Source organism: Balaenoptera acutorostrata, chromosome X (genome assembly GCF_949987535.1).
Source record: "Balaenoptera acutorostrata chromosome X, mBalAcu1.1, whole genome shotgun sequence".
NCBI classification, from domain to species: Eukaryota; Metazoa; Chordata; class Mammalia; order Artiodactyla; family Balaenopteridae; genus Balaenoptera; species Balaenoptera acutorostrata.
The window spans coordinates 32,705,264-32,841,116 of NC_080085.1; the positions used below are offsets into that span (position 1 = coordinate 32,705,264).

At 39.3% G+C, this 135,853-nt stretch overlaps 1 protein-coding gene and 1 pseudogene across 1 annotated transcript; one reads left to right on the forward strand and one right to left on the reverse strand.

Annotated features, from left to right (window-relative positions):
- Positions 1-76,570: 76,570 nt before the first annotated feature.
- LOC103008937 (ferritin heavy chain-like) lies at positions 76,571-77,344 on the reverse strand. Its single transcript, XM_057538457.1, has one exon. The coding sequence runs from the start codon at positions 77,342-77,344 to the stop codon at positions 76,793-76,795; it is 552 nt and encodes a 183-aa protein (XP_057394440.1). The 3' UTR covers positions 76,571-76,792.
- Positions 77,343-113,875, forward strand: LOC130706243 (MOB kinase activator 1A-like; annotated as a pseudogene).
- Positions 113,876-135,853: the final 21,978 nt, after the last annotated feature.

The following is a 135,853-nucleotide window of genomic DNA, read 5'->3' on the forward strand; positions in this document are numbered from 1 at the left end:
AGCATAAACCCAAATCCTAGAATAATCAATCCCCCAGCTCCTTATTGGAGTGTCCCACTGTTCCCGTGATTCAGTCGCCCTTGTTGCAACAATAAACAACTTTGTTGACTATACGTGTCCCTGGTGGTCTCTCTCTGGAGGGCATCAACTTAGGGCATAAAATTTGGGCTTTCATCTTTAACACAGCTACTCATGGGGTCCAAGCTAGGAAGGCACACTGAGACTAGAAAGGAGCTGATGGACCGGTAAACGTGTCGGCCAGAGAGGAAGCACTCACAGCAGTGGGGGAGAACTGGTTTAGTGTGTGAGAGACTGGACAGGGAACAAAAGGACGGGACAGACTTCCCCCTGAGGATGACAACCTGTACTGAACACTTCCATTTACAGCCCCAAGCACAGCTTCTCACGCTCAGTAGACTGTACTCTGATTAAAAGCTAATTTTTATTTTAAAGGTGGAGCTTAGAGCCTCTTATCTTTTCCTGTATCTCAAGATGAGTAGACATTTGCACATCAACTCAGACTCACAAAGTATGTCAGAAGCACAGGGATCCTATAATGTTCTCTCTCTTTCTCACTGACTTGATAGGGAAGAAAGTAGGAGGAACCCTTTCTATAGAGGGCAGCTTAGGGGAACACTTGCTCTACTCTTCTGGCAGAATAAAGTAGCTCAGAATAAAGCGTAATTTATTTTATCATTCAAAGAGCCCCCTTCCCCACCAGCTTGTCAGTGGAGAAAAAATATCGCTGTGTATTCAATCTGGTATAAAATTAGTGTGATCCAAAAATATTGAGGAGCATCATTCAGAAGTGTAGATTATCAGACTTTGAATGAAATATTTCATATTTCAGAGAGCCTTCCCTTCCCCTTGCTTCCCTCTCTCAGGTGGTGCCAGGATAGATGGACAGAAGGGTTTTAAGGATCTCCCTGACATGAGAAAGAGCCAAAGGCCTCAGATATGATGCCCTCTGTTTCTCCGGTCTCTGGGACAAGGTTCCTTGTAGACGTGAGTGTGGTTAACCTTGCTAACAGTGTGGGAGAAATTTCTTATTGGTTCAATTAATGATCTGGTCTCTTTTAACTTGGTCAGAATAATCGAACCTCAGCTTGGTCTCCATCAGTGGCAGGTTACTGATTGCAACTGATGCCCCTTCACACCTGCTGGCTTGACAGCTACAGTGACCCCCTGCCCTTATCAAGCCAGTCAGATTTCAGTCCGTGCCATATGGGAATTGGGGTTGGCTCATTAAAAGCAAACTTCAGGGCTTCCCTCTGTCAGATCTCATTATCAGGCCAAATTCTTAGAGTCTTGTTCAAGGTTGTTGGGAGAGGGACAGCCCAACAACTGACTTTTCCTAGATCCCTCAATGGAGAATAAAGGCAACATCCTCCTTCTCAGTCATCCTTATTTATCAAAAGTACCGCCTTCCTGGAAAGGGAGCCCTCCTACACTGTTAGTGGGAATATAAATGGGTGCAGCCACTATGGAAAACAGTATACAAGTTCCTTAAAAAGCTAAAAATAGAGCTACCATATGATCCAGCAGTCCCACTCCTGGGCATATATCTGGAAAAGACGAAAACTCTAATTCAAAAAAATACATGCACCTCAATGTTCATAGCAGTACTATTCACAATAGCTAAGATATAGAAGCAACCTAAGTGTCCATCAACAGATGAGTGGATAAAGAAGACGTGGTATATATACACAATGGACTACCACGCAGCCATAAAAAAAGAATGAAATATTGCCATTTGCAGCAACATGGATGGACCTAGAGAGTATCATACTAAGTGAAGTAAGTCAGAAAGAGAAAGACAAATACCATATGATATCACTTATATGTGGAATCTTAAAAAATAATACAGATCAACTTATTTACAAAACGGGAACAGACTTGCAGGCAGAAAACAAACTTAGGGTTAACAAAGGGAAAAGGGGAGGGGGAGGGATAAATTAGGAGAAAGGACTTAACAGATACATGCTACTATATTTAGAATAAACAACAAGGACCTACTGTATAACACAGAGAACTATATTCAGTATCTTGTAATAACCTATAATGGAAAAGAATCTGAAGCTATACACCTGAAACTAACACAATATTGTAAATCAACTATAGTTAAATTTTTTGAAAAAGTACCTCCTTCCTGTAATCTGCAGCTATAAACTGGGTAATTGGTGACTGCTTCCTTCTTTTCCTCTCTCCTTTCTTTTCTTCCTCTTTACATCATTTCTTATCCAGAAAAGGGCAGTATTTCTCTAAACTCCCGCTATGCTCTATTTTCCTTGTACCATTGAGAAGTCAACTTACGAGCCTAAAGTCATTCATGAGTGGGATAAGGAATAACTATAAATTGGCTTTGTTTGGCTGATGCTTCATAGCGTAAGATTTGGAAAATAGTCTCTAAAGATAATACGAGTCTTGCAAGGCTGCCACCTAGTGTCATAATCCAATTTAGAAAATGAATAAATATTACCTAGGTCTTGTGTAACCAGTTAACACTCACCCCTCAGACAGATGGATGCCTAGGAAAAATTAAGTTAATCATAGTTTACAAAGGAAGCCATAAAGAGACTAATTTGTTAGTTGAGGGAGAAGTGATTTATAAAGAAATTGTGATAATGGTGTCAATTTGTGATAGCAAAACGCAACCAGGAAGAGCACTAGGGTTTCTGACATTGTGTATGTTAACATGTTCTATTGGAACTGAGTATTTGGGGTGGAGGTGGCGGTCCTCTGATTTTTTTTTTCATTGCTAGAAGAACATTTGACTGCTAACTCTGAGAGAGACAGCATTGTACAAAGGCTTTCCATTCCTGGAGACTTGATTTATCTTTTAGGGTCAAAGAACAAAACAGATGGTGATAATGTATGTTTCATATGTATATTTTTGGATTTATTCAAAATTCCTCGCCTATGGTCATCCTAATGAATAATTCTGTTTTCACAATCAGCGGTCTGATTCACTTGCTCTATAATTCTCTGTGTAACTGTTCTAGAACTATGAGGGAAATACCAGGTATAAGATGTGAGCATTTCCCTAATCAGAGCAGAGAACTGGAAATTGTAATAAGCCTATTTAAAATGCTCTAGGGTCTTTAATAAAAATGCTAACATAACACAAAAGTATACTATTAAACATATTTACACACTAAATATCCCTTAATGTGGTACAAATGTTACCAGAAACTGGTTTATATTCCATATTATTAAAATCTCATTTTTCCCACTTCATAAATTATTTCAAAGGCAATTTTCACCTGCAAATGACTATGAAGTACTAGTATTTTTTTAATCCTCTTTAACTGTATTTCAAAGTTTAACACAGTGGGAGATTCCGCCTCTGTTAGAAATTACATATAGCTGTGCTAGGCAAATGAATTTGAGTTGTGCTTCAAATTGAACATGTTAATTTTTCAAGTTTTATTGAGATATAATTGACAAAAGTGTATACATTTAAGGTACACAACTTGATGATTTGATGTACGTATATAGTGAAATAACTACCACAATCAAGCGAATTAGCATATCTGTTATCTCACATAGTTACTGTTTTCTTGTGTTGTGTTTTGTGATAAGAACATTTAGACAATTTCAAGTAGACAATACTATATTGTTAACTTTAGTCACATTGCTGTAAATTAGATCTTCATAAGTTGGTCATCTTGCATAACTGAAAATTTGTACCCTTTGACCATCACCTCTCCATTTCTCCCTCCAGCCCCTGGCAACCACCATTTTATTCTGTTTCTATGAGTTTGACTATTTATATTTTACGTACAAATGAGATCATGCAGTATTTGTCTTTCTGTGTCTGGTTTATTAAACTTAGCATAATGTCCTCTAGATTCACCCCTTTTCATTTAGGTTTCTTCTATATCTTGGTTTTGTGAATAATGCTGAAATGAAAATTGGAGTGCAGATATCTCTTTGAGATACTGATTTCATTTCCTTTAAATATATACCCAGAAGTGGGATTGCTGGTTGAGAAGGCGGTTTTATCTTTAATTTTTTGAGGAACCTCCGTACTGTATTCTGTAGTGGTTGTACCAATTTACATTACCACCAACTGTGTAAAAGGGTTCCCTTTTCTCCACATCCTGGCCAACATTTGTTGTCTTTTGCCTTTTTGATAATAGTCATTCTACCAGGTGTTAGGTGATATCTCATTGTGGTTTTGATTTGCCTTTCCCTGATGATTAGTAAAATTGAGCACCTTTTCATATACCTGTTGGTCATTTGCATGTCTTCTTTTGAGAAATATCTATTCAGGTCCTTTACCCATTTTTTAATAGGGTTATTATTTATTTATTGTTATTGAGTTGTTTGAGTTACTTTTATATTTTGGTTCTTAACCCCTTATCCGATATATGACCTGCTAATATTTTCTCCCATTCTGGAGGTTACGTTTTTACTCGATTGTTTCCTTGGCTGTGCAGAAGCTTTTTAGTTTGATGCAATTTGACTTGTCTATTTTTTGTGTGTATTGCCTGTGCTTTTGGTGTCTTATCCAAAAAATCACTGCCCAGGCCATCAATGTCAAGAAGTTTTCCCCTATGTTTTCTTCTAGTAGTATTACGGTTTCACGTATCATGTTTAACTCTTTAATCCATTTTAAATTGATTTTTGTATATGGTGTGAATTAAGGGTCTACTTTCATTCTTCTGCATGTGAATATCTTGTTTTCTCAACACAATTTATTGAAGACACTATCTTTTCCCCATTTTGTGTTCATGGCACCCTTGTTGAAGATCAGTTGACCATAGATGCATGGATTTATTTCTGGACTCTTTATTGTCTATTAGTCTGTGTATCTGTCTTTATGCCAGTACCATATAGCTTTGTAAACTATTTTGAAATCAGGGAGTGCGATGTCTCCAGCTTTGTTCTTCTTGCTCAAGACTGTCTCGGCTCTTTGTGATCTTTGGTGATTCAATATGAATTTTAGGATTGTCTTTTCTATTTCTGTTAAGAATGCCATTGGGATTTTGATAGAGATTGTGTTGAATCTTAGATCACTTTGGGTAGTATGGACATTTAAACATTATTAATTCTTCAGTCTTTGAACATGAGATGTCTTTCCACTTATTTGTGTTTTTAATTTTCTTTATTAATGTTGATTAAAGCAAATTAAATCCCATAAAGAAATTTAATCAGGTAGGATGTCAACCTGATTTAAAACTTGTAGTTTACTGGTTAAAAAATAACCAGTAAACTGGTTGCAAATAAGGTTAACAAATAGGAGGATAATCACCTTTTATTGTATTTCTCATTACTTTTCTAACTGTAGAAATATTTACGGTCTTGCATTTAGTAATGACAAATTTGTATTGTTGAAAGTTTTCAAGGTTTCAAATTTCAAAGAGCAGAGAGTACTATCCCAAACAGTAATTTCTTGGATGCCTGGTCATAAAGGGACAGTAGTTAGAAAGGTCAATCTGTTGACTCTCCAGTGATCTCACATGACTACAGTGACACTCAAACCTTTTGATCCTTGGAACCATACTATGAATAAATTGATCTTTGATCAGAACCTCTTCAACCAGACAGATTGACAATTAAATCAAATTTGAAATCAACTTAGTTCACTTAGCATAACTGTACATGGTCTTCAGTGAGTCTTCTTGCCTTTGTGCATCATTCAAGAATAGCACTTCACGGACTAAAAGCCATAGAATAATGATAAACTTCCAGAAATCTGAATTGATTCCAGAAACTAATGTATCCAGAGAGTCTTTTAGCCCTACCAAAGCCCCACCATCAGCAACACAGAGTGATAGCTCCTATTAATCTGGGCACAGCCCGTTATCCCCTGAAGCTCAAGAAAGTTAAGACAGAATGCAGCAATGTTGTCTTAGGACAAAGCACAATGACAACAGATAGGGAGTTGTAGGCAATTATGCTGTATGCTGTGTAGTGATGAAGTTATGAAGGACATAAACTTTGAAGAAGCCTAGTAAGGAATGGAGGAACCCTTAGAAAGAGAAAGGTAGTCATCCCAAATTGATACTAGTAAGTGTCAATATCACAGAGGCAAGATGAGTGTCTGGTTTTAAAGCATACCTGAAAATTATTTGACACTCTTCCCACCAAGAGGTGAAGTCTAATTTCCCACCTCACCTCCTTTTAAATATGGACTGGCCTTAGTTAACAGTGGCTACTAAAGAGAATACAGCTAGAGTGATGGTGTATAACTTCTGAGGCTAGCTTAGAAAAGGCAGCACGGCTTCTGACCGGCTCTGTTAGGACAGTTGCCTTTGGAACAAAGCTGATACGGTGCACGGAAGCCCAGTCTACATAGAGAGGCCATGTGTAGGTGTTTCTGTTGTTAGCCCCTGCCGAGGTCCCAACCAACAGCCAACATCAACCACTAGACATGCGAGTAAGGAAGGCTCAGAGGTGGTTCCAGCTCTAGGCGTTGTTCGAGTGCAACATAATGAGAGACTCCAAGTGAAATCCACCAAGCTGAGCTTAGTCAACCCCTAGTACTGTAAAGAAATAAGAATTAGAAATTGTTCTTGTTTTACACTACTTAATATGGATCAGATTGTTAATCAGGAAGAGATAGTTGAAGCATTGGGACATGTATAGGGGTAGTAGCCCTTAGAGATGATTTGTGAAAATATTCCTGCTGAAGTTAGCATGTTTCCCTATCATCATGTATGGATTAGGACAAATCTCAAGTCTCTAACAGAGACACTGAAATGTAATTCATGTAAAAGAATGTGAAATTGACAGTAATGCCCACCTGCTTGGTGTATTGTTTCGGTAATATGAAGGGAAGTGATTTGCTGAAATTTAAGAAATTAGTTAAAGAGTAAGGATTGTTCTATTTTGCAAGTGTAACTTGACCATTTGCCATGAATATTCTAGGCCCTTTGACAGGTATAGATAGGGTGTATCCATGTATAATACTATTTAACAGAACTAACCACTTAATCACATTTTATTTTTGAACTTGTATATTTATACAACATGTTGTTCCAAAAAGAATTTGAGGAAGCTTAAAAAGAATATCTAAGATTGGAAAGTGTATGATAAATTTTTTAAAGTTGTGCCATGAGAAAACAGAAAATGCAGAGTGAGGACAAAGCACACTGACAAATTAGGCTAAAATGCATTCAGTTATGACTTACATTTTGTGGGCCACAAGTTTCCAACATTCAATACACTAGTAAATTTAGACAATTGCATAATTCAAAATACTTACCAGATTAAACAGAATAGTTATCCAAGAGCACTTACTCCTTGAACTACAAAAATATGACTTTTTTTTCTTGAGGAGAGTATCAAAAAATGAGACATTACACACTATAATGAACATCTTTTCACTTAGAGGCATACGTCGTTTTATTGCACTTTATTGTGCTTTCAGATACTATGTTTTTTACAAGTTGAAAATTTGTGGCAGCCCTGTGTTATCAGATGATGGTTCCATTTTTTAGCAATAAAGTATTTTTTAATTAAGGTATGTATTTTTAGATGTAATGCTATTGCAAACTTAATAGAGTACTGTATAATGTAAACATAACTTATATGCACTGGGAAACCAACAAATTCTGTGACTAGCTTTATTGCTATTTTAGCTTTATTGCAGTGGTTTGGAAATGAACCCACAGTGTCTCCAAGGTGTTGCCTGTATTATGTTGACAAATTCCAGAGTATTTGTTTTCTGTCTTTTTTTGTTGTTTTTCTTTCTTATCATTTAAATTACATAAGTGATACCATTTTATTGAAGAAAAGGGGAACTCATATAAGTTAAAAGGTAAAAAAATACCTCTTTCTGTTGCCACCAGCTTCACCACTTGATTTGAAATATCCCTTTTATCAAACAAGAAATTCTGCATAAGCTACTTACTTTTGTTGAAATGACCAAAAATTTTCCAAATTTGGTGAAAACGATAAACTCATAGATCCAAGAAACTCAACAAAATTGAAGCAAAAGAAACAAAGTACAGGCGTACCTCATGTTATTGCACTTCGTAGATATTGTGGTTTTTACAAATTGAAGGTTTGTGGTAACGCTGTGTCAAGCAAGTCTGTTGGCAACATTTTTCCGACAGCATTTGCCCACTTCGTGTCTCTGCGCCACATTTTGGTAATTCTTGCAATATTTTTTTTCCCCCCATCATCAGTATTTATTGAGTATTTACAGTGTATTAGGCACAGTAGAACATACAGAAGACATTGTCGCTGCTCTCGAGGAGCTTACATTCTAAAAGAAAAAAAAATACACCTCTTTTAAAATGGTATTTTTGTTTGGTGTTTTCTGCAAGGTACTGAGGAAATAGCTTGTAGGGTGAGTTTTGGGTATAACTTAGCCCCATCATTATTCAAAGAGAGGAAGAGGAAGGATTTTAAAGGCAAAGACAATGACAGACCATTCAGGATAGGTAGGGTTTACAGGGAGATAAACACAATCTCATCAACTAGGGAGAGATTTGCTGCAGTGTATAGGATGAGGGAAGTAGTTTGTGGGATGCAAGCAAAGGAAGCAGGGTATCCTTAGTCATTGAGTGGAGCCAGAAAGATCATGTGGCCTTTTCCCCAAGTACGTGGCCACCAAGTAGGAACAGTTGGTGACAAGACACAAGGCTTGAAAAAGGTAATCCTGTGCACCTGATAAATAGAAAGAATAAAGGATAAAAACTGAAGGCAGGCTATAAGAGTATCAAGAAATTCTTAAAAACAAAAGTGATTTGGAAGCACGAAACTTACAGATAATGCTACCCAATGTCATGATGGGCCAAGAACATTGCGGCTTCCTGAGTTAGAAAATGCCATATACCAAAATTTTAAATGGAACACATTACTGTTTTTTTCATTCAATCCCCCTGTCTCTGAAAAAAAAGAAATTTTTTTTCAGGGGGATGGGGGAGTATGGGACATGGTTGGGAACAGTAGTAGTTATCTTAGTAGTATCTTGTTGTTATGATAAACTTTGTATTCAAACTTAGTAAAAGCCATTAGCTTCTTGGAATATTTTAGACTTTTTCATTATTATTATATTTGTCATGGTGGTCTGTGATCATTGACCTTTGATGTTACTGTTGTAAAAAGATTATGACTTGCTCAAGGCTCAGTTGATGGTTAGCATTTCTTAGCAATAAAGTATCTTTAAATTAAGGTATGTACATTTTAATACACATAATACTATTTCATACTTAATACACTGCAGTATAATATAAATGTAACTTTTATATGCCCTGGGAAACCAAAAAATTTGTGTGACTCGCTTTATTGCTATAGTCGCTTTATTGCAGTGGTCTGAAACCAAACCCACAATATCTTCAGGGTATCCTTATGTTACACCAATACATTATAATCAAATTGCTCAATACCAGTGATAAAGAGAAAGACTTATAAGCAGCCACGGAAAAAAGACATGTTACGTAAAGTAATAAATTTAGGGATGACAACACCTATCATGTTGGAAACCATAAAAGTGAGAAGAAAGCACTGAAGAAGAAAGACTGTAAACCTAAAATTCTGTTGCCAGCAAAAACATCTTTCAAAAACAAAGACAAAATACTTTTTCAGATATACAAAAGCTGAAATAATTGGTCACTAACAAACCTGTACTTTTCGAAATACATGTATAATATGGTACCTTTATCTGGTTATGTCTGTCAGACTTTTGGGATGTTGGTTGAATTAGAAATGAACTTGAGGATGTTGATTTAAGATTCATCAACATAGAGATGACTGATATCCTAGTTGGCAAGGAGACTGTGTAAAATAAGAAACGAGGCACAGAGCCAGAAGCATGGAAAGCAAAGATGAAAGGTGGGCGTTAATTTTGATGAGTGCCTAACGTACCAAACACCATGCGAGTTGTTTATCATATCATATCTCATTTTTCCCTTACATTAGGCCTATAAGGTAGATATAATTACCCCTGTTTTATTGATGAGAAAAGTGAAAACTCTGAAAGCTTATAAGTAAATTTCCTAAGAACATGCTGCTTAAAAATAGCAGGAACAGGGCTGGAATCCAAGATACACATCTCTAACATTAACTACCACATACACACATATAACACACTACACCATGCTGCTTAAATACCACGTTACCTGGAAAATTATACTTGGCCCTTTTATCCAGTCACCCCTCTACCCCTAAATGCAATAATCCTGTGCATTTCCTTTGTAGCTCTTGTCACAACTGTAATTGAATAATTATTGCTGCAATTATTTACCACCTCTGCTAGATTTTAACTTCCATGAGCATCTGGGCCATGAAATAACAGTGTCTTTTCACAGTACCTGATGCAGCACTTTGCAAATAGCAGGTGCTCCACACATTATTTTTGAATAAATTCTTCATCTCTACTGTTGCAAACAGGCTGAAAAGGAACTAATACCAGGGCTGACAAAAGGCTTTGAATTTACCCACTAGTAACTCCTAAAAATCACATGATCTCACATGAACTGGCTTTCTCATTGCAAAGCAGTTACCTAGAAGAACAACTGTAGTTAATAGTCTGTACTAGCACTGTCCAATAGAAATATAATATTAACGTCATATGTAATTTAAAATTTTCTGGTACTTCGTTTAAAAAAGGCAGGAAATAATGAAATAATGCCTTTTGCAACAACATGGATGGACCTAGAGATTATCATACTAAGTGAAGTAAGTCAGACAAAGACGAATATCACATGACATTGATATGACAATTTTATTTTTTCTTTTCCATTTTTTCCCTGTAGGAAAAATCAGGGAAGAAGGCTTTCCATGGTGGAAAGCATGACATTGTTGACATATGTTGAACAATTAGAAGTTATGTTGAATCTAGGAAAATACGTTTGAAACATGAATAATGGTGGGGATGGAGTCGGAGAGGTTCATGCAAAAAAAAAAAAAAAGAAATGATGAAAGGGTGTCCTAAGCTAAGGCTCCTCTACCATTTTGCTCATATTAGAGACAAAATGTAAGTAGCCAGGTTTTTGTGTAGAAATCCTCTACATTATTGCTATTGGATATGCTTTAGAAGTAGATGAAATTCATGAGGTGAATTATCATTGCAAATCCTGAATTTTTCATCCCTGTCTCTGCCTCAATTCTGCACAGAATCCAGTCTACTAAAATCTTTGGTTGCCAGACATGAAATATTAAAAAGGTAGAAAACTCTGTTGCTGAAATCAACTGTGTAATAATCACGGTTTTATCAGAAATATAACAATAAGAGCACCCTGCATTTTGAGTAATCACATCCATATTAAGAGGAAAAATGAGCAAGGCTCTGCATTTATGAGCCAAACCCATTTCCTGAGGGGCATATATATTGACTAATATTAGGATTTAAAAATGAAACCAATTTGGCATCTTTTTATTTTGTGCAAGTGGCAAATGAACAGAGGAGGGAAATAGGAATAAATGGAAGTTACCGAAAGATCGGTGGCTTCAGTGGGGACCGTGTTGTGCTTGACATTTGATATTTCCAAGAAATCCATAATATTGCGGTGAAAGTCTCATGCCCCCCCCCCCTCCTCTCAGTTCTGTGTGTTTGTGTGAGATGATGCCACAGTCTGGCAAGACCACATCTCTCCTCGACTTCCTGCTGTTTTATTCTGGCTCTTTGGAAATACGTTCCTGTTGCTGCCGTGATCTCAAGATGAGTCGGGGATGTTGATTTTTCAGTGTGTGTTCTTCCATACTGGCCGTTTCTTTGGCAGTCTATCTCAGTGAAGGCAGTAAGAACGAGTCGTGTTATCCAGAGAGAAATAAAAATCACAGCTGGGCGTTATCTCGGCAGCAGGCGTCTCGTCGCGAGCATTCCCATATCGTCTGGCTGACTGGTCCCTCAACTGCCTGAATGCGAGAAACTTCTGTCACCAGATATCACTGCGAATTGGAATGAGGGGGCTTCCCGATCTCAGAGATCCTTAGAGATGAGTCTCCGCGCGGCCCTAGAAGGCTCCTTTCCTGGACTTAACCTCACTCACAGCTGGACTGGTGACACGTCTGCCTTTATTCTCTTCCCCTAGGAAATAGTGTCGTTCTCCTGCCTCACGACTGTGGAAACACAGGTGCGTGGGGTGTTTATTGGCTCCCATCAGCCAGACACACAGGCAGCATTGTAGCACGCAGGTGGTTATGCTGTTGTTCGGAAAACAGTTTAGTAATAGAACATCTTGGGCCTGACTTAGGCGTTGAGCTTGGCGAGGGCAGTGGAAACTGTGTGAAAATCTGGGAGTAGGCAGGACAGAAAGAAGGGCAATCACATCTTGCTAGGGTGGCAAGCCCACGCAGATAACTGCTACTTTCTATTTCCATAATGTCACCCACCCTCACTGTGGCATATCTTGCTCTACAACTTGTGCTCCTATTCAAAATGTGTGAGGCTCTTGGTCCTCTCAAGCAAGAGAACGTGTTTGCCATTTAGTCAGGCTCACATTACTCATAAGATGGGGTTGATGGAGGGAAAAAAAATCATGATTTTAACACTGCTACTTCCCTCTGTGCAACTATCTCACCACATTTCGTGCATTTGATTAAAATGAAATAGAGATATGTATTTGGGCAAAAGAGAATCTCCCTGTGCCTCTCTCAAAATAATAAAGGGTTTTCTCTTTTTATCAACTGTAACTGGTATTTATTTATTTATTTATTTTGCCTGCACTGGGTTTTAGTTGCGGCATGTGGGATCCTTAGTTGCGGCATACGGGATCCTTAGTTGCAGCATGCAGACTTAGTTGCGGCGTGCATGTGGGATCTAGTTCCTTGACTAGGGATTGAACCCAGGCCCCCTGCATTGGGAGCACAGAGTCCTACCCACTGGACCACCAGGGAAGTCCCCGAACGGTTTTCTTTTGTTAAAAAATCAGTCTCTGTAGAAGTCTCTGTCCACAGAGAGTTGTGGATTGTGGGGATTTAGAAGAAGACAGGGGTTTCCAAAGTAGTAGAGACTAAAGGCTAGTTCGAACTGTCTCCACTTCCCCACAGAGTTTCTAGACTCCAAACCTGGTCCACAGCCTGGTTTATGCCCCAGGGCCCATAATGAGAAGGCAGACGTGAAGAACTTCTTTCTGATTCATTTGGACTCGATGGAAAAAGAGACCGTGCAGCCTGTATTATCTTAAATTTATTATGTCCTCTCCGGCCTCCTCTCTGGCCTCCCAGCCCTACAGCCCTCCCATCAAGGGGCAAGACAGCTACACCCCAGCCATCCTGTCCCCCACACTTACAGTGGTTGCCAGTCACTTAGGGGACCAAGCCCAGACTCCCCAGGCTCTTTGAACTCTCCAAACCCTAACAACCTTCACTTACCCGACTCTCTCTCTCTCCTCTTCAGTCCCACATCTTTTATTCATTGCTATTTTTAAAAATATTTATTTAGGCTGCGCCAGGTCTTAGTTGCGGCATGCGGGATCTTCGTTGAGGCACGTGGGCTTCTAGTTGCGGCATGCATGCGGGATCTAGTTCCCTGACCAGGGATCAGACCTGGCCCCCTGCACTGGGAGCATGGAGTCTTACCCACTGGACCACCAGGGAAGTCCCTATTCATTGCTACTTGTCTCCACACTTTTTTCATTACGTATGACTCACCTGGAACCACCATTTTCAGGCAATTGTATGTCAGTCCCTGCCTCTTCTCTTAGCCAGATTTCCTACAAACTTCAAGGTGCAGCTCAAGTTTAAGCTTTTATTTCCTTGGATGGTTTAATGACTCTTTGGCTATTCTAATTCCCATGAAGCATTCTCTCAGTGAACTCTGTACCACACTGTGTAGTACTTTATTATTGAATCACCTAATCTTTTATTATCACCTGAACATTTCGTAGACGCACCTACACATACACAGTCTTATCCCATAAACGTGATATTCTACACTTAATTATTATTTCAATAAATATCAATTACTCTCCTGCCATGGGTCAAATACTGCACTAAGAACTGTGGATGAAATAAAATGTAAAATTTATGATCCCTGCTTTCAAAGAGATCAGAAACTTATCAGTAAATATTAGGCACATGGAAAATAACTAACAAGAGGAAGAGGGTGCTGTGTCGTGATAACTACAAGGAGAAGCATATAGACATAGGTCTTAGAAACTCAAAGCCAAATAACAGTAAATATGTCCCTAAAACTAATAAAATGAAAATGCAGAGAATTCCAGACTTCAGCCAACTAGACAAATATTCTCAGCAAAAATAGTTTTGACAAATTCTTATAAAATGAAAAAAACATTGACACTTAGAGTTCGTATGGATGAGATTTTTAAACTGTTTTACAGTTCCAAGCTTTGAACTTTTGGAAATACATCCATATGTGTTGGCCCCTCTAATCATCACATTGTACTCCTTAAGCTGAAGTTTTATAAAGACTGGCAGTGACTAGAAATTCTCCAGTGCTGGAAATACCCTGAGATGAAAAAAGCCCTGGCTTGAAATTGGACAAAATCGAATTTAGATGTATTAACCACATTGTCCATATAAAAACAATAACAGCAAGAAGCATCTGTTAAGCATTGATTATGGGCTAAGCACTTGTGCCATGTAGGGCAGTGTAGGTCAGTTTTGTGGCCTGAAGTAAATGCCACATTCAGAAAGTGGTAATTGAGGTTGAGTGAAAGGCAGAGTTAAGGGGAACTGATAGGGTTTGGTGAAGGTTCCCATTGCTGTAATAGTGGATCACAAGTAGCAGCTAGGTGTGAAGAAGCAGGGGGAGTCAGCCACTGGAACGCCAAGAGAACTGCTGGTTGCAGGTGAGAGCCACCCGTTAGAAACTCAAGTCCTTGGGAAAAAAAAGCAGACCGTACAAAATCCTGACCCAAGAGACAGGAGGCTGAAAGAATGTATATCCTGATCTCCTGTTGGTGTCTCACTTTGCCTAAACCCAACCAGAAGCCAGAACTCAAAGGGACCCAATTGATATAATGCATTGAGGTCATCCTCCCAGGGCACAGACATGGTGGCGTGATTAATAGGTGTTCTAAAGGAACTTGCTATCTCCGTGCCTATTAGGAAAGTTTAATGCTAATGACAGGGGAGGTGAAGAGATTCTTTGGGTTAGAAAGCTCGATGACCTTTCTTTCGAGATTTATTTGGATATGGCTAATCGTGAGGGAGTGAAAAGCCACTTTCAATTTAAACCTCAATAACTTGAGATAAATATTACTCAAGTGTAGCCCATTCTGTTGCAGATGCTACAGCATTTTGGGAAACAACTTGGAAACCTTAGTAAACATGTCCTCAAACAATAAAGCTCCAGACAAAGCCCAGAGAGCAAGAAAGAAGATAATAGATGTTGCTTTAAAATAATTTATCTTTTTCTTTGGTATGAAAATAAGGTAATGAAGGGAAGAGTATTTTATAATAGTGATTGACTACAACTGTGTGAAAGGGCATCCCTCATGGGAAGGGAGGCTGAAGAAGCAAGCATTTTAGCTGAACACGTTGCCTGGACAACATCATGGTTATGTTAGTAAAGAAGAGTGAAAAATAGATCCCAGGTGGGCAACTAGCAGATAATGCCCATCTTTCCATTGTACATATGAAGAATAAGTCTCAGCCATTTTAAGCTACTTTCCCAAGTCATAGATAATAAGTGGAAAAGAGAATATTTTAACACAGGGCTGACTGGTTGAAAACATTTGCTTTTTCCTTCAAATCAGACTAGGAGAGCAAAAATCCACCCCTTTATTCACCTAATGAATCACTTCTTGAAAGCTGAAGAATAGGTTCCTTAACTAAAATCACATAACTAGTGGAAAAGCCATATTAGCACATGATCGTCCAGATTTTTACCTGTGATTTTTTTTTTTTTACTTAAAAATCACTGCTGCAAATTTGTATTTTTCAGAAACCACATTGGTGAATGCCTACAATTAATTCCTTTAATATATTAGTACCTACCACATGTTCTACTGTAGAATCCTATGATTCTCCTGAGGTTATGTATACCTTATTTGATTTATCAGCCTAATGTTGTATCTGATTTACAGCTCATACACATGAGGTCATCTGTAAGCTTATTCTACTTCCTGTCTTTCTCCTCCTTTCTGTCTCATTTTTTGTTATTTGTATTATATATAATTTCAGAACATATAATATTTAAATCATACTCTGACATGCTGTTTCAAGCCATTATTGTGTCTTAAATATATAGTTACTTATGTTTATCAGCAGTCTTTTTGCCAAAAGTTTTCCTAATCATCACTAGTTGACTAAAGCTCATTCTCTAGGAAAGGCACATGAAAATGATATCACCCTGGTTACTGAATGTTTCATTTATTTATTTATTTTTAAAATTTATTTATTAACATCTTTATTGGAGTATAATTGCTTTACAATGGTGTGTCAGCCTCTGCTTTATAACAAAGTGAATCAGTCACACATATACATATGTCCCCATATCTCTTCCCTCTTGCATCTCCCTCCCTCCCACCCTCCCTATCCCACCCCTCTATTACTGAATGTTTTAAACTCTTAAAGGACAGCTTGCTTGGATACAAAATCATTGTTTCAAACTTTTTTAAAGAAATATCTTGAGTCTTACTTCAATGTCTTCTGTTATTTAATGGTGCTATTGAAAAAGATCTAATACCAACCCAGTTTCCTTTACCTTTGCATTTTACCTGGATGGCCATAGAATTATTTCTTCATCTTAAAAGTTCAGTGATTTTGGGACTTCCCTGGTGGTCCATTGGGTAAGACTCCATGCTCCCAATGCAGGGGGCCTGGGTTCGATCCCTGGTCAGGGAACTAGATCCCACATGCATGCCGCAAGAGTCCGCATGCTGCAACTAAGAAGCCCACATGCCACAACTAAAAGATCCCGCTTGCCGCAACTAAGAAGTCCACATGCTGCAACTAAAGATCCCGCATGCCGCAAGGAAGATCCCGCATGGCACAACTAAGACCCGGCGCAGCCAAAATAAAATAAATAAAAATAAATAAATAAAATATATATTTAAAAAAAATACCTTCAAAAGTTCAATGATTTTACCAGGATATGTCTTGAGATTTATTATCCTGGATCATTTTCATCAGGTACATGAAGTTGGTATTCAAATGTATATTCAAATCTTTCTTTATTTCAGGAGCATTTTCTTAAATAATAGTTTTGAATATTTGTTTTGTTGAATTGTTTTGAACTTCTTTGAGGAGTCAAATTATGTGCATATTGAAACTTTTTTCTGACTAATTTCTATAGTTTTGTGAGGGTTTTTTTGCATTGGATTCGAATAAAGTTTCAGGAATCAAGAATAGCTCAACTTTGGAAAGTATGTAAAAGAAATAAATCTACAAAAACCACATCAGTGGCTTAAAAGAAGAAAATAGTAACATCTCTACAGAAGCAGAAAATTTTTTACTAAGCTCACCACATTTTGTGATAAAAACATAGTACACTAAGAAGATAAGGGAATTTCCTTAACCTAAAGAAAATTTCTGTAAAATTTCTAAAAGAAATGTCATTCAGGAGCATTCCTTTTATTAGTAAGTTTAGAAATATTTTCATGTTTTATTATGAGAAAGAGTAAAAATAAGATAGACAAAAAATAATGGACATCTATATTGTTTCATCCATATACCTACCCACTTTCTTAGCAAATATCCAAGCCATCTTCCAGCATACCCTTTCAATTATTTTGAAGCAGGTCCCAGTCATCATATTATTTCATCTGTAGATATTTCTGAATGTATCTCTAAATGAAAAAGACTCTTTAAAAACAGGAATATCACTGTCACCTCTATGCAGTAAGTATAGCTTAATATCATCCACTATCTAGTTAGTATTTAAATTTCCCCAGTTTGTATGTTTTGTTATAGTTAGTTTGAATTATGTTCCATATAAAGCCTATACATTGCAATAGGTTATGTCCCTTGACTCTTTATTGATAAAATGCCTCTCTTTCCTTTATTTTCTTGCCGTTTATTTTTTGAAAAAAAACCAAAAAAAACAAAAAACAACAACAAAATAACGGAATGGTTTCTTCTATACTGTTTCACACAATATGGATTTTACTAATTGAATCCCTATAGTTTAGTTTAACATGCTCCCCTGTCTCTTGTATTTTATGTAAATTGTTGATTAGATATAGAATTTTCATTAGGTTCTGATTTGCATTTTTAACAAAACTGTCTTGTAAGTGGTACAGTGTACTTTCATTAGAAGGCACAGAATATCTGATGCTATCTTTGTTAGAGTAACAGCCATTGATAGGCATTGCCTTGCTCCATTATTTCGGTAATGGTTGCAAATTGATGATATTCTAATTCTATTATTCTTTTTTCATTTATTTATTAGCTAGGATGTTTCTATAAAGAAGTACCTGAAGTTACAGTTAATTCTAGAATGGCAAGATAAATACTTAATTCTTTCCTTTTATTTATTTTCTAAGTAATGAATTCATTCCCTTGCATCCCTCAAAGTTGACCAGTGAGTGTGATGGGGTGTGTGTGTGTGTGTGTGTGTGTGTGTGTGCGTGCGCGCGCGTGTGTGTGTGTGTGTGTGTGTGTGAGAGAGAGAGAGAGAGAGAGAGAGAGAAAGAGAGGGAGAGGGAGGGAGAGGTACAAATGGATTTAAAGATATTTTAAAACGTATTTGTTTTTCATTCTTTGCACTTACTATCCATGCCCTAAATGTCCCATTTTTGGCAGGGTATAATTCTTCTCTAGTTGGTGTGACATGATTCAAATATTATTTAATAATCTCCTAGTATGAACAGATGTTCTAGGCTCACATTCCACATTTTCATCCTCAGGTATATAATCAGCCATTTCTACAGAGAGACTTGCTTTTAATTTTTTAACTTTCATTTAAATGAGATGGATTTTCCTGGACTTCTAGTAGGGAGCTGGTGTGAGGAATACAGGCATGTGCCGTGATATCATTCTCAGCTTCACAGCTCACACCTCCCTCCTCTGTCACTACAGTGAGTGTCTTACAATATGGTCAACTCTGTAGCCAGCCCTGCTCTGACTCTCTGAGCCCAGCCTGATTCGGGCAAACTTCTCCTGCCAGCTCTGGATTTCCTAGTTCCCTCCACGGCCCTTTCTTCCACCATCACGCACCCTTAGACGCTGTTTCTCGCTGGCATGTCCTGCTGTCTGCCACCTCTGGGTTCCCAAACTCTTTCTGGACTTTGTCTCTCTCTTCCTTCCCCAGGGCTCTTGAGGTTCTCAGTCTCAGTTATACTCCCCGTATTTCCCGCTCAGCTAGGATGCCCTCATTTGGGAAGCAACGATTGGTTGGAGACGGCTGAGATCCCAGAGCTCTTTGAAGCCCTCTGCCCCCCTTCCGCCCCCTCAGTCCTCTCACAGCCACCAGCTTCCTGTGCAGCTTCACCTTCGGTGTAATCTATATGCAACTGAGTCTGTGAGTTTTCTCTATCTCCTAGTTTCACTGAAAATATAATTTAAAGCTTTTTGGTTTCCATTTCTCCTTTTTTCTACACATGATTTCCAGGAGGAACAAGATACTCCCAAATCAGTTACTTGGTTATAAAACTCTTGATTGTAAACTCTTTGGTTATGAAGTTTGATTTCCAAACTTTTCTAAATAGTTAGAAAAATATCATTTGCTAAGGATTGCTAAGGACCAGGCTCAGTGCCATTTACGATAGATGTGATGGCTCAGTTTGTTACCAAACACAAGTTCGTGTGCCCAACACACAGTGAGGCCAAACAAACATCAGAATTTGGAGCAGAGAAGGGTTTATTGCAGGTCCAAGCAAGGAGAACGGGTGGCTCATGCTCAAAAAGTTTCCACACTTCGAATATGTCATCTTGCTGCTTTTTCATCTCTTATTTCTTTTTTCTCTAGCTTTGTCGAGGTTTTAATTGATAAATAAAAATTGTATATACGTAAGGTATATAATATGATGTTTAGATATATGTATATATTGTGAAATGATTACAAAAATGACATTAATTAACATATCCATAACCTCACATAGTTATAGTTTTTTTGTGGTGAGAATACTCTCTTAACAAATTTCAAGTATACAACATAGTATTAACTATAGTTACCATGCTGTATATTAGAGTTCCAGAACTTTTAATCCTGCATAAATGAAACTTTGTACCCTTTGACCAAAATCTCCCCATTTCCCCCACCCCCATCATCCTCTGACTATCACCATTTCATTCTCTGCTTTTATGAGTTTGACTTTTTTATATTCCACATATAGGTGAGATCATGGAGTATTTGTCTTTCTAGGTCTGGCTTATTTCACTTAGCATAACATATTCTAGTTTCATGTATGTTGTTGTAAATGGTGGATATCCTTCTTTTTTGTGATATGTATCACATTTTCATTATCCATAGTCTGTCAATGTACACTTAGATTGTTGTCTTGGCTATTGTGAATGACGCTGCAGTGTATATAGGAATGCTTATATGTCTTCAAGATACTGATTTCATTTCCTTTTGAATAGGTACCCAGAAGTGGGATTTCTGGATCACAGTTAGTTCTATTTTTAGTTTTTTGAGGAACGTCCATACTCTTTTCCATAATGGCTGTACCAATTTACATTCCCATCAACAGTGCACAAGGGTTCCCTTTTCTCCACATCCTCACCAATATTGATATCTTTTGTCTTTTTAATGTGAGGTTTGTGAGGTGATATCTCATTGTGGTTTTGATTTGCATTTCCCTAATGATTAGTGATGTTGAGCATTTTTTCATATCCAGGCATACTTGTTTTATTGCACTTCACTTTATTGTGCTTCACAGATGCTGTGTTTTTTACAAATTGAAGGTTTATCGCAACCCTGAATCGACCAAGTGTATCAGTGACATTTTTCCAAGAGTGTTTGATCGTTTTGTGTCTCTGTGTCCCATTTTGTTAATTTTTTGCAATATTTTAAACTTTTTCATTATTATTATATTTCTTATGGTGATCAGTGATCTTTGATGTTACTGTTGTAAAAAGATGATGACTTGCTGAAGGCTCAGATGATGGTTAGCATTTTTTTTTAGCAATAAAGTATTTCTTAATTAAGATATGTACATTTTTAAGACCTAATGCTTTACACACTTAATAGACTAAAGTTTAGGGTAAACATAACTTTTACATGCACTGAAAAACCAAAAAATTTGCTTTATTGCCTCAGGCTGGAACTGAACCCACATTATTTCTGAGATATGCCTGTACTTGTTGGCCCTTTGTATGTGTTATTTTGAGAAAGGTCTATTAAGATCGTTTGCCCATTTTTTTTTACTCAGGTTCTTTTATTTTTCTTGCTTTTGCATTGTATGAGTTCCTTATATATTTTAGATATTAACCCCTTATCTGACATATGTTCTGCTAATATTTTCTCCCATTCTGTAGGTTGCCTTTTCACTCTGTTGATTGTTTCCTTGCTGTGCAGAATCTTTTTAGCTTGATGTAGTCCCACTTATTTTACTTTTGTTTTTTTTGCTTGTGCATTTGGTGTCATATCCAGAAAATCGTTGCCCAGATAAATGTCAAGAAGTGTTTTCTGTCTGTTTTCTTATAGTGTACTGTAGTTTCAGGTCTTACTTTTAATTCTTTAATTCATGTCGAGTTGATTTTTGTACTTGGTATGAGATAAGGGTTCAAATTCATTCTAATGCATATGAACATACAGCTTCCCAACATAATTTATTGAAGAAACTATCCTTTTCTCATTCTTTGTTCTTGGCTCTTTTGACAAAGATCAGCTGACAATACATGCATGGATCTGTTTTTAGGCTCTCTATTCTATTACAATGGTCTGTATGTGTGTCTTTATGCCAGTATCATACTGTAGCTTTGTAATATATTGAATATTTTGAAATCAGGAAGTGTGATGCCTCCAGCTTTGTTTTTCTTGCTCAAAATTGCTTTTAGGGGTCTTTTGTGGTTCCATATGGATATTAGGATTGTTTTTTCTGTTTCTGTAAAAAAAAATGCCATTAGGATTCTGATGGGGATAGCATTGAATCTGTAGATCACTTTGGGTGGTATGGACATTTTAACAATATTAAGTGTTCTAATCCACGAACACAGGATGTCGTCCCATTTATCTGTGTCTTCTTTAATTTCCTTCATCAGAGTTTTATAATTTTCAGTATGCACATCTTTTACATTTTTGGTTAAGTTTATTCCTATGTCTTTTCTTCTTTTTGTTGCTCTTGTGAATGGGATTATTTTCCTAATTCCTTGTTAGATAGTTCATTTTTACTTTACAGAAGCATGATTGATTCTTGTTTCCTGTAACTTTACTGAATTCATTAGTTCTAAAACATTCTTTATTGATTCTTTAGGGTTTTCTTCATATATGATCATGTTATCAGCAAACAGATCATTTTACTTCTTTCCTTCCAATTTGGATGCCTTTTATTTCTTCTTGCCTAATTACTCTTGCTAGGACTTCTACTACTATGTTGAATAGAAGTGGTCAGAGTGGACATCTTTGTCTTGCACTAGGTCTTAGAGGGAAAGCTTTGAGTTTTCCCTCATTGATTATGATACTAGCTGTGTGCTTTTCATATAGGGACTTCATTGTGTTCAGGTAAGTTCCTTCTATACCTATTTTGTTAAGTGTTTTAGTCATGAATGCATGTTGAACTTTGTCAAATGCTTTTTCTGTGTCTAGGGCAAGGATCACATGTTTTTTCTCTTTCATTTTAATGTGGGGTATCAGTTTAATGGGGGGGTAGTATGGACTCCAGGCCGTACCATCAACTTGTATCAGCATCAGTGAAGACTGCAGGGGTCTGCAGTGGCAAAAACTGCAGGTGTCTGCAGTGGTGACAAGGGTCGCTAGAGTCCTGTTGCTCTCTTTTACCCATGTGAAGCATGGTTGCAGCTAAGGGAATTCCTCTTGATGCTGAGTCCTGCCAGAATGGAGGATTAGATGATGCAGGAAAAATGTTTTCCTTTGCCTTTCTATGTGGTGATCCTGAGTTTTTTTGTGTTCTATAGGGTTTTTGCAGCCTTCTTCTTTCACTCTGGAACTCTCTCAGAGCTAGTTTTATCAGTTGTTTAGCCATTGTTTTTATTGTTTTTGTGCGGGGAGATGAGCATTGGGTCCTCTTATTCTGCCATCTTGCTAAAATCACTGACCTCTATTACTTCTGATAAGATGTCATCTGTTAATCTTATGGGGTTCCCTTAAATGTGATGAGTCATTTTTTTTCTCTTGCTACATTCAAAATTCTCTCTTCGGCTTTCAACATTTTTGAATATAATGTGTCTGGGTGGGGATCTCTTTGCATTATAGCGCTTGGAGTTCGTTGAGCTTCTTGGATTTGTAAATTAGTGTTTCATTCCCAGCTATTATGTTTCAAGTATTTTTCCTGTCATTTTATCTCCTTTCCTTCAAGGGCTCCCGTTAATATGTATATTTGTGTGATTAACAGTTTCCTATTTCTCTGGCTGTGTTTATTTTTCTTCATTCTTTTGTTCTCTGTTCTTTAGATTGCATAATCTCTATCAATCTATATTTTTAGTTCATTGATTCTTTCTTCTGCCAGCTCGAACTACTGTTACACCCTCTACTGAATTTTTAATATCAATTATTATATGTTTCAACTTCAGATTTTCCATTTGTTCTTTTTAATAACTTCTGTATCTTTAGTTATATTCTTTTTTGAATGAAACACCATCATCATACCTTCCTTTAATTCTTTACGTATGGGTTCCTTTAGTTTTTGAACATACTTATATAGCTGCTTTGAAGTTTTTAATCTAATAAATCCACCATCATGGACCGTTTATAGACAGTTTCTATTGCCAGCTTTTTTCCCTATGTGTGAGTCACACTTTCCTGTTTGTGTCATAATTTTTTTTTTTTAAACTGGACATTTTAGATAATTTATTATAGCAACTCTGGATACTGACCTCTCTCCAGAGGTAACTATGGTTGTTTTTTTTTTCTCATTTGTTTGTTTAATAACTTGGCTCAACTATTTCTGCAAAGTCTATTTCCCCCTCAGTGTATAGGCTCTGAGTTATTTTTCCCTTTGTTTTTATGTTTTAGTCTGGCTACCTAGAGTTACCTTTTGCTGTCATAAAGCACTTATTGGTCAAAGGCTGTGCTTAAGAACCCTTAGCCAGTTAGATTTTTAATCTTTACCATGGGATATTTGTATGGTTCGGAGGCTGCTATCTGAGTTCGGGGAATTTACATTTTTTTGGTGCCACATTCAGCTGGGCACTAGTGGCTTGAAGTTTTCATCTCTGATAACTCTAGATAGAGTGCAGCCTTAGGCATGTATGCAGTGTACCATACTACCAGCGATGATTGTGATATCTTTAAGCCTTTCTTAGGAGTCACACCTGGGTTCAAGGAGCTCATTGGATAGTCAGAGTTTTGTCAGAGGTTTTGTTTAAGCCTCTTGTGCCAGTAAGACTTCTGCCCTGTACTAATGGGTCTATGTGTGGCTCTGCCTCATGTCCTGCTCTGATTGCTTCTGAGTGGATGCAACACAATGCATATGCACAGCCTTCTCAAACTCTAGGACTGACTTTGATCCTAGGAGGGCTTTTCATTGTGCTGTCATTCCCTGGTCCTTGCTATTAAACTTCTGGCCGTTCTGCCAATTTGTTTATATCTGAACTACATCTCTGGTCCACTAAGGTCTCCATTGTTCTCAGCAACACTCTCTGGCATGAGTTCTCTACTCACTGATCCAAATAATGTCCATCCATCCTCTCAGGCAGAGCCGAGGGGGTTTTGTCCCGTCAATCTTTCCTTTACTCCTGGATGAACCCCTTTGCCACTGCACTGGAGCTGATGGTGAGGACCCGCTTTTCCAGTGCAACAACCTCATTCTAAGAACGGGCCCTGGGGGACTGAAACATTAGGCCTGGTCTTCTCAGTTTGTCCCTCCAGGCATGAAACCTCCACTCTATCACTGGTCTGGGGCCAGGATTCCTGGCCCGTAGCACGTGAGATAGAGCTTTCACCTTATGAGTGGAGACTGGATATGAGAAGGAAGACCATTCCTCTCTTCTGCCCACTCAGAATAGAGGTTCTGCACTTTGGGAATGAGAGGAGTGAGGAAAACCAGCAGTCTGACCCTCCTGGGATGAAAATATAGCCACAGACTCGGGGGTGGGGTGAGAGGGATCTGCCATGTTCTTTGTTTTACATGCCTGGTAGAGCGTCTGTGACACAGAACTGGGAATGGGTGGGTAATGGACCAGGTTGCAGCTTAGACGCTGCAAACTCTCACCATTCTTACCATGATTCCATAGATTTTCTTTAATAAATGTTTCTCCTATGCTGTATGATTTTAGGAAAATTTAGAGACTTTAATAAAAAGATTTTTTTGTTTTGTAATTTTTGCTGGATAAATAGTTTTGCTAGGCAGGGGGTTTGCCATGCTCTTTACTCCATCATTCCAGAAATTTCACCTCTCGTAACTACTTCATATTCTTTGTACTCAGAGTTTTTAGCCCACTATCTTCCTGTTTCATCTTCAGTGTCTTCCCCTTTGTTGATGCTAAAAGAATGAATGAATGAAGTTCTCAGGAGATTGGCTGGCAAGCTCCTCAGAATGGTGGTACTATGTCCTGCACACCTACTTTTCCTCTTCCTGCTCTGACTCTGTGTTGGGAAGAGGGATTTATGTGTTCATTGTTCCCTGCATCAATAGGAGCACTTTTTCTTTCCATTACATAGAAGACACGCATTATGCAATTTCCCTCTTTTGTGCAACATTGTATTTCTAGTGTCTGAAGACTTTAAAAATCGCCCATAAATTTTATTCAAAAATCCTTAGGCAAATTGGGCCTTGATGATCCACCATGCTATCCCAGAGTTAGTAATGTAGATAGGAACTATATTGTATCACTGGACCGTACATCTAGTAAGCTAAAATATTTTTAAAATTTATTTTATTGACGTATAGTTGATTTACAATGTTGTGTTAATTTCTACTGTATAGAGAAGTGATTCAGTTATACATATATACACTTTCTTTTTCATATTCTTTTTCTATTATGCTTTATCACAGGATATTAAATATAATTGCCTGTGCTATACAGGATGACCTTGTTGTTTATTCTATATATAATAGCTTGCATCTACTAATCCCAGACTCCCAATGCATCCCTCCCCCATGTCCCCTCCCCCTTGGTGACTACAAGCCTGTTCTCTATGTTTGTGAGTCTGTTTCTGTTTCGTAGCTAAGTTCATTTGTGTCATATTTTAGATTCCACATGTAAGTGATATCATATGGTATTTGTCTTTCTCTTTCTGACATACTTCACTTAGTACGATCATCTCTGGGTCCATCCATGTTGCTGCAAATGGTATTATTTCATTCTTTTTTACGGCTGAGTAGTATTCCATTGTATATATGTACCACATCTTCTTTATCCATTCATCTGTCAATGGATATTTAGGTTGTTTCCATGTCTTGGTTATTGTAAATAGTGCTGCAATGAACATAGGCGTGCATGTATTGTTTTGAATTATAGTTTTGTCCAGATATATGCCCAAGAGTGGGATTGCAGGATCATATGGCAACTCTCTTTTTAGTTTTTTGAGGAACCTCCATACTGTTTTCCATAGTGGCTGTACCAATTTATATTCCCACCAACAGTGTAGGAGGGTCCCCTTTCTCCACATCCTCTCCAGCATTTATTATTTGTAGTCTTTTTAATGATGGCCATTCTGACCGGTGTGAGGTGATACCTCATTGTAGTTTTGATTTGCATTTCTCTAATAATTAGTGCTGTTGGGCATCTTTTCATGTGCCTATTGGCCATCTGTATGTCTTCTTTGGAGAAATGTCTGTTTAGGTCTTCTGCTCATTTTTTTGATTGGCTTGTTTGTTTTTTTGTTATTGAGTTTTTAAAATGTTTTTTACTTTCTGGTAAAACAAAACCATTTAAATCAAATTATTTTTTCCATAAGAGTTCTAAGATTCTTTAGAAGGATGTAACTGGTGTTCCTGAAATCTTCTTTACACTGACTAAAAAAATGAAATCAAAGAATACTGTCAAATCAAAGAATTCCTTACGTCATTATTCTGGATTACTTACCTTGGGGTACACCTAGGATGAATTCAGAGATGTGGTTTCTGATCATTACAGTGGGACTCTTCCTTCCTGTGAATTGGACACTACTTCTTTTAATACAGCCCAAGATGGAGGCAGATAGGATGTGGTATTAAACATTGCCAGATGTTTCGTGGCTTATATTCTGAGAGTCATCACAGCAGTGAACACATTTCTAAATGGAAATGTATTTATAAATAGCTGAGATGCAGTTCTAGTAATTCACAGTTCCTATGTGCCTTTAGAGTTCTCTATTTTCACCCCAAATCTTTGCCAATCATGGCAAGTGACTGCCTGGTTTATGTCTTGGGTCTGAGAAAATACTTTTGCTTTCTCTCATATTAAACAGTGATCATTTCTTACCTTATAACCTCTAAAAGTTTTCTCTTTCCATTTCCCCTTATACATAGGATCTCAGTTGAATTCTATTTTTATATGAGCTAATGTGTTTCTTTTTATATCTGTTATCTTTTTAGTCTTCTAAAGGATTCTGAACAGGCTCTTAGGACATATGCCCTTGGAAAAAATAGAATTAATCATGCTTTAAAACAACATTTCTCTTAGCTCTGACCAATATGACAACACATATAGAAAACTTACTGATTTCACAAGGTTGTAAATAACACAAAGGTAGATACCAGGAAACTGAGTTAAGGAAGGGGGCATTTTTTCCTGGAAATGTATTCAACCTGCAGTTAACTAGCAGTGTCACAGGCCTTGAAATATTGTTGCCAGGGAGTCTACATCTAAACTCACTAGAGGAAATGATGGGAGTAGGGGAGAAGTGGGATGGCAGAGCAAAGTGTTTATTTCTACAGAGTGTTTATTTGTCACCAGAGGATACGTAACTCCATCATTTAGTTATTTCTCCCTTTGTTGACCTGGAAAATACTATTTTTGATACCAGCATCAAAGAGCAATGTCAAAGAGAACAGCTGTTTATGTGCTCATAATATTCTTGCCTGAGAAGCATGTTTGGTCTTTATTTTTTATGCCTGGGATGCAAATAATATTTATATGAACATTAGGACTACTAAATTATTAAGCATATGAAAAGGATTCAGAAGACGTGTTTTTAATTCTTGTCTGCTACCAGCATGCTGTGGAAGAGTTCCAATGTGTGAATACCTTAATGCCTTTAAATACAGTGTGGGAACCATCAAAGTCTGTTTTGTTCTGACAGCCAACTTTTCTGATTACAGCGGAAATGTGAGCTAAATACACATATATGAATATATGAGAATTACAGTATATGATGAGGATTAATAATGTAATGTAAGCAGTTAAAAATGAAAAAATTATATTTTCAAGCAGAATAAAACACAAATGTAAATATCATGTTTTTCATTTAAACTGAATTGTAACTAAAATCATCCTTTTTATCATTAGTAAAATGGGGCTACAATATGTTATCATCCCCATCTATAGACATTGTTACTTAAGGAGTTTTGCATAATCTACCACCACATTGTTATTTAAGGATATATATATATATATATACACACATATATATATGTATATATATATTTAAGGATATATATATATGTGGATACATGTAATTATATGTTGTATAAATATAATAAGTATATAAATAATATATAAATAATTTAAAGTGTTTTAAAAAAATATTTGACTGGAAAAACTCTCAAAATCTAAAATTCAGTACTTTGTTAATGTATAAGAATTCAAAATTTGTTTTTGTCAGAATAATCATAACACATTGACATTGTCTGTGTGTGTGTGTGTGTGTGTGTGTGTGTGTGTGTAACTAAATAATTGTTTCACTCTTCACAAACAATGGTATACTTTGGAATTTGTTCAGTCTGGCATTTTTGAAAGGTAATAAATATTTAGAGACGTAACACTTTCTACAATACTAATATTTTTATAGAGAGTTAAGTATAATCTTTTCCAACAAAAACTACAAGAAATTGTATAATTTCAGTAAGCCAACTTAAATTATACATTTTATCTCACTTAACTACAGATACAACATTTCAAAGTGATGTGTGAAAATAAATTACTAAAAATACTGATGGATGGTACGCTTTATTTTATCTAACTACTTTCCATTACTTTTGCTGTAAATCAGGATAGTGATTGTTAGGACAGCCAAAAGAATTCAGAGCGTAAACATTATATGATTCTAATAATATCATAAAATAGCCTAGGTAACTTGTTTGGATAGTAATATATTTCAATCTTTATTAAATTGTATTCAGCACCAAATATGAGACTCATTTTCCTTCAAGGTCAATTAAGTATATAGTTACAAGTTATTCCCACATGTCTTTGTCCCATGGTTGTCAGTTCGGATTCTCCAGGGTCATTATTTTTCCATAGAGCTTTAGAAAATCATATGAAATTATTTATGCCATCTGTATTCTAAATAGCTTTATAATATTAAAAGTTCCATTTTGCTGTTTCTTATGCCCAGTGATGAAGTGGTACATGTTCTTCATCTTAATAAAGACCAAAAAGTGTTTTCATTCTCGAAAGTGCCTGATTTTGCAGGTTGTGGCAGAAGGAAGGAGTGAAGGGGAGAGCAGGTCATGAAAAAGAAATGGAAGTGCAGTCAGCACCAGGAAATATCATCACAGGGTGATATTTAGGAAGAACTAAATAAATTTACACTCTTCTGGATATTTCTTTCTGCCCTTTGACTATCACTTATTCAGTCAAGTAGCCATTGTGCATGACTCAGCAGAAATGAAGAGAGGGGGACATACAAATAATCAGATTTTGGCTTTTCAATTTCAAACATCTAAGATCAGAAGAATAAGGTATAATTTGTATTCAGAGATTTGTTAATGAGAAATTATGATAAGTAGAAAAAGTTTCCCTGGTTTGGGAAGAAGGGTGATAGTGGAAGTGTGAAAAGTAAGAAAAGTCTGTGAGGGCTTAGAATTTAGGATGAAAAGGAGTGATGTTAGCAAGATGGTCAAATATCCCTCCCTCAACAGCAATAATTTGCCATGCATCCATGAACAAAAGTGCCTTTGTGGGAGCTTTGGGATCCAGGTAAGAGGCTGTGAAAACCCAGTGCAGTCCAAGAATGAGGAGAGCCATTTTGAGAAGACAGGCCCACACCCAGGCAGCTGACGTGCTGACCATGTTCTTAGCTATAGACCTGTAAACAGCTCCAGGAAGTAGAAGGAAAGCTGGAAATTTCATGGATACGTGGAAATTAACAACACAGTCCTGAGAAATGAATGAGTCAAAAAAGAACTCAAAAGAAAAAAATTTTTTTAATTCTGAAACAAATGAAAATCGAAGCACAACTACCAAAATGTGTAGGATGTAGCAAAGGCAGTTTTAAGGGGGAATTTGATAGCAATAAATGCCTACTTGAAGAACAAAGAAAAATCTCAAACAACCTAACTTTATACTTCAAGGAACTAGAATAGAAAGAGAACTTTAAGCCCAAAGTCAGCAGTAGGAGGGAAATAACAAAGATCAGAGCAGAAATAAATGAAATAGAGACCAGCAAAACAATAGAAAAGATCAACAAAACTAAGATCTGAGTAAATTATCAGCAAAACACAATCAACAGTTTTTTATAAAAATTACATGAAAACAAAGGGCTAATCTCAAAATTGCAAGAATAGTACCATATTAGATAAGTTATTAAAGTAATTCACTAAAATAACAAATGAGAAAAATATTTCATTAACAGTCATTGTCATACCATTGAATAAAATGTAACAATTAAAGATAAATATTTTTGTCAAAGTTAACTTTCATAAGTGTATCTACCAGACGCCTATAACAAATATATATACAATTTAAGATGCAAAGTTCTAGAATACTTTACCTTAAAGGCAGGAATAAAAATATCATCTCTTATTAAAAAAAAAAAAAAAAAACATCGTGCTAAAAATCCTCCCCATTACAATAAAACAAGAGAAAAAATACGGAGCATGGATATAAAAGTTAAAGAAGAGGAAAAAAATATTACAGATTTCCCCCCACTATGTGAAAGTAGAGCGTTCCTATGAAACCTTTCGTAAACCAAAATGACATAACGTGAAGAAGCAATTACCTTAGGACGCTTCTTGCTGACAGATGCACAAAATAAATTGAGATAAATCAGAGATGCTCACAGACACATTTCAAAGGCAGGGTGGCTTGATGCTGAGAAGCTGAGTGTAGTTCCCAGGGAAGGAGCTTGGAGGGGCCACTCTCTCTGCTTGGGGTGCGCGCTGCCTCTTTAACAGCTGTCTGTAAAGCAAATGCTGAACACCATTTTCACTGTTCGCCTTTTTTTGTAAAAACAAAAATCCTTTTCAGATTTCTTTTGGTTAGCAAAAACTGGTAATAATGTAGGCCTTTCGTAAAAGTGAAGTGGCGTAAAAACGAACTTTCAAAAAGTCGGGAATCTGTATTTGCAGATAATATCATTTATGAAACAATTCAGGATAACCGATAAAACTATTAGAGCTAAAGGGAACATTCAACAGTGGAACATAGATTTATACTGACAGCTATCCTTAGGATTGTGCTATTTTACTACCATTGTGCTTAGTACACCACACGTAAGGATGGAGACAGAAGTCTGTTGGATTGGTTTATAGGATTGGTTTGTCAGTTGCATGTGGTTAAAAAACAGAAGTTTAATGATATTAAGGGAACTTGTTTGAAAATAGTTTAGATAATCATTGAGATCTGAATTTTATTTTTAGACTTAACATTTAAACCTGAATTGTCTATATAACTGTCAACTGCATTTCCAACTTTATGCTGTGTAGATGTAGTTTACATGTGATTTTCACTCAGAAAGTGAAATTTAAAGCACAGACATCCTTCCTTGATTTGTTTTTAATATACTCCTCCCAAAAAGTCAGTTGAAAATCTCTTAGAAAGAGCAAAGTTAGTTTCCTTAGTGGAAAAAAATATTCTGACTAATCAAAATAATGTGTTCAGATCTTTTATTCAGATGAATATAGTTTAGTTAAAGAATGATATGGAGAAATGAAATTATGTTCAATGCAAAACAAACCTAGCATTGGGACTTCCCTGGTGGTCCAGTTGTTAAGACTCTGAGCTTCCACTACAGGGGGCACGGGTTCAATCCCTGGTTGGGGAACTAAGATCCCGCAAGCCGAGTGGCATGGCCAAAAAACAAACAAACAAACAAAGCTAGCATCCTTAGAGATGCTACTTCGAGAACTATGGTGTCGACTGAAAAAAATGCACAATATGAGAGTTGCGAGTTAAGTTTTATTTGGGGCAAAATGAGGACTGCAGCCTGGAGACAGCATTTCACATAGCTCTGAAAAACTGCTCCAAAGAGGTAGTGGTGGGGAGGTCAATATATATGATTTTGGTGAAGGGGGAATACATGCAATCAAGCACATATTTTTGCAGAAGGTCTCTTGAGGGTTACTGCTAGTCACGAGAAACAGACGTCACCATGAAGGAATTTAGTGCTTTTCTAGATATGAGAAGATGCAAGAATTGGGCTCATAAAATCAGCTCCTGAAAATATCTTAACTATCTGAAGACCTTTTCTGCCACTTTTGCTCAAAGCACTGAGTGCCTCATTCCTGATCTCCACCCTGAATTCCTTTCAGGGGGTGTTGAGGGTCAGCAGCTGCAGTGGCACCTGATTTAATCCTTGTAGAGGTAGATGGCAAGTGCCCATGGCAAGTGCCAATTTGTAGTTGACAATGGGTAACCTTCATTTCTCTGTTGTTACATAGTTATGACAATAAGTAGACACTGTTTTGAGTTGGTAACAGCATTCTATCAGTTCCAGAATGTATCATGTAGTTTCTTGATTTAATGTACACATGAATAAAAAGAGATCAAAGCAAAACTCATTTTTCATATGGAAATGAAAAGGAATGAAGAAGCAGAGATAACTACATATGCTTTGCTTAACCCTGCTGCAATGAATTGTATCTCACTGAAAGTATTTTTATTAGATTTTAAATCTGTTGACTGATGAGCTATTCTTTCTCTTGGAGATGCACCGGTTATGCACACACATAATGCAATTCATTTCTCATATACAGAGCCACTTAAAGTTGAATAAAAACAAACAGCCTTCTAATCTCATGACATTTGGAAAACAGCATGTGGAAAAGAAATTACAGTATGGATTTGGCAGTAAAATAAAATGACATAATAGGATTCCCTCATTTATTCTTTTCCAGCTTGAGGCAGATCTAAATTAAGAAGGTGGTAAAGAAGGTAAAATGAACAAATCATAAATAAAGCCAGCTATTTCAAAAACATTTCAATTTTAAATGTGCCAGTGATTTATTTATTTATATATTATTCCAGCACTTTTAACTTGTAAATTTTGAAAATTTGCCTTCGTGACAAGTTACCGACAATGAACTTAATCTCTTTCAATTTAGGAAAATCAAGTCTACTCAAAGTGGCCTGTACTTCTAATTTTGCATTTTGAAAGCTAGCAAGCTCTTATAAAAAAAATGCAATCCTGCCTCTACCTTAATCGATTTAGAAGCCTCCAATGCAGCAGTGCTATTAATAATATTTTGAAAGCAATTTTAACCCACAAAGTCAAGCAGTGACCTGTAGGATTGATTCTACTTCACTGAGGGTGCGTTAATATATCATTTCTTTGGATTTCAGAAATGATAGCTTCATTTCACCGAAAATACAAAAGCAGCGAAGTCAACTTTAGTTTTGCATTACTAAATTATTTCACGTCTACATGTTTTACAAAATAGAATTTAGAAGTAGATACTTGGGAACTCCTTTAATGTGTCAGGTTAATTTTCTGTAGCTCCTAACCGTATAGCTTCTATTAGCCAAATGCATTATTTTAATCTATCATTATTCAAAAATGTCCCTTTTGATAGGATATATAGGTGAGTCCCACTTTGAAAGCTGACAGTAAAGTAAATATTTAGCATTCTGGGAATAAACACAGAGATTGATCATGTATTTCTTGCTGTACAGGGAAAATAAGAAACAATTTCTATGTTTAGCAGTATTAACTTCGAAAGATTAAAAAACAACCCCACATTGTCAGCTGTTGGTGCCATCTAGTGCTGAACGCCTGGCAGAGGATGGGTGAAATGCTGTCTCAAATACAGAGGAAACAAAGAGTACAGAGCTACCTAGTGATTATTTTAACACTTCAAAATAGTCATCTCCAGTAGGAGGGGTGACTTGCGTTTAGATGTTCCACAAGTCTAAAATATTTCCAGTTTTTAGATAGCATCAAATTTGATTTCATCTTTGGATCCTGATCCTCTAAAACAAAGGTCAGTAAGCTAGGGCCTATGGGCCAAATTCAGCCTGCCACCTATTTTTGTACAGCGGCGTATGAGTTAACAGTGGTTTTTACATGTCTGCATAGTTGAAAAAAAAATAAAAGGAAGAATAATATTTTGTGACATGTGAAAATTGTATGAAATTCTGATTTCAGTGTCCATAGAGTTTCATGGGAACACAACCGTGCCTGTTTGTTTACACATTGTCTGTGGTTGCTTTAAAGCCACAACAAAAGAGCTGAGTAATTGTAACTATGTGTAGCACACAGAGCCTAAAATATTTACTATGTGGCCCTTCCTTTATTGCTGATCCCCTGCTCTAAAATATGTTGGATTTTGAAAAACAACCCAAAAAAGAAAGAACACATGGATGTATTCTATTTAGTATGTGCAATATATATATTCATATGTCTGTGTATATATATACGCCTATTTCTAGTTTCTGTAATACACCTATATGTTTTAGTATTTATTCAGTTTCAATTAAACATCACTTCCCATAAATACAGGATACTATTCTTTTGCACAGCTTCACCCTCAAGGAATCTAGGATACAGGCTTCAAGTTTGAGCTCCATTATTTTTCCCTTTATCCCTTTCTTCATGGATGGTTCACGCCTTGTCCTGAGGGCACCAAGCCTGCAAGACATTCCTGCTGCCCAGAGCCCTGCATCCTGCAGTGCACTGCTCAGGACTGTCTCACACCATCTGGGTGATTTCTTTACAAAGGCCCTGCAGGGGCGAGGAGTTGTAAATCACTGCTTGGCATTTCCAAAGGGTTAACAAAAGGGATGGATATTCTGTTAGCATTGCTTGAGTAGAACTGGCCAGCTCCCATCTTTCCTGTCTGGAGATTTTGATAGCATGATGTCTCTGTGAAATGGAAACAGGCCCAAAAGGAAGATAAAGATGCAATGGTAAAGGTTAGAAAATGCAAAATAAAAATTACTTTAAGAAATATGCAGGCATTATGGCTGCCTTTGACATGTGAAAAGGGAAGAATGGAAAATTGCAGGAGGGAGATGAATTAATGTATTGTTTCCTGCTCTGGACATCAGGCTGTTATGCTTGCAACAAAATGATTTTGAAACATATTTGAGATTTGTCTGATATTTATCTTCTCAGACTTCCCTGATTTCGAGAATTCATTTGTAATTTGGTTTGTAAAGTATTGAGACATAACAAAATACATTTTAATATGCATTGCTTTTGCAGATAATCATTTAAATTTTTATTCCTCCCTCTGTTTTACTACCTTAGTATCACTAATATCTGTGATTTGTGAAGATAATACAAAAAACAGCTTTTATATAAATGGAATACTTTATAGGAACTTCATAAGGGCCTCTACTCTAACGTCTCTGGCCCAGTAGAAGATACTCCTCATCAATATTCCTGTCAATACTATCGACTGAAGAAAAATGCACAACATGAGAGCTGTGAGTTAAGTTTTATTTGGGGCCCAATGAGGACTATCGCCCGGGAGACAGCTTCTCATATAGCTCTGAGGAACTGCTCTGAAGAGGTAGGGCGGGAGGTCAGTATATATAAGATTTTAGTGAAGGGGGAGTATGTGCAATCAAGCACACATTTTGGCAGAAGGTTGGTGCTGGTCGTGAGAAGGTTGCAGCTAGTCACAAGGAGCAGATGTCTCCGTTAATGATTTTAGTGCTTTTCTAGATGTGAGACGATGCGAGAAATTGGGCTCATAAAATCTCCTGAAAATATCTAACTTTCTGAAGGCCTGTTCTGCCAGTTTTTTTCAGAGCACAGAGTGCCTCATTCCTGATCTCTGCCCTGAACTCCTTTCAGGGGGTGTTGAAGGTCAGCAGCTACAGTGGCTAGTGACTTTATCCTTGTAGAACCAGATGGTGAGTGACCGTTTTTAGTTGCCAATACCATTGCAGGAAGGGGAACCCCTTCCAGGGCCCGAGAGTGGGCTCTTGTCTAACACTTGGAAATGAATTGTCTAAGGAGACACACGTACTGACAAATCAAAACACTTTATTGAGAAGGGGTGCCTGGGCAGAGAACAGCAGGGTAAGGGAACCCAGGAGAACTGCTCTGCCACATGGCTCACAGTCTCAGGTTTTATGGTGGTGATCTTAGCTTTCTGGGTTGTCTCTGGGCAACCTGGTCTCTGGTCTTGCTTGACCCACATCTGGTCTGACTCAGGGTCCTTCCTGGTGGCGTGCGCATCTCTCAGCCAAGATGGATGCCAGTGTGAGGGTTTCTGGGAGGTTAGGGCAGGACATACTGTCTCCTCCCTCCTCCTTTTGGCCCCTCCTGAATTCTGGGTCAGTTATGGGCTGGTGTCTCCTCCCTCCTTCTGGCCCCTCCAAACTTCTCCTGGTTAGTTTTCGGCGTTCTTTATTGCGACCTCCTGTTTTGAGACAACTCAGGCAAATGGTTATTATCGTGCCTGGCCAAGGCAGGCGGTTTTGGTCAACGGTCTTGGGAAACAAATGATTGGGGTCCTGTTAGGGAGTGGTGTTACATTGGTGCTGGGCCAAGGACCAGAATTACTTCAGTCCCACCTAGCGCATCTTCCCAAGGAAGGTACATAAGAGGTACAGAAATAAAGAGATCCTGTCAACTGAAAAAAAATGCACAACCTAAAAGTTGAGAATTATGTTTTATTGGGGGCATTACTGAGGACTGTAGCCCGGAAAGACAGCCTCTGAGATAGCTCTGCCTTGTAGAGGTAGATGGCAAGTGTCAGTCTCCAGTCGGCAGGGCCCCTTCATGGTCATAAGTTTGACCATGGTTTGGGGGGGCATTTCATGACCATTTCGTCCAATGGTGCTAGGAATGCTCATTCCCGGTTCTGGCGAAGATTTTGTTGACAGGCCACTCAATGTGCTGTTACTGAGCTAGGCCTTGTTAATAGTTGCCAAAAGTCTTTGGATCACCTGCCTTACTAGTCTCTTATGGTCCAGGAAAATATTCCCTCTTGTTGCTTCTTCTCATATCTAGAGTTACACTATTACAACCATTGATCTCATATGGAACCATATATCATCATTTTATTAGAGGCTCAGTCACACATTTGGTAATGTAAGAAACAACAATTTTGTAAAACAGGCAATGTAGAAAATAATATAGCTAGCAGTAGTACTAAGGTCATAAGTAAGAATTTAAGTCAAGAACTTCTATTAGGTGCAGCCCAATATATCCCAGGTCATCTGACTTAGTCTGTTCTGTACCAATCCTTATCTTTCAGGGAAATTATATATTGGAATTGTCCACAAGGAACCCAGCCCAGTTTCCTAGCGTTACTAGGCTGGTTATCCTTAGTGTAGTCTGATTGTTTCTTTAAATTTTAATGACCATAGCCTGGTGTTAATCTCCTGGTTGTAGATCATGGAGCATCTGATCTTTATCCAAAGATTGATTATGAAGTTAGGCTTCAGAAACAAACTTAGAGTGTCCTTCTGACAATGGAATTAAATTTTGTAACAGTATAACATAACAACAAGGAACTATGAGTCTTAGTAAACACAGACCTTAATTAACAAAGCTAGAATTTAATATTCAGTGAAATATATGTTTTTCTAAAATTACCCCCATTTTCACCAAGCACAGCCAAGGCTAATTTATTTTTAAAATAAGTTTGAGGGGACCTTCAAGATGGCGGAGGAGTAAGATGTGGAGATCACCTTCCTCCCCACAAATACATCAAAAATACAACTACATGTGAAACAACTCCTACAGAACACCTACTGAACGCTGGCAGAAGACCTCAGACCTCCCAAAAGGCAAGAAACTCCCCACGTACCTGGTGGGGCAAAAGAAAAAAGAAAAAACAGAGACAAGAATAGGGACGGGACCTGCACCAGTGGGAGGTCTGGTCAATGAAGGAGGGGAAGCCTCGGAGCCACGGAGGAGAGCGCAGCAACAGGGGTGCTGTTGCTGCGGAGGGCAAAGCAGAGAGAGATTCCAGAGGATCGGTGCCGACCAGCACTCACCAGCCCGAGAGGCTTGTCTGCTCACCCACCGGGGTGGGCGGGGGCTGGGAGCTGAGACTCCGGCTTCGGAGGTCGGATCCCAGGGAGAGGACTGGGGTTGGCTGCGTGAACACAGCCTGAAGGGGGCTAGTGCGCCACAGCTAGCCGGGAGGGAGTCCGGGAAAAAGTCTGCACCTGTCTGAGCGGCAAGAGACCATTGTTTCGCGGTGCACGAGGAGACGGGATTAAGAGCGCCGCTTAAAGGAGCTCCAGAGACGGGCGCGAGCCGCGGCTATCAGCGCGTACCCCAGAGATGGGCATGAAACGCTAAGACTGCTGCTGCCGCCACCAAGAAGCCTGTGTGCCAGCACAGGTCACTCTCCACACCTCCCCTCCCGAGAGTCTCTTCACCAGCACTTCTTATCTGTCTTTTTAAAATTGTAGTCATAGGTGTGAGGCAGTACCCCATTGTGGTTTTGATTTACATTTCCCTAATGATTGATGATGCCAAGCATCTTTGCCTGTGTTTATTGGCCATTTGTATATATTCTTTGAACAAATATATATTCATGCCTTTTGCCCATTTTTTCAGTTGGACTGTTTATCTTTTTGTCATTGAGTGTTGGGAGATCTTTATGTATCCTAGATTCTAGGCCCTTATCAGATATATAACTTGCAAATATTTTCACTCATTCTGTGGGCTGTCTTTTGACTTTTTTTTTTAGCCTTTTGATGAATAAAGTATTTAATTTTGATTAAGTTCAATTTAACTGTTTTTTTCTTTGTTCATTTGTGCTTTTGGTATCCTATTTAAGGAACTGTTGTCTAATCTAAGACTGCAAAGATTTCTACCTATATTTCTTTCTAAGAGTTTTATACTTGCAGCTAAATGTACCTAATGTATACATTTAGGTCTTTGACCCATTTTGCAATAATTTTTGTATACCATGTGAGATAGGAGTCCAAATTTATTATTTTGCATGTGGATATCCAGTTGTACCAGAACCATTTGTTTAAAAGACTATTCTTTCCTTCATGAATGGTCTTGACACTTTTGTCAAAAACCAATTAACCATAGATGTAGGATTTTTTTTCTAGATTCCCACTTCTGTTGCATTAATCTATATGTCTATCCTTATGCCAGTACCACACCGTTTTGATTACAGTCGTTTTGTAGTAAGCTCTGGAACTGAAAGTATGAGTCCTCCAGCTTTGTTTTTCTTCTTCACGATTGTTTTGGCTATTCTATGCCCATAGCATTTCCATATGAATTTTCAGATCAGGTTGTCCATTTCTGCAAAAAACACAGTTGGCATTATGATAGTAATTGTATTGAATCTGTAGGTCAATTTGGGGAGTACTGCCATCATAAGAAAATTAAATTTTCCAGTACATGAACACAGGATGCCTTTCCATTTATTTAGGTCTTCTTTAATTTCTTTCAACAATGCTTTGTAAATTTCAGTGTACAGTTCCTGCAATTCCTTGGTTAAATTTATTACCACGTATTTCATTTTACTTGATTCCTTTAAAAATGGAATTGTATTCTTAATTTCATTTTTGGGTTGTTCATTGCAAGTATATAGAAATACAGCTGATATTCGTGTATTGATCTTGAATCCTACAACTATGCTGAACTCATTTATTAGCTGTAATAGTTTTTGTGAATTATGTCATCTGTGAATACATAAAGTTTTACTTCTTCCTTTCAAATCTGGATGCATTTTATTTCTTATTCTTTCCTAATCACCTTGAATAGAGCTTCTAGTACAGTGTTAAATTGAAGTGGCAACAGAAGACATCTTTTTCTTGTTCCTGATTTTAGAGGGACTTTCATAAGTGTGATGTTAGCTGTGGATTTTTCAAATACCATTTGTCAGGTTGAGGAAGTTCCCTTCTATTCCTTGTTTGTGGAGTGTTTTTATCATTAAACAGTGGTGGATTTTGTTAAATGCTTTTCTGCATTCGTTGAGATAATCATGTGGGGATTTTTCCTTCCTTCTATTAATACAATGTATAATATTGATTGATTTTCATAGATAGAACTGCTCTTGCACTTCTGGGACAAATCGCATTTGAACAAGGTGCATAATTATTTTAATATGTTGCTGGATTCAGTTTGCTAGTATTTTGTTGAGTGTTTTTACATCTGTAGACATAAGGGATATTTTTCTGTAGTTTTCTTTTCTTGTGATGTCTGTCTGTTTGGTATCAAGTAATACTGGCCTTACAGAATAAGTTAGGAAGTGTTCCCTTCTCTTCTGTTTTTTGGAAGAGTTTGAGAACAGTTGGTTTTAAATCTTAAATACCTAGTAGAATTCACCAGTAAAGCTGTATGGTACTGGGTTTTTCTTATCATTGTAAACCTTATAATCTTCAAGTTAAATCTCTTCACTTGTTATGGGTCTGTTCAGATTTTCTGTTTCTTCATAAGTCAGGCTTGGTGGTTTGTATTTATAGGAATTTGTCCTTTCCATTCAGGTTATATAATTTGTTGGCATATAATAGCTCATAATATTCTTTTTTTTCCAAGAAAATGTTTTAATATTTAATATTAATATTCCAGTGTATATCAATACAGTTATAAAATATAATTTCTAATATTTTTCATAAAGGAAGGGGCCCAGGAAGGCACAAGTACCTAACGGCCCTTGAAAGTGGTAATGCAGCCCTTCCTGGAGAAGATATGTGTGTTGCCAGAAGCTCACAAAGTCTCTCTTAGACAGTTGGGTCCACATTTTGCCCTTCTCCTCTTAACTGTAGGGATTCAAACTGGATCAGATAGTGATGAGACAGCTCTTTCCTTCTTTTCTGGCTCCACCTTCACCAAAATTCCTCTCCATTTCTCAAGTTACAAAATCAAAACTTTCCTGCAGGCAAACAGATGCCAATATTCTCTAAGAAGTTGGTTTTTTTAGTTATTATGTTGGGAGTCCACGTCCTTTGAGCCCAAAGTCTTTTTTTTAAAATAATTTATTTATTTTTTATTTTTATTTATTTATTTATTTTTGGCTGTGTTGGGTCTTCGTTGCTGCGCGTGGGCTTTCTCCAGTTGTGGTGAGCGGGGGCTACTCTTCATTGCGGTGTGCGGGCTTCTCATTGTGGTGGCTTCTCTTGTTGCAGAGCACCGGCTCTAGGTGCGCAGGCTTCAGTAGTTGTGGCTCATGGGCTCAGTAGTTGTGGCTCACAGGCTCTAGAGCTCAGGCTCAGTACTTGTGGTGCACAGGCTTAGTTGCTCCGCAGCATGTGGGATCTTCCTGGACCAGGGCTCGAACCCATGTCCCCTGCATTGGCAGGCGGATTCTTAACCACTGCACCACCAGGGAAGCCCTGGGCCCAAAGTCTTATACTTAAATTGAATATTTGAGTATGTAGGGGTTCTACACTAAATCTCTACATCTGATTCACCAAATCCAGATGATGATGGCATGAAGGGTGATACCTTTCTCTTCCAATTCAAATCCAGTTACTAACCACCTCTCTGACGTGGAGCAGATACTTGGGAGGAGTATGCAGAGAAGCCTAGGGAAGATGTGTGAGACATGGGTTGTGCTAGCATCCAGAGAGCAAGAAATCAAAAGTGTTGACTCCCTCCTTGTCAGATGGGATCTTGGGACTGACTGCTGAGAGCTAGTTTTGGAGGCCAGAAGTCTGAAATCAAGGCATTGGCAGGTTTGGGGCTGTGAGGGAGTATCTATTCCTTGTCTTTCTCTTAGCTTCTTGTAGCCTCAGGCATTCCTTGGTTTGTAGGTGGCTGCCTTCTCCCTGCATCTCCACATTGTCTTCACTTTATGCAAGTCTCGCTCATAATATTCTTTTATAATACTTTTTATTCCTGTAAGGTCAGGAGTAATATCCTACTTTAATTCCTGATATTAGAAATAAAAGTTTTCTCTCTTTTTTTTATTTGTCTAGCTAAGGTTTGTCCTTTTTTTTTTTTTTGATATGTTCAAAAGAACAAATTTTGGCTATGTTGATTTTCTCTATTATTTTCTATTCCCTATTTCATTTATCTCCACCATAATGTTTGTCATCCCTCCTTATGCTTCCTTTGGGTTTAGTTTGGTCTTTCTTCTTTTTCTAGTTTCTTAAGGTGGCAGGTTACATTACTGTTTTGAGACGTTTATTCTTTTTTTAATGTAGGCATTTACAGCTATACATTTCACTCTGAGCCTTACTTTCAGTGTATCCCATAAGTTTTGGTATGGTGGGTTTCATTTTTAATCTCAAAGTATTTTCTCATCTGTTATATCTCTTGCCTCAGGTGGCCAGGGCTAGTATATTTGTATATTAAATGATTTTGATCAATGCCTACTAGGAGGCCAGTCTAGCTGTGAGAACATTTCATGGAGGGCAAAACAAAAGAGCAAGCCCTTAAACTGATCCTTCAGAGAGCCATCATTCAGGACAAAACTTGAATTCTTTGAGAATAAAGTTTGTGTGGCCCCCTCCAGCATCTGCAAGCAACACTTAGAACCACTAGTGATCTGGGGTGGCTGCAGTTTGTGGCAGCTTGAAATGGGATCTCAACTCCCTGACTGGGAATCGAACCCGGGCTGCAGTGGTAAGAGTGCCAAATCCTACCCACTAGACCACCAGGTTCGAGTGGCTAGAAGCAGGGCCCTGGCTCTTGTCTTCTTTGGAGAAAGATTTCAGCAAAGAGATGGAAATTTGTAAAGCAGGTAGAACGTTTATTAGGAGCAAAGTACATGCGGAAAGATACATGGGCGAGCTCAGAGGGAGTCGCACGCTTTTGGGGTAGTTTAAATCATTTATATGGGGGCAGTTCTTCCAGGTTGCCTCTGGCCAATCATCTTGCTTTGTCTGGCTCTGCGTCCATATGTGGTCTGACTCAGGGCCCTCCCGGATGTGCATGCGCATCTTTTAGCCAAGATGGATTCCAGCGTGTGGGTCTCTAGGAGGTTGGCAGAACATATTGTGGACCAGCACCCTCTCCCTTTTCTGACCCCTGAGGAACCTTTCCACACACGTGTGGTTTGGGAGGTCTCCTTGACCTCAGGAATGAGGAATATGTAGACTCCTTATCTTTCTACCCAGGCAGGGCTCAGCTCCTCTCTGCTTCTGCCATTATCTTTATCTTGAAGTGTCTGTCCTCAGGGGACAAATTCCAGCTGCTCAACGTGGGGCCCATCTATCTCTTGCCTCACGAGTACTGCACAGCTGAAAGGGGCCACGAGGAATTTTCTTCCTCCGATACAGTGTTTGTTCAAACTTATCTAGCATATATCTGGCCTTGTTAGTTACAAAGATGTTGCCTTCTCCTGTGTTTTAATTTTGTAAAGTTGTACTGTGGCTTCAATGATCACCCGTTCCCCAATAGTTTTGACATGGCTGCCACATAATAAGTGCTCAATGAATACTTGTTAATTAAGTCTCTTATATTTAAGGTAGAGGAGCTAAGACCCTGAAAAACTGATTTGACTTACAGTGGCTCACACGGTACTCAGCAGGGAAACCCAGCTGAAACCTCGGAGTTTCCCATAAAAATCTCGTGTTGTTTATTAACTACTTCGGATTTGAATCCTTCCTTGCTACTTTGACTTGCCCTTGAGGACACAGACCATGTATTGAACTGCCAGAATATCGTGTTAGTTTCTTTCTGTGCCCAACTCCAACCCCAGTGCTCAAGAATACTCCCGAAAGAGGTCTTTAAGTATATGGGCTACTTTTTTTCTAAATATTTTGTTGTTAAATATATTTCAAGGAAAAAAATACTTTATGGTCAGTCCCAGCTGCTGTACAGCAAATTGGTCACCTGTGATTTCTCAGGTTCCTGCAAATCTCAGGGCTATGTAGAGAGTACAGGGTAACAGTTTCTGTCTACTATTTGTCACTTCATCCAGAAGAACATCTGTGCCTTTAATTGCCCATTTAAATAGCTTTCAGGTCTTGGCAATTCAGTAAGATAAAACCTTTGTAGTTAAAGTCACCATGTGACAATATACCACCCTGACAGGGAAAAAAGTGCAAAGGTAAAAGCACATGAACCTAATGAACAAAGTCAACCACACAGATCTGATAGATTTGAGAGAATTAAGAGGAAAATTACCCATTTCCTTTATTGTGAATAACGCCTTCCAGAATATGATCATTATAAAATGCTAATTCTTACTCAGTGCCCTCACGTCTTGCCCTAATCCCCTATAGGAGCAAGTCTCTCTGACAGTGGGCTGTAGTTCAGTCACCAGTAGGCAAGGAAAATAAAACTGATAAACATGAGTCTCTCAGCCCTGAGCCAGGGAAACAATAAATAACTTCAACCGATATGTGATATGTCGTTAACAGGCTGCCCAGCAAGAAAGCTGAGCTCCCCAATCAGGGATTGAAGCCCCATTGTGCTTCAGTGTGTCCCCAGCAGATGAAAAGCACAGATGAAAGAGAGAACCCAGATAAAACCATGAAGGGCCCCCCAAATTCAACAAGAGGCTTAGTACACAATAATCACATCAATCTGTTCAGGTCAAACACTAATACTTCTCTGCCCTTGGAAGTCTAAGAAGAAGGTCCAGCCAACAACTGTAGGCACTTGTTTAAAAGGGAAGGTCTTAATGCAAGGGGTGGGGAGACAGTATGGAAAGAAAAGACAAACATTTCTATGGCCAGCACTCCGTGTTTTGTTTTGTAGGGCGTAAAATTTACTTTATGCTTCTGAGAATTGTTTTTCAGCCATAAAGCTTTCAAAAGTCTGGTGTACCTAATTCAAAGCCTTTAAAATTTATGTTATAAAATGTATTACAGTGCCCTTATAAATCAGCACTTGATGGTAACAAATTATCAGAATGAGCTGTATATTAAAAAGATAAATCAGAATTAAATAGTAAAAAGAGAAGGTGTTTCAAATCAGAGAGCCAAAGCACTAACTAATGGGAATATTTGTAAATGTGACAGTGATTTATAGCAGGGCTCTTAGAGTGCATAAATCCTGTACAAGTTTTTGCATCTAACAGCTGGGACTTTCCATCCATTGTTTATAAATCAAGAAGTTAATGAAGAGTCAGGGATCTGTAAATCCAGACACTAAATTAGAAATTTGTTGCTTTTGATTTATAGTAAGTTACCTCAAGAATTACACATATAAATAAGCAGAAAAAGAAATTACATTTAAAATCAGGTGAAGGTTAGCATTTAGAAATCAAAGTTGTAAATAAAAAGATTACCGGTACCAACTCAACCAGTTGTACAGCTCTGCATTTCATAAGACCATGACAGGGATGTATAGAGCAAAATTCCAACACTTAGTGACTTCAGTGAAATAATTACCTCATTATTATCTGTTAATTTTAATAGGTTACAATTTTTAAAACTATGGTATTGACATTACAATACTTTTTTGCGCTACCAAAACAGGGCCCCCCAAAAGAGTTATATGGCAAACCTTAACCTGAAAAGAGGCTGTCTAGTTATATACATGAAGTTCAAAGATCTTCCTTTTCCATTCACACACACACACACACATACACACACACACTCTCTCTCTCTCTCTCTCTCTCTTCCCCCCCCCCCCCCCCCCCGCCAAGGTAAGGACAATTCTCTCTGCTTCTGCTTTGCCTCCTGACTGTGCCTCACAGTCGAATCCTAGAGAAGCACAGGCCAGCTCAGGGGCGGGTTGCTCAAGCCCCACGTGGTCATCGCCAAATATCTCCTGAAAGGAGAGGGAAGACTCTCATCACAAAAGCACACGAATGAAGGAGCGAAGCGGAATCAAGGGACATTAAGGAGCACAGGGCTAAGGACCCCTGACAGGTGACTGACTCAGAGATGAGGTGGAACTTGGCATGTGTGCCTCGCCCTGGCTCTGCCCCACAGAGACCCCGTTGCTGGACTGTCTCCCTGGGGGTTACTCCCCCGTGGGAGAGCTGCCCCCAGTTGAGTTTTGGGGACTCATCCTGTCAAAGCTCCTCTGTCCTTTACCTCTACATCCCACCCTCCCTTGAGAGTCAAGTGCCTTATTCTCCCGGCTGCTCCGAGGCTGAGGTGAAATATCCTGCTTCCCCATCCGACTGCGGCATCCCTGCCTTCTGTCCTCTTCTCTCCAAGCCGCATTAGTTAGTGTCTCACGATAAATGAAATCATTTACGCTCCAGATTTGAATGGTTGCTAACCTGTGACCCCCTGTGGCTAACACCTTTCCCTGTGAATAGGGACCTTCAGGTGCTCTTCCCTAAGGGAGGCGATAATATGCGACTTCATAGAGGTAGCGGGGAGGGGTGATGAGTGGTGGGGGGAGTGGGGGGCAGTTTCTGTGTGAAGGTATTTGGGAACGGGGGTATGTGCCCTAGAATCACCCAGATGATACCTCATACGCCATTGCTTACTACCCTGACTCACGTGGGATGAAATCAGATCTCAGCAGCCCACTGCATCGTGAGCACTCAGGACTTGTGTGGGGAGTGTCCGCCCTTTTCCCTCCCCTGTTCTCGCTGACTCATTATTCATGGATATGAACACCCTGGACTCCCCCACGTGCCTCTTGCACAAGGTCTGAAATCATAGCATCTCGAGGCAGACACGGTGGAGAATGGGGTTGGATATATCAGCCTCAGGTCTCCTGTTCTCACTCCTCACGGGAGACTGTGTCTGCCTCGACGTGTCCTGTGTTTTTCTTGGCTTCCCCCAAATTCGCGTTTATGGACCGTGTGCTTGTACTGATTCCCCCGCCCTTCAGTTTGGCAGCTGTGCTGCTTTTCACAGCATGACATTGTTTGGGGGGAACCATGTGAAAATCTAAATGTCAGTTGTGTCCTCATCTCCCTCTACAGATAGAACCACTCGTCCTATTATACCATGCAGATCCCTCAGGAGCCACCTAATATTATTTGTTAAATATTTTAAAGCACAAGCTAAAGACACAGTGCATCTTGATGCTTGATTAAAATGCATTGTGTTATAGTGTATTTCAGAAATTTGATGGAATGAAATTAAAGGGCACAGATCCTAAAACCTGGAGTTTGAAGGTAAGCGCCTTTCCTCACTTCATATTTACTCTCAGGTTTATTTAACATCAGTCCTAAAGTTAGATCTGATGTGGCATTTCAGACTCATTGTACCCTTCTGCACTCTGCTTAGGATTTTAGAAAGCTGGGCATAGCAACAGGTTATTGGGGTAGTAACAAAGTAGAAAATCAGAGTGAGTGGTGGCATAAATTAGATAGAGAAAATCCTCCAGCGCACTGTTCAAGCTGCTCCATTAGGCCCAATACAAACAAATAAAATCTATCAGATTGTATAACATGGTATTTTGCTTCATAAGCGTTTGATTATGTTTTGCCTATTGTTTGGAAGGAAAGAAAGAACCATTAGTCAGGAGACAGATTCACACACACACACACACACACACACACGCACCAGTGTATAAAAATATATTGATTCCTATAAAGAATAAAATCTGGGATTTCTACTCATGCTTTCATTTGCATAAAATAATGCTAGTTATAAAGTTCCAAACGCTTCCATGTATCCCCATTATAAGTTTATCAGCATGAAACATGTGTTACCCAAGTTGTAATTAGTCTGGTATCACCTACTTTAAGAGGACTACCAAATCTATGTCACTGATAAAATTTTATTCTCTACAAGAAAATATGGTACTAGCTTCTAAACCAGTGTTTGTAAGTTTCAACCAGTCACCAAATAAATATCAATGTTTTTCAGTTATTGTAGAGAAACTGGCTGATTTGCGAAACGGATACTCCTCTATCGGTGGATTTACCAGAGAGCATTTTGCAAGTACAGATAGAACTAACAGCTGTTTAAATGAATAAACAATCAAACATATAAATGGCAGCTAGAACCTGTCAGTCTGCACAAAGAACAGCCAAGTCATGGTTTGGGGTCTCTGGGGGGTAAGTGCCGTCTGCCCCCAGATCTACTGAAAGCCATCCTCTGCTCTTCTCCGCGCCCCAGGAGGCTGTGCCCTGCCGTGTGCGCCACCTGGGCTCCCCTGCACTCTGGCTCCTGTTGGGTTTGGCCAGTGGGCCGCGTCAGCAGAACCTTGGAGGGCGGAAAGAGAGCAAGGTCACGGAGTTTCTTTCTTTCACCTCTTCCTGGCTTGCGCAGTTATGGCAGTGACAGCACTCCTCCACAGCTACAGCCCCTGCCCAGGGACCCTGCTGAAAGGCTCCTGCTGTCAAAACACCTTTCCCCTTCAGGTGTGGTAAAGGCTTCTGTTGCTGCGGGTCCCTGGGTGCCTCAGCAGCCCCCATGGGCTCCCTGACCCTGTGCACACCTCTGTAAATAGCCCTACAGTTAAAGAAGCCACCTAAGAGTTCATCGTGTCAACCATGTTCCTTGTTTCTTAACACATGAAATTAGTCAAACATCATAGAGCTATTGTTAACTTAGGGTTAGAATTTGCCTCTGGAGCCCCAGTCTAGGCATTACCCCACACGACCCTCTACCATATTCCCATGTGGAAAGGGGCCAGGGGTCAGGGGTTACAGTAGTAAGAGCCAAAGCCATGGAACATCCATAATGAGAAAGGATGAAAAGGCAGGAAGAGCGAGGCATGGGCTGTGCACCCGCATCGGGGTCAACAGCACTGTACTGAAGGCTACACCCCTTAGATGCAGAGAAATGCAATCTTCCACGGAAAAGCGCTCATGCAGATTTCATGCCTCCTCCCACAAAGGTCAAGTCAAAGTCCACCTTGTTTCTGAAGACTTCCTGGAACTGAAACCACCAAACAAAATTAAATTCCCATTGACTTTATTGCTCCTAATGTTGTTGTGAAGATCAAGTGAGATGATGCATACTGGAATGCTTTGTAGAAAGTGATAGATTTACAGTATCATTAATGAGAACCGTCAATTAAAGATGAGAATCCTTACCTCTGAGATATGGTGTCTGTTTTGACATGAAAGGAAATGTGAAAAAGGTGCTGCTGTCTTCACCTGTCATTAATACTTCTCAACTTTCCTCACAGGGCTCGAATGAAGGGGCTTGATGAAAAGTAAATAAACTGAAAGTGGCTTAGATTCTCATCAGAACGTTGGCTTCAATGTCTGTTTTCAGCTTGATTTATACATCGTGACCGCGGTCTGTAGTATTTAATTTTCCTTCATGTAACAGACTGAGGGTGAGGTGGTCTCAGAAGACTCAGAGAGGGCCTATATAACGCACAGGGACAGAGTCTTTCTGAAGACTGTTGAATTCCAGAGCATAGCTACAGCCTTGGCTGAGTTACCAATGTTGGATGGGTTACGTCATTTCCAGCAGAATTTTGACAGCCCTCCAGCAAAAGGGCCCCCACAGAAAAATGAGGAGTTACTAAATCACATTTCAGGGAATCACTTGACTCAGAACTGGCGGAGTCAGCTCTAAGAGAAAGAAAACAGGAGATCTTCCCCTGAGCTGGACTTCATACAAAAGCAGCCAGCGAGAACTTGGAAACTCTGCCTCACGAAGAGTGTGTGGCTTCCACAGCCTGATAGAGATGCCCGGTCCCTCAAACCAGTAACACCGTACAGTCCCCAGTGCTCGGGCATCGCTTTGCATCTGAGCTGAGGACCCTGAAGCAACGTAGAGAAACAGTCTGTGCGGTGGAGAAGGAAGCCCCAGATTCGATGAAGTTCAGTTCCCCCTCCAGAGCCTCAAGACGAAATACAGGCTGCAGAGGCAGCCGAATCATTATCCCCTATTTACCCTGAGGAAATTCTGCCAGTTCACTGGGCGCGAGTGGTTGCAGGATCACCTGCAAGGTGCTCTCAGGAAACAGATTTCTTACATGGAAGACAAAGTCCTTCCCCTCAAGTACCTGCCCCCGAAACACCGGGCACCGCTCTGCCAGGCAGCTCCTAGAGAGAAAGCAGGCGCTGCAGTTCCTGCCTGCAGGCCAAGGTGGGCACCGCATATGCTCAGCTGCTATAGCAACTGGACAGACACTCACCCCGACCCGTGGGACAAGCCTGTGTGTTTTCATCTACATAAAGCTGCAGACCAGCCTGTGTGTTTTCCGCTACATAAAGCTGCAGCAATGTCAGCATGTTTGGAAGAAAGCTGTCAACACACTTCTGACTTAGAAAAGACCCCCAAAAGCAATTTACTTTTATTAAAAGGCCACCAAACTGCATCACTGATTCTGACTCGAATAAGGAAGTGGACCAGTTTAGTTCAGAGGTGGGCTTTTAGGGAAGTCAATCTTCGTTTAACCTGTGTTGCTGGTATGTGCCAATGAGCTCTCTCAAGTCGGGCCCGGGCGCTAGTCATTGGAATAAAGGCCACAGGTTATAAGTTAGGGAAACATTTGCCTTTGGAGCAACAAAGAGCAAGTGAATTTTACAGGCTGTTAGAGGAAGCCTATCCCAGACCATTTGGTCATTTGCCTGCTGACCATATGGTAACCTTTTGTCATTTTTAGAAGGGCTAGGTCAGGGACCTTAGCGGCCCCCCACCTGGACGAATTCTTCCCAGGAGCTTGACACCATTAGAATGTATCTGACCTCAGGGTCTAAGTTGAAATCACCAGATCTGGAGAAGCACTTCCTAAAGGGCTTGCCCTGCAGGCTTTCAAGTCAGGAAACGCTGTTGCCTACAGCCCCTGTGTGCCACCTCTACTCTTTTCATTGACAATAAAACTCTGAAAAGGGCTATTTGGACTCTGGCTGCATCTCTTCTCGGCTTGCCTTGTGATAAGCGCCCTCCCGTACACAAGTCTGTTACTGCACTGGGACGTGACACCGTGATTCTGCTTATGAATGCGTCTTCCCACTGAGAATTCCAGTTCTTTGAAGGAATGTGTGTTTAACTGTAACACCAGATGTAGCACATAGAAAAACAAAATATGCAAGGAAGGAAGGAAGAAAAAGAGGGAGGGAAAAATTACAGAACTATTAGTAATAACAATTGTCACCATTTATTGAATCCTTACTATACAATAGGAATGATCTTACTTGCTTTATAAATATTTTCTCATGAAAGTCTCAGGGAAACTCTGTTATTATCTCTCTTTTGCAGTAGCGAAAACTGAGCTCAAGAGTTAAACTTTCCTCAACTCACAGAAATGAAAACTGGTGAAATCTACATCTGAAGTCAGTTTTTTTTTTTTTTTTTTAAGCTGAGTTGGGTCTTCGTTGCTGGGCGCCGGCTTTCTCTAGCTGCGGCGAGTGGGGGCTACTCTTTGTTGCGGTGTGCGGGCTTCTTATTGCGGTGGTTTCTCTTGTTGCAGAGCACAGGCTCTAGGCGGGCGGGCTTCAGTAGTTGCAGCACACAGGCTCAGTAGTTGTGTCACGTGGGCCCTAGGACATGCAGGCTTCAGTAGTTGTGGTGCGCAAGCTCAGTAGTTGTGGCGCACGGGCTTAGCTGCTCCCAGCCTGTGGAATCTTCCCAGACCAGGGATCAAACCCATGTGCCCTGCATTAGCAGGTGGATTCTTAACCACTGGGCCACCAGGGAAGTCTCTGAAGTCAGCTTTGACTAATTCCAAAGCCTGTGTTCTTATCTACCAAGCCCAGAAAATACCAGAGCCCAGAGAATTTGAGAATCTTACCTAATCCCATACCTAGTTAGTGGGAGAGTAATGGAAGACTCTGGTTCTAGCAGTTAGGAACTCTTTAACTAGGGTTTTCCAGCTAACGAAGAGATTTGTATCATTTGCAAGAATGAAAATTATGTAGTGAATATTATAGCTTCTTTCATACATATAATTTCAGTTTTCCATATATTATTTTGTGTGTATATTCATTTGAAAATAAAATGAATACCCACTTTTATGTATTTTCCCAAGAGAAGTGAAAACATCATCACCCAAAGACTTATACACGAATGTTCATGGCCGCTTTGTTCATAACAGCCCCAAATGGAAATAGCATAAGTATCTTTCCACTGGTGAATGAATAAACTTATTATGATAGATCAGACAATGGACTACTACTCAACGTTAAAAAAGAGCAAGCTACCGGTACAGGCAAAAATATGAAAGAATCTCAGATGCCTCATGCTAAGTGAAGAAAGCCAGGCACAAGAGACTAACATACTGTATGATTCTATTATGGGACATCATCCTGGAAATGGCAAAACTATAGGAACAGAAATCAGATCAGTGCTAAGGAGTGAGGGAGGGGATTGGCTACAAAGGGGCATGAAAGAACTTTTGGGAAATGTTCTATATTATGATTATGGTGGTGGTACATGACTGTTCACATTTGTCAGAATTCATCAAACTGTACACTTGAAAATGATGAATTCTACTGTATTTAAATCATACCTCAATAAACCTGAGTTAAAAAAAAATGAAAGGGACTTCCCTGTTGGCGCAGTGGTTAAGAATCTGCCTGCCAATGCAGGGAACATGGGTTGGAGCCCTGGTGCGGGAAGATCCCACATGCCGTGGAGCAACTAAGCCCGTGCGCCACAACTACTGAGCCTGCGCTCTAGAGCCCGTGAGCCACAACTACAGAGCCCACGTGCCACAACGACTGAAACCCGTGTGCCCTAGGGCCTGCATGCCGCAACTGCTGAGCCCGCATGCTGCAACTACTGAAGCCTGCGCCTAGAACCTGTGCTCCACAACAAGAGAAGCCACCGCAATGAGAAGCCCGCACACTGCAACGAAGAGTAGCCCCCACTGGCCGCAACTAAAGAAAACCTGCGTGCAGCAACAAAGACCCAGTGCAGCCAAAAATTAAATATAAATAAATAAATAAAATGAAATAGAAGGAATATATACTCATGATAGATAATGAATACAGCATACAAATTTGCTACTCTTTAAACTCACAAAACTAGATTTTACTTACATAATATATATTTTAAAATTGAACTGTGTCCTGTAGTCTGATAAGTATTCATTACCTTAAAAATAATGCCTTCTGATGGATTGGACAGTGAAGTTGTGTTGATCAACCCATTTATAATCTAAATAATGGAGGAAAACTTTGCAGTTTTGTCCTTTTCTATAAAAGGCCGACATACATATCTTCCCCAGATACACACACGCCCAGGTTGCATCTTAGGAAGTTCCAGAAAGCCCTGGTTTCATCTGACATTTAGATATCTAATTTGTCATAGCACATCCTGAAAATTAAGTGCATTGCCATTTAATTGATGTGAGGTTACTGGGACCTGTAAAATGGAAAGGATCTTTTCAATGACTGACCACGTCATTCTGGTCTTTCCTTTATAGAACATTTCTTCATTTACAATTTTCAAAGGAACAGGATTCTAAGGTGCTCCAGATGATTGGTTTAAAACTTCACCAAGGCTTGTCAAAAGAACAAAGTGAAGGCAAAGAACAAAGTGAAGGGATCCAAAGATGAAGAAAACGAATTCCTAGGGACAACTCTAGTGTAGGAGATGAGAATCTTATTCCATGAGTACAGAAGGCTCTTATGTTCATGGGTGCCAGGAGTTCAGCTAAGAAGTTCTTGGGTTCCTCAGATCCTGGGGTCCAGCAGCGGTCATTACAAAGGAGATCTGCCTGGGTATTATACTGTGAGGAAGCACCCATCCTCAGTACCGTAACTCCCAGGAGCATTGGGAAGTGCATGGCATGTACGCATAAGTGATTCATTTCCCTTGCTAGGTCAGGGAATACAGGCCTCCTTATGTGCAGACCTGTGTTTTTCTGTAGCCTCAGGATTATCTCAAAGACTAGTTTTTCTAGGAAGTGCTTGGGTCATCAGAATGAGGCACTGAAGGAAGTCCTCTGGCATAAAAGGAAAGAGAAACTGGCTTTATTGGGGCTACAGTATTGCTCATTGTCAAGAACGCATCCAGTGAGGGGACATCCCAACAAGAAATGAGCTTCAGGTCTCTTGGCCCTGGCTCCCTGGGGTCCACCTCCATGCCGGTCTTCCTGAGAGAGACAGGCTGGCAACTGAGCATAGACACAGGAGGAAAGAAGTGGACTCTTGCAGCACACTTGTTATGATTATATTTGTTCTCTCTCCAAAATAGACTTTTATGGTATTAATTAGTACAGACAACTTTTTAAGACATTCTTTTTCTGGCAAAGTACAGAGAAATTCTCAAGCAATATATAGCAGAATGCCGTGCTAACTCAAGGCAATTCTTGAGTCCAGGCTCTCTCTCTCTTTTCTCCTGGGAAATGTGTTTTTCCACAAGCTACTCTTGGTTCTCTTCGGACCATTCCATTTCTATTTTCTCAAACAACTGGTATTCTCTATTTGCTCATGGGTTTTCTTCCCTCTTAAATTTAACATGACCTTTACAAAATTCACTCTCCTCTGTAGTCAGTGCCAGGCAGTGATTAAGAGAAGAGGCTCTGGGAGACTTCCCTGGTGGTGCAGTGGTTAGGAATCCACCTGCCAGACGTAGAGAATGGACTTGAGGACACGGGGAGGGGGAAGGGTAAGCTGGGACGAAGTGAGAGAGTGGCATAGACTTATAAATACTACCAAATGTAAAATAGATAGCTAGTGAGAAGCAGCCGCAGAGCACAGGGAGATCAGCTCGGTGCTTTGTGACCACCTAGAGGGGTGGGATAGGGAGGGTGGGAGGGAGACACAAGAGGGAGGATATATGGGGATATATGTGTATGTATAGCTGATTCACTTTGTTATAAAGCAGAAACTAACACACCATTGTAAAGCAATTATGCTCCAATAAAGATGTTAAGAAAAAAAAAAAAGAAGCCACCTGCCAATGCAGGGGACACGGGTTCGATCCCTGGTCCGGGAAGATCCCACATGCCACAGAGCAACTAAGCCCGTGTGCCACAACTACTGAGCCTGCGCTCTAGAGCCCACAAGCCACGACCACTGAAGCCCGTGCGCCTAAAGTCCGTGCTCCGCAACAAGAGAAGCCATCACAATGAAAAGCCCACACACCGCAACAAAGAGTAGCCCCCCTCACCGCAGCTAGAGAAAGCCCACACGCAGCAATGAAGACCCAATGCAGCCAAAAAGTAAATAAATAAAATAAATTTTAAAAAATAAAAAAGGGAAGAGGCTCTGGAATCACACAGACCTCAGCTTCAACCATGACCCCACGAGTTATTGCACAGTCGAGTAATTTACCTTCCCTGGGCCTGCAAATTAAGACTAGTGCCTGGGTCATAGAGTTATTATAGGGATTTAAAAGATAGCCCATGTAATGTGCTAGATAGTTTCAGGCACATAGTAGGGACTTGGTAAATGTTAGCTTTTTACATTCTCACTTCATCCCTTCAGTTTCTGCCTCCAGTTCTGATTGATAAATTATTTTCTGACTCTCTGTGTTCAAATTCTTGAGAAAGAAAATCAGGTTGGCATAACTGTCCTATCAAACCACACAGCTACAGGGCTGTCCATGGATTAATGAGTCTTCAGTCAGATGCCTTCTCCTGACAGCCTCACCATGGCCTGGACATGAGTTTAGGTTACAAAACCTGCCTATCAAAGAAGCAAAGGCTATGAGGGAAGCAGTTTCCTGAAGGAGAGGCAGACCTGATTGGTATTGATCAGCATCCTGGAAAGAAAGTATTTATAAATGCAGGTTTTCACAATATTGAACCAATGTTTCTTTATATCAGAAATAATCATGGTAAATGCTTGTTACTGGTTTTGATGAGTTTGGCTGGTAGTATACACCTGCGTTTTACTTAAGCCTATTTACTTTGAGAATTTCTGTTGTAGTTTAAGATCATCACTACAATGATAATAATTCAAAGGCAATTCTAGAAATACAAAGTAAAATTGTTTCTATGAAACTGTCTTCATAGCAGTCAGCGTCTGACATGGCAGTGGGCAGAGTTAACGTGAACTCTGTCTGCCATTGCCTGTGTGGTGAACATCTTCCTGAGGGTAAATGGGCTTCACGTAGCAGGCAGGCATGCCAAACAACATGCACGTAAACCTCCTAGAAAGGGGCATGAGAGCTCAAACTCAAATGAAAGCATCTGTGCAGAGAGGTCTGTGGAGCCGAGGAGGGTGTTATTTACAGGCCAATCCTGTGAGGTTTGCTGGCTGAGTAATCAGGACACTTGCTACTCTGGCCTTTAGCCCCTGCTCTGGCTCAGCTCACACAATTCATCTACCCACACAGACCAGTTCTCCACCACTCTTCTGACCAAGCACAGTGCTGTCTATTCTAGGGCATAACTTTATTGCCAAACTATTGTCTACTTTGGTACAATGATTTATTTCTTCTTAGTTCGTTTTAAAACTATGAGGAGATAACTTTTGTAATTCAATTGTTAAAGACAACAAGACACGGGTGAATTCATTCATTCACCCATTCATTTAACAAATGTTTTCCAAGGACCTACTTATGGTAGACCTTGTTTCAAGTGCTTGAGATACATCAATGAGCAAACCCCCCAAAAAAATCCTAACTTAATAGAGCTTACCTTCTATGCAGACAGAAAATAAACAAGATGGGGACTTCCCTGGCAGTCCAGTGGTTAAGACTCTGTGCTTCCACTGCAGGGGGCATGAGTTCGATCCCTGGTCGGGGAACTAAGACCCTGCATGCCGTGTGGCCAAAAATAAAATAAAATAAAGTAAATAAAATAAACAAGATAAATAAGTAAAATATAGGGTATGATGGAGAGTGATAGAGATTGGATTTTTTTTTTTTAAATAGCAGCAAAGAAAGAAATACTTTCATTCCTTTTAAGGTGAAGGGGTAGATATAACATTAGTAAGACTGGGAAAACACTGCATGGAGAAGGAAAGTCTCTCACATGGACAGATTCATCTGCGGGCAACGACTCCCCAGTGGCCTATAGCTGCAGGTAGAACAGAAGTTGAGGGCCTCAAACCAGCCAAATCCACCAGAGAGGGAGTGAATTCTACTGAAGATCAGAGGATATGTTAGGTAAGGCCATAAGGCAAATAAAAGCAAGAAATAGATCTAGAAACCTGGTAATCAGAAGAGGAGGAAATATCAGGCATGTACTGAAGATAAGGCCAGACGTAAGAGCAGACAAACTGAAGACAGTCTCCTGTTAGGAGCTCAGAGATAGGTAGGGGTAATCGGGAACCAGATCCCCAAACAGGATCTCAGTAATAGGGGATAGAGCTCAGCCAAAGAACTTGAGAAGCAGATGTGGAACAACTCAGCCAAGCTAACCTTAACTCTAAATCAACATTCACCCTCAACTAGGAGCTTTGAAAAATGTCTTGGGGCAGAAGTCACTTCATTCTGTCTCGGCCTGCAGGTAAAAGGAAGGGAGGGTGGCTATGATAGTAATTTCAGGGATACTTTTTAAAGTTCTTCACAACCAGTATTACAGTGTAGTGTCCAAGCAGAATGGAGACAGGTCCTAATGCTGAAGAGGGTCCTGGAAGGCAGTTCCAGGTGTGCCACCTCAGTTGCTGAATGGATCATATGGTAGTGAGGGGGGATGTCTAGGGCAATGGCAAAGAGGACGTCTGGAAGCTCAGGGAAGTGGCTGATAATCAGCTAGTACTCAAACACCTCAATATATTGATATAATTTGCCCATCTCTCAGGTATTAGCTCCTAAATCCAAGATCCTTGAGGAAGAGCTTTGATGACAAAAAGTACCTTTGTCCATTCATAGCATTTTGGTCCATGTGAAGAGTGCAGTGTAGTCATTACAACACAGAGTTCTGGCCAAGCCACTTGCAGGCTGTGTCTCTGGCACTTTGCTTATTCTCTCCAGGCTCTGGATCTCCAGTCATGAAATGGGATGAAGACACCTACCTCGCAAGGGTGTTGTGAAGATCAAAGGGATGGGAAAATGCTCCGAGTAGTGACTAGCACATAGAAACTGTGCAGTAATCACTGGAATAATGTTGCACTAGAAGGGACCTAGATGAGATCTCGGCCAGTTCCCTGGTACATATGAGAAACCTGACGTCCTGGGATGTTGTCATTTCCTCGTGGTCACCCAGTAGTTTAATCACAAGCTCAGAAGAGGAACACAGGTTTCCTGCCTCTCAGTTGAATGCTTTTCATTCTACATTACACTGTATCTCTTTTATCCTTTTACAAATAATGTACTTGAGCTTTGCCCCGTGCTGCATCAATAAGATATGCATTCATGTTATTGGGTTGGCCAAAGTTCGTTAGGGTTTTCCGTTAAGATGTTACGGAAAACCCAAACGAACTTTTTGGCCAACTCAATAGTAACTTTTTGCTGTAGAACACGTAGTAGGGAAGAGGGAGAAGTAAACATAAAATGAGATTTTATGCATAAAGCATAAAACCTATAGAGGTATGCTTAATGAAGGGTCTTGGAGTGTGGCAATGGGGATTCCAACGAAAATAGCACACATTTATATATAGGCTATGAACTCATTCTTTCCAGAATGATTAGTCAGCATGATGCCATCTATTTATTGTCCTCACAGATACTTCCCAGTTATTCTCTAAGTTGACTCTCCAGAAACTCAGGTAGGGGAATATATTCTGACAGAACACAGACGATCTTTCCCTGGGAACCACTGCCACTAAGTCTCCCATGAATCTGCATTTCTCTATCTGGCAGCTTCAAGACGACGTTTAGAAGCAGCGACCATTTCTCTCTCTATCTGTCAGCTTCAAGACGATGTTTAGAAGCAGCGATGTTAAGTAAATAGCCACAGCATGGAGAGTTCTTTCACCAGATTAGCATGACCCCTGACAGCTGGGGACAGCAAACTCACATTTAAAGAACACTGCCAAACGTGTCACGCTACTCCCTGCTTTCCCTTTAATTACCCCACGCCAGTAAATGGGTTTGTGTGTGGAGACAGCAAAGGAGACAAGCATGAGGCCTGGATTTTAGCCGCCCCCTTTCCCTGTCTCCTCTCCCATCTTCAGATCTAGAAAAGAGCAGCTCCACTGATGGAACTTGAGATGTGCTTCCATGGTTCACTGGTGTCTGGGTTTGTGTGTGTATGTGATTATTCCATAGACACAACCCTTAACAGTTACTAAGACAGCAGAACATGTGCTACCTTCCAAGAAGTAGAAGACTCAGTCACAAACTGTCAGAAAACAACTGTTTGCCAAGGAACTCTCTCAGAAGCACTAACCTTAGTTTAATATGTTATTGATTTTCTAAACTGTTAAGTATGGTTTATAATGGCAATAACCTACATGATACTACACATTAAATCAGTTATTACCTAGTTTATTAAAGCATTAATGTTGCCATAGGCAGTTAGCTGAAAAACTGATGATGTGTGTGAAACTTAAAATAAGAGATTTCTAAATGAACATTGGTTAAGTATTTTTAAATGGCTTATGGGAGCTCTTCAGTACATCCCAGACTCTTCTTGTCCTTCTCTTTTCTTCCTAAAAGAAATGAGCCGGTACTGTGTAAGTATGAAGCTCCTCTGGGTTTAGTGAGATAATCCACAATTAGCCACTGGAATACATTTGCATAGTTAACTAAATGTCAACTACTGATTGAAAGGTGTGTGTGCTTGTGCCCATGCGTGCAGGTGGAGAACTTGGGAATAAGGTAAAGAAAAGAGTTCTAAACTATGTAAAAACACTAAGTGTTTCCCCATTGTTAATGCAAGGCAGGATTCATGTCTTTTCTTTTAACAGGGAGTGTATTAGTCTGCTAGGGCTGCTGTAGTAAAATACCACAAACTGGGTGGCTTAAACATAAATTTATTTTCTCACAGTTCTAGAGGCTGAAAGTCCAAGATCAAGGTGCCATCAGGGTTTGTTTCTGGTGAGGCCTCTCTTCCTGGCTTATAGATAGCTGCCTTCTCACTGCGTCTTCACGTGGTTTTCCCTGTGTGTGTGTGCAGAGAGAGAGCGAGAGCTCTGGTGTCTCTTCCTCTTCTCATAAGTAATCCAGTCCTATTGGATTAGGACCCCACCCTTGTGACCTTATTTTTCCTTACTTATCTCCTTAAAAGCCCTGTCTCCAAATATAGTCATATTGGGGATTAAGGCTTCAACGTACAAATTTGGTGCAGACACAATTCAGTCCATAGAAGAAAAGTAGCATGACATACGGAAAGACTTGGACCTGGTTTTGGGTCCCATTGATTCCAGGTGTGTGGCCTTGGGCGAGTTACTTCATCTTTCTGTGCCTCAGTTTTCTCATCTGCCTACCTTTCAGGTTGTTAGCCTTTAATAGACATAAACTGTAGTTATTTTCATTTCTTATTTCAGGCAATTGCACTTTAAGGACTTTGCATTACTCTCCATATAACTTGTTAAAAAACTGTTATAAGAGGGTTCTCTTTTAGTCTCTGAGTGTGTTTTGTTGTGTTCTTATATGCAGGGGGTGGTGGTTTACTTCCAGTTTGGTTGGAAGTTGTTTGAGGTCAGGGTACGTTACATCTTATGTTTCTTGTTATCTGGCACCTCACGTAGTATATTTCACATAGTAGATGCTCAAGAAAGTCATGATAATTTGGTTGGTTAGAAAGTTATGGCCTACTTGATTTTGGGGTTGTTTTCTCTATCCCTCCCCCTCCTTAAACATAACCCTATTAATGAATTTTAGCACATTGTATGGGATTGCTGAAGTGCTGAAGTTAATAATTAATGGCTGATGTTTATGTATTATTTTCTACCTCATTCTAGAAAATAACTGTCAATATATGTTAAGTCCTGAAACAAAAGGATCCATTTGTGTTGATATCAGCTACTGAACTATAAAGTCAATCCGTTTCTGACAAAGTTCCTCCAAAAAGGGCAGAGACAATTAACAACTAAGTTTAACTTACTGTTTATGTTAGTTCCTACATGGTAATATTTTTACCTGTTTTTATAAAGGGTCTCTGTAATATCTTTCAAGCTCCTATTATTTTTAAATTCTCTCTGAAGACTATGATTTTCAGGACGAGAATATGTTGACTCACTGTGTGTGATTAGTAATTTGAACAGATAGTCAATAATGTCTGTTACTGCTAAAATGAAGTAGAAGACATTTTAGTTCAAGGAGCCTATGGTCCAGTATGAGACATAATCTATGGTGATGTAACAAATGAAAATATAATACTCTAATCAGGATTCAGATGAGAATACTATTTGAGCTCACCAAGATTATAAGTCACTAGAGAGAGGGAGAGAGAGATGAACTTATATTTACTTACGTCTTCACCATGACTGTTTCGGTGTCAGATATAATTAATGTTCAGTAGACATTTATTCCATGAATAGCCAGTTTCTTTTTTTATTGTATTAGTTTAAGGTGTACAGCATAGTGATTCAGTATTTGTGTATATTATATTGATACTACATTAAAAGTTATTATGAAATAATGGCTATAATTCCCTGTGCTGTACCATACACCCCTGTTATTTATTTTATACTTAGTAGTTTGTTTCTCTTAATCCCCTACCCCTATCGTGCCCCTTCCCCCTTCCCTCTCCCCACTGGTAACCACTAGTTTGTTTTCTCTATCAGTGAGTCTGTTTCTGTTTTGCTATATACATTCATTTCTTTTATTTTTTAGATTCCACATATAAGTGATATCATACAGTATTTGTCTTTCTCTGATTTATTTCACTGAGCATAATATTCTCTAGGTCCATCCATGGGCTAACCAGTTTCTTGACCTACACTGGAAATTTTTCTAACAAACATTCAGTTACTATTTCATTTTTTCTTCATGATTCTAGATGATAAAGACTGTGAATAGAAATAAAACAAGAACATTTAAAAGACTTGCATTGTTAAAGCTAATATGTACTTATGTGTGTATTTCTATGCATGAGTCAACAAGATACATCTCCCTTATTAATAATGCAATAATAGTGTGATGTTTTTATGTATAATCAAATTAATTAAATGTTTACCGACATTACTCAGCTCTCAACCTCTCTGTAGCCTCCAGCTTAGTTTATCTTCTTAAAATCTGTGTGTAGACTGTTGCATTGTGAAGTCCCAGGCCTCTATCAGGAGCTAATATCGGGTGTATTTCACACCAGCACGTGCCTCTCTGCCAGCTTTTTGTCTTAACTTCCTCTTCCTATGAATGATACTGCCCGTCTCCCATGCCTGTGTCAGCTGCACAGGTCACCAGTTTCACTCATCTTTTACATCTACCTTTTCCTTTTCCTCATCCCTCAGCTGCAAGCAGTGATTAGGATATGAGGTTTCTAGGAGTTCCAAGGCTGGCCCAATCATTTTTTCTTTCAGTTTCCATTGCTTCTAGTTCAAGTTATCATTATCTCTTACCCAAAAGTGATTGTCCAGTCACCAGTTTCTCTTTGCTTCAGATATTAGTGTGGATCTCTCTGTTACTCAGTGTCTGTATAAATATGATCTTGATTCCACATCAGCATTGGTCTGTTACCTCCATTCATACCCCACCAATCTATTGCTTACATTATCCACTTACTTGGAATGCCCTGCTTCTCCCCATATCCACATATCTAAAGTTTGTCTCTTCTTTAATCCTGTCAAAAGCCTCTGTTTCCATAAAGCACTTCTCTTTCCATTAAACTATAATACCTCAGCTGCACCCTTTTGATGATATTTTTCAGAGGCTCCCTATTACAGTGGTAACTGGTATACCTAAAGCTTTTTCAGGTCAGAAGCTGTAATTAATTTATATAGTATCTAATCTTAGGCTATATGTCTAAATTTCATCATCACTGGCTTATACCCAAGGAGCGTGAAAAGAAGGAAAGTTTAAACCATCCTAGGTTTATGGAAGAAATACAATAAATAAACAAACGTAACAGAGTTTGGGAACATGAGAAATTTGGAACACAAGCAGGCAAAATCATGTACTGGAGTATCAGACAAAATCATGTATTATTGTATTTCTTAAATAGAGAGATTCTTAAACTTTCCTATAAATCACAATTATTAGAGAAACTCTCAAAGATAGATATATAGATAGATGATAGAAAAATAGAGATATGTGTTGATCAAACCATTTTATTGTCCCAGACCCTTTGCATTTAAGACATTATTGACTGCTAATAGCGGAATTCAGTAGGGATGGCTTAAAACAATGGCTACATGGCGCGTTGGACTACATAATCTTCACTTCAAACACCAATTTAAGTGAATTTATAAATATCAACATCTAAAAATTACCTGGGAAAAACATTTTGTCATCATAAAAGCATTATATTAAGAAAGTATGCTATTTTTCTGTTTATCAGGAATACTACCAAATACCAATTATTAAAAAAATTATAAGTAGTTGTCTGTAGCATATGTGGTGTACCAAACAGAAGAACTGGAATTAATTACTCCCTTTAAGCAGCATTTTTAGTGACTTATGTTGCAATGCCATGTAGACGGTGCAAAATAATGACTATTATTTATTTATGCCAATGTACATTCAGAGTCAAAAAGTAATGATGCTTAGTAAAGGCTTAAAACTAGTTAGAATTTAAGTCTCTAGTTACATTGCTAGCCCATTCCTGGTGGATGTCAACATATTTTTAGTGTTATTTCACAAAGTGAGAGTTCCAGAAAACTAGACTCACAAGATGCTCCAAGATCAAAAGCGTTCATATGAATATAATATAGTAGTCAAATAATTCAACTAAATAATTGAATTAACAAATAAATTGGGGAGAAAGTATACCTGTTCTTTACAGAATAATTCCAGTTAATAAGTGAAGAAGGAATGAAGGAAATAGGAAAATCACCTTTGGTCAAACATCACAGAAAAAACTAGTGTGTGCAAGAACTGTTGGTTGATGCTAAAACTAGTGGATGAAAGTATGGAAAGAAACAAGGTATTTGTGTAGTCTCAAAAGCTGTGCCCACAAGACATTTGTTAATTACAAAAGGAAAATCAGTAACTTTATAGTGGAGAGATCCAAGCAGACACCACTGTCAGGGAGGAAGAAAACTTTCTCCTACCCACTAGATTCTTCTGGCTTGTCTAAGAGTTAAATCGACATGAGACAGATTAACAGGAGAAAATCTAAATTTATTTCGTACGTCTAGAAACCCCACATACATGAGAGGTTCAGAGGCAGGAAGGTATAATGAGGTATATGTGCCATCCTGAGTTAAGGAATGGGATTAAGGGTATGGAGTTTCAGAGGGGAGGAGAGTAAGTCAGAGGACGATAAGAAGAGTATATTTTTAGTAATTAGATGTTTGTCCTGCCATACAAATAGGTCATAAGAAGTTATTTCCAGTAATAACTGTTATTATGGCAAGACCCTCAATTTAAATTTTTTAAGGGAAAGGTAAAAGTTTATCTTGAGCTCACAGGGTCTAGATTGCCTGCAGCTCAAAATAATTCACATGCCAAGGTGGCATATTTTAGGGAGGCCTGTTCTGAACCCCTTCACCACCTAAACAAGTGATCAAGTTTAACAGCACCTCTAAGACACTTGAACATCATGAATCCATGATATGATGCACTGAGGGCAAATTATTTCTTTGGTATTCTTGCCAAAGATGTATAAGCTCACTCTAATTGTGAGAAAACACCAGACATACCCAACCTGAGGAACATCCTACGAGATAACGGACCAGTACTTTTTAAAAGTGTCTATAGGGACTTCCCTGGTGGTCCAATGGCTAAGATTCCGTGCTCCCAATGCAGGGGGCCCGGGTTCGATCCCTGGTCAGGGAACTAGATCCCACATGCCACAACTAAGAGTTCACATGCTGCAACTGAAAAATCCCTCATGCCGCAACTAAAGATCCCGCATATGGCAACGAAGATCCCGTGTGCCGCAAATAAGACCCAACGTAGGCAAATAAATAAATATATTTTTTAAAAAGTGTCTATATCATGAAGTACAAGGAATGACTGAGGAACTGTCACAAAATAAGGAGACATGACAACTGAAGGCAATGTGGGAACCTGTTTTGGCTAGTAGACTAAAAAAATGACATTAGTGAGACATTAGCAAAATTCAAATAAGGTCTGTGGTTTAGTTAATTGTATAGTATCATTGTTAATGTTCTGCTTTTGATAATTTGCATTATGGTTATGTAAGCATATGTTAGCATTAGGAGAAGCTTGGTGAAGGATATACAGAAACTCTCTGCTAACTTTTGTAACTTTTCTGCAAGTCTAAAATTTATTTAGAAATTATTTCAAAATTTAATAAAAAAATTTAAAACCCAAGAACCAGCTTGAAGGGGCTCCAAGTGGACAAACTTGGGGCAATTCAGGCATCAAAAAGTATAATGGATTTTAACACCTTGAATACAAAAATATCTCCAAAATAATATGCAACTACATGGAAAGGGCTGATTATTTAATGGTGAAGGGGGGCAGAATTTTGCCACCCCAAAATATAGTAGAGAACAACCCCTCATGAGGAACTAATGTATTGCAGTCACAGAGCCCAGACATGATTACATCTATTCATCCTGAAATTTCACATTTTAGTGAATAGTTTTCTCTGTTTAATTTTAAAACTTTCCAAATTGGACTTTACATACTGCCTTCCTAAAAGGGAAATTCAGCCTTGTTAAAATTCAACTTTATTTTTCTTCTTTCAGTTGTAGGTGAAATTGTGAACAAATTAGCTTTCTTGCTCCTAGGGTTGTCTTTCTATGACTTTCTTCAACAATAAAAGTTGTCCTTTATTTCAGCATTGTATATTATACTAATCAAAAGATATTTATATGAGAATATAAAGAATTATTTAGTAAATGATGGTTTGAAATAAGTAAAATTATCTTTTTTACTAAGTTATGCTTGACATACAGTATATAAGTTTCAGGTGTACAACATAGTAATTTGGTATTTTTATACATTATGAAATAATCACCACAGTAATTTTAGTTACCATAACTCACCATACGAAGTTACTGAAATGTTACTGTGTGTCAATAATATTCCCTATGTGTACATTACATCCCTGTGACTTATTTATTTTATAGCTGGAGGTTTGTACCTCCTAATCCCCTTCACTGCCCCCCAAACCTCTTTTCCCTCTTTAAATCATAACATATTTCCATGGATTAAAGAGATAATTATAAAAAGTGAAACCATAAAGATCTAGAGGTAGCTCTTCTCTTCCTCTTCCCTTCTTTTCCCGAATAACTCAATCATAAAGCCGTGAGGTATAGACAAGCAGGACAGGCGTTTGCACCAGGATAGGGAAAGCCACGGTGGCCCAGAGTGAGGTAACATGAGCATCTGCATAGGAGGAAGGCCTGGCGTGGGTGCTGGGGCCTGAGCAGGGTAAATAGGGAGCCCAGGCATGACGGGTGGCCTGGCTCAGGGTGTCGGGACTGCGTCGGATGAAGAGGGAGTCCAAGCGGTGGTGTCCACCTGCAGCAGCCCTGGGGTCCAAGTGGGGTAAGGAAGTCACTGCTGTAAGGGAGGTGGTGGTGGCTGCAGAGGGAGATTGTGCACCTAAGGGACTTGATCAAATAAGTAAATGTTTTAAGGATAATGAGATCAGAGGAGAAAATGAGATTGAACTACGTGGTGATGGATTATAATTGGAGATGTTGGTGTGAACTTAACAGTTTTCAGTATTGTAGAAATGCATGGAAATAAACATAAATGTAACTGTGTACATGTGCATATGTGTGTATGTGCAAATATTCCCATCTGTCCACAGAGGGAGAATGGGAACAGCGACACCACAATAGTAATAATTACACCTAGAATGCAGATCTTGGTTCCCAAATACTATTCTCCCCTAAAAGGAATCAGGGTTCCTTGGCTGATTCTAGGGCTAAGAAAGGGAAAGTGCAAATGAGCTTGGAACATCAAATTGTAGCATTAATAAGTACTCAAAGCCCTGTCAAAAGGACAGAGAAGCCAGCTTATAGGAACTCAAGTCTCAAAGTACCTCCCTAAGAAATACTTACAGTTCCTTTCTTCTGCCTAATTTTCTATCAGGTTGCTTATGTTTTTATCATACAGCTTTTTGAGATTCTTTATTCTGTAAAACAATCCTTTCTAGGTGATATGTGTGGAAAATATCTTCTCTCATTTGTAGCTTATCTGTTCACTATCTTTAAGGTATCTTTTGATAAACAGCCATTATTAATTTTAATATAGTTGAATTTATCAGTTTTTTTTTTATGATATGTGCTTTGTGGACCACGTTTCATAATTATTTTCCTACTACACATTCATAAAGATAGCCTCCTATATTGTCTTCTAAAAGTTTAAAAGTTTTACCTTTTACATTCAGTTTTTAACCCACATAGAATCTATGTTTATATATGGAGCAAGATAGAGAGGCAATTCCTTTGTTTGCATATGAATAACCAATTATCATATTGGTTATTTACTATCCTATGGAATGGAATAGTCATTCCTTTTTCGCCCTAAGTATTCTGTCCCAACACCAATACCACTCTGTCTTAACTATGATAACCTTATAAAAAATCTTAATATCAGATAAGAAAAAAAAAATCCCCTGAAACTGAAACTCCCACATACCAGCCAAGGGCCAAGTTTGCAAATTGGTGACCTTTCTAAGGATACTAGTCTCAGGCCTGCTATGTTAACTCTTTTCTGCAGAGGACAGTTGACTTAGAACTCAAATAATAGAAACAGAGGTTTTAAGGAACCTACTGGGAGAGAATGATGAGGTGAAGGCAACAAGGTGAAACCTACTAGGGAAAACAAGAGCCTTGCATTCAAGTGCAAAAGATGGATTACTATACTGGATGCAGGAGACCCAGCATGATGGCAATTAATGTGAAAAACACCCAGGAGGGTTTGCTCCTTAATCTGAATTAACAGTGTTAACTGAGCCACTGGAAAAATTAATGGAATCTTATTATAAATTAATGGAAGTGTCATATCCAGATCAATGGACATAGAATTCCCACAGTATTCTGAAACGATCAAACATCATTTGGAAAATGTATGTACTTCTGAGGTTCTTATTCTAATGCAGATATGAATAAATAAGGGAAGTGCAGTAGATAGTGTGGGCCGCTAAAGTGACAATGATATATGAGCGCTCTTATCATTTTTGAAATGAGGGTTTCAAATTTTGAAATGAGTCTGGGAGATTCTCTTTTGCTCCATTTGGCAGAATTGAGACCAGTGGAGGCAGCTTTAGGAGACAGATACGGAGACAATATAAAAAGGGATGAGAACAGCCCAGCTACGGAATTAGCTGACTTGGGCAAGAATGTCTTCCCCAGTAATGGAAGCATACACACAGCTGGATGAACATGTGTCTCTAGACTGGATGAGACATTGAAACTGAAGATCTGTGGAGTCTCTTTCTGCTCTACAATGCTTGACCCTGCGGTCCTATTAATTTAGACGTTTCCACTGTGCGCGTGGCTGAGAGGCTGCTGAATGGACGGTCGAAGGAAGAACAGGAGTCATGACCTTTGCCCGGTGTCGCAATCTCATTTTGAGTGTTGCCGCAGGAACCCCGGGGATGCTGCCAGGCCCTGGGGGCTCATTTCATAACATTGCCTCACACAGGCAGGCCCGAAATTCGGAGACAAAACTTTTCACTGGCAAGACTCATGCCTGAAATTCCCACCTCTAGAATTAATCTTTAAGGATTCTGTGACAGACATCAAGACACTACCTCAGTGATCAACACTATTAAATTTTAGATGCAATTTCATTATATACCAGGAAGTATATAATAGATAGTACCTACATCTATGTCTATTTATCTAGCTTCTTATCTATCTATTCATTTATATAGAAAGAAAGAAAGAAAGAAAAAGAAAGAAAGAAAAAGAAAGAAAGAAAGAAAGAAAGAAAAGAAAGAAAGAGAAAGGAAGGAAGGAAGGAAGAAAGGAGGGAGGAAAGGAAGGATGGGAGGGAGGGAGGAAGGAAGGAAGGAAGGAAGGAAGGAAGGAAAAAGGGAGGGAAAGAAATAGAAGCCTAAGTTGTGTTGACTTTAAAAAGTGCACATCGTGAGAGTTGGGAGTGAAGTTTTATTTGGGGCAAAATGAGGACTGTAGCCTGGGAGACAGCGTTTCAGATAGAGAATATCTGTATCAGAATTCCAGAATGGTGGCTGTTTAGCCACCTGATCGACGGTATTTTCTTATGGCAGCACCAGCTGACTAAGGGTGTTTCAGCACAAAATCTGCCCAATCAAGGCTGACCACTAAGGTATACTGACACTTGGGTGACCTCTAGGCAGCCAGGTTTGAAAATAAAGATAAGAATAAAGAAATGAGCATACATCAGCATTCACACACTACAAGGGAGACAGCCTCTACAGAAGAAATCCAGGCAGAAGTTATAGATGCTACAGTACAGGATCGAAAATGTTCACTTTTTAGAAAAAATTGTGAGATATGCAAATAGATAAGACATTTTGACAAATACACAGGAAATAAAGCAGTAAATAGAAACTCCCTGAAAGGGCTTAGATAGTAGACCCAGAAGACAAAGATGTCAAAGCAGCTTTTATTCATACATGCCAAAAAATTAAAGGGAAACGTATTTAAAGACTAAAATGACAGTATGAATAAAATGATTTGTCAAGTAGAGGATAAAAATTAAGTCGTACAGTAATTTTAAAAGAAACAAACTTGAAATTTTGGGCTCCAAGAGTACACTAATTGAAATGAAAACATTCACCAGAGTCTTCACAGCAGGTCTGAGCTGACAAAGAAAAAAAATCAATGAAGTTGAAGTTAAATTACTAGAGATCATATAATCCTAGGAACAGAAAAAGAAATAAAGAATGAAATACGAACATAGATTCAGACACCAGTAGAACATCCTCAAGCACATGAACATATGCATAATTGGAGTCCCAGAGTAAGAGGAGAGAGAGGAAGGGGCAGAAGAAGTACTTGAAGAAATAATGGATGAAATTTTCCCAAATCTGCTGATAAACATCACTCATCCAAGCTGATCAACCAAATCCAGTTAGGAAAAATGCAGAGATCCACCTCTGGACACATCATAGTTTAATTTCCAACACAGAGACAAGGAGAAAATGTTGAAAACGGCAAGAAAAAATTACTTGAGACGTAGAAGAGAACCACAATATACCCTAAGCTGTCTTCTCAACAGAAACAGTGGAGGCCAGAAGGCTGTGAGATATTCAAATGGCAGAAAGGAAAAAAGAAAGAAAAACCTGTCCACCAAGAATACTTTAGTAAGCAAAATTATCATTTAAATATGAAGGCAAAATAAAAACAATTCCAGATGAATGAAGACTGACAGAAATCATTGCTAAGAACCTTGTCTTTTTTATATATATAAATTTATTTATTTATTTATGTATTTTTGGCTGCATTGGGTCTTTGTTACTGCGCACGGGCTTTTCTCTAGTTGCGGCGAGCGGGGGCTACTCTTCATTGTGGTGCGCCGACTTCTCATTGTGGTGACTTCTCTTGTTGCGGAGCACGGGCTCTAGGCACGTGGGCTTCAGTAGTTGTGGCGCTCGGGCTTAGTTGCTCCACGGCATGTGCGATCTTCCTGGAGCAGGACTCGAACCCCTGTCCCCTGCATTGGCAGGCGGATTCTTAACCACTGCGCCACCAGGGAAGTCCGGAACCTTGTCTTTTAAAAAAGTTCACAAGAGTTACCCCATTTGAAAGGAAATAACACCCGGCAGTAAGTAGAATACACACAAAGAAAAAAAGACCACAGATAAAGTTAATTAAATATAAAACACTGTAGAAATATTCTTCTCCTTTTTTTAGTTGTTTTTAAAGAGAATTCATAATTATAATAATTAAAGCATTTTGTTGTTGGATATGTACCATATATAGATGTCTGTGAGAGTAGCAGCACAAAGAGGGTGTAAGGAGTGGAAGGAAGCTGGAAGAAAGTTTCCGGGTTTTACTGGAAGGTATTAGTATTAAGGTGAAGCATAGGTAAGCTGCTTCTTGTGGTAAGATACACATTGTAATCCCTAGAGCACTCACTAAACAATAACTAAAACATAAGAAAGCAAACCAACAAGTGAATTAAAAAGGTAAAATAGGGAAATATCTATTTCATACAAACAGAGTAGAGGAAGATCAGGGAAACAAAAAAGACATGAGATGTACAGAAAACATATAGCAATATGGCAGACATAAATCAACTGTATCAATAATAATATTAAAAGTAAATAAACACTCTAGTCGAAAGACAGATATTGTCACAAGGGATAAAAAAGGAGAGCCAATTACATACTGTCAACATGAGATACACATTATATTGAAAGATACAAACTGTGAAAATGTAAAGAATAAAGAAGATATATCATGCAAAGACTGAACAAAAGAGAGTGGGAGTAGCTATACTCATTTCAGGAAGAAATATATATATATTTTAAGACAAAAACTATTACTAGGTGCAAAAAGAAACAATTTATAATGATAAAAGGCCCAAATCATCAGGAAGAGATAACATTATAAACAAACATACACATAACTAAAGAGTCTCAGATGCATGAAACAAAAACTGACACAGTAGAAGGATGAAATAGCTAAGTCAGAAATAATGATTGGAGTCTTCGATTCCCACTTTCCCTAGTAGAAAGAATAACTAGGAAGAAAAGCAACAAAGAAGTAGAAGACTTTACTAAAACTATAAACCAACTAGACCTAACGAATATCTATTGAACACTGCACCCAACAACAGATGAATACTCATTCTACCCAAACACCTATGAGATACTCTCCAAGATACAGTTGATATATTAGGACAAGCCTCAATAAATTTAAGAGGATGATACTCTTGCAAATAATATTTTTTGAGCAAAATGGAACAAAATTAGAAATCAATAAGAGAATATACAAATATGTGTATCAGTAAGGAAATGAAATCATATGATATGTGTATCAATAAGGAAATTCACAAATATGTGGAAATTAAACAACAAACTTGTAAATAACCAATGGGTCAAGGAAGAGATTACATGGGAAATTACAAAATACTTTGAGATGGATGAAAAAGTAACACAGTATACCAAAACATATGGGATGTAGCAAATGCAGTGGTTAAAGAAAAATGTATAGCTGTAAATGCTTATATAAAAGAAAGAAGATGTCACATTACATCATTTTCCAAATTAAAAAAATAAAATAAAAAAATGACAGCCAACTACATTCAAAGGAAGCAGAAGTAAGGAAATGTTAAAGATTAGAGCAGAAATAGAAGCAATGTAGGACAGAAAAGCAATAGAAATAATCAACAAAATCAAAGGAGGTTCTTTATAAACTCAAACAGCAGCCTCTGGGTAGACTGTATAAGAAGAAAGAAGAGAAGACAAATTATTAAAATCAGGAGTTTATCTGCGTTAGATAATTACATATAAGGGAATACTATGACCCAGAACTAGGTACGCCACCTAGATGAAATGGAGAAACTGCTAGGAAGACACGAACTACAGAAACTGACTCAAGAAGAACTAGAATATGTGAATAGACCTATACTAGGTGAAGTGATTAAAATAGTAATTTTTAAACTTCCCACAGTCAAAAGCCCAGGCCCAAATGATGTCACAGGTGAACTCTATGACGTATTTAAAGAAGAATTAATGCCTATTCTTTGCAAACTTTTCTGAAAAATACGACAGGGAAACATTTTCTAACAATTTCCCTGAGGTAATTCTTACAGCAGATTCAGAAAAAGGCATCCCAACAATACTACCGACCAATATCCCTTATGAATATAGATACAAAAATCTGGATTTGGGTTGTGGGCTGTAGTTTGACAACTCATGTTATAAAACAAACCAGTTGGGGCTTCCCTGGTGGCGCAGTGGTTGAGAATCTGCCTGCTAATGCAGGGGACACGGGTTCGAGCCCTGGTCTGGGAAGATCCCACATGCCACGGAGCAGCTGGGCCCGTGAGCCACAATTGCTGAGCCTGCGCGTCTGGAGCCTGTGCCCCGCGACGGGAGGGGCCGCGATAGAGAAAGGCCCGCGCACCGCGATGAAGAGCGGTCCCCGCACCGCGATGAAGAGTGGCCCCCGCTTGCCGCAACTGGAGAAAGCCCTCGCACGAACCGAAGACCCAACACAGCCAAAAATAAATAAATAAATAAATAAATAAATAAATAAGAAAATCCTTTAAAAAAAAAAAAAACAAAAACAAACCAGTTTGTGATAAAATAGCGGAATGGACAAAATTCTGTGTGTGTGTGTGTGTGTGTGTGTGTGTGTGTGTGTAATCAGCAACTGTTGATTCAATAATTGTTGAAGTTAAAGTAAATTTTTAGTGTGATTGGTCCAGGACTTGCATGATGGTCTGACTGAGTGAGTTGTGTAAATCGAGGCATCATTATTATTTTCCAGCTCTCCAGGTGATTCCACAGTGCAGCCATGTTTGAGTACCAGGTTGTTAATCCATGTTTTTAACACTTCAGAGTGCATATTCGTCACCTGAGATCTTGTTGAAATATAGATTCTGATTCAGTAGGTCGAGAGTGGGGCTTCAGATTTTGCTTTTCTAACAAGTGGCCAAGTGGCTTCTGATCCATAGAATATACTTTGGGTAGCAAGGTGCTCACACTGGCTTCCACTGCCTGGGATATCGGGGTCCTGCCCCAGGGGACTCTGATGTACTTGGTCTGGGAAGTGGCCTGTGCATCAAGAATTTTAAAAGCTCCACAGGCGACTTTAATGGCAGAGAAAGCTAAGAACCTTTGTGCTAAAGTGCATGATGTTTTATAAATTTTAATTTTTGTATTATTGGGAGCCCTAATATGGTCCCTTTTGCCCGTTTCTTGCCCTATTGTACACTCTTCATGACAAACATCCATATATATGGTGGGAATCAGAGTGAGCCCTTTATCCTTCTGCTCTTGTCCATCTCTGACGAATGAGAAGTAGTTCAAGATGGAAAGAGAAGGATCAGGTAAGCTGGATTGGAGAAGAATAAGCTAATCGTGTCTAGGGGGCTCTTTACAGGGAAGGTTGGTTGAGACAAAATGGGAGGATTACCACGGAAATTTGTCACAGTAAAACTCATTTCCGGGCTTGGCTTGGGGCAACATAGACAAAAATCGTCCTTCCTGAGTCCTGGCTGAGCCTGACACCCAGAGAAGCTGCAAAGGATTTTTTTTTCCTTCTCAATACGCAAGGTGACACGGTTGGCCAAAATGCAAGAGGGAATTCCAATGGCAAGGTCTAGACATGCAGTCTTTTCCCCCAAAGCGTAAAGTACCACATGGAACTTAAAAGTGACAGAGACTGATGATAAAGATGGTGATGTTTATGGTAATGATGAAGACCAGATAGACGGCTAACACATAAAGTACTTCTACTGTGCCAGGTGATGTTCTAAGAGATTCACAAACATTAACTCGTTCAATCTTCACAGGAACCCAGTGGAGTTGACACTTTTATTATCCTTATTTTAAATGTGAGGAAACTGAGGCACAGAGAAATTAAATACCTTAACCACAGTTACTCAAGATGAGTGGCTAAACTGGCATGTGAACCCAAGCAAACTGAAGTTAAGAAACCCTACAGCAGAGAAGCAGGTCTGTTGTTTCTTTGGGAAATCTTTTTACTGGGAAATAATGTCTTTCTACCCATAGCCAAGACAAGGTAATAGGCTAACACCTCTCCACATCTAGAAAGGAGAAACCAGAGGCCACACTGAAGTTAGGAACAGGCTTATTCTGAGACAAGCTCTGAGCAGACACAGGTGGCCACAGTCTGGAATGAGGTAATGGTCCAGGTGGGGCCAGCAGCCCTCCGGATGTTCCAACACCTCATCCCATCCTCTGAGTGTTAGCTGCCCTGGGTGTGGGGCCGCCTGTGCCATAGTCTCTCTCCACGCTTTTGCTGGTGAGTTTATCCACTCTTATGACCCCAGCACCATCAAAAGGATGATGTCGCCCCATGTTTATTTTCAAACCTGACATTCCACCTTGTTACTCAACCAAACTCGGGTCCACTCCCCCAAAGCACAGTGAAGCCAATCTACTGGCATTGGTTTGGTGAAGGAAAGTACAGCTTTTATTACAGGCCAAGCAAGGAGAACCAGCCGCTCATGCTGAAAAGACCCGAACTCTCCAGCTGCTTTACAGGGAGGGTTTTTAACAACAGTGTGAGGGAGAGGGTCTCGGGGTGCATGATCAGATTGTGCTCAAGTCTCTGATCGGTTGATGGTTAGGTAACAGGGTGATGTTTTCAGGAATCTCAATCATCAGCCTTCTGGTTTCAGCAGGTCTGGGTTATACATTCTTGTGGTCAGCATGTAGTTAACTTTTTCTACCTGGTTGGGTTTTAGTATCTGCAAAACAACTCAAGGATATGCCTCAGGATATTATCTAAAGCCCTGGAGAAGAAACTGAAGGTCCTTGACTTTGTTTTATGGCTAAGCTCTTATTTTGTCTTGGTTGACTGTTTTCATTTGTTTCTGCACATTCTCACTTCTCTGATTCAATTTGCTCTAAGCTTTTCTACAAACAAGAGGTGGGAGGGGGGCATATGGGGTGCTATCCCCAGAAATGACCTGCAGAGTAGTGCTTGATTTCAACCTGAGCTTCACATTCAGTTTTCTGGCTACGTGCAAGACATTTCCACTTGCATATCTAATAGGCATCTCAGACTTACATGACAGGCTTTCCCCCATCATTTCTGTATCGCTGCTAATGTTCCCAGATTAATTTATAGCAACACCTTCAACCCAGGTGTTCAAGTCCAAACACTGGAATGTAGATTATCTCCCCTAATTTCCCATTCCTCACCTCTTGCCCATAAGCAAATCTTGTCGCCTTGTCCAAAATCCATTTGGAATGTGTGCAGGTCTCTTCATTTCCTCAGTGACCACTATATTTCAAGCCACCACTCTCTCTCTGGACCTGCTACAATGTCTCCTAACTTGTCTCCCAGTCTCAACTCACCCTCACTCCCCTACATTCCTCAAAGCAGTCGGAATCACTGGCTTAACATTCAGGGAGTTTTATTCTATTTTATATTCAGTATCAAAAATTTGACCTTCACAGTGAGCACATATTTTTCAGCTCTCCTCATGAGGTAATTTGAGCTTTTTTTGGTACTGTGTTAGTTTAATGGAAGAAAGGGTACAGTGGAAGGGGGGAAAAAATATATATATATATATATATGTATATATACATATGGATGTTTTTTAAGGGCAATTTGCATGACTAGCATGTGACCTAGGAAGTCACTCCCATGCCTATGGGAAAGTCAGCCTCTGGCTCAGTTACCATTATCACTGTTGTTTGGGATGACATTGTCATAGAGGGACCCTGCCATACCTGTTCAGGACCCCAGGCTGCTACCCAGAAGCGATAAATGTTCACATTCACATAATTTAATGAGCTAAAAGTTTTCAGGAAAAGTTGAAGGCACCCTTTATTTTACTCCCTGTCCAATCCCATTCTTCACTTCTTCCTAAGAGGCAACCAGTATTTTGTATTCCATACTAAGGTTTTTTATATATTGCTATATAATTTTACCATGCACAGGTACCCACATAGACTAGGGCTCAGAAGACCCACCCCACCCCACCCCTCTACACTGATTTTGTTCATAAGCGGAAGATTGATTTTGTGTTTTCCAGGGTCCCAAGGAAGACCATCTCCCTCCCTCTGTGGTGATCCTGAGCTGCATGTGGACCAAGCCTGGGTGTGTTCAGAGACTCCTGGATACCTGCTTTAAAATTTAAAAGGTGAGAGATTTGCCCACATGAATCAACCAGAGACCTTTATTTATTTATGAACCAATAACTTTACTGGAAGAAACGGAAAAACTGCAAGAAAAAAACTTAAGTGATAAAATAAAGTCCAGGAAAAGAGAGTCCTGCACTTGTTGCAAAAAAAACAAACAAAAAAACTTAAGGGAACTTCTTCTGCAAGGGCACTATTGCCGTCTGCATGGCAGGCACGGTGACCAGGGCTCTGGTCACCCCGTGGCTCTGGGGAAGTCCAGGCTCAGTTCTTCTTGTCGCTGTCGCCCAGGGTGAGCTTGTCAAAGAGGTACCCTGCCAGGTCGGCGTCCGGGGCCCCCACCATGCTCAGGGTGGTGACATGACCCTCCAGCTCTCTGATGAACGCCACCTGCTGGCCGAGGTAGTGAGTTGCCAGGAAGAGACGCAGGTGGGGGTCGCTCTTGTCGGTGGCCAGCTGGTGCAGGTCGAGCAGGCTCCGGTTCACGCGCTTCTCCAGGTACAAGGCGCACTTCATGGCCTTGAGGCCGCTCTCCCACTCGTCACTGGCTGGCTTCCTGATGTCTTGGAAGTGGAGGCGGCCCCCGCGCTGGTTCTGCAGGCGCATCAGGCCCTGGGCCCGCTTGCTGTGCTCGTGGGAGCGGCGCAGGAAGAACCCGGTGAAGTGCTTCAAGGCCAGGTCGTCGCGGTTGAGGTAAAAGGCCACGGCCAGGCACACGGAGGAGGCGTGGAGCTCCAGGGTGAAATGGCTGTTGACGGCGGCCTCGCAGTCGGGCTGGTAGTTCTGGCGCACCTGCGAGGGCGGCGCGGGCAGCATGGCGGGCGGCGCGGGCAGCCTGGCGGGCAGCCTGGTGGGCAGCGCGGGCAGCCTGGTGGGCAGCATGGCAGGCGGCGCGGGCAGCGTGGCGGGCAGCATGGCGGGCGGCACGGGCAGCCAGGCGGGCGGCGCGGGCAGCCTGGCGGGCGGCACGGGCAGCATCGTGGGCCTGAAGGCCAAGGTGAAGGCGAAGCCGCGGGGCCTGCGGTAGCTGCCTCGGAGGGCTCTCATGTGGTCGAAGAGGGCGGCCGCTCTGGGATGGACCGAAAGGCGGGTCCATTACCCGGGTTTGGGAGTGGGGAGAGGAGGTTCCGGTTCCGTTACAGGGGGGATGTGAGGGTGGATGTGCATGGGGGGCGGGGCACGGACGCTGTGTCCCAGGTTCCATCCAGGCCTGGGTGAGGCAGGGAGACTGCGCTGAGCTTCTGGCCTAATCTTTTAAAATGTTATTCACGAATATAAGCGCAACCGTTTTGAGTTAATCACTTGCGTGATTTCTTATTTGAATAGTGCCCTAATGTGATTCTTTCATTAAACAGTTCTTTTGTGGTATCATTGGTTATATTTACTATCACAGAGCTCTACTTGAAGTTAGCTCTCCTCAGTGACTTTAACACCCGTACTAATGACACTTCTGATAGCCTCTTCGCTGGGTTCCTGGACCTTATTAACTCCAGTGAGCTCCATTTTTCTCTTTCTGTTTCTGGTCACGTTCACACTTGTCTGACAGCAGAGCACCACCTCCAAAGTCTCAGTGAATCTTTCCACCTCTCCAGCTTTCACTCGTTTTGAACTTGGTCTTCACTCCCTTTGTTGTCTCTCATCTCTTAATCTTTCAGCACAGTCCTAGAAACACAGCCCCTTTCATCTGATTTACCAATTCCTTCCTCTGGGTAAGTGCAGACTTCCCTTTTCTTTATCAGAAAACAAAAGGCTTAGATGCATTCTTAGAGAAAGAACTTAACTGTGTGGATGTATTTATCCTCTCCAACCTCATTTGTCCTTTCACTGCCACTCAGCAAGCATTTTTTTTAACCCCTCAATTATGTTGTATGGAATGAGCCACAGTGATAGGAAATACCATTGATCTCAAATTATCTTTCATTCATTCATTCAATAAATATTTATTGATTACTTAATATGGCCCAGGCACTGGTATGGGATTTGGGCATATATTAGTAACAAAGAGAGACAAAGTCTGTTCCCATGAGGTTTGTATTCTAGTGGAGAAGCAGACCAAAACAAAACAAAACAAAAAACTGCTGTTTTTCTCCCTTTATTGTCTCAAGTAAATACGTATAAGGTATTACACATGTATATGAAATTAAAAAGTCAATATTTTCTTAGAAGTTAAGGATATTATAGTGGAAGACCTAAGACCAATCTAGGTATTTATAATTAATTAATTCAACATTAATTCAACAGCCATTTATATACAGTACTCCAAATATGTGTCACTGTTTGACTCTGGAGATACACAGAAGAATCAAACATGGTCTCTGTTCTCAAGGTACAAGAAAGAGTGATGGACTGTTTTAAGTGCTCTCAATGGTTTTAAAGTTTTTGGATAAAATAGCTGTTTTCACTTAAAGTTTTATTACCATGGCTTTGACTAATGTACTTTTTTTTGGGGGGGGGTCTCTTTATTTCTCTTTGAAAGCTCATGCTATGCTATAATCATTGTTTATGAAGGAAGCAAAGGATCAAATATCAACTGTCACATTGTAAACTTATCTAAGCAATTTTAGAGGCATTTAATTGTTGAGTCTGTAAAGAAATAGAATAATAACAATGTCTATTTGATAAGTTGATTTTAATGATAGAATCATACATTAGAGATGGAAAAGAACTACATGATTAGTTTCTCAGTGAGATAAAATTGTATTCTATGTTTGCTTAACACCAGTGTTTAGTCTTAATATAATTGCAATCTTTCAAAAATTTCCTTGGAAGAGTCCATTGTAGACTTCACTGGAAGAATCTATTTAAATAGAAGAAATCGTGATTTTGTAGAACATTTTCTCATTATGTCCCAAGATTATTTAATAATTAATTTATCTGGACAACTTTACTCTTCAAATATTAAAATAATACTATTGAATGGTTATATGTGTACTAAGGGGTGATAGTGGTGTTTCTCAGATGGTTTATCCCTCATCATTACTTCCTAGGTTAGAAGATAATGTTAAAGTACATGTTATAACTAAGAGAAACCTAAGGTTTAAAATCTAACTTTTTTAAGGGAAATCAATAAATTAGCATGAACTGGAACCTCAAAATTCCATGAAGGAAATATACATATGTATAAACAAAAACATTGCATCCAGTTTTTCTTTAATGAGGAATGTAAAGCTAAATACAAACACAGAATGAAAAAACTTCAGAGCAGATCATGTTTTTAGAAAAATTTAAAATTTTATTTTTAAAATTTATTTATTTTATTTTTTAATTTTTGGCTGCATTGGGTCTTTGTTGGACGCGGGCTTTCTCTAGTTGCAGCGAGTGGGGGCTACTCTTTGTTGCAGTGCGTGGGCTTCTCATTGCGGTGGCCTCTCTTGTTACGGAGCACGGGCTCTGGGTGCGTGGGCTTCAGTAGTTGTGGCGTGCAGGCTCAGTAGTTGTGGCACATGGGCTTAGTTGCTCCGCGGCATGTGGGATCTTCCCGGACCAGGGCTCAAACTCATGTTTCCTGCATTGGCAGGCGGTTTCTTAACGACTGTGCCACCAGGGAAGCCCCCAAATTTAAAAAAATTTGATAATCAAATTTTATAGTTTATAACTTGGTCTGTGCTAAGATAATGTCTTTTAAAATATCAATATAGGACTATAAGATGAAGGTTTCTTTGAAATGTTTGTGGTCAGTGTTGGTATTATATTAGGATTCTCCAGAAAAACAGAACCAATAGAAGATATATTTGTATATTATATAAAATAAGGAATTGGCTCATGTGAATATGGAGGCTGACAAGTCTCAAAATCTGCAGTTGCCATACTTGAGACCCAGGAGAGTCCATGGTGTAGGTCCAGTCCAAAGGCCAGGAGGCTCAAGACCCAGAAAATTCAAGTTGAAGGCAGGAAAAAACAATGTCCCTGCTCCAAGGCAGTCAGGCAAGAGGAGTTCCCTCTTACTCAGAGGAAGGTCAGCATTTTTATTTTATTCAGGCCTTCAAATGATTGTATGAGGCTCATCGACTTTAAGGAAAGCAATCTGCTTTACTTAGTCTACTATTTCAAATGTTAATCTCATGGAAAAACACCCTTTCAGGCACAAACAATAATATTTGAGGCACAAACAATAATATTTGACTAAACATCTGGGTACCTCCTGGCCCTTTCAAGTTGACATATAAAAATTAGCTATCACAGTATTATTCATGATAAATGCAGAGTCAACAAATAAAAATTCTCATGCTATAATCTGCAAAAACTGTTTTGACTTTCAGTTCCCTTCATTAATTTAAAAATGTTACAGAACTAATAGTTACACAACTGATATTAGACAATAAGTTCTGACTCCATGTCAATGATTAGCTCTCATTCATTCATTCAGTATATTTCTATTGAGCACCTATTATATGACAGGTATTTTATAGGTACTAACATAAAAACTTGTTCTATAAGCTCCTCATATTTGTATTTCTTTTGTAGCTAAGTGATAGTAAATGTTTCATGTAATTCCTTCTTTGAAAATTAATACATGAAGTAGGATCAATGGTATAATCTTAAGGAAGTAGACCATAAGTAGCAGCAGTTGGTGGCTTATCTCACTCTCTGTGTTGTGTGTGTGTGTGTGTGTGTATACATATGTATAAATAAATCATTTAATGAGAGGTAGTGAAAAGTGATACATCAATATTATATATCTCTGGGCTGTTCACTCTGCATTACCTCATTATTACAGATACTGAATTAAATTTGATTATTATTACCCATATTTTACAGATAAAGAAATTGTGAGTTAAAGTATGTAACATGATCAAACACAGAGCTTGTAAATAGCAGAGAGTGACACTCTGAACTGGATTCCTCTCTAGGTAGTTTGGGAAGTTTGGCTGGACCATGAGCTCCTTTAGAACAAAGACTGGTCAACTTGTGATGCTAAATTTCACATAGTAGGGGCTCAAAAATATAAATTAAAATATTGAGTGGCCTATTAAAAGCTTTAGTCTCATTATTTCTCCAAATTAAAAAAATGAGTGGGAGTGGATGTTGAATATATATTTAAACTCTGTTTCCTTTAGAAGAAAAAAAAATCAAAGACACCCAATGGTGATAAATTACTATTATAATTTTACTTTAATATGCATAAACATAAAACCAGGCATAGAAATTGGTATGCTTTTATAACTGTAAACCTAACAATTTGTAAATATATGCAAATACAACTATAAAACTATTAAAATTAAAATTAAGAAATTCCAGTTATGCATCAGATTATGCTTTTTGTCTTCAACACAGTCCCTTCTCACTGAGAACATACTAGTTGACGAGATGCAAGTTTCCTTCAGAGTGTGCCGTGCCTGTGCCCTGATAGCCATGAGGCATCTCAGCTCTCTGCCACCCTTCTTTACTGCAGACACGGCACACTTTAGCTCGTATGGTGATTCATAATGTACTTTTGCTTTCAGGTAGTGGAAGTCATCATTCAAATATTGTCTGTCCTTGTTCTTTTCTATTAGTTTGTGAATAGTAATTCTGATGCAGTTTGTTGATTTCATGAAATACCATTAAAAGTCTCAGGAACTTCAGTAACTGAAGAGGCTGTTCAAACTGGGAATTGAGGGGGAAGAGAACCACTGACAGAATTTTAAGGGATAACACTCTTCCCTTTGAGTTTCATTCTATTAAACTATTTTTCGCTTCCCAGTCATCACTTTAAAAGGAAATTTTAGTGTTTGCAGCTGGTAAAATGTGACTATAAGGGTGGACATGCGACAGTTGGCCTTTTTACACTAGAACATGCCAGCCTAGCAGCAGTCACACTCAGTGTGATTCAAAACACACATGCAGGCATGGACGGTGAGTTTGTGCTGCTGCGTTGAGCTATAGACAGATCAAGATAGTTCTGAAAATGCTTCCAGTAATTTTCCATTTGGATGTAAACACAAGAACAGATCCATGGAATTCACAAATACAGAGAACACTGAGTTAGAATGGCATGGACACACCATATATCTAGTCAATAACTATTTAGGACCTAATATATTCCAGCTTTGTGCTAAATGCTGAATGATTGCAACAGGCGTTGACTTTAATCTCATGGGCCCTAGAGTCTGTTTCAGTTCACTATGTTCACTGACAGAATGTATATGTGATGAATGTAAAATTAGATGCTAATGAGTTGATAATAGAATATGTATATATATATTGAAATATTCATATATATTCAATAATATTTTGTTGGCAATCTTTACCACTATTGTCACAGATACAGAAATTGCTACAGACGTTCTCATACCTTTTCCTACATAGCAATTAGGTTTAGGGAAAATATTTTTGGTGGAATGGTGTTAGTCAACCTACAAATCCAGAATGTCTTGGTTGAAGGTGTAGATACTTTGTTTCACTAAAATCAAGTGTAAGTTTTTCCAAACAAGTTAGGAAAAAAATGCAAAATCCTTATAAAATGTTCCTTATGATTCCATACCTTACTATACTATTAACCCAATGTGTTAATAAGCTTATATTAAATGTAATCATTATTCTTCATAGTTTGACATGAATAATATGCTCTCACATTTTAATTTTCTAAACTTTTATACCATATTCTCAATGACTTATTTGCTGATTTCCTTTTTTATAAAAATATGATAATGACCTCAACCAACCACTGTTAAACTCAGCAAAAAGCACAATTTACAAATTAAATGTTTTGTAAAGTGTTTCCTGTGTATTATTCACATTTATTACTTTTCCTCTGAGCTTTTGATATTTCAGTACATACATCAAAAATAAATAATGTCCTTTTGACTTATTTTCTTGAAGTCTTTTGCCATTTTCCAAATATATCTGAATAGTTAAGGTCAGTTAAACCTATTCAGAGTTGCAAATTTCTAGGAAATATCTGATATTTAGTAACTTTCTGCCCAAATGATTTTAAATCTCATTTATTATAAAGTGAATTAAAAGATTGGCATATATTCTTTAAATAGAAAGATTATCAACCTGCTTTTGCTAATGTAGATGGTGCTCTTAAGTTCTGATTTCATACATGACAAACAACCCATGATTAAAGGCTCATTAATAATCTGCCAAATACTGTCAGCTGTATGACTCAGTTCTCCATTAGTAATGTAATCCCTTGATTTTCTTCTGCCAGAAAAGTGCTGATTCTTTGAAACCATTGGCAGTAATATGAATTTATACATTATATGTATGTGTGTGTGTGTGTGTGTGTGTGTGTGTGTATATCTCTTGGAAGAGAGACTGAACGCCAAGACAAAACCTCGCATTCCTTTACAGGACGTGCAATGCAGATGTGTTGTGGAATAACTGCTGGATCTGGGAAGGAAGGTGAGGCCAAAGGCAGCCTATTAGAAAGGGAAGAGGCTGTTGGAACTGGGAATTGAGGGGAAGAGAACTACTGACAATTTTAAGGGATAACACTCTTGCCTTTGAGTGTCTGTGTGGTAGAGTCCGTGGCCTGGAGTAGAAGGGGAAAGCTGTACTAGAGCAGCTTCCGGTGGCAGGAATATTATTTTCTTATACATGCAGCTATTGAAACATTGCTTAACATTCCTCAGATCTTAACTGTCAAGGACAAAAAACAGCAATGATAACTGGAAATGTCAGTTCCACGTCCACAATAATCTATTTACAATTGCTTCCCTCTTTCACGAGTTCTCTATCAATTATCCATGCTTTTATCCCCCCCTAAATCATCACTTTTTCCTTAATTACATGTATTCCTCAATTATGCTGTAGAGAACTGCAATTTTCCCTATGTGGCCCTCCCCCTTAATTCTTTTTTTTATTTTCCACATTAACAATCCCTAATTTTTAGAAAAAAGACAATAGCATATAAATGAATCAAGGTACAGAATTCCTCAAATTATAAAAATCAATTCCTGGAGCATTACTGATTGATAACTATATTGATCACATCAGTGTAAGTATTTTAATCAGTCTGTCTACAGAGATTGCAGCTACAAGATAAAAAAACATAATCAGTTTATTCAGTTGTTACAAATGTAGGAGGGGGAAATGGAAATGGGATTAACAAGATTTTATGCAGAACCAAGAGTCCACTTCCTTTTCTTTCCAGAGACACTATTCTATAAACCATGGTATTGCTTCTCCTAGCCAGACTATTAGGCATGTTTGGTTAGATTACATTTTGAATTATACCAGTTCATTGGAGTAAATGTCTCTATGGGACACTTGGGTTTATAAAACTCTGTTTCATAGCTGGATGATGTAGAGCATCCCTCAGACTATCTTCTTGCAAAAGAATGCTGTTGGGTCAAATGAACAAGAGAAAACAGGTAATAATATAATATTAGAACTCTCTACAAAATAACATCTCAATTCACATTTTGTGATAGGTTCAGTGACATCTTAGAAAACCATGTTGTGTGTACGTATGTATGGAGTGCACACATTTGTACGTACATATTGGGCTTTGATCACTAATGTTAATGTTCGCTAAAATTTGTACCTTAATGTGGATTGTAGTATGAATATATATGTAGTAAATTATTATAAAGAGATATGATTATTAATATAGAATAGTATTCTGTATTTTATAATTAGGGTTAGAGTGGTATAATTTAAAAATAATAATAATATTGAATATTTTTGCCTGCCCTTCCAATATTGGACGTTAGTTAGGTAAAGTAGACATTAGTGGAAACATGCATCTTAGCTGATTGTGTGTGTATATACTCTGTCAATTTTTAATTCTTTAAAAAATACAAATATTGTATTAGAAGCCATGGAGTATTAGAAGTCAGCGGTAGTGGAAAACTGAGGTTATTGATTATTTTGTGTTTTCATATCCACAATATGAAGTGATTTTGGAAGTGTTTTGCTAGCTACTAGAAAGTAAGCTAAGATTTATGCTAGCTCTTTGAAGGTATCTACCGAAGCACCATCACTAGGAAAGTGAGGTCACCCTTCTTTGATTAAATCATCAGACATAACATAGTACCATTTACATGTCCTCAAAGTTTTATTACAACACAATTAATAGCCAAGATTTTAGCTATTTACAAGGTCTTCTAACTATATACCAGATAATTTCATGTGTACATGGCATGAACTACCTTATAAAATAGACCTGCCTCTTTTTATTTCCTAAATATTATAATCTATCTATATTAGTGAACTGGAGCTGTGGATCAGGTGATAAGATATGCATAACTGTGTGCACTGAGTGATAGGAATGCCACTTGTTATCTTTTTTCTGGAAATGTCTATATAAGAAAATAAAAGGTACTTTCTAGAAATATGAAAAAAATAGCAGCCTGATACTGTTCATTCTTACCCTTTTTGGGAATTTGAATAAGTAACTTATTCTCCCTTAACCTCAAGTTCTCTATTTAAAAAAGTGACCTTGGACTAGATCCTGTTGCAGATACTGTGGTCAAATGATTTTATGCCCAGGGATTTCAGCCGTTGGCTGTGAATCAAAATCAGTTGAGGAAATTCTGATTCAGCAAGTTCGGGGTTGAACTCTGGCATATGTACAGTTGACCCTTGAACAACTTTGGGGTTAGGGGTGTGGACCCTCACACAGTCGAAAATTCAGGTATGACTTTATAATCGGCCTTCCGTATCTATGGTTGCACATCTTCATATTCAGTCAACCCCAGATTGAGTAGTACTGTAGATTAAGTGAACCCACCCAGTTCAAGTCCGTGTTGTTCAAGGATCAACTGTACTTTTAAGAAGTGCCACAAGTGATTCTGATACTCAGCCAGGATATGGAATATTGATTCTATGCTATTTGGTGCGAAGAACAAAATGGGAATCTCTAATTCTATATATTGATTATAACTTGTCTAAATTTCATACCTTACTAAGAAAAAATATCATTGGGTGTAGCAATGGTAAAATAGCTGCAGTGTATTTCATTATAAGAGAAGATGGTTACAGTGTTACTGGTAGAAAAATGATCAGAATAGTGTATTAGTTAGGGTTCTCCAGAGAAACAGACCTAATAGGATATTTATATTATATTGGATTGGATTGGATATATAATAGGTTATTGTATTTTATATAATAGGGTAAAATATCCTATTGCGGTTGACCCTTGAACAATATGGGTTTGAACTGTGTGGGTCCACTTATACACGGATATTTTTCAGTAAATACTGCAGTGCTACACGATTCGTGGTTGGTTGAATCTGCGGATGTAGAACTGGATTATGCAGTTTTTAACTGCACCCTAACCCCCATGTTGTCCAAGGATCAAATGTTTATATGTGGGGAGGGGTGATTTCTTTTAAGGAATTGGCTATTGGCTTTGGTTTATGTGATTGTGGGGCTTGGCAAGTCAGAAATCTGCAGGGTAGGTCAGCAGGTTGGAAATTAAGGTAAACGTTCACGTTGCAGTCTTGAGTCCAAAAGCTAGAAACCAGACAGAATTTCTATATTGCAGTCTGGAGGCATAGTTCTTTATTCATGGGAGGACTTCAGTCTTCATTCTTAAGGCCTTCAACTGATTGGATGATGTCCAGCACACTATGGAGGGATCATCTGCTTTTCTCAAAGTCTGCTGATTTACAAGTTAATCACATCTAAAATATACCTTCACAACAGCTTCTAGACCAAAAAACCAGGCACCATAGCCTAAGTTTACAGGTAAAATTAACCATCATAAATGGTAAATATGAGTGAGGGCTGGCTGAGGCAGGCGGAAGGATGCCGAAGTGGGTTCATTCAGAGGGAATGTGATTGGGTATCAGAGGAGGGCTGGCATATGCTGTGTGGGTGGAGGAGGCAGCAAGGTTGTGGACTACTTGAATCTGTTGGGGCTCAAAAATGGTGCCCTGAGCCAGCGTGAAGTCTACCACAGTAAATGTGGTAGGCAACTGAGGGTAGGCAGAGGCACATAGGATGTCATACTTGAGACCAATTAGGCTTCATTTAACCAGTGAGTTTCATCACGTTGATTTTCATAGTTTATTCTCATTCCCTTGTTCATCTGTTCGTTATATAATACTCCAGTCAGAGCCTTTCAACTTGCTTGAGCATTTGTTTATTAGCTTGGTGGTGTTGGTTTTGGTTGTCAGTACTGCACTATTCATTTTTGGAGTAGTATCACTTCATACTAAGGCAGTTGTTGCCTGTTGATCGAACAGGCCCGTTGTAATTTCTCTGCACTCCATGGCAATATCACTTTTCTTCAGCCCAGGAAGGGTTGTTTGAATAAGCAGGTTGCTTCCACTTTTAGTCTTTCAGCTGCCACTTGGATACTTACCAAACTTTGAATCCACTTGCCAAACTATCATGACCCTGTTATCCTGTGTGCCCACCAGTTATATACATATTATCTTTCCTTACCTATCTTGCATATGCTGAATTTTGACTTTCTTCAAATTTGGTTACCTTGGATAATACCATTACTACTTTGGTTTTTAAAGCCTTTAAAAGTCTTTTGGGACTATAAAAGGCGCAGGGCTCTAGAAATGGAATCCTCAGATTTTGGTGTGCATAAGATTCACCTATAGCTATATGAAATGCAGATTCTTGGCTCCATTTCTAGAAAATTCTGATACAATTTATATGGAGAGAGGGGGGTCTGCAAATCTGCATTTTACAGGAGCTACAGTTTCTACTATGCTTAATAGCTATTCTGTGTTGATTGATCATAATGCAATGCAACTATGCACTTAAAAAAAAACTAAACCTTTTTTTGAGAATATTAGATTTATCAAACAGTTGCAGAAATAGTACAGAGAGTTCTCATGAACTCTTCACCCATCTTACTCTAATGTTACTATTTTACATAGTACATATGTTAAAACTAAAAAGACAGCAGTGCATTACTTTTAGCTAAACTCCAGACTTTATCGATTTTTTTTTTTTTTTTACAATTCTGTCTTTTTTCTGTTCTAGGATCTAATCAAGTATATCACATTGAATTTAGTTATAATCTCTCTTCTATGGTCTCTGACAGGTTCCCAGCCTTTCCTTGTTTCCCATGGACCTTTATAGCTTTGAGAAGTACTGGCCAGGCTTTTGTAGAATGGCCCTGAATTTGGGTTTGTTTGGTGTTTTTCTCATGATTAGACAGACCAGGGTTTTTTGGGTTTTGGGGAAGATTACCATAGAGGTGAAATGTCTTTCTCATCACCTTGTGTCAGTAATGACTTTTACTGGTGATGCTAACCTTGATCACTTGGTTAAGGTGAGGTCTGCCAGATTTCTTCACTGTGAAGTTACTATTGTTCCCTTTCCATACTCTATCTTTTGGAATCCAGCCAGTACTCCTAAGAGGGAGTTTAAGCCCCATCTCCTGGAGGGAAGAGTATTTACTTGTTATTTGAAATTCTTTGTAAGAAAGATTTGTACCTTCTTCCGCGTTTACCTATGTATTCAGTTATTTATATCAGTATGGACTCAAGAATATTTATTTTATATTTCTCTATAACTTTAAAGTTTAATTAATTTTATTACTCAAATTGTTCCAGCTTAGGCCATCAGGTGCTCCTTCAGTTGGGTTCTTGTGTCCCTTTGATCTGCCTCTATCCTTTTGATTTTTGAGTGCTGCCTTATTTCCTGGCACTACATAATGCTCCAGGCCCATCTTGTGTTTTCATTGCCCCAGGCCTAGAATTAGTCATTTCTCCAAGGATGTCTGGTTTTTGTTATTTTGGAGAACCATGTTTAGAAACTAAGGCCTGGATGCTAGATGTGTTTGTTGCTACTTGGTGTCATTGTTTCTAGTCTCTCCGCAGAGTTATGAAATATATGCATGTATATTAACCAATATATACACACATATCTATAATCATTTCTATAGGTGTCTATCTCTATACCTATTAAACTAAACATGAGTTCATACTAATGTCTAAGACTCTAATCCAGTATCACATGGTTCATTCTAGCTTTTGCCCCTTGCTAATTTGTAACTTCTTTTACTGACAGTGAGAAACCTGACTCAAATTATTTACCATTTATTTACTTATTTTTTCTACACTAGTGTAAATGTTTTCAGATTTCTTAACTGTATTCCTGTGAGAAACAAACTTACCAACTAAAATTGTGTTTATGTACAGTTATTTTTGAGCCTAGTCTTATATTTACCAATCAAAACATCATTTTCCAAAGTCACTTATGTCAGTTCCTTTTTCTCCACCCCCTTCAGTGCCATTTTATCATATGTTGGGAATACAGTTAAATTCATTTGTCACAGTATGCATTACATCCAGGATACTCTGATTAAAAATTGCATACATTAAAGTTCACCCTGTGATGTACTATTCTATGTGTTTTGACAAATGCGTAGTCATGTATCTTATGCCTAGTACCATACAGTACAGTTTCATCAGCCTAAAATATTCTCTGTGAGTGGCCTTTGTAGTCAATCACTCCCAACCTCTGACGAATGCTGATTTGTCTTCCATCTCTATAATTTGTCTTTTCCAGAATGTTGACTAAACAGCATCATACAATATGTAGACTTTTGAATTTGGCGTCTTTGACTTAGCAACATGCATTTAGGATTCATCCATGTTGTTGTGTGAATCTATAGTTTCTTCCCTTTTATCACCTGAAGTATCCATCATCTCGAATACCAAGTTTGTTTATCCATTCACCTGTTGAAGGATAATATGATATGATTATTTCTAGTTTGGGACAATTATAAAAAAAGCTGCTGTAAACATTTGGGTATAGGCCTTTGTGTGAACATAGGTTTTCAATTAACTGGGGAGTATGATTGCTGGATCCTATTGTAAAACTATGCTTAGCTCTGTAGGAAACTGTCAAACTGTCTTCCCAAATAACTGTATCATTTTATATTCTCACTAGCAATGAATGTATGTTCCTGTTGCACTTTGTCAGCATTTGGTATTGTCAGTTATCGGATTTTAGCTATTCTAATAGGTGTGTTGTGATATCTCATTGTGGTTTTATTTGTATATCCCTAATGACATATGATGTTGAGCATCTTTTCATATGCTTATTTGCCATCTGTATATCTTCTTTGGTAAAAATAGGTATATATGTATTTTTCTTTCTTTTGTTCTTATAGATTGTGTGTGTGTGTGTGTGTGTGTGTGTGTATGTATATACACACATATATAAAGTTAGGTTGCTTGTTTTCTCATTGTTGAGTTTTAAGAGTTCTTTATATATCCTAGATATGAGTCCTTTATACAATATATTCTTTTGGAAAGTAAAAAAAATGAAATGGATACAAGGTACAAATAAAAGTTTTAATCAACAGTCATATGAAAAATTTTGAAGCTGCCCAGTTGAACTTTAGGATATTCTAGATAAGTGAATACTCATTAGCTTGCTAGTTACAGTATTATTAAAGGGAATGGTTGAAACATTGGCTCTTATAAAAGTTCCTCAGAATTTTTCTAAATAAGGAAGCTAAAATTATACCCTTATGAAAATTCTCTTACTATATAAATAAACATCATGAAATCTACTAAATATCTTGAGACTTTAAAGCATATTCCTATAAATAAATGAAAATATTTGTGAGATATAAGGAGATCTCTATGACTTTTGCTTCCCCTTTATGCATTGAATATAGCTTACTTCTGTTTTCTAATTATAATTATACTATATGAAATAGCAATATTATACTGGATGTTTATTCTGAGACAGATAACATGCAAAACCATGTTAGATAAATTATATTGATTTACAAATAACCCACTTGTTTGATTTCATACGAAATTTAGAAAGAATATATATTGTGTCCAGTTTACAGAGGAAGAGCCAGAGGCAAAAGAGGCATTTATCATTCCTCATTCACAAGGAGGAACTAAGGCATACTTGTTAGTAAGGGGAGAAAACATCATTCAGCTACATCTAACAAAGGAAATGATAAATATTCTCTTGACAAGTTAATAAACATGTTTAGAACAATTAATTCTGTCATGAAAAATACTGTGATAAAAGAATAATCCAAGATGAATTTGTCTGTATTTCAAATCTTTATAAAACAGCTGTTTCACGGGCATTGTTGTAAGCACCATAAAAGAGATAAAAATCTAACTGTTGTTATTCATGGAAAAATCAAGGATTGCAATTGGATCTATAGAGTGACAAATATAAATCTGTGATATTAATCACCTACTGCTTAAGAGGTAAATGTCTCAGTTTTCAAAGTCTAATGTATTTATTTATTTATTAAATTTATTTATTTTTTAAAATTTATTTATTAATTTATTTTTGGCTGTGCCGGGTCTTCGTTGCTGCACGCGGGTTTTCTCTAGTTGCAGCGATAATGTATTTATTTTTATTTCTTTGGAGATTTATTTTCTTCTTACAGATCATATGGTATCACCACTGTTTAAAATTCTCATATTATTCTTTCATTTAAAAATTATTTTGGGGGCTTCCCTGGTGGCGCAGTAGTTGAGAATCTGCCTGCCAATGCAGGGGACACGGGTTCGAGCCCTGGTCTGGGAAGATCCCACATGCCGCGGAGCAGCTGGGCCCGTGAGCCACAGTTACTGAGCCTGCGCGTCTGGAGCCTGTGCTCCGCAACAAGAGAGGCCGCGATAGTGAGAGGCCCGCGCACCGCGATGAAGAGTGGCCCCTGCTTGCCACAACTAGAGAAAGCCCTCACACAGAAATGAAGACCCAACACAGCCATAAATAAATAAATAAATAAATAAATAAATAAATAATTTAAAAAAATTATTTTGTTAAAGTACTTACAATTTTTATACAATTTTAAAGGTTACTTTCCATTTACGGTTATTACAAAATATTGGCTATATTCCCCATGTTGTACAATATATCCTTGAGCCTATCTTACACCCAAGAATTTGTACCTCCCACTCCCCCACCCCTATATTCCCCTTTCCCCTCATGACTGGTAACCACTAGTTTGTTTTCTATATATGTGAGTCTGCTTCTTTTGTGTTATGTTAATTAGTTTGCTGTATTTTTAGATTATACATATAAGTGGTATCATACAGTATTTATCTTTCTGTCTGATTTATTTCACTTAGCATAATGCCCTCCAAGTCCATCCGTGTTGCTGGAAATGGCAAAATGTCATTCTTTTTATGGCTGAGTAGTATTCCATTATATATATATTTATATATATTTTTTTAATATATATATATATCTCACATCTTCTTCATCCATTTATCTGTTGATGGACACTTAGGTTGCTTCCATACCTTGGCATTGTAAATAACACTGCTTTGAACATTGGGATGCATGTATCTTTTTGAATTAGTGTTTGTTTGTTTTGGTATATACCCAGGAGTGGAAATGCTGGGTCACATGGTAGCTCTGCCATTCATTTTTTGAGAAACCTCCACTGTGTTTTCCACAGTGGCTGCACCGATTTACTTTCTCAACAACAGTGTACAAGGGTTCTCCTTTCTCCACATCCTCACCAACATTTGTTATTTGTTGACTTTTTGATGATAGCCATTCTGACAGGTGTGAAGTGATATCTTACTGTGGTTTTTATTGGATGGGCCAAAAGTTTCGTTCAGTTTTTTCTGTAAGATGGCTCTAGTAGCACTTAGTTGTCTTTAACTTTATTTGAAACAATTTTGTTAGATTGTATGTGACAGCTGTCATATCAGCATGCATATAAAGAAAGACTTATCAAAATTGGTAAATTTTTGTGTAGCCATTTTAATATTGAAGATGGAAGAAAAAAGCAACATTTTTGGCATATTATGCTTTATTATTTCAAGAAAGGTAAAAACGCAACTGAAATGCAGAAAAAGATTTGTGCAGTGTTTGGAGAAGGTGCAGTGACTGATCGAACATGTCAGAAGTGGTTTGCGAAGTTTCGTGCTGGAGATTTCTCGCTGGATGATGCTCCATGGTCAGGTAGACCAGTTGAAGTTGATAGCGATCAAATCGAAACAGTAGTTGAGAACAATCAACATTCTACCACGTGCGAGATAGCCAGCATACTCAAAATATCCAGATCAAGCAATGAAAATCATTTGCACCAGCTTGGTTATGTGACTCGCTTTGATGTTTGGGTTCCATATAAGTTAAGTGCAAAAAATCTTGACCATATTTCCACCTGTGATTCTCTACTGAAACGTAATGAAAACGTTGCATTTTTAAAACAAATTGTGATGGGTGATGAAAAGTGGATACTGTACAACAATGTGGAATGGAAGAGATCGTGGGACAAGCGAAATGAACCACCACCAGCCACACCAAAGGCTGGCTTCATCCAAAGAAGATGATGTTGTGTATATGGTGGGATTGGAAGGGAGTCCTCTATTATGAGCTCCTTCCAGAAAACCAAAGGATTAATTCCAACAAGTAGTGCTCCCAATTAGACCAACTGAAAGTGGCACTCAACAAAAGCATCCAGAATTAGTCAACAGAAAATGCATTAATCTTCCATCAGGATAACACAAGACCACATGTTTCTTTGATGACCAGGCAAAAACTGTTACAGCTTGGCCGGAAGTTCTGATTCATCTGCCATACTCACCAGACATTGCACCTTTGGATTTCCGTTTATTTTGGTCTTTACAAAATTCTCTTAAAGGAAAAAATTTCAATTCCCCGGAAGACTGTAAAAGGCTCCTGGAACAGTTCTTTGCTCAAAAAGGTAAAATGTTATGGGAAGATGGAATCATGAATTTGCCTGAAAAATGGCAGAAGGTAGTGGAACAAATGGGTGAATATGTTGTTCAATAAAGTTCTTGGTGAAAATGAAAGATGTGTCTTTTATTTTTACTTAAAAACTGAAGGCACTTTTTGGCCCACCCAATATTTGCATTTCCCTGATGATTACTGATGTTAGGCATCTTTTCATATGCCTATTGGCTATCTGCATTTCTTCTTTGGAAAAATGTCTATTCAGTTCTGCCCATTTTGTAATTGGGTTGTTTGTTTTTGATGTTGAGTTTTATGAGCTGTTTATATATGTTGGATACGAATCCTATATTGGTCATATCATTTGCAAATATTTTCTCCCATTCAATAGGTTGTCTTTTCATTTTGTTGATGGTTTCCTCTGCTGTGCAAAAGCTTTTAAGTTTAATTAGGTCCCATTTGTTTATTTTTGCTTATATTTTCTTTACTTTAGGAGAGGAATCCAAAAAATAGAGCAGAAATAAATGAAATAGAGTCAAAAAAAATCAATGAAACTAAAAGCTGGTTCTTTGAAAAGATAAACAAAATTGATAAATCTTTAACCAGACTGATCAAGAAAAAAAGGGAGAGGGCCCAAATCAATAAAATCAGAAATGAAAAAGAACTTACAACTGACACCACAGAAATACAAAGGATCATAAGAGACTACTATGAGCAACTATAAGCCAATAAAATGGACAACCTAGAAAAAAATGTACAAATTCTTAGAAAGGTACAATCTCTGAAGACTGAACCTGGAAGAAATAGAAAATATGAACAGACTGATTACCAGTACTGAAATTGAATCAGTTATTTAAAAACTTCCAACAAACAGAAGTCTAGGACCAGATGGCTTCACAGGTGAATTCTACCAAACATTTAGAGAAGAGTTAACACTGATCCTTCTGAAACTTATCCAAAAAATTGCAGAGGAAGTACCACTTCCAAACTCATTCTTTGAGGCCACCATCACCCTGATACCAAAACCAGACAAAGATACTACAAAAAATGAAAATTACAAGCCAATATCACTGATGAACATAGATGCAAAAAGTCTCAACAAAATACTAGCAAACTGAATCCAACAATACATTAAAAGGATGATACACCATGATCAAGTGGGATTTATCTCAGGGATGCAAGGATTTTTCAGTATCCCAAATCAATCTGACACACCACATTAACAAATTGAAAAATAAAAGCCATATGATCACCTCAATAGATGCAGAAAAAGCTTTTGATAAAATTCAACATCATTTATGATAAAAACTCTCCAGAAAGTGGGTATAGAGGGAATCTACCTCAACATAATAAGGGCCATATATGATAAGCCCACAGATAACATCATACTCAACAGTGAAAAGCTGAAAGCATTCCCTCTAAGATCAGGAGCAAGACAAGGATGCCCATGCTTGCCACTTTCATTCAACATAGTTTTGGAAGTCCTAGCCATGGCAATCAGAGAAGAAAAAAAAATAAAAGGAATCCAAATTGGAAAGGAAAAAGTAAAAACTGTCACTGTTTGCAGACGACATGACACTATACAAAGGAAATCCTAAAGGCGTCACCAGAAAACCACTAGAGCTCATCAGTGAACTTGGTAAAGTTGCAGGGTACAAAATTAATATACAGAAATCTGTTGCATTTCTATATGCTAACAACGAAATATCAGAAAGAGAAATTACGGAAACAATCCCATTTACCATTGCATCAAGAAGAATAAAATACCTAGGAATAAACCTACCTAAAGAGGCAAAGACCTGTACTCCAAAAACTATAAGACATCGATGAAAGAAATTGAAGACGACAGAAGCAGATGGAAAGATATATCGTGTTCTTGGACTGCAAGAATCAATATTGTTAAAATGACCATACTACCCAAGGCAATCTGCAGATTCAGTGCAATCCCTATCAAATTACCAATGGCATTTTTCACAGAACTAGAACAAATAATTTTAAAATTTGTATGGAAACACAAAAGATCCTGAATAGCCAAAACAGTTTTGAGAAAGAACAGAGCTGGAGGAATCATGCTCCCTGTCTTCAGACTATACTACAAAGCTACAGTAATCAAAACAGTATGGTACTGGCACAGAAACAGACACATAGATCAATGGAACAGGATAGAGAACCCAGAAATAAACCCACATACTCATGGTCAATTAATCTATGACAAAGGAGGCAAGAATATATAGTGGAGAAAAGACAGTCTCTTCAATAAGAGGTGCTGGAAATCTGGATAGCTACATGTACAAGAATGAAATTAGAACATTCTCTAACACCATGTACAAAAATAAGCTCAAAATGGATTAAAGACCTTAGTGTAAGAGTGGACACTATAAAACTTCCTAGAGGAAAACATAGGCAGAACACTCTTTGACATAAATTGAAGCAATAGTTTTTTGTAAAAATACTTTTAATAGAATTTAAAAAATATGAACATGTGGGAAAATTTTCTTCGCATTTGCGTATTTTTCTTCTTTCACAGAATTGGTCATCTGACTGGGTATAAAATATTGGTATAAAATAGTTTTTATCAGGCATTATTCTGTTGACATTAGATTCTGTTGGGTTAGATGTACATCTGATTCCTTAGTAGGTCCCTTGTTTTTCTGCTCTGACATCTTTTTAGAAAGCCTTATACTTGAGATTCTGAAATTTCATCAGCGTATGTTTCGGTATGGATCTTTTTTTAATACTTTGAACTCTGTACTTTACTCTGTGGACTTATTTCAATCTGAAAACTCAGATATTTGTTCAGCTAAGGGATATTATTTTATTAATGTCTCTTTGATGATTTCTTCTCTATTTCTTATGTTAACTGATTTTAGAACTTCTGCTAGTTTTGTGTTGGACTTAATCACCACATTTCTTAATTATCCCTCATATATTTAATCACTGTACCTTTTATTCAACATTCTGTAGTATTTCCTCGCTTTTATTTCCCTTTTGCCTGATTCATTGCATTATTCAGTTCATATACTGAAGATTTAAATTCCAGAAATAGTATTTTAATTATTTATTTATAATATATAAATGTAATATTGTGTTAATGTCAAAATATTAATCTTTATAACTTGCTTAAACTGAATTGTAAATACGGATAATATTCTCTTATCTGATGTTTTTCGAAAGGATGTTCCACTTGATACATGAGAGTTTAATAGGTATTACTTGAAAAAAAAATCTTTTCTGACGTCAAATGAGTTTAGGAAACACTGCGTTTAACACATATTAAATTTATTTCTTGAATCCGTTATTGTAAATAGCATTTAGTGAACTCATGGGCATTGGGAAACTCTAAGAAGCTATTTTATAGGGTGAATTTTTCAGATTTATTTTACTAAAATATTTATAAATTAAAGAACATATTAAGGCACAGGGCAGTTTAAGAAATGGAACAATGTCACTTTAGAATATACAGCATTGGAAATACATTTTTTACAATCAAATTTTGTTAAATTTAACATGGTGTATTATTAGAAATTTCTAATATCTTTGTTTTAAATAAATAAATTAAGAAGTACTTTATGAAAATAGGAGCAAGGGAATATCATTTATTCCTCCATGCCCCATTTCATTTCCTCCTCCAGGATTTCAAAACTAATTTTTCACATCTTTATTTTGGTGACAGGTTAAAGTTTGGTTGTCTTTTTTCTAGATGATTATAATTATATAAAATGAAGGGAATTAAAGTACTACGGAAAGGCTTGACTAAGTTTATTTTAGCTTTCCTCCTTATCACTATTAGGAAAACAGTATTCAATCAAGATCTGTCTGTATGGAGACTAACTGTTGACAGGGTCTAAAAACACACTGTGTTAAGATTATTTCTGGTATAAAATTTATTATAGTCAGATCAACAGTGGGCCACAGAAATAGCTTTTTAAAAGTAAAACCAATCAGTCAACATACGTATTGACTGCCTATATATTTGTAATAGGAAGAGCTGTATTGTATATTGACTGTTTTGTTGCCAAATTACAGGAAAAACCACAGTTGTTTACAGCAGTGACATTTTTACCCAGCAGGATGGACAAAACATTCTCAGAAATGTTATAAATATTTTCAATGTAGTCAATTTTGTGGTTGCAACTGTATTTATTTTGATTGATTTAACTCATGGTTAAGTGTTTGCAAGGCCCTTTGTATGTAAATCTGTGGTGCATTATTGTGCATTATTGAACTAGAGTTCATTAGGTAATGGAGTTTTATGAACTTTATTAGCTTTTTTATTTTCTTACCCAGGAGTAAATAAATAAGGTTCTTGCTCTAAATAATAAATTTCGTAAACTATTGGTAAGATGGCTTTACTTTAAAAAAGGCTAGCAAAAATAAATAAATGAAAAGCTTGTTGCTATCTCCTGCCATCATCATCTTGCAGAACACAAATTTCATATTCACATTAAAAAGACATATTGCTCATGTTGATCATTAACTAGGAAAATGAGCCATAGGGGATACATTATGCTAAAGAACAGTTAAGTGAGAAAAATTCCCAAGACATTTGCCTCTTGAAAACAGCCTATAAGTAAAATCTTTTAAGCACCATGCTGTCATTTGATAAACTGTTTTACTGAAAAGGTAAAAGTCAATACCCAAATTTGAGATGTCACCACACACATATATGGTGTGACTTCACTTGTCTGTAAATTGAAGTCCTCTTTTTACAGTAATTTTAGTTATAATAGTGAATATTCTGGTAGTTAGCAGAAAGTTAACAATAATAACTTAATGATATAATAGCAGCCTTGGGAATTGAGATAATTCATGATCTATATATATTCTCAGTGTACTGCTACTTCATTTAAGATATATAGGTACAAAATGAATGCAATAAGCATTCTTTATTTCTTTCGCAGGTATGAAAGACTTGGACTTCTGTGTCAAAAAGTCCTCAGTTGAAAGCTTGTTCCAAGCTATGTGAACTTGCATATAGTGATTTACTCATCAGGAGAATGGGACTAATAATACCATATATTATAAGTATTAACTTAGGTGATTCATTTAAAATGATGCTAATATTACACTTAGCTCATTGGCTTCAATTAATATGTGGTAGCAATTATTTTTAAAAGACTGACCTTGATAAAGTAGTCTATTCATTATGTAAAAACTCAAGTTCATTTTTAAACTTTAGGTTCTTCTGTTATAAGTTTGGAAGGCTAACATAATACCTTTCCCCCCTTTTTTCTTTTTTTTTTGCTTTCCAGCTAGTCACTGAAATCTCATTTATATTTTTTCTTGTAGAAGTGTTAGTAGGTAGTACATTTCCAGCATATGAATAGCTTTTGGAGTCAATAAATCCTGAAGATTAGTTTGAGACAGAGGAACTAAACTTCCAAAAGTAGCTTATCAAGGGCTACATGTATATGGCCTTTAGATATTTCTTATATTATTGTCCTGAGTTTGTATTTAATTTCAAGAGTAACTGTCCTGTCTCTCTAACAACAACAGAAAAGGAACCTTAGATTTTGTCTGTGTTTCCATTACAGATTTTTCTCTCCCAGAGGCTCAGTAATAATGGTGTAATAAGTAGTACATCTTATGGAGTTTTTTAGTCCACTGAATACAGATCCACTAAATATTGGTTCTGATACACTGTACTGTATTGTGAAAATTTTGATAGTTCATCATGCTGAATTTGCTTTTTAAAAAAAATTAGAGGAAAGATTGCAAATATGCAATATATAGTAGATTTCAGTGATTTTAATTTTTTTATTTATTTTTAAAAATAAATTTATTTATTTATTTTATTTTTGGCCACATTGGGTCTTCATTGCTGCGCATGGGCTTTCTCTAGTTGTGGCGAGCAGGGGCTACTCTTCGTTGTGTTGTGCGGGCTTCTTCTTGCGGTGGTTTCTCTTGTTGCAGAGCATGGACTCTAGGCACACAGGCTTCAGTAGTTGTGGTGCGTGGGCTCAGTAGTTGTGGCTCACGGGCTCTAGAGCACAGGCTCAGTAGTTGTGGTAAACGGGCTTAGTTGCTCCGCAGTATGTGAGATTATCCTGGTCCAGGGCTCGGAACTGTGTCCCCTGTATTGGCAGGCAGATTCTTTTTGTTTTTTTTTAATTTTTGAATTTTATTTTATTTTTTTATACAGCAGGATCTTATTAGTCATCAATTTTATACACATCAGTGTATACATGTCAATCCCAATCGCCCAATTCATCACACCCCCACCCCCACCCCCCCACAGCTTTCCCCCCTTGGTGTCCATACGTTTGTTCTCTACATCTGTGTCTTAACTTCTGCCCTGCAAACCGGTTCATCTGTACCATTTTTCTAGGTTCCCCATACACGTGTTAATATATGATATTTGTTTTTCTCTTTCTGACTTACTTCACTCTGTATGACAGTCTCTGGATCCATCCACGTCTCAACAAATGACCCAATTTCGTTCCTTTTTATGGCTGAGTAATATTCCATTGTATATATGTACCACTTCTTCTTTATCCATTCGTCTGTCGATGGGCATTTAGGTTGCTTCCATGACCTGGCTATTGTAAATAGTGCTGCAATGAACATTGGAGTGCATGTGTCTTTTTGAATTACGGTTTTCTCAGGGTATATGCCCAGTAGTGGGATTGCTGGGTCATATGGTAATTCTATTTTTAGTTTTTTAAGGAACCTGCATACTGTTTTCCATAGTGGCTGTATCCATTTACATTCCCACCAACAGTGCAAGAGGATTTCCTTTTCTCCACACCCTCTCCAGCATTTGTTGTTTGTAGATTTTCTGATGATGCCCATTCTAACTGGTGTGAGGTGATACCTCATTGTAGTTTTGATTTGCATTTCTCTAATAATTAGTGATGCTGGGCAGCTTTTCATGTGCTTCTTGGCCATCTGTATGTCTTCTTTGGAGAAATGTCTATTTAGGTCTTCTGCCCATTTTTGGATTGGGTTGTTTGTTTTTTTAGTATTGAGCTGCATGAGCTGTTTATATATTTTGGAGATTAATCCTTTGTCCATTGATTCGTTTGCAAATATTTTCTCCCATTATGAGGGTTGTCTTTTCGTCTTGTTTGTGGTGTCTTTTGCTGTGCAAAAGCTTTGAAGTTTCATTAGGTCCCATTTGTTTATTTTTGTTTTTATTTCCATTACTCTAGGAGGTGGATCAAAAAGATCTTGCTGTGATTTATGTCAAAGAGTGTTCTTCCTAGGTTTTCCTCTAAGAGTTTTATAGTGTCCAGTCTTACATTTAGGTCTCTAATCCATTTTGAGTTTATTTTTGTGTATGGTCTTAGGGAGTGTTCTAATTTCATTCTTTTACATGTAGCTGTCCAGTTTTCCCAGCACCACTTATTGAAGAGACTGTCTTTTCTCCATTGTATATCTTTGCCTCCTTTGTCATAGATTAGTTGACCATAGGTGCGTGGGTTTATCTCTGGGCTTTCTATCTTGTTCCATTGATCTATGTTTCTGTTTTTGTGCCAGTACCATATTGTCTTGATTACTGTAGCTTTGTAGTATAGTCTGAAGTCAGGGAGTCTGCTTCCTCCAGCTCCGTTTTTTTCCCTCAAGACTGCTTTGGCTATTTGGGGTCTTTTGTGTCTCCATACAAATATTAAGATATTTTGTTCTAGTTCCATAAAAAATGCCATTGGTAATTTGATAGGGATTGCATTGAATCTGTAGATTGCTTTGGGTAGTATAGTCATTTTCACAATATTGATTCTTCCAATCCAAGAACATGGTGTATCTCTCCATCTGTTGGTATCATCTTTAATTTCTTTCATTAGTGTCTTATAGTTTTCTGCATACAGGTTTTTTGTCTCCCTAGGTAGGTTTATTCCTAGGTATTTTATTTTTTTTCTTTTTGTAGCAGTGGTGAATGGGATTGTTTCCTTAATTTCTCTTTCTGAACTTTCATTGTTAGTGTATAGAAATGCTAGAGATTTCTATGCATTAATTTTGTGTCCTGCAACTTTACCAAATTCATTGATTGGCTCTAGTAGTTTTCTGGTGGCATCTTTAGGATTCTCTATGTATAGTATCATGTCATCTGCAAACAGTGACAGTTTTACTTCTTCTTTTCTAATTTGTATTCCTTTTATTTCTTTTTCTTCTCTGATTGCCGTGGCTAGGACTTCCAAAACTATGTTGAATAATAGTGGTGAGAGTGAACATCCTTGTCTTGTTCCTGATCTTAGAGGAAATGGTTTCAGTTTTTCACCATTGAGAATGATGTTTGCTGTGGGTTTGTCATATATGGCCTTTATTATGTTGAGGTAGGTTCCCTCTATACCCACTTTCTGGAGAGTTTTTATCATAAATGGGTGTTGAATTTTGTCAAAAGCTTTTTCTGCCTCTATTGAGGTGATCATACGGTTTTTCTTCTTCAGTTTGTTAATATGGTGTATCACATTGATTGATTTGCATATACTGAAGATTCCTTGCATCCCTGGGATAAATCCCACTTGATCATGGTGTATGATCCTTTTAATGTGTTGTTGGATTCTGTTTGCTAGTATTTTGTTGAGGATTTTTGCATCTATATTCATCAGTGATATGGTCTGTAATTTTCTTTTTTTGTAGTGTCTTTGTCTGGTTTTGGTATCAGGGTGATGGTGGCCTCATAGAATGAGTTTGGGAGTGTTCCTTCCTCCGCAATTTTTTGGAAGAGTTTGAGAAGGATGGGTGTTAGCTCTTCTCTAAATGTTTGGTAGAATTCACCTGTGAAGCCATCTGGTCCTGGACTTTTGTTTGTTGGAAGATTTTTAATCACAGTTTCAATTTCATTACTTGTGATTGGTCTGTTCATATTTTCTATTTCTTCCTGGTTCAGTCTTGGAAGGTTATACCTTTCGAAGAATTTGTCCATTTCTTCCAGGTTGTCCATTTTATTGGCCTTGAGTTGCTTATAGTAGTCTCCTAGGATGCTTTGTATTTCTGTGGTGTCTGTTGTAACTTCTCCTTTTTCATTTCTAATTTGATTGATTTGAGTCCTCTCCCTCTTTTTCTTGATGAGTTGTCTGGCTAATGGTTTATCAATTTTGTTTATCTTCTCAAAGAACCAGCTTTTAGTTTTATTGATCTTTGCTATTGTTTTCTTTGTTTCTATTTCATTTATTTCTGCTCTGATCTTTATGATTTCTTTCCTTCTGCTAACTTTGGGTTTTGTTTGTTCTTCTTTCTCTAGTTCCTTTAGGTGTAAGGTTAGAGTGTTTATTTGAGATTTTTCTTGTTTCTTGAGGTAGGCTTGTATAGCTATAAACTTCCCTGTTAGAACTGCTTGTGCTGCATCCCATAGGTTTTGGATCATCTTGTTTTCATTGTCATTTGTCTCTAAGTATTTTTTGATTTCCTCTTTGATTTCTTCAGTGATCTCTTGGTTATTTAGTAACGTATTGTTTAGCCTCCATGTGTTTATGTTTTTTACGTTTTTTCCCCTGTAATTCATTTCTAATCTCATAGCGCTGTGGTCAGAAAAGACGCTTGATATGATTTCAATTTTCTTAAATTTACTGAGGCTTGATTTGTGACCCAAGATGTGATCTATCTTGGAGAGTGTTCCGTGTGCACTTGAGAAGAAAGTGTAATCTGCTGTTTTTGGATGGAATGTCCTATAAATATCAATTAAATCTATCTGGTCTATTTTGTCATTTAAAGCTTCTGTTTCCTTATTTATTTTCATTTTGGATGATCTGTCCATTGGTGTAAATGAGGTGTTAAAGTCCCCCACTATGATTGTGTTACTGTCGATATCCTCTTTTAGAGCTGTTAGCAGTTGCCTTATGTATTGAGGTGCTCTTATGTTGGGTGCATATACATTTATAATTGTTATATCTTCTTCTTGGATTGATCCCTTGATCATTATGTAGTGTCCTTCCTTGTCTCTTGTAACATTCTTTATTTTAAAGTCTATTTTATCTGTTATGAGTATTGCTATTCCAGCTTTCTTTTGATTTCCATTTGCATGGAGTGTCTGTTTCCATCCCCTCACTTTCAGTCTATATGTGTCCCTATGCCTGAAGTGAGTCTCTTGTAGACAGCATATATATGGGTCTTGTTTTTGTATCCATTCAGCAAGCCTGTGTCTTTTGGTTGGAGCATTTAATCCATTCACGTTTAAGGTTATTATCGATATGTATGTTCCTATGACCATTATCTTAATTGTTTTGGGTTTGTTTTTGTAGGTCCCTTTCTTCTCTTGTGTTTCCCACTTAGAGAAGTTCCTTTAGCATTTGTTGTAGAGCTGGTTTGGTGGTGCTGAATTCTCTTAGCTGTTGCTTGTCTGTAAAGCTTTTGATTTCTCCATCGAATCTGAATGAGATCCTTGCCGGGTAGAGTAATCTAGGCTGTAGGTTCTTCCCTTTCATCACTTGAAGTGTATCATGCCACTCCCTTCTGGCTTGTAGAGTTTCTGCTGAGAAATCAGCTGTTAACCTTATGGGAGTTCCCTTGTATGTTATTTGTCGTTTTTCCCTTGCTGCTTTCAATAATTTTTCTTTGTCTTTAATTTTTGCCAGTTTGATTACTATGTGTCTTGGCGTGTTTCTCCTTGGGTTTATCCAGCATGGGACTCACTGTGCTTCGTGGACTTGGGTGGCTATTTCCTTTCCCATGTTAGGGAAGTTTTCGACTATAATCTCTTCAAATATTTTCTCGGGTCCTTTCTCTCTCTCTTCTCCTTCTGGGACCCCTATAATGCGAGTGTTGTTGCGTTTAATGTTGTCCCAGAGGTCTCTTAGGGCGTGAGTTCAGTCCCTGGTCGGGGAACTAAGATCCCACGAGGCACACACAGCAAGGCCGGAAAAAAACAAAAAACCAAAAACAGAAATTGTAGAAGAGGGAAAAGCCTAAAGAAAATACACAGTGACTGCGGAGGGGACAAAGATGTAAAAAACTGGGGTATTGTGTGATGTTGGGACAATGCAAATCACTGGACTTTTGTATCCCATTTATTTTATCACAGGTCCCTTGGTTAAGAAAATCTTTGCACACGGTCACTTCTATCTCTGTGTGCGTTCTTCAGACAGTGACCACCAGGCAAGTCTTTAAAGGAGCAGTTGCACAAATTAGTTACATTCAAGGACTTTCATTTCTTCAGTTTAGCCCAAGGCTCTTAATCTCAGCAACAAAGTATATGTGAGACTGGCGCACTCAAGGAGTGTGTCATCTCAAGACAAAAAAGCAGAGTGCCATTCATCCATTGCTTTCTGTGCCACTGCCCACCTTCTAGGTCTTAATACCTTTGGCCCATGGCCAGGGCTCCTTATCTGGTTGACTTCCCTTTAGTCTCTTTCTCACCCCTCCAATAAATCCTCCATACTGACTCTAATTGTGCATCTTTCCAGAACCAAGACCCAGCATGGCATTCTTCCTTCATTGGATTTCTGCAGCTAGAAAAAACCCCAGCTTCTCAGCTGGCCATTTAAAACCTTCCCCAGTCTTCTCCTGACCTGCCTTTTCTACTTTATCTTCTTTACTCCCTGCGTCCTGTACAACTCCATGCTGTTGTAGCTACTGTTTCTGAATGCATCCTGCCCTCATCCACTTTCTGGGTCAAGCTCAAGCTTGCTTCTCAGCCTTGCTGCTAACCCCATCCCTTTACTGCCATTGTGGCAATGGAGTCCTACCCGTCCTCCATGACCTTGTTCAAATAATTCCCTAGAGAACCCTCCTAGATGTCTGCAGTTGGAAGCAACCTACCTTTTGCTTATATTCCCAGAACACTTTGCACCTTTTTCAGAAAACTCTTCAACAGCTGGCCTTTTTGTCAATTACTACCACTGCCTCCCTCTCGCTAGATGATGAGCGCCTTTGGGGCAAAGCCTGTGCTCTAATCATCATTGTGTCCCTGATAGTACCTAGCACAGTATGAATATTTGATGGGCATTCAGGAAACATTTGGTGACAACCTAAGATAAGATTACAGTATGAATATTTGTTGGGCATTCAGGAAACATTTGGTGGCAACCTAAGATAAGATTACAGCAAGAATATCACACAAGTAATATCCAGGAGGTAATACTGAACATCCTGTTAGTTTTAATGGTAACTTTATCTCTGGCCCTATTTGTAAAGACTGTTAGGCAATAAAGAACTTGGTAGATAAAACATTTCTATCCCCTTTACTGAAGATTGTCATTCTGTCTATTTATGCTAAATCTTTATTAGAGGGGTCCAAGTCAAATAGCAGAAACAGTTGAGATTGGCATTTTAAATAGAATTTGGTGTTACCCAGGTGTAACGAAAATTTCTAGTATATGATTATTGAAAGTCAGTTCTCCTGCCATTGTGTAATATATTTTGTAGCTCATGGGTCAAGTGTTCTTCCTTGTTTGTTTTTAGAACCCTCTCCCTCCTGTGTACCGTGGCAAACAGACCAGAGAGAGTTCGTAAAGAGTACTGATAACTATCACTTATATATCTTTTTATCATGTTCTGAGCACTTTACTGTATTTTAGGTTATTTAAACTTTCTAAAATCTCTTCAAGGAAGGACTTGTTTCCTTTCTATGAATGATGAATATTAGGCTCAAAGAGCTTAAAATTTCTTGTCTCAGATCTAACAGTCAGCAAATGGCAGAACCAGGTTCCGGTCCAGATTTTCTGACTCAGGATAGCCCACTCGACCTTGGACGAGAGAACGAAGAAGAGTCGGTCTATAGAAATATCATTTGCAGTCCATCCCCAGACCCAGCCAATATTCCCAGAATATATCTAACCTCGAAAAAATCCTTGTAATGACTAGATTTCCCTGTATAACCAAGCTTATCTATTTGTGTTTCAGCAATACCTGTATTACACTAAAAAATATCTGTGACCATTTTCCAAGATTAGTGTGGTTTGTTCTCTGAAAGAAAGAAAAAGTTATACCAGAGCTTATTAGAGCTCCAAAATGGGGAAGATGGGGTTAATGCAAGTCTTTTTTGTAAATTATCAAATTGTCTTGACCTTCAAGAAAAGTTCAGAAGGAGCTTCCTTCATTCTCTCTTTCTCTTATTTTACATTTTCACCTTTTTCTCAATACCAAAGAAGTGTTCCTAAGGAGCTCCACTCCTGAGAACAGCCTGTCCAGGTCCTTTTGCTCCGTCTTCTCCTGTATTCAGAGCCATCCATATCTTTGCCTTCATGATGCTCAAATTCAGTATTTCTTCAGTATTTCTCTCTTTTTGTTCTTCTCCTGACGGGACCAGCAGGTCATTAGATGCCCTCTCTGTGTGTCTGCCAACCTAGCTGTATTTCCCAAGTCAGAATTGGGCTGTGTGGGTTGACAAATACAAGCGTGCTCTTCGAGATAAGGGAAAAGGATATTAAAATTGAGATTGTCCCAAATCCTTTGCATGTATGGTACCGTACCTATCTATGTATATTTTGTGTTCCTTTATTCTGTAGCTGTAACTTACCATCACATGAGAGCAGAGAGGGACTTGGATACCTCCATTCCTGACTAGATGTGCGATTTATTTCTGTTATTTCTTCTAATTCGCAACACCTCTCCACAGATTCCCTTGGAAAAGAGAGACTGGCTAATTTAGAAGTGTTCCACGGATATGTCATCCCTCTCTCTAGAGTGATCTTACTCCAAATTCTTGCACATAGCCTTCAATAAATATTGTTGAATGAATGAATGAACGAATTGAAATGAAACTGAGTTTATTTTAACTGTGGCACACAGGTACTCTTTGTGGTTCATATTCTCCTGTTGTCCATTCTCTGATTCTTGGCATGTGCCGCAAAGGTGAGGCAAAAGCTAAGCCAGACTCTGAATTTTCCTGATAGTGTCTCTGATAAGGTTGGGCTACTTAGTGACATTAGTGAGATGTAAAAATCTCAGAAGCTTCTGATCTGCATACCTCTCCCTCATCACCACAGATGGTTCAGCCCCAGTTTTATTTGATCGAGACCCCTTGGATGTTGGGAATTTCCCCACTATGCATCTTTATCACTGCAGACTTACACCAAGACTCAAGGTGCTTTTGTTTTATGACTTAAATCTGTAATATCCAGCTCCTGACATATTCTTCTCTGCACTAAGTGAGCTCAGACTTGCCCTGAAACTCAAGATATGACCCTAGAGGGCTTCCCTGGTGGCGCAGTGGTTGAGAATCTGCCTGCTAATGCAGGGGACACGGGTTCGAGCCCTGGTCTGGGAAGATCCCACATGCCACGGAGCAGCTGGGCCCGTGAGCCACAATTGCTGAGCCTGCGCGTCTGGAGCCTGTGCCCCGCGACGGGAGGGGCCGCGATAGAGAAAGGCCCACGCACCGCGATGAAGAGCGGTCCCCGCACCGCGATGAAGAGTGGCCCCCGCTTGCCGCAACTGGAGAAAGCCCTCGCACGAACCGAAGACCCAACACAGCCAAAAATAAATAAATAAATAAATAAAATCAAGTAAAACTTTAAAAAAAAAAAAAAAAAAAAAAAAAAAAAAAAAAAAAAAAAAAAAAAAGATATGACCCTAGAAATGTAAAAGGAGCCTTGATGAGAGGCAAAAACACATCTTCATTCTGCTGCCTGCCCATCAAATTCATTAGCTTGTTCCCAAGTCTAAAAGGAGGGTAAATGCTGAAGGCAGATGATTCACTGTGAAGTGTGAAGTTAATTAAAGTCGTTGGTAGATGTTATATGACAACAGGGGACTCTATGGAGTCTTAGTACCTACTCAGTACCTTTCATGTGTCTTGTGGTTGGGTGACCAGACATGATGCAGCCTAAACTTGAGTTGTCTCTTGCTCCTTTTCATTTCTTCCCGTGGTCATGCAAGATGGTTAATGTTGTTTTCAAAGAAATTCTAGATCGGTTACTTATACCACTGAATTAAACTAGCTGGAGATCATGATCCTTTTGCTTTCCCTTGTCAGCGATGTTACGACTGGGCCCGAGGCTCACAGTTTTCAGTCTTCGCCGTCTCAGGACATCTTTATGCCACGTTCCTTCCTTAGGTGTTTGTGTGAGTCTCACGTGATGGTGAGGAGATGGCTAAGATGAAGGGAAGCCGAAGGGGGTCAGGAGTGGGCATTCTAAGCTAAGCGAGGAGCATAAACAAAGGTGTCAGGGAGGAACAGCACAGGATGCTTGGGAAACTGCAAACAGTTGCGTGACTTCTGTAACAAGTCAAGAAATGGGAGGAGATGAAGCCGGACAGGTCGGCAAAGCCAGGTGGGGAGGGACAAGGCCAGGTGGGGAGGGACAAGGACGCAGTGCGGTGCCGTGTTGGGGCCTCCGCACCTGGTACAGGAGCCCCCCAGGGGTGAGCCAGGAGCAATGCTGTTAGACTTACACTTACCAAAAGAAATTAATTAATTAATTAAAAAAACAGGGAATTCCCTGGCTGTCCAGTGGTTAGGGCTCCGTGCTCCCACTGCAGGGGGCCCGGGTTCTATTCCTGGTCGGGGAGCTAAGATCCTGCAAGCCGCGCGGTGCAGCAAAAAAAGAAAAAAAAACATTACACTTACATGCGTGACTCGGGCAGTTGTGTGTGTGGGGGGGGGGACTTTGAAAAGCACAGGCCTGGAAGAAGGAAGTCAGATTGGGAGGGAGCATGGAAGCCCAGGAAAGAGATGATAAGGGCCTACAGGAGGGTAGTAGAAATGGGGAGGATGGGCTGAATCTGAGTGATATTGTAGGGGAGGGGTGGGGCTGTTTGGCTGGCTGGTGGGGTGGATCTGGGGAGGGAAGGAGTGAACCCCAGTTCTGGCGGGTGCAGGGCGAGGCCACGGTTGTTGGCAGCTGGGACTGACAGCTCAGGAGGAGCGGCAGCTGGGTCGCCCTTCAGTTCAGCAGGGTTTACAGAGGGCCTTCCTCAAGGTCAGGCAGCTGGAAGATGGTGAGTGGGGTGCAGGGGACGTTGGGTTTGAGGTTCTGGTGACATTCCCACGGACAAACGTCTGACGGTGGGAAATGGAACTCTGAAGCTCGAAAGAGGGGTGTGGGCCAGAGATGACAGATCTGGGAGTCACCAGCTCATAACTGGTAGTTGAAACTGAGAGTCAATTTATCTACCCAGGGAGCACGTGGCAGAAGGAGAACAATGGGCTTGGTAAAACTCTAGAAGATGTAAACATTGAAATGTTTATACAGTTCCCTTTATTGTTTAGTAGGTAATCCATGCACATTGTATGAAATCCAAAGGGTCCGAAAGGCACGTAGAGAAAAGTGAGTCTCCGACCTTGTCCCCTGGCTGTAGTGTTCCCAGCGCTGGGGGATGCCACCCTTATTGGTTTCTTGTGTCTCGTTTCAAAGATATTCTCTACATATGCAAATATTTGCAAATGTGTGTGTGGTTGTTGGGATTATTCCACACAGTGCCGTCTAGTGTTCAGTCTGGTCGAGCTGCGGTCCTGGGGACCCACCCGTGTGCAGATGTCTAACAGTTAGTGAGAAATAGACCTTCGAGGCTTGCAGGAGAGGTGTCAGCCAGAGATAATAGATTTACAAGTCATCAGCTCACAGGTGGTAGTTGAAACAGTGAGAGTGGATTATCTAGTCACGGAGTGTTTATTTCCTCCTAGAAATGCAACAGAGAGGGGAAGAGAGGAGTGAGCAATAGAAAGAAAAAGGGGGAGAGAAAGGGTGTGAACCTGAGGAGAAGGGAAGACGAGGAGGGACGTTATTGCTTTTCAGAAAATACATTATTAGAGGAGAAAAGAGAACAGTTCAAGTTGTGTTTTGTTCCAGGTCGGTAAGGGGGTGGGAGAAATAAAGCATTATGATAAAACGGAAAGCATAGGGCTTTTGGAAGAGGTGGAGGGACACCCCAGAGACACACTTTCTCTGCTTGTTTAATTTCCTTAAGACTTACATTCTGGGAAGTCTCGCGAAGCCTTAAAAACTAGAGGCCTCTCAGTAGTATGCACTGAAAATACATGGGACGTTTTCCTTCTAGAAACATTCTAGCAGCATCTTCCTCCTTTTGAACGAACCGGCCTCGTGATGTCAGAAGCAGGGCACTCCAGCTCGGAGGTTCTCGGCTGTGGCTTGCTGGCCTCTAGTGGCCAGGAAGGAACCTCGCCGCTCCGGCTCCGCCTGGCTTCACTGTGCCTTCAGCGAGGAGGGGGGGATGTGGACAGGGGTTTATGCTAAGGGTCTTAGTTACTAACCACGTGGAGGGCTTCCTGGGAATACTGGAGACTATTGGCTTCTTTATCCAAACCCCCATTTACGTGGATAACAAACTTGCTTTGGCCCAGAACAGATTATGGAGGCAGCATTTAGGCCCAGACTCGAATTCCTTGTTTCTAAGATGTAGATAATATTCTAAAGATAGTGCTCTCCAGTTTCTCTGGTGAAAGGTGCAAAAGTAGATGGCAGGTAAGATAGGTTTGGAGCAGACTCGTGAGCATGTGAGGAGGAAAGTCAAATGGAAATAACGTAAAGCAAACAAGTGTGTAAACTCTCAAGGAGGATATACATAGACAGCATTATTTTTGGGAAAGCTCAGTGATCACGTGGCCTCCGTAATAGTTTCTTCAGCAACCTTTGCAACTTCTCCGAGCTTCAGCTTGCCCATCTGGGAATAACGGTCCATCCCGCGTGTATGCGTTGCCGAGATGACACGAGTCAGAACGTGAAGGGCTTACTTTACCTTTCACTGTGCACGAGTGACACTTATTAAAGTTCTAATAAATTTAGCTATTATCATTATTTTACTGTTTTAGTCTTATTATTCTCTAGGAGATACAGTCCCATCTTCAGTTTTATGACAGACCGGGAGAATCTTTCCCTAAATTGAAATTCTGCTTGACAGTTTATACAGGTCTTCAAGTACATGTTGATCCCACTTAATTAAGGCAGCGCCTAAAATTCCTCATAAAGTTCTCCTCAAATAGATGGAATGCTCCTTCTTCTAAGGGGAAAGATGCACTTGAATGGCCTCTTGATATGAAGATACTACAGAAGGGATCTAAGTGGACTTTGAGGGGGTTGACAAAATGGACTTCAAAGCCCTTGCAGGCCTAAAATTTTAAATCACATGACTCTCTGACCTGCTTATTGCCTGCAAATTCATGAGCGGAGGTAGACAGCAGAGGAGACCGAGAGACACATCTCCGCACAAGCCCGTGGTTGACCCCGCCCTCCACTCTGGAGGGAAACTCCATTCTTTCCTCCTCAGAGACGGGCACCCCGGTCCCTCCCAGGCACAAGGGATGCTCCTGCAGTGGCACAGAGGATGCCCGTGACAGCAGCCCCCCTCCCAGCGTCACGCGCCAAGCATGCTTTCCAAGTGGAGCAAAGATGGGCGTCAGGCTGCAGTAAATCAAAATAGTAAGACTTTGCAGGATGACTGGAAAAACGAAGAGACCTAAGTAAATAACTGACAGTAGAAACTGGCAAGGATGATTTAGATGTCAGTCTGATCTTTGCATGATATAAACATTATAACTTCTAGTGTCTTGGCAGAAAACAATACCAATAACGTCACATAATTTGTCAGTTCTGTCTGATGGCAATAGCGGTAATAGAACGCTGTGATTAGTGTGCAGAGGGAGAAACTATACGTGCTTGTATTGTGACATAGAACCCACATATACTTCATTCTTCTTTATGGAAGGGTAGACGAACAAGTTGGTGAATTGACTGTAGTAAACAATAATAATGGACTATGAGTTCCTAAGGAGAATCCATCACTGTAAATCAGCAAACATTTCAATATAGAAGATATTAGAGGCTGGAATTACGGGGCAGAATCATAATGATATCAAAAGAGCTCATGTTATTGAGCAGTTACTGAACACCGGATGCTGTGCCAAGTGCTTTCCATGCATTATCTCATTTACTCCTTGAGACCTAGAGCACATTTTCATATTTTACAGATGTGGATACTGGGGTTCTTTAGAGAATGCCTTTCTTTCCCTTCATATAATTTAGCACAGTTCATAACTGTATGTTTATTTGTTTGGGTATTTGATGGGCGTCCAGCATTATAATGGCGATGTAAGTGAAGCCTTTTCGTGTGCCATGTAGCTGGGTCCATTTTCCTGGCTGGGGAGGTGGGGGAAGCAACACAGGTGTTTGCACCAAGTTTGACCCCTGCTCAGAGCAGCGCTAGCCTGGGTTTTGCTGTCCGCAGGCTGAGGACTGTCTACCCCTCCCGGTTCCCAAGTGCTGCCTCTGAACACTAACTGCTCTGCAGTCTAATGGCCTCTCCCTCCCCCACCTCTACCCTCGCCCTCAAGAAGAACAGAAGAGCTTCCTCTTCAGCAGCCATTCTTCTCATACGGTCAAGTCCAAGAAGAACATCCCTGAAGGAGCTCATCAGTACGAACACTTAAAACCTGCAGAAGCACCGTAGGAAGTGGGAACATGAAGGGAGCTGTCATGTTGTCCTCAGGAAGAGGACCTGAGTCAGTGGATGACAGTTAACACTGTGGATTTCTTCAGCCAGTTCAGAACTCTGCACTGAAACAAGCTGTCTAGTCACGGCTGCGGGTCCAAGATCGGAATGTCATTAGGAAGATGGTACTAATTTTGACACCAGGCACATGTTCTGCTCCAAAATATATCGACCCTTTGATGATTTGAGTTCAGGATGAACTTGATTGTGCAGCTCTTTTTCCTTCTAAGATTGGTGTCGCATTTCCCCCAAGTCTTATATCGGTGGTAAAGACTATTCTAAAGCATCTGTTCAGAGTTTACTACCCATCTTTCTTACCAGCACTGTGATTCTGTGATGCAGCTGCCTGAAAAGGCCCACCATAACGTGTCCTTTAAGTACTTTATTTTATTGGTTCAAGAGTTCAATTTGGTTGATAGGTGAGAGTTGGCACCACTTCAGCAATTCATTGAGAAGCTTGCATTGAAAGACAGATTTCTTTAACACAGTTACCCTCTTGCTTCATGTACTGCTCGAGTTACCTTATTGTCAGTCTGTCCTAGACTTGTGTTAGAGGTTGAATCGCATCCCCCCCTCCCCCCGCAAAATCACATGTTGCAGTCCTAACCCCCAGTAGCTCAGAATGTGACCTTATTTGAAAATAGGGTACTTGCAGATGTAATTGAGTTAAGATGAGGTCATTAGGACGGGTCCTAGTCCAGTACGACTCGTGTCACGTAAAGGGGAAATTTGGACATATAGACGTGCACAAAGGGAGACTATCCTGTGGCCATGAAGGCAGAGAACAGGGTGATGTGTCTACAAGTCCAGGAGGGAAGCCATAACAGATCCTTCCCTCACAGCTCTCAGAAGGAACCAACCCGGCCCATACGTCGATTTTGAACTTCCAGCCTCCAGAATTGTGAGACGATGCATTTCTGTTTTTCTAAGCCATCTGGTTTGTGGTACTTTGTGTCCTGGCAGCCCTAGCTAATACAACTGGTGATACAGACTTTGAGAAAACAAAGACACCCATTGTCTGTGTTTACTGATAAAAGTATTCCCAAGGCAGGTTGGCTTCAAAGCAAGAACTGAAGAGCATAGCTAACTTTGACGTACTCTAAGACCTGTTATTTCACGAAATCACACTTGGTTGTAATACGTGGTGACTAACCTGTACTTTATTAGTTTACCCGTTGTTCCTTTGCTGAAGAAATTGATTGACCCTGTTTCAGGTGACAACATAATGGATAATGAGCATTTCGGCCAGTAATTTATTAGTTTCCAAAAGTTTCCAAACCAAATTTCCTAACAATGCAGTCACACAATCAGATAGGTTTTTATTGCACTTCAATTTAGACATTAAAAAGAGACATTTTTAGGTTTTCTTAACATTTAGAACATTTGTATTATTTTGTATTTTACTTTCGAGTTTGTATGGCAGTGCTTTTATAGATAAGAATCTACCTATTTATCTCTACCTCTCTAGTATCTATCTTAAAAAAAAAAAATCCATGCTTGCCATTTTTTTTAACATCTTTATTGGAGTATAATTGCTTTACAATGGTGTGTTAGTTTCTGCTTTATAACAAAGTGAATCAGTTATACATATACATATGTTCCCGTATCTCTTCCCTCTAATAATCATCCTATGGCATGTATGGTGTAGGAGCAACCAAAATTTTTTCCTAAAATTCCTTTTTTATTTTATAATCTTTATTTGAGATTTGTATCAATATAAACCTATCTAAATTGTTAGGAGGCCGTATATGTATATATCAGAAATGCTATCTTTTACGTCTTCTAAGGATCATCTTATAGATTTTTATTTCGAAATGCCTCGTTCAAATTAACTTTAACATATGAAGAGTTTGGTTAAGAAAAAAAATCTTCCAAAAAATGATCACAAACATAGTTTGTCAAACAATAGCGTGTCATAGCGTCAAAGCTACTATTTTCATTCATGTTGTAGTGTGGGAGTCCACAAGCTTTATCCCAATAAAGATAAATTAAGGAAAACCACAGGAAAAGTCATGAAGGTGTGCAAAACTCATAGCACAGCTAAAGTGTTTATTTATAGAAGAAGAATAAGTAGAATATCTTCCTTCATGTTGGTAATACAAAAAGGCTGAATTGAGCCCTCATAGGAGGGTTCTCCTTTTTAACTGTTTTCGTATCCAGAGCCAACTTACTTTATTTCAGTTGAGATGAAAAGGATCTTCCCCTTTAATAAGAAAGCACCTACTTTTCATTTGGGTCCTAGGACTTGGTAAACCCCAGCTAACTGTTCCGAATATACTGAGGCACAGCAAGTGTGCTGGAAGATGTACCAGACGGAAGAAGCTTTAAATTCCCCTACGTTCTCTATTCCAGAGCTGTGACTTTTGTATTCACTCACGGACCTCCTTGATGGCTTTGGTGAAGATTAGATTTGATGGTGTTTTTTGTTATTTATTTTTATTATCCCAGTAGACTATGAAGAAAATGGTTGTTTAGAAAACTCCATTTTTAATAACTCAATTTTAATAAATTCTCAAATACATATGGACTTTCAAGGCAAAACTTTTCATCTAACTTATATCATTATTTGTGGAGGTAAAGAGTGGGTTATCAACTGTGAAAAAAGAGAAAAGCCCCACCTGAAACATTCCACGATGAACGTTGAAGCTAATCCAAGGTTCCCTGTCAGCCATTCTGTAGGGTTCCGTTGGTCACTTAGGAGCAAGAAAGCGAGTGTCTGGATACTGTTTAGAATGTTACTGCCTTTCGGGACTTCCCTGGCGGTCCAGTGGTTAAGACTCCGCCCTTCCAACGCAGGGGGCGCGGGTTCGCTCCCTGGTCGGGGAACTAGGATCCTGTATGCTGTGTGGCGTGGCCAAAAAATAAAAAATAACTAAAAGAAGAATGCTACCGCCTCTCACCTTTAAATAAAGCTTGTTAATTACCTTTATTTTTCCAGAAGAAATTAACTTATATTTTTCAACTAGCGTTGCATTTTCATCTTCATTTCTAATATTTCCGGTACTCTCAAACACAAGGGTCCTCACTTTTCTGCATGTCTTTTCAGAATAGAAATCCTCTCTCTCCTCATGACTAAGCTTCAAACGACACGTCATCATATCCCAAAGACAGATTCATTCCTAGTTAGACACAAATCAAAGGTTTGTTAGTAATTTGACACTTATAATGTCCTTTATTATTTTTAATAAGTACATTATCACCAGGTACACCAAAACACTGATATTAACGTTACTTGCTTGCATTCAAGGCCACGGAACCAAGAGTGGGACGAAAACTGGAAGTGGAGAGAATGGGAGAGGATGACATCTTCCTGACTTGGCTAAGGAGCCAAACTTGGAGGAGTCGCAAGAAATGCGGCTGTCTTTGACTCCTGTCTCACTTTCCATGTATCTCCCAGTGCCCTAAGCCAGAGTTTCTTGTTCCCCAGCTCACACTCCCCTGCCCCCTTCAAATCAGAAGTCCTCTGGTCTCAGTATCTGTGATCTTTGCTCCTTGTACCTAATCACACTCGTGGGGTGGATCGTGCTTGCTACATCGTGCAGTTAATCTATGGTGCTTTAATCTCCAGGCCTTTAGAAGAAAAACAAAAACTTGTGGGTAATGATGCCATCGTGGATCTTTGTTTGAACATGGGCAATTCCTTGTGCTACAGTGTTTGTTTTGGCAGCCAAACGTATCTTATTCTTCTTCAGACTGTGAATAAATCTGGAGGTTTTGCAGGGCTGCTAGCTCCCGAAGTGTTTCACGTTAGACTTGTAGAGTCCTCGCTCAGGTAACTTCCTAGTTACCCTAGAAAAGCAAATCTGCGCTCACCGTGACTTTCATGACAACAAAGGGAAAGTTTTTCTCGTATGGCAGAGGCCACAGGGACAATTCTACTGGTGGTTTTAAGTTTTCCGAACAAGCACTGTTGAGTTTTCCTTACTATTCTCTTGGCCTTCTCTCTGAGTGGTGAGGTTAAACTAGAAGTGGAGCTTCTTAATGATAACCTCACTGCCTCATTCGCAGAAACAAATCAGGCCCAAAGAGTGTAAGTCCTAGGAACTTGTTTCCAAGCAGCCTCGGTAGTGGTGCCGCTGCTCCTGCGTCTCCGTGTAGAAGCCCAGCCGGAGAAGTCCTGGCCTGGACGGGAAATTAAACCAGGAGGCCACTGGGCTGAGGGGGCTCTAAGGCCACTCTAAGTAAGGTTCACTTCTAAGGAAGTGAACTAAAGTCTAAGCCTGCATATGCCTCAAGGCTGCTAAATTGAGACCTAAGGGCAACCAATCACAGCAAGCCAGCTAGGCTTTAAGCTGTAACCCATCGAAGCATTTCCTTTCTTTGCTTCCACACTTCTCTGTATAGTCTTTCAGCAGAGCACCCCTAACAACTTCCGGTTTGGCACTGTGCCACTGGAATCAATTTTTGCTCAGATAAGCTCTTAAAATTTTTAATATACCTCAGTTTATCTTTTGACAACACCAAACACTGAACACCTTCAGACAGCGACATTTATTTCCTCCCAAACATTCAGTTCAGTGAGCAGATTTGATTTCTGCTACGGTTCAATTCTGGCAAACAGGGAGAATAATCATCCTCTGTTTTCAGTCTTTCTATGTTTTGCATTATATTTTGATGTACCCAGGGCGTAAAAGTCTTCCAACAGTAATAGGGACATTACATGAGGTGGCAGTACTTTTACTGGAGCAAGTGCATTGAAATTCACTTGAGGTTTTTCTCATTATCAAATTCTGTGCCAAATGAATATTCCATAAATCCAAATGGATTACCAGTGGGATAGACACTTGTTATAGAACAACATTGCATATTTGGTCTACGTCAGACATAGTAAGCCTTGTTTGCCATCGAAAATATCTTTAAATGTTCTTTTTTAAACTTTTTAAACCATTTTTAATTGAAGTATAGTTAATTTACAATGTTGTGCTAGTTTCAAGTGTACAGCAGAGTGATTCAGTTATTCATATATATATATATATATACATATACTTTTTCAGATTCTTTTCCCTTATAGGTTATTACAAGATATTGAGTATAGTTCCCTGTGCTGTACAGTCGGTCCTTGTTCGTTATCTGTTTGATACATAGTAGTGTATGTATGTTAATCCCAACCTCCTAATTTATCCCGCCCCCACCCCCCCACCCCCCATCCCCTTTGGTAACCGTAAGTTTGTTTTCTATGTCTGTGAGTTTACTTCTGTTTTGTAAATAAGTTCATTTGTATCATTTTTGTAGATTCCACGTATAAGTGATATCATATGATAGTTGTCTTTCTTTGTCTGACTTACTTAATATGATAATCTCTAGGTCCATCCATGTTGCTGCAAATGGCATCATTTCATTCTTTTCTGTGGCTGAGTGGTGTTCCACTGTGTGTGTGTATGTATATATATACATACACACATACACACGTACCACATCTTCTTTATCCATTCCTCTGTCGATGAACGTTTAGTTTGCTTCCATGTCTTGGCTGTTGTAAATAGTGCAGCTCTGAACATTGGGGTGCATGTATCTTTTCAAGTTAGGGTTTTGCCTGGATATATGCCCAGGAGTGGGATTGCTGGGTCATATGGCAACTCTCTTTTCAGGTTTTTGGAGGAACCTCCATACTGTTTTCCATAGTGGCTGCACCAGTTTACGTTCCCACCCACAGTGCAAGAGGGTTCCCTTTTCTACGCATCCTCTCCAGCATTTGTTATTTGTACACTTTTTAATGATGGCCATTCTGACTGGTGTGAGGTGGTACCTCATTGTAGTTTTGATTTGCATTTCTCTAATAGTTAGCGATGTTGATCATCTTTTCATGTGCCTGTTGGTCATCTGTATGTCTTGTTTGGAGAAATGTCTGTTTAGGTCTGTTCTTCCCGAGATGTGCGTCTTAACTATCTAGGGCCCGTTTTTCCAAAGCGCACAATGCCTCATCCTGTTTTCTCATCCTGAATTCCCCTCAGGGTGCGCTGTCGGTGGGCGACTGCAGTGCGTTGTGTGTTAAACCTGGTATAATGGATGATGAGCTACACTCTTTGTTCTTTTTTGTTGTTCATGGTCTCTTCACCAGAATAAAATACACTGTAAGAAAAAGCTTGCTAATATATGCTTCTTGAGAACAGCGGCTATTACTGTTTTGCTAAGCTACGTACTCAGCGCATAGCAATAAATACTTATTGAGTGAATGAGACTCAGAGAATCAAGTGAAGTGCTCATCGTGGACCCGAATTTGCCACCCCAAAGTGTGCCTCTTTAGCATAAGGATTATCTTGAGCTGATTATTTTTAAGAAACGGCAGGCACAGGAGAATCTCAGAAAACAGAGTAGAAGTTATCCTTTTGTAACAGACATTTCCGTTTGTTAGGGAAACGTCCATTTCTAGGGGTGTCTCCCTCACTGTACCAGGAAGAGGAGGATAGCTAAACCTCTAGAAACTCTCATGAAAGGAGACGGCATGGACTGAAGTCTGCATGACAACCTTACCCTGGTTTACTGTGCTTTTCCTGATCGCCTCCAGAAACTGGCTCCCGTGCCCCTCCAGTAACTTCCGTTGTCTCTAGCTGGAGATGCTATTTAAGGTGGTGGCTTGGGCCATCTCAGGGAGCTGTTCAGTTCTCCTGGGTCTCTCCCATGTATACAGGAGGTGTCCATGTTATTAAACTTCTGCTTTGTTTGTCTCCTGTTAATCTGTCTTTGATTATATGGCGGTTCTCAGCCAAGAACCTAAAAGGGTAGAGGGGAGATTAATTTCCTCCCCTACGTCACTTAGCTTTGAGAAACCTTGTCTTGGGAACCATTAACTTTTGGATCCTCTCCTTACACCACTTGGGGCAGCAAAATATGTGGGGCTGGGGCACCATCTTATCACAGGAGTCGACCAGGAGCAAAAAGTCAAATGAGTACGGGAGGCTGGTTCTGAAATTGTCCAGTTGCTGGATCAAGGCCAGCAGTTACATACCTTCAGACTCTCTGCTATGGGAGAAAAATAAACTTCATCTTTGTTTAAGCCACTGTAAGACAGGCTTTATGCTGCTTGCAGCTTGACGTACCGATGGACTCGCCTTTCCCCAGGCGAGCCGCAGCTCTCGCTCGTTTAGCTGCTCACACGGAGAGAAGGAGTCCGGAGCGCTGGCTTGGAACAACCATACCGTTCCTACGTGGTCAGGACAAAATGGTTTCACGTGACAGTTAGGGAACTAGAGGGCTCCTTGCTCTGTGTGCTTTTAAGATCAGGAGGCAGGGAGGGAGGAAGGAAGGGATGGAGATACTCTAGATCAGAGTTTAGGACTCATCTCTAAAGACTGAGACGTAAAACTCCCAGGTGTATTCCAAAATCTCCAGTGCAGCGCTAGATTGACCAAGTGTTGACTCAGCACAGAGCCCGGAGGAGTACGGAGAAAAAGAGACGTGAGGGAGGTACATACAAGGGGACGTGGAATTTGCCTGGAGATGAGGCACTTACTCTCCAGCTGAGTGGCTTGATTGGCGTGGGCGCCATCGGGGGTCGAGACAGTGAGGGGTGATGTCCCAGTGCCGGTCAGAAACAGGAAGGAGTGCGAGCGGTGAGCCAGACGAGCCGGTGTCCCTTGGCGCCTGAGCCCCAGGAAGCCGGCTTCATCATTTGCACGCGTGAGGTGTGTCCACGTGCGTGTGCGCGTCGCGCTGAGGACTGGCTCCACCTGGAACCGCACAGATTTTCAAAGGGATCTGGGACCCAAAACGTGGTGCAGACTCCTGATCTGGTCAGCCCGACGGACTGCAGAACGCAGGGGCGCGGTCATTTCAGCCACAAGGGGGTGCCGCCCAGAAAACACAATCAAGGCTCAATTATGGAACTACCACCAGGCGCAGACGACCGTAACCTTTTGGTGTACGTGAAGCTTTGGATTCCTACCCTGCTCTTATACCTGTGTCACTTGAACTTGGGATTTGTGTCTGCAGCGTGGTCAACGTGGTAACTAGGTGCTGGTTAGGATTGCTCCTGCCTCCTGTTTTAACCGGAATTGGGGGTGTTCAGGGTCCCTCCTCCGTTTCTGCGGTCAATAAAGTGTGGATTCTGTGGTACCGGCAGAGCTCCCATGGACCCAGAGCCACAGGTTGAGAGAAGACCTTAAAGGCAAATCTCCCGTTTCCCACGTGAATAAACTGAGGCCCAGAATTGCTACAAAGCTAATTTGAGTGCAGACCAACAGCGTGTGTCTCTGCAGTGCTGTGCTTATATCACATTCTGCCTCTCCTGGCAGGAAATGATCCCTGTTCAGCGTTGTCTTAAGAGGCCCCTTATTGGATTGCACCAACCCACGGTTGTAGGAAGCTTTGGTGACGTATGGGATTGTCATGCTCCTTGTCATTGCAAGTGACCCCTTGGGAGGCAGCAGTGACGGGAATCAGTCCGTTAGCTGAAAGGAGGTGGCTTGGCAGTGCAGTCATTTGGAAAGCCATTTCATTTCACTTGCTGCTAACTTCAGATAAGAAGCATGTACACAATCACCTAAGACAGGAGTAGCGCTTAATATGTTTTCCAAGTGTTTAAATATCACCACTGAGTGGTGATGACCTCTTTGTCATGTTTGTGAGAAAACACACAATCAGATGTGTTACTGAGCTATTAAATGGGATTGTGTGATAAGGGTTTTAAAATAAATTGGATATTTTAGTGTATCAATTATGTTGTTTCTCTTCAGTTTTCAAATATGATTATTTAAAACAATAATAGGTTTGTGATCATTGTTTTGATTAATAGCAAAATCACTAAAGTACTGAAAGAAAATGATTTCCCGCAAAATAAAATTTTTATTTAACTAATTAAATAATTTCCCATGTTATACTAAGAGAAGAAAAGAGAGGTAGAAAATAACTTTGAGGTTTGTAACATGAGCAACTCAGAAGATGAGTTCCTATAATTAGAAATACCATAATAGTTACGGAAGATTACAGGCATACCTCATTTTCTTGTGTTCTCTTTTTACGGGGCTTCTCAGATAACTGCATTTTTTACAAATTGGAGTGATGCGACAACCCTGCATCGAGCACGTCTGTCGGCGCCATTTTTCCAACAGCGTTTGCTCACTTCCTGTCTCTGTGTCATCTCTGGGTAATTCTGACAATCTTTCATACTTTTTCATTATTATTATTATATTTGTGATACTGATCTGTGATCAGTGATCTTTGATGTTGCTACTGTGACCTGGTGAAGGTTCAGTTGATGGTTGGCAGTTTTTAGCAGTAAAGTATTTTTAATTAAGGTATGTACACTGCTTTTTAGACGTAATGCTGTTGCATACTTGGTAGACTCCAGCATAGCGTAAACATAACTTTCGTATGCATGGGGAAACCAAAAAATGTGTGTGACTGACTCTATTGCAATATTGGCTTCATTGCAGAGGTCTGGAACTGAACCTGCAACATCTTCGAGGTATGCCTGTGTTTGTAAAAAAGACTGCAGTAATATCCTCCCGCTGTCCATACCCATGAGCACTTCCCTCCCACACTGGCTCTGTGCTTGCCCGCGTGACTTAACTTTGGTTAAGGGGACAATAGCAAACGTGACCTAAACGGAGACTTGAAAAGTGCTTGCCCTCTTTTGCTGCTCTTGGGAACCCTGTAATCACCACCACGGAACAGGCCCAGACTAGCCTGCTGGATGATGAGGGACACGTGGCCAAGTCATCCCCTGCCTCACCTGACATAGAGCCAACAATCAGACACGTGAAGGAGGCCATCTGGAACTAACCAGAGAAAGAAAAGTTAAGATAAGATCTGAAGCCTAATAGGAGTTAGCCAGCAAGTCTCTCTGTGCCAACCAGTGCCCAATGTCAAGCCAGGAACTGCCTCTCAAATCAGGTGGGCTGGTGTCAGACGTGTAACAAGGCCCTCCTCAGGAGGATAATAGTTATGTATAATGCCTGCACTAAAAGATCCTGGTAGATAACCTTTGATCAAGTGGCCGCCTGGCACAGCCATGTGTGTAATACTCATGTGATAAACTGTATTCAGCATTTGAAGCTGTAGTAAAATGACAGCCCCAAATTAACTTAAATTTGAGATACTTTATTTATTCTTTAATAAAAACACAGGATCATGCTATAAAGAATTTAAATATGCGTGAATCTGAACAATTTCTTTTATCACAGTGAGCATGCAAGTGTCTACAAGATGAGCACTCTTAAAATTAGGGCCAGATGATGGCTTCAATTAGCTGGTTCCAAGTTTCTTTTAACTCTTAATGTCTTGGAATAGAATCTCGAGGGAAGAAGTCCTATATTTGGCAATATCTTAACACATTTATTTCTATCCCAAGAGATCTAGTTACTACTACAGATGTGAATAATTCTAAACAGCAATACATGATTTACTTAGCTTCTGTACTTGTAAACTGGGAAAGGGAAGAAAAACAAAAAATATGGAATCATTTTAACATCATTAATTGTTGGTTCTTAGTAAAATATGGCCAGACATATGCATGGGATACAAGAACAGTAAGAAAAAGACCTGCATCTTATTCCACTTAATCATCACACATGTAACAAATAATTGTAACTTTTATTGATATTTCATAAAACCAACTCTTTCACTCCCTTTTAAGTCCTCAACTTCATTTTCTTTTTTTTTTTTAAGGGAACTTTATTTATTTATTTATAAACATCTTTATTGGAGTATAATTGCTTTACAATGGTGTGTTAGTTTCTGCTATATAACAAAGTGAATCAGCTCTACGCATACATATATCCCCATATCCCTTCCCTCTTGAGCCTCCCTCCCACCTCCCCCATCCCACCCCTCTAGGTGGACACAAAGCACCGAGCTGATCTCCCTGTGCTATGTGGCTGCTTCCCACTAGCTATCTATTTTACATTTGGTAGTGTATATATGGAACTTTATTTTTATTTATTTATTTATTTTTGGCTGCGTTGGGTCTTCATTGCTGCACGCAGGCTTCCTCTAGTTGCGGCGAGCAGGGGCTACTCTTCGTGGCGGTGCGCGGGCTTCACATTGCGGTCGGTGGCTTCTCTTGTTGCGGAGCACGGGCTCTCGGCGCGCGGGCTGCAGTAGTTGTGGCACGCGGGCTCTAGAGCGCAGGCTCACTAGTTGTGGCACACGGGCTTAGTTGCTCCACGGCATGTGGGATCTTCCCGGACCAGGGCTCAAACCCGTGTCCCCTGCATCGGCAGGCAGATTCGTAACCACTGCGCCACCAGGGAAGCCGTCAACTTTATTTTCAGTCCCTGCTGTTAGCTTCATGCTTGGGACTTGCCAGGTTAATAACTTTATAACCATAATCTTCTCAGAAGGAATTGTGATTAATTTTGGTAGATTGTATAGTGGATTACCACCATCTTTATTTCCTCTCCCCTACCGTTTAATTTCAGTTAGGCCATAAAGCTTGTGAAGGATATGTTTGCTATTTCTTTTTTGGCCTCTTCAGCGCTTAATACAGTGTTTGGTAGGAGCTTAGTAAATGATTGTTGAATACTCAGATGAAGTACCTAATCTGTCCCTTCTTTTCCCTGACTTCCTCTTAGTCCTCAGTAAGTTTTGGCGAATATGACTTAAGACATGCTCAGAATCTGCGAGGGGTTTTAAATAGGGATGCTTTAATGTCTCTGCACTTTGTCTCCATATTTTACTGGCTGTAATTCCATGACTAGTGATACTCCCCTAGAGATCTGGACAGTATGCTTTCGTCTTGCTATTTCTCATGCTCTCTCTGTGAATCCCCATCCATCGCGTGCACCAGGGCCAGGGCTGAATAACGTGTGTATCTTTACCTGGGTCGATTTTGCAAATGGTAAGGAATTTGTTGCTTCAGTGATTTGGACCGATCAATTCAGGTGGTTTCATGCACACATTCGAAACTGTGCCCAAGTAATCATTGGAAAGGGTTAGCAAGGAAGGAGGCAAGCCTGGGAGAGATGGAATGCACTTAAATTTTTCATTTCCCTCGGCATAAATACATTTCATAAATACATTTTCTAAAATTTCTCTTGAGACTTCCTCTTTCACTGGATTGTTTAGAAGTGTGGTGTTTAACTTCCAAATGATTGGAGATTTTCCTTTCTGTTAATGATTTCTAGTTCAATTCCATTACGGTCAGAGATTTTAATTCTTTTAAATTTGTTCATGTTTTATTTATGACCCAGGATGTGGCCTATCTTAGTGAATATTCCCTGTGTGCTTGAGAGGAATGGGTATTCTGTTGTTATTGGGTAGAATGTTCTGTAGATGTCAGGTGGATCCCATTTGTTGATGTTGTTCGGTTCTTTTATATACTGGCTGATTTTTTATCTAGTAGTTCTGTCAGTTACTGAAAGAGGTGTTGAAATTGTCAGCTATAATGTGGATTTGCCTATTTCTCTTTCAGTCATGTCAGTTTTGGTTTTGTGTATTTTGCAGCTCTGTTGTTTGGGGTATACATATATGTAGGATTGTATATCCTCCTGGTAGACTGATCTTTTTATCATTATATAATGTCCCACTTTATCCCTGGTGATTTTTTTTCCTCTGAAGTCTACTTTGTCTGATACTAGTAGGTCACTTCTGCTTTCTTTTGAATGGTGTTTGTATGATATATCGTTTTGCATCCTTTTATTTTTAACCTACCTATATCATTATATTTGAAGTGAATTTCTTGTAGACAGCATGTATTTGGGTTTGGGGAAATTTTAATTATTCTTTATTCTGCTCTTCCGTCCTGTTCATAACCTTTCAATCTCCTGTTTTCCCATTGTACTTTATTTGTACTTATGGTATAGCAGTTTATCACATTTTGTCTTATGTACGTATTCGAATGTGATGATAGAAGCAGTTTCTTATGTATGTGAATGCGATTATAGAAGCAGTTTCTTATATCTTTGATCCCCCATATGGAAGACAGGCAAATTTTGGTGACTAGAGTTCAGTATAGTACTATTTTTAAATTCGCCGTGCTCTATTACCTGGTTTTCTTTCATTGAAGTGCAGCTGATTTACAATGTTGTGTTAGTTTCTGGTGTACAGCAAAGTGATTCAGTTATACATATATATATACACATTCTTTTTCATATTCATTTCCATTATGGTTTATCACAGGATGTTGAATATCGTTCCGTGTGCTATACATCAGGGCCTTGTTGTTTATCTCTCTTACCTGTTAATGGTAAACTTAAAGTGTAAAATCCATGAAAGAAGTGAGATTTTACATTTTGAAAAATCTCATCCTTAGTTTACTTTAGGAAGGCATATTGATGTCTGGTTGCTACACATAAAAATGCTTATGTAAAAGATTTAAAACTTTATTTTTAATTCCATCAAAGGGAAATATTATATCAGAGAGTCATAGTCTCGAATTCTGAAATCTGGGAAATCTAAATTTAAGAAAATACAAACTAGAGTGTATTTGACATGAGAACTTCTTGGGTGAAGTAACGTAAGATTGTTAGAGGATGAAGAACTGTGGTGAAGGAGGGGAGTAGGTGGGAAGAAGCAAGTGAAAACTCCTTTCATTGCCAATTCATACCCATTCTCTGCAGCAAATCAAATATTCTTACTCCCTAATTTAATGTCAATGCTAACATTGCCCCTCATATATTTTTAAAAAAATTTTGTTTGGAGTATAGTTGATTTACAATGCTGTGTTAGTTTCAGGTGTACAGCCCTCATATATTAATAATAGCGAAATATAGGGATTTCTGTTGGCTCATAAAATAATAGCCTCATTGGTGAGAATTAATAATTTTCGCAGAAGTGTCTTAGTAACATGTAGACTATGGTTACATCAGGGAACATTTTGCTTTTAGTTCAAGGGTTACAAACTCCACCGCCCACCTGGGTCAGGGAGGTCATTTAAATGTGTGAAATGGGTCAAGGGTTTACCAAGGAATGTCGAGGACTGTGGTAAAGTAGCAAGTGCACGCCCCATATAAAGGCATTCCATTTAAAACATTTAAAAAATATTATGAAGGACATACAAAACATGTCTCCTGGCCAAGGCACCTTTGTGCGACCTCCAGTTAAATTACTTAGCCATTTCAATGGAGAAGAAAACTAGTCTGTCTTTATCACGTTCAGGGTGCCTTTACCTCACCTGTAACTTTCTCGTTTTGGAGTCATGTGGAATCTCTGAATATGGAATCATCATATGGGGAGATTTCACAGTACGCAGTGACTATAAGACATGATGCTATGCCTCAGGAATTTCTGACCCCTAGAGTCTTAAAATCAAGAGGCAGATTAAAAAAATCAGGGTTCCAAAAAGGTCTAAATAAATAGTCATTTTTACTTTAAAACTTATTTTGTATATGAACATGTATAATCTTTCTTTAAAATTAAGAATGGGACTTCCCTGGCGGTCCAGTGGTTAAGACTCCATGCTCCCCCTGCAGGGGGTACACGTTTGATCCCTGATCAGAGAACTAAGATCCCACATGCTGCGTGATGCGGTCAAAAAAAAAAAAAAAAAAAAAACCTTAGGCTAAAACAGCAGATAATTAAAACACTTAGCAAAACAAACAAACAAACAAGAGAATAACAATTATTTTTAAAAATTAAATTAAATTAAGAATGGCATCACTAATTCAATATATATTTTGCTCTAGATCAGGGGCCAGCAAAATTTTTCTGTAAAGGTCCAGATAGTAAATATTTTAGGCTTGCAGGCCACATGATCTCTGTCACGAATAGTAAATTCTCTCATGGTAGTACAGAAGTAGCCACAGACAATATATGTGTGTGACTGTGTTCCAATAAAAGTTACTCATGGACTTTGTGATATTTTCAAAGAAAAAAATTGGGGAACTAGTTTTTTAGAAACAAATGGGTAAAGCCATTAATAGTTACCCAAACCTTTAATGCTCAGCCACCATTAAGTTGATACGAATCTTGTTTCTGCACTCTAAAGTGAGCTCAATTTACTATCAAGATCGCACAGGATATTTTCCAGTTGTTTTGGAAAGAAGGCAATATCATGTCTCAGAGCCAGCCCAGTGGCGTACAATGACCAGGCAGTGGGAGTGTCTGCCCACATGGGAAGGCTTGTGACTTGCACTGTTTTGCTGTGCATAGTGATCATAAAGTGCAGACAGATTTTAGTCAGGTCTTTTATTATTCTTGAAATTGTCTGTAGTCAGTGAACCCTATTGTTGGCTGTACTCATTGCCTGCACCAAGGGGCAGACCGCATCCACTGGCCCATCCTTGGACTGCCACATGGGGCCAGCCTACATGATGTTTGCCCACGTGGTATCATTGGAGGGCTGTAGGAAAGCCTCAGACAAGTCTACCATAAGACACCTGGAATTCTGCCATTCATAACAGAAATAATAATGATAGAAGTGGAGAATTGCCATTCATTGACTGTCTACCATGTGCCAGAAATTACGTGTCAAATGCTTTATTTATATTTGAAAGATGAGGAAATGGAGTTTCTGAGAGGCGAAATAACTTATCCAAGGCCACAGAAGGGGGCCAGATTCGGGGGAATTCGGGACTGGGTGCAGGGAGTGAGTAGGGTGGAGAAGGCGATGTGAGAAACCTCAGGAAAAAGGATGCGTAAAGTCATGAGAAGAAATGGTTCTGAAGGACCTAGGGGCAGGACAGGAATAAAGACGCAGACGTAGAGAATGGACTTGAGGAAATGGGGAGGGGGAAGGGTAAGCTGTGACAAAGTGAGAGAGTGGCGTGGACATATATACACAACCAAATGTAAAATAGATCGCTAGTGGGAAGCAGCCGCATGGCACAGGGAGATCAGCTCGGTGCTTTGTGACCACCTAGAGGGGTGGGATAAGGAGGGTGGGAGGGAGGGAGGGAGACGCAAGAGGGAGGGGATATGGGGATATATGTATACATATAGCTGATTCACTTTGTTATAAAGCAGAAACTACACACCATTGTAAAGCAATTATACTCCAGTAAAGACGTTAAAAAAGAAAAAAAGAAGTGTATGTGAACAAACAGCTCATGAGACGGGAACTTGAAGTGGCTATTAAAAATTTGGGGGAAAAAAAAAGAAAAAAAGTCATGAGAAGAGAGAGTTGCATGAAAGGAGAAAAATATGAAAGGATAGGGTTGAAATGAACGAGTGTGTCACAAGTTTCCCATGGCTGCCTTTGTTCCCCAGTGTGTCCTTTCGCCTCATCTTGAGCAGTTTATTTACAGCTAACAATATGCAGAATGCTTCCAGATTGCTGCTGTCACAGGAGCCAGAGTTTTCTGTGTCAGCTGAGCCTGCGGAATGCTCACTTGTTCAGTTTGTCAGCTATGCTGCAAACAAAGACTATGAACCATGTGACCAATCGTCATATAGAGTTGCTCGAAAAGAAAACTTACTCCATACACATTTGTAAAGAAGCTTAAGTAATCATTCAAGCCTTCTTCCTAGCACGTTGACACAATATTAAAAAAAAAACCAAAAAAAAGCAGCACTGAAACAGCATTCACAAGCATCACCATATTGTAGAATAATTAATTACCATAGTTTGATTGTTATATAAGATCACCTTTTCTAACCCCTGAAAACTATTTAACACCTTTTGAAAAGTGAGGTGATTGCATAAGATGTAAAGGTAGTTTTGGTCTCATAGAAAGATTTCAGCATTGAACAGGCTCAGGGCCTTCCTCATTCAAAAGAGGTGTGTCTTGTTTTGGCAACCCAGATCTTTTTCCCACGGCTCTGTAAACATTTTAAGTATGGCCATAGCTGTCATGTAGTAAAAGACCTCAACTAAGATGAATACTAAAAGCACCTCTAGTGAGAAAAAGAAAAAGAAAAGAATAGAAAAAATAAGATGAAAAGCATGTCTACAATTGGTAGAAAAGGAAGGGAGAGACAGGGAAGTTCTCATCATATTCCCCCGAAATTGAAAGCTAATGTAAAATGGTTAGAAAGTTTTAAAGTTAGGAGACTAAAAGTGGTCCTGCAACTTCCGTGTGCATCTCTATCACCTGGAGGGTTTGTTAAAACACAGATCACAAGTCCTCACCCTGAAAGTCTCTGATTCAGAAGGTCTGAGGTGAGGCCTGATAATCTGCATTTTTAGCAAGTTTCCAGGTAATGCTGATGATGCAGGTGTGGGGACCACCCTTTAAGAACTTCTGGACCAGAGCAATGCTGCTTACTCTTTCCAAACTAACTACTCCTGATGGCAGAGGAGAGCAGGCAACCACGGGCTGCATGTGTGAATCCTGTATCTACCGTTCACCAACTGTATGACCTTGGCCTAGGTGCTTGACCGCTCTGTGGAGTTTGCATTCTACTCCGTGACATATCCCTGTTTCTTTTCGTATAAGAATGGCACCCCCTTCATTCTCCCGAGTGAAATGTTAAGTTCTAGGGTGAGGCACTGATCTTCAAGCCCCACAGCACGCTAGAATCACCAAGGAGACTCGAAAAAATACCGATGGCTGGTACCCATCCCCAGAGACTCTAACGTAGTAAGTATAGGGTTAGCTTGGGAAGAGGCATTTTAAGAAAGTGGTTGGTGTAGTTATAACAGTTCATGGTATATAGATCAGTGAAAATATATAAGCCGAGGCTACGTGCATCTACGTGGAGAAATAAACCCTCAGAAAAGCAACAGGAAATAATCACATTATAACCCAATGATACTTCTGTAAGGATCAAACACATTTAAAACAATTCCACGTACATAGATGGTAAAAGTGTGAGAACTTGGACAGGAAACATAACCTACACCCCCAAGGTAATATTTACCTCTTGTTAGGAAGGGGCTTGGAGGAGGCCACTGAAGCGGCATACAAAAGAAACTTCTGGTGCAAAAATATTTAGTTACTTTTAAAAAAAGAACGGGAGCAAGTGTGACAAAATGTTAACATCTAATACGTCTAGGTGGGAGTTAGATGAGTAATTTTTATATCGTTATATACATTTCTGTTGTGTATTTGCAAGCCATAGAAAGGGAAGCTACATCTTCTATGCTCAGGGGGTGTGTCAGTTGTGGACCCTGCTGTGTGGTACTGAAAAAGACAGAGGGGAATCCATTGCACTGAGAATTCTCAAAAGTACTTGACGTGGGGCCCTTTTATTCAAGGAGAGTCTTGTAGGATGAGAGCTGTCAGAACACATTTGGGAAGCACTGCTTTACTGAACGGTGGACGCCATCATCCAACATTCGGTGTCATTATATGTCACCCCCAATGAGTGAAGACACAGACTTAAGCTTGTAAAGGATGGACCGTCATAGTCATGCTTGAGCTCCCACCCCTGCTTGACAGTAGGAACCCGGCAATTTAGATCTGCAAGTAGTTCAGAGTCAGGAGGTAGGTCACGGGTCCTCAGTGTTGCACCCACGTTCAGAGATTCACTAGGATTCCTGGAAAAGGATTCTTGGGAATCAGCATATAGTTGCAGTCGGGGCTGAGATTTACCACAGCCATGTCGTTAAGGATACAGAGCCAGATCCTAAGGGGACAAACACAGGCGGAGTCTGGAGGGATCCATGGGTACGCCTCCCACGAGGGGCCACACACAACGTCCTCTTCCCCCAGAAATTAAAGTGCAGCATCATGTGTGCAATGCTTTTGCCCAGCGAAGCCCTTTGAGACTCAGTTTAGGGTTGTTTTTTGTTTTTTTACTGGAGGCTGGTCACATAGGCACCCTCTGCCTATCATGTAGCAGAAGTCCAGACTTCCAGAAGGAAAGTAGGTGTCAGAATAAAAGACGTTGTTTGTATACAGTCCAGGCACAGTAAAAATTCATATCGATTAGGGAGTATTAAGTACCCGCCCCCCGAAATCGAAGCTCCCAGACACCAGCCAAGGGCCAAGTTTGCAAACAGGCCTTTCTGAGGGTACCAGTCTCAGGACTGCTATGTTCTTGTTTCTGCAGAGGACAGTTGGCGGAAAACCCAGATACTACCATCGGTAGTATTAAGGAACCCTACAGGATAGAATGATGGGGTGAAACCAACAAGGTGAAGCCTATTAAGGGAAAACAAGAGCTTTGCCTTAAAGTCCAAAAGATCAATTCCGAGTACTGGCTGGAGGAGACCCAGCTTGACAGCAATTAATGTGAAAAACCCCCAGGGGGGTTTGCTGCTCAATATCAATTAACAGTGTTGACTGAGCCATTGGAAAAACTAATTGAAAGTTATTCTAAATTAATGGGCGTGTCATGTCCAGATCAATGGATGTAGAACTCCCATGGTATTCTGAAACGACCAAACATCAATTGGAAGATGTATGCACTTCTAAGGCTTTTATTCTAATACATGGATGAATAAATAAAAGATGTGCAGTAGGTAGTGCGGGCTGCTAGAGTGACACTGATATATGAGCAGCCTTATCATTTTTGAAATGAGGTTTTGAAAATTTTGAAATGAGTCTGGGAGATTCTCCTTTGCTCCATTTGGCAGAATTGAGACCAGTGGAGGCAGCTTTAGGAGACAGATACGGAGACAATATAAAAAGGGATGAGAACAGCCCAGCTACGGAATTAGCTGACTTGGGCAAGAATGTCTTCCCCAGTAATGGAAGCATACACACAGCTGGATGAACATGTGTCTCTAGACTGGATGAGACATTGAAACTGAAGATCTGTGGAGTCTCTTTCTGCTCTACAATGCTTGACCCTGCGGTCCTATTAATTTAGACGTTTCCACTGTGCGCGTGGCTGAGAGGCTGCTGAATGGACGGTCGAAGGAAGAACAGGAGTCATGACCTTTGCCCGGTGTCGCAATCTCATTTTGAGTGTTGCCGCAGGAACCGCGGGGATGCTGCCAGGCCCTGGGGGCTCATTTCATAACATTGCCTCACACAGGCAGGCCCGAAATTCGGAGACAAAACTTTTCACTGGCAAGACTCATGCCTGAAATTCCCACCTCTAGAATTAATCTTCTAAGGATTCTGTGACAGACATCAAGACACTACCTCAGTGAAGGACTCTGTTAAATTTTAGATGCAATTTCAGTGTACACCAGGAAGTTCCTTAGTCCCAACTGACCAGAGCGCCTCACGTTATACCATTAAACATTCATTTTTCTGCATCTTACTAATATGTCAACTTTCACAAAACACCCACTAAAAATAAATACCCCTGGGTGAAGTAGTGCTTTAGCTAATCTCATGTAAATCAGGGTTCTCTAAATGTTTCGTATTATGTAAAAAATACTGATTTCTATCAGGAAAAATTCAGTTGTATCAGTAAAAAAAAAAAAAAAAAAAAATTGTGTCCCCACCATGCCTATATCTATTTTATTTCCTCATATACTTGACTCCCTGGGCTCAGTCTCATTCAAACATACTTCCTTGAAACAAGCAGAACCCTAGTCACAGCCAGCTCTCTGCCTGCCCTGCAGCTGTACCCTGCTAGTGCCTTTGGCTGGAGTAAAACTCACCGCCATGCAGACGGGTCTCTCTTGAAATTCAGAGTGCAAACCTCACGTGGGCCCTTCATGCAGCCGGACCCTCAGACTCTTCTTCCCCAACCTAGTCGCTCTCCCGAAAGTATATCTCAAACTTGAGTGTGCTGTCAGTCACCCGGGGGCCTTGATAAATACACTTCCTGATCTTGCCATTGAGTATGAGAGCCTGTGTTTCTAACAGGCCTCCAGGTAAGGTGCAACACTGGTGCCCCTCAAGTAGCAAAGTCCTAGATGACTATTTCATACTTTATTATCTCTCTTCAAGCTTCTAGCACTTGCTCCCCGACCCCTACAACCAGCTAGTGACCTGCTTCTTACCGTACCGAGAAAGGGGTAGGAATCAGAAGAGGGCATCACAGACTCTGTCACCTCACCTACTGACCCGCCAGCACCTGGACCCACACCTTCTGCCTTCCCGTCTGTTAACAGACATCTCAGACATACCTTGCTCAAGAGTGAACTTCTGATGTTGTCCCTACTATCTCTTCTACCAAGTTCCAGGCACCCATCTCTCCGGATGTCCTTGTCATTTCTCCAGTTGCTGAAATCAAAAGCCTTGAAGTAATCCTTTCTCATGTTTCTTTCCTTCATACCCTGTATCCAGTCCTATTTGCTTTACCTTCAAAATACATCCATAGTCTGACCACTTCTCACTACCTGTACTGTTACCACCCGCTCTGGGATATCTGGATCACCATAATCATCTGGTAAATGGCCTCCCTGCTTCTGACCTTGCCCCATTAGGGTCTATTTCAAACTAGGCAGTGAGAGTGATCTTATTAAACTTACCATATGTTATTGAATCTAAGATGCCATCAATTGTAGGAAGCAGCCTTATTTTATGTATAAGTAAGTAAAGTAAGGGACATTGCCATGAACTAAACTATGACGCTTTGCCTTAATAATAATCTTGTGCAGAACATCACTTAGTCTCACCAGAATCTGTCTGCTTTGAAGATACTTCGCAATTCCAGGATATTTGACACTTTTTACTGCATCCAGATTCATTCGTTGCTTGATGGAATGGTAGGCAATCCTTTCGGATGTATATCATGAACAAAAGAAAACCCAAGTCCATCTACTCACTGATACATTTTTAAAGCACTTACTTGGTAATTGCTTTGCGAGAAATTATGGACTTTCAATCATTCCTCCAACAATGAACATTCATTTCACTAGTATCCAGTTTTTACGCTGCTGCTGTGTTTCCCTGACTTTCTGTTGCACCTTAACTTTTTGTTTCAGTCCCAAATCATCATACAATCTTTTGGAAGGCACTTGAGAAAGCAATTAGACTCAACGTGGGTAGTACGGATAATGCACAGAACTCGCCTAAAGGGAGGAAAATGAGAACTTTCCTGAACAAGTTCCTCTGTGCAGGCAATGACAACTATGTCTGAACTGCCACTTGCCAGACAAGTATTCTAATACAGTTTCTACAAGGATAATCCCGATAACCCCAGTGATAAAATGTAGGGAAAAAGTGATAAAATTCAGTACGTCAGATCATGTCCCTCCTATACTCAGAACTATCAAAGGCTGTCCATTGCATTTACCAGCATCCGTACCGTACCCTACAGGGTGTTATGCGTGAGCTCCCTGGCCCCCGCCGCAAGCACCTGGGTCTTTGCCCTCGAGGGGGTTTGTCATTAGAGTAACCAGGTGGGTGTTGGGAATCTAGCCACGAGGATACTGAGTTGAGGATATATTTAGTTTGGATTTCTGAGCTGTATTTCAGTGGTTCACAGTCCTACCTAGAGGTAAGCTACTGCTAGCTTTCCCACGTACGGAACGGCTTCCAGAAATTCTCCTCATGTGCCCTGTGCTGACTCACCTGTGTTGGGACATGAGGATGCGAGGCCAAAGGCTGTTGGGTAGCCTAACCACGTGCTCTGGCTCCTGGCACCTGGAAGAAGGGACGGACTGGCAGAGAAACAATTATTGAAATGGACGGTGCCAGAAGCTAGACCGTGGGAAACTCTTCTAGTCACTAGCATGTAAAATTGTAGGCAGAGTGGTTTACTCACATCAATGCTTGTCGAAACAGAAGTTCTCTCCTACCAGGAGCATACATGAAACTGCAGCCATAAACGCCACCCCATACTTCAGGATTCTCA

What these genes read in the sequence shown, in the direction of transcription:
- LOC103008937 (XM_057538457.1), bottom strand. Translation starts at nt 77,344, where the DNA reads ATGCTGCCCGCGCCGCCCTCGCAGGTGCGCCAGAACTACCAGCCCGAC.